General features: G+C 46.8%; 2 protein-coding genes and 1 long non-coding RNA gene across 3 annotated transcripts; 2 read left to right on the top strand and 1 right to left on the bottom strand.

Moving 5' to 3' along the window:
- The first annotated feature begins 47,871 nt into the window (after nucleotides 1-47,871).
- LOC126526954 (ornithine decarboxylase-like) lies at nucleotides 47,872-57,825 on the top strand. The gene is made up of 7 exons (XM_050174667.3): nucleotides 47,872-48,010; nucleotides 48,227-48,377; nucleotides 48,893-48,989; nucleotides 50,119-50,503; nucleotides 51,457-51,622; nucleotides 56,191-56,633; nucleotides 57,631-57,825. The coding sequence occupies exons 2-7, from the start codon at nucleotides 48,306-48,308 to the stop codon at nucleotides 57,788-57,790; spliced, it is 1,323 nt and encodes a 440-aa protein (XP_050030624.1). The 5' UTR covers nucleotides 47,872-48,010; nucleotides 48,227-48,305; the 3' UTR covers nucleotides 57,791-57,825.
- Nucleotides 57,690-119,021, bottom strand: LOC126526946 (SLIT-ROBO Rho GTPase-activating protein 1-like). The gene is given in 16 exon segments (XM_055068479.2): nucleotides 57,690-58,107; nucleotides 67,060-67,166; nucleotides 67,168-67,241; nucleotides 67,317-67,355; nucleotides 70,762-70,823; nucleotides 71,943-72,164; nucleotides 72,618-72,723; nucleotides 91,530-91,664; nucleotides 91,986-92,063; nucleotides 92,142-92,202; nucleotides 93,382-93,612; nucleotides 95,946-96,224; nucleotides 96,876-97,100; nucleotides 102,980-103,288; nucleotides 103,824-104,215; nucleotides 118,529-119,021. Coding segments are annotated over 16 exon segments (2,670 nt in total). The 5' UTR covers nucleotides 118,599-119,021; the 3' UTR covers nucleotides 57,690-57,827.
- Nucleotides 119,022-132,561: 13,540 nt separating this feature from the next.
- Nucleotides 132,562-136,364, top strand: LOC126526966 (uncharacterized). Its single transcript, XR_007598704.3, has 5 exons — nucleotides 132,562-134,018; nucleotides 134,155-134,383; nucleotides 134,509-134,614; nucleotides 135,172-135,331; nucleotides 136,150-136,364. It is a non-coding gene; the product is annotated as an uncharacterized lncRNA (long non-coding RNA).
- The last annotated feature ends 7,815 nt before the right edge of the window (nucleotides 136,365-144,179 follow it).

The raw sequence follows: 144,179 nt of genomic DNA, 5'->3' as shown, positions 1-144,179 counted from the left end.
ATGCACCACAGCCGAGCGACGCGCTCCACGACTCCTCCGCGGCGGGCTACGTAACCGACGAACTACGTGCCTATAGTCTGCGCCGTGGTTCGAGAGTCCACGTGTCAAGTGCGCTCTCAAACTTGCGTGCGGGAGCGTATTGTAGGCGCGCACTGACACAAATGTTAGAACTTGTAGAAACTCTATAGACCACACGCATTCAAAAGGATATGACAGTTAGCAAGTTTAATTGGGAATGTATTCGACACTATAAAGCCCGTCTCGAATTACCGACCTGGCGTCATCGAAATTACCGTAACGTCATGACACAGAGCAAGATTCGCAGATGTCGCATGACAACGACGTTGTGCTGCGCGCGCTTCTTGTGGCTGCGCTCGTCGGCAGCAGAGATGGCAGCAAAAGAGCGAGCTGTTATATCACGTGCATCGCATGACCTCATGACGAATCCACATCCGGGGCACCGAAACTGGGGCCTAATTCACAAAGCTTTTCGTTCGTGAGTGCTCTTTGCCACTGGCCACCTGGCTGCACTAATGATTAAGGCTTGCTTTATAAGTATTCGCTAATGACATATTCAGCATCAGGATTGGCTGAAAATTTCTCCTACGAACAGCTCTCTCGTAAGACATATTCTTGTGAATACGGGCCTTGATTCATACAAATATTATAGCAGGTTATTTAGGGCGATCGAATGCTTGCCGGCACCTTATCGGTGCATGCATGGTTCAATTAAGTTGACAAGTCAATACTATTTTAACTTGAGAAGTATACGCTCAGAGGTCACTTCTATATAGGTAAGAGATCGAGTGTGCTTCAGAAGCAGAGACGCTTGCGGTGCAGATAAAATTGTACTTCCTCGGACTACAGCTGATAGCCCCAAACCATCGCTGACCCGTTGCGATGGCTCGGCGGCCACGGCGTCGCCCGCAGATCGGACCTCACGCGTTCGGTCCCGGCTGCATAAAGAATACGCTCGTGTGTGTGCATTCAGAATGAGGTGCATGTATTTAAAGGACCCCAAGTGGTCAACATTCATCCGGAGTCAGCCCACTACGGCGTGCCTCACAATGAAAACGACCGCTGCTGTTGCATCACTGATGCGAAGTGTTACTCGAAACAATTAATGTTTTTCAGACGACTTAAAGTATTCAGAATACGAGAGACGTAGACAAACAAAAGAGAGAGAGAAATGCGATAATAAATTTTATCCCAGGCCTATATAGTTGGGCACGTAAAATACCAAACTGGAGACGGGACACAATTGCTTACAGACAGTGTTTAAATTATTCGGAGCTGCTCACAGGACGCACGCACGCACGCGCACGCGCACGCGCACGCGCACGCACACGCACACGCACACCCAAACACGCGCGCACACACACACACACACAGTAGCAAAAATGTGAATCACGAAACGAACTCATTACTGGGCGAACAAAAAGCAAGTGACACTCGAAGCACAACGATAGCGGCGAGCGCAGTCATCGATCGTCACAAACTGATCAGCGGGGCAAGCGCATCGGCTTTCGTGCACGATTCGTAGAAGGCTCCAGCGTAATCGCTGGTGCCCGCGTGCCTTCCAGAAAGTACTACACAATTCGTATCGCGTATACAATCAGGGTACACAAGGTTCGGCGACAACAGACAACGGATAAAACCATCGATAATTAAATTCGAGAAACCCGATTCATGCAGGCGTGTCCTGCGCAGAGCGCTGCTTCTCTCTCTCTCTCTCTCTCTATATATATATATATATATATATATAACGACGCCGCGGTAGCTCAATTGGTAGAGCATCGCACGCGAAATGTGAAGGTTGTGGGTTCGGTTCCCACCTGCGGCAAGTTGTTTTTTCATCCACTTTAACTTCCATTATTTCATTTATTAAGCACAAGTATTTTCCCCTAAGTTGTCCTTGATGTCAGTGTTTGTTGGCTTCTTATGATATGACTAATAAAAATCGGGGCCCTCGGTCAACCTCCTTTCTTCTCGTTGATATATATATATATATATAACGCTAGAACGTTGTCTAGTGAGGCGAGTCTAGCAGTGCTATTGCAAGAATTAGCGGGCAGTGAATGGGATATTAAAGGGCTCAGTGAGGTTAGGAGGACAAAAGAAGCATATACAGTGCTAAAAAGTGGGCACGTCCTGTGCTACCGGGTCTTAGCGGAGAGACGAGAACTAGGAGCCGGATTCCTGATTAATAAGGATATAGCTGGTAACATACAGGAATTCTATAGCATTAACGAGAGGGTGGCAGGTCTTGTTGTGAAACTTAATAAGACGTACAAATTGAAGGTCGTACAGGCCTATGCCCCTACATCCAGTCATGATGACCAGGAAGTCGAAAGCTTCTACGAAGACGTGGAATCGGCGATGGATAAAGTCAAAACAAAATACACCATATACTGATGGGCGACTTCAATGCCAGGATAGGTAAGAAGCAGGCTGAAGACAAGTCACTGGGGGAACACGGCATAGGTTCTAGGAATAGCAGGGGAGAGTTATTAGAAGAGATTAGAAGAGCCGAAAGCGGACGTGGCGGAGCCTGAATGGCGAGACTAGAAACGAAATAAAGACGTCATACTCTGCGCTAACCCTGGCATCATACAAGATATGGACGTGCTTGGCAAGGTGCGCTGATAGGATAGTAAGAACTCGACTTAGCCTAGACTCGAGGAAAGAACGGAAGAAACCGGTACATAAGAAGCTGATCAATGAGTTAGCGGTAAGAGGGAAAATAGACGAATTCCGGATCAAGCTACAGTACAGATATTCGGCTTTAACTCAGGAAGAGGACCTTAGTGTTGAAGCAATGAACGACAATCTTATGGTCATCATTAAGGAGTGTGCAATAGAAGTCGGTGGTAATTAACTTCGTTAGACAGGATACCAGTAAGCTATCGCAGGAGACGAAAGATCTGATTAAGAAACGCCAACGTATGAAAGCCTCTAACCCTACAGTTAGAATAAAACTGGCAGAACTTTCCAAGTTAATCAGAAAGCGTAAGACAGCTGACATAAGGAGGTATAATATGGATAGAATTGAACATGCTCTCAGGAACGGAGGAAGCCTAAAAGTAGTGAAGAAGAAACTAGGAATAGGCAAGAATCAGATGTATGCGTAAAGAGACAAAGCCGGCAATATCATTACTAATATGGATGAGATAGTTAAAGTGGCTGAGGAGCTCTATGGAGATTTATACAGTACCAGTGGCACCCACGACGATAATGGAAGAGAGAATAGTCTAGAGGAATTTGAAATCCCACAAGTAACGCCGGAATAAGTAAAGAAAGCCTTGGAGCTATGCAAAGAGAAAAGGCAGCTGAGGAGGATCAGGTAACAGCAGATTTGTTGAAGGATGGTGGGCAGATAGTTCTAGAAAAACTGGCCACCCTGTATACACCATGCCTGATGACCTCGAGCGTACCGGAATCTTGGAAGAACGCCAATATAATCCTAATACATAAGAAAGGGGACGCCAAAGACTTGATAAATTATAGACCGATCGGCTTGCTGTCTGTTGCCTACAAAGTATTTACAAAGGTAATCGCAAATAGAATCAGGAAAACCCTAGACTTCCGTCAACCAAAGGACCAGGCAGCATTCCGTAAAGGCTACTCAACAATAGACCATATTCACACTATCAATCAGGTGATAGTGAAATGTAGGAATATAACCAACCCTTTTATATAGCTTACATTGATTACGAGAAAGTGTTTGATTCAGTCGAAACCTCAGCAGTCATGGAGCCATTACGGAATCAAGGTGTAGACGAGCCGTGTGTAAAAATACTGAACGATATCTATAGCTGCTCCACAGCCACTGTAGTCCTCCATAATTAAAAGCAACAAAATCCCAATAAAGAAAGGCGTCAGGCAGGGAGATACGATCTCTCCATTGCCATTCACAGCGTGTTTACATGAGGTATTCAGAGACCTGGATTGGGAAGAATTGGGGATAAGAGTTAATGGAGAATACCTTAGTAACTTGCGATTCGCTGATGATATTGCCTTGCTTAGTAACTCAGGGGACCAATTGCAATGCATGCTCACTGACCTGGAGAGGCAAAGCAGAAGGGTGGGTCTAAAAATTAATCTGCAGAAAACTAAAGTAATGTTTAACAGTCTTGGAAGAGAACAGCAGTTTACGATAGGTAGCGAGGCACTGGAAGTGGTAAGGGAATACATGTACTTAGGGCAGGTAGTGACCGCGGATCCGGATCATGAGACTGAAATAATCAGAATAATAAGAATGGGCTGGGGTGCGTTTGGCCGGCATTCTCAGATCATGAACAGCAGGTTGTCATTATCCCCCAAGAGAAAAGTGTATAACAGCTGTGTCTTAGCAGTACTCACGTACCTAAATTGAGGACAACGCAACGAGCTATGGAAAGAAGAATGATGGGTGTAACGTTAAGGGATAAGAAAAGAGCTGACTGGGTGAGGGAACAAACGCGAGTTAATGACATCTTAGTTGAAATCAAGAAAAAGAAATGGGCATGGGCAGGACATGTAATGAGGAGGGAAGATAACAGATGCTCATTAAGGGTTACGAACTGGATTCCGAAGGAAGGGAAGCGTAGCAGGGGGCGGCAGAAAGTTAGGTGGGCGGATGAGATTAAGAAGTTTGCAGGGACAACATGGCCACAATTAGCACATGACCGGGGTAGTTGGAGAAGTATGGGAGAGGCCTTTGCCCTACAGTGGGCGTAAGCAGGCTGATGATATATGATATAACCAGGCTGATTATATATATATATATATATATATATATATATATATATATATATATATATATATATATATATATATATATATATATATATATATATATATATATATATATATATATATATATTGTCCCACATAATTTGAGCCAAAGCTTTAAAAATGAAAGGCACTCCGGACGCGAGTTGAACCGAATGCAAAATGTTGGCACTGGACTAGATTTACTCAGGTTAGTTTTTAATTTCCCCTTAAGCAATGATTAGTTATCAATTTTTAATTAATCAAGATTAATCAACTTTTTTTAAATATTGGCTGCAGACCCCAAATCTTATACGCAAAGTTGTAGAGTACCTTGAGAAACCTCTCAATAAATTGTTTCCAACACGATATATCTCACGTGGTCCTTTCTTCCGCGTTCCAAAGAAAGCGCGCGAAATATGAAAAAATACCACGTGAAGGGGAAATTTCGCACTATTATTGTGCTGCTCTCAGGTGTGCGATGGATGAATAAGGTCGTGCAGCGAGAGTGGCCCGCGACAGGGCGTTATGTCTGGTGTAGGTAACTGGGCATGCGGCTTTTATCGCATGACGGCGCAAATGGGTGCTGCTGGCCGAGCGGTGCCGAAGCGATAAAGCGTCTAAGGAGAGGAAAGAGAACAAGAACATGGCTTTATTTTTTTTTATGCTTGAAATTGGCAAGAGCTGGCAGCCTGCCGACGGAGTGTAATAGGGTTGGGTGGGGAGGCGGCGTTAGGGCCGGAATGATTTTCCAGTGACCTTAAATCCAAAAAGCGCTCTTTCATTATAATGCGTGTTCGAAGAGGCCACCATCTGCTGCAATGCACATTTGGCATCGCATAGGCATATTTTTCGAGGTGTTCTTGATCATGGTATCAGGGATGTAGTTGCAGACATTTATTTTTTCTGTTAGGTTCTCTGATGTTGTGGTTGGTGTCCGGCATACTCGATTCTTGACGTAGCCTCAGAGAAAGAAATCGAGTGGAGTTAACTGTGGCGAGCCTGCCGGCCAAACAATGGGCCCATGCCGTCCAATCCACTGCTGCGGGAATACTTCATGCAGCAGTTTGCAAGCTTTGCTGCTGCCGTGCGCTGGAGCGCCATCATGCTCATACCAAATGTCCTTTATCCTAGCCAATGGAACTTCGCTAAGAAAATTCTCAAGCGTTCCACTAAGGATGTCGTTGACGTATCTATCGCCTGTAAGCATGTTATCAAGAAACACGGGGCAAATGATATTGCCACCGTTAATTCCACACCACACGTTGACCGACCACTGATATTGGTGATGTGATCTTCAAAACCCAGTGAGGGTTTTCGTCGCTCCAATAGTGAGCGTTGTGGATGTTCACTTGGGCATTACGTGAGACGGTAGCTTCATCGGTCCACAGTATTTTGTTGACAAAGTCTGGATCCTATTCCATCTTGTTTATAATCCAGTTTGCAAGATCCTTTAGATTTTGGAATTCGCGGGGCTCCAACATCCGGTGATCTGGTGCAGCTGCACGCGGTACGGATGAAGTTGCCTCTTCTTAAGTACTCTCCACACTGAAGACTTTGACATTCCAGCTTCAGCACCCACACTACGAACACTTGCGTGTGGGTCTGGAGAAAACTTTGACAGAATATCTGTCTCCACATCCTCGCCAAGATTTGAAGATTCATGTCGTTTCTTCGTAAAAGTCCCAGTCTGTCTCAGCGTTTCATTTGCACGCACAATCGAACAAATGCCGCTTACGGAGAAATTCTCGATGTTGTTCTTGCAATTCGATTAGCCATCCGTGTTCCTGAGGAAGTGTATATATTGACGGACTCGCAACAGGCATGCCAGGCGTTCCTATCAGGACATGGCATCCCGAGAGCGGCGCACCAAATTCTCAAACAGATCCCGCAAAATACACCAACCACACCTCCCCGCATCCACTTAGTCTGGACCCCTGGTCATACCTCGCTGCCGGGTAACGAACGCGCACATGCGGTTGCCCGAGAAATTTCCCTCCGGGCGACTCGGCGTGGTGAGGCGACTAGTTCAGAGTGGGGGGATCCCTTGCTCCGTTACAAAGACATACTCCGTCATTATACACGCATTCGTCGCACCCACGCCGCACCACCGCCGTCCTTCTCGCGGGAGGAAGCAGTGGCATTACGCCAGTTACAAACCGCAACTTTTCCAAATCTTGTCTCTCTCAATAAATTCTACCCACACTGTTATGCAGATCGTTGCCCTGGCTGTGGCAGCTCGCCCACAATCTTCCACGTCACGATTGAGTTCACTGCAAACCTCTTTCCTCCCTTGCCAACTCTCCTTTAACCCCTACGCAACAAAGAGCTGTGGGACGATGCCTTCCGCGACGGACCTCCCGAGGTGTCCTCCGAGCTGTAATACAACGGGCTCGAAACATCGCCGGAATCATCTTAGGGACCCTGGACTGAGGGTTCCTCCCACACTGCTCTCGCCATTCAAATATTACTAATAAAGATGTTTTATTTTCTCGTCATTGAGCGCGGACGCGTGTCTGGATGCCAGCGCTGAAATAGAGAGAAGTTCTTGTGGGGAAGGAGGAAAGACTAGCACTATTTTCTGCAACCCATGTGGGAGCACGGCTCAGTGCCAGCAGGGTGGAGGAGATGGGATTAAAAGAGAGAGAGGGTAGGAGGGAGAAAGGTAGAGGGTCGTCCTAGCAGCATGAGAGCAACCCGGCAGGGAGGGCCCAGTGGGTTCGACCGGAGGAGTAGGCTGGAGGTAGACCGTATAGGAGGTGGCCCAGTAGAAGCGAAGTAGTGGCGGATCAGAAAGCCCGAGGTGGCGGGATGGCCGTTAGGCCTTCCGTCTTTGTAGAAATGTGCTATAGTCTCGCCGAGAGCCCCGACGAGTCGAGGTACTCGACGACACTTAGGAAGGCTGGTAGCTGATTACGACAGGGCAAGAGGATATCTTCCTGTCGTGAACATGGGAGCCCCAGGCGGTGGAACACTTGCAGAAGTCGGCCGCGGTGCTGCAGGTGAGCAGGGCAGGCCAGCAGGAGGTGCTCCAGAGTCTCTGGTTCACCACAGGAGGCACAGTCTGGCGAGGTGGCTTTCCCAAGGCGGTGCCGGCGGGCTGCCATCCAGTAGCAGCCAACTCGCAGTCGGAGCAGCAACGAGGCATCCCTTCGTAGGAGGCCGTGCTGTGGAAGAGGCCGTGGAGGCCGGCCCAGGGATACCCGTTTGTCCGGGTGGCAGGCGATGATGTGCCGGCGCAGCCTGTGTCTAGAGAAGTCTGCGGCCGTTACAGCAGGGCTGAGGGGGACGCTCGAGTGGTGGGCACTTTTTTCAAGAGTGTCCGCCTCTTCATTACCCGGGATCCCCACGTGTGCCGGTAGCCAATGCAGGGATAGTGAACATCCTGCGTCCTGAAGGGCCGCCAGTTTTGAAGAGAGCAGCGCAACCCCAAGGCTAGCCCTGTCAGGGTTCTGCATGCAGAGAAGTGCCGCCTTGGAGTCGTAGAAGATGGCTGCCGGGATCACTGGTAGCCCCTCTGCAAGTAGGTCCACAGCAAGGTGGAGTCCTGCTAGCTCTGCTGCGGCAGAGCATGCATGTCCCGGGAGACGGCACAGCTTGCTTTTTTGTAGGGCCGGTGCAACGCAGGCTGCTGTGGATGAGCCCGTCTCCGGTATCACAAATCCATCGACGAAGATGTGAAGGTAGTCCCCAAGTCTCTCTTGGAGGAGAGAGGCTGCCGTCTGCTGTAGGACACATGTTGGGGAACTGTTCTTCGAGACACCTGGCAGCTCCGTCGAGATAGGGATTGGTGGTCGATGTGGTGGGCGAGGCTGTACAGCGTTTGCAGGCGTGTCCCCTATGACTTCCTTATAGAGGCCACACAGCCGTCCCATGTATGATGCTGGCCGGGAGCGTAGGCGGGTCAGGAGTGCTTGACCATCTGCGGCATGGTGTAGACGATCAACGTGTCGTAGCCCCTGTTGTAGGAAGAGTAATGACAAGGGCCATGCAGGCACCTGCCTCAGCCAAAGTGGCGGCCACTTGTGAGGTTCGGGGAACGCCAAGACAGAGCCGTATTGCTGACCGGTGCTCCAGCTCCAGTTTCCGCAGGCGGGGTGGGGGCAGCGCCACAGGAGGGAGGCCATACAGTAGCCGTGAAGTGGCTGCAGTTTCAACTGCGCGCAGTGGCGTAGTAACGGGGGGGGGGGGGGGGGGGGGGGCTCGCGCGGTGCTCATGTCCCACCATGGTTGTGTAGTGGTCCATTTATCAGTTTTGCATCGTTTGTATTAGTTTTGTATCAGTCTCGCGGCATTTAATAAAAATACTGTCTGCTATATCTTAGTCATTTTGTTGTTGTAACGGTGGCGTCCTACAGGGCGGGGTATTCAGCCCTATTCTCTTTAAGCTAACTATGGTTGGCCTTGCTGAAAGATTACCCAAGACAATTCAGCTACCAATGTACGCTGATTATATTTGTCATTGGTCTTCTGTGGTTACTCGTCTTCAACTGCGCGCAAGAATTCAGCGGGCAGCCACCCGAACTTTTTCGTATCTCTGCAAACAATGCCTTAGCGTGTCCATCGAAAAATGCGCGTTAATCGCGCTTACGCGCAAACCCATGGCACCATACCCTGTTTCTCTCAATGGCAAGGGTATCAAACACCAGAAGTATCACCGCTTCTTAGGTGTGATTATTGACAGGGCCCTTTCATGGAGCCCCCACTGCATCTACCTGAAGCGGAGGCTAATTTCGATTGCACATATAATCAGGTTCCTATGCGGAAAAACCTGGGGCACGTCAGTACGGTCCATGCTGCAGCTGTACAGAGCATTGTTTCCTGGCTCTTTACGGTACAGCTTGCCTTGTTTTGGCGAACACATGTAAAACAAACATTCGTACCCTCAAAAGTTTGCAAGGCCACTGTTACGTTTCGCCTACAACGCGCGGTATAGCCGGCGCGGATGCAACGGACGCCGGGGCTTCGTTCAAAGCGGCGGACATTTTGGCCCGTTCAGCGCCGCCGATACGCCTCCCCGCCAAGCGCGTCCAGGCATGTTTCGATGCCACGTGTCTTCAAGTGTGCGTGTGTGTGTGTGTGCATAGTGGTGCCCACGCTTGTCAAAGCGCGCCAGCCGGGGAGAGGAACTCCCCAAGTGTGAAGCGAGGAGGTCTGTCCGGCGCCAGCCCGGCGGATGCGTCACTCCACTCGTCTCAACGTGTCTCTCAGCCTGTCCGTGCCCCGCCGTCACGTGGCCTCGTCACGAGGCCTTCCTCTTGCCCTCAACTCCGAGAGTATAAGAGCAGCTGCCCCCGGACGCCAAGAGAGAGGCTCCGATTTCTTCTGTAGAGTAACGTGCTCTCCCGTCTCTCCACTTCGGTCGACCTGACCGCCCGCTCTTTTGCGATGCTAGAATAAACAAGTTGTTCTGTTACCAGTCGACTCATGCTATGCCGGGACCTTCGGATGCTTCCAGTTGTGCCCCAGGCCGCCAGGCCAACGCTACCCTTGGGGCTTGCGACCCATTTGCAACAACTCGTGCTAGCGGTGCGATTGCAATAACGGGAGTCAGCGCCGAGATTCCAACACCACGCTCTACGGTCATCTCTTGGACTGCCACAATGCGCCTCGACTCACGCAACACTCATGCTTATTAGAGACCACTCGGTTCCAGCACATATAACGATTGACAGCCTTAAAGCACACATTACCCAGTCACTATATTGCTGTTTTGCCAGAACAAAGACCTCAAGCCACATTTTCCAAACTTGTTGTGGCACATCAAGGCTACCTTCCGTCGGGCTTTAGCCAACAGCAAGACCACTGTTACCCCTCTGGTGCCTACGACAGCCACAAGTACGCCTCACAATTCCGGGAATTACGAAGACCCGTCAATCAACGGTGTCTTTACGTCAGTTCACACTGTCATCACTGAACGAGACATATGAACAAAGAGCACAGATTTACACTTATTGATCTGTCTCAGCCACCAGCTCCACAGGCGCTGCTATCATCCCGGACTTACAAGTCACAATTACATTGAAAGTGTCCCATATAACGAGCTCTACGGCAACAGCACTTTCCGCTCTACGCGCCGCTGTTAATTACATCGCACAAGCGAAACCTCGAAACTGGGTCGTTTTTTTGTGACACCAAGGCAGCTCTTCAAAGTCTGCAGGTCAGTCTTACGACGCACGACCCAGAAACAATTGGTCTTTGAGACCAGAGAGGTTTTCCATCAAGCCACCATAAACGGACATGACATAATCTTCCAATGGCTTCCGGAGTACTGTGGCATCATTGGAAGTGACCTTGCTGATGATGGCGCCCGGTCAGTTCATAAAGAAACCGTGATACTTCCTATACCCTTATCAATGACAGACGCTGCGAGGGGTCGTTTACTTGCTCAAACAAAGACTGAAACATTGTGGAACACTCCGATTATCTCCAACTGGCGTCTCCACCGGCTGGATCGTACATTGAGGTTGCAGATTCCATCGAACTTCTTCCGCCGTGATGCAACTTTGCTGTGCCGCCTCTGGTTAGGAGTGGCTTTTACGAAAGCCTACTCATCCCTTATTGGAATGACTGACGCACTGATTTGTTACTCGTGCAAATGTGAAGAGACAATCAAGCACGCGTTGCGTTTTTATAATCTCTATGAGATCACACGCGACGTTCTTCGGACGGTGTTAAACCGATTAGATAGCAGACAATTTTCAGAGACTAAGATTCTTGGACCATGGCACCATGCGTCGCAGGCTCACAAAGCGACGCGGGCACCGCTACGTTTCATGAAAGCGACTGGCCCCAGTGGCCGATTATAAGCGCGAAGATATGGACATGCGCACGTACTCACACTGATAGTACCTGCTTCCCTCCTTCTCATTTCTTTTCTTCCCTTAAACACCTTGCCCTTTCTAGGGTAGCAAACTGGACGTGCGTCTGCTTGTCCTTCCTACCTTTCCTTCCTTCTTTTTTTCCATCCTCCACTCCTCCTGTTGTTGTTGTTGTGTGACATCAGGTCACAAATACAGTGTCCTGTTTCTGCTACACGGAATTTTACAAAAATGTGAATTTTGTGAGGATACCTCCCGGTATTCTACCAGGTTATGTGCCTTTGTAACCAATAAGAACTCGGCATAATGCAATATATGCCAGATTATTAATAAGGATATCTTAAATAACAGCTTAATTAGCAATTATAGAGTAAACATTGCAATTCGGGAATTGAGGACCTAAATTCATATCATGAACTCAACAAAAACTTCTCTAAACAAAATCGTCTTGGGTGCTAGAGCGTGCAGTATTTTGGCACTGCGGGCGGCCCAGTATGGCAGTACCGAAAGAAATATGAAATAGCGCATCAGTGGCGTCGATCTCTCTATCCTGTCCATTGCGAGTGCAGACCAACAGTAGCACAAGCTTTCGCTGGCACGGGCTTCATGATGGCCTTGTATTTTTTTGCATGGTGATGCCAGGAATCGACGACGGAGCGTGCTCTATTCCGTTTCCAATCTTGTGGCGGAACCGCAGTTCGGATCATCATATTTTCCAATAGCAGCAAATAAAGAAAGGCGTTATGGATCAGAATGAAGAGAACTCGTGATTGTCATGGCATTGGCGCCCGCACAGCAAGGAAGCAGCTGGCGTTTTCTGATAGGGTGGAGAGATCAGCGTCACTGATACACTACTTAATTTTCGTTTGGGTTCAGGGCTGGCGACAGCCAAAATACTGCACGCCGTAGTACCTACGACGATTTTTGTGAAGTTTTTGTTGGGCAACATATGACTGCCGGGCTTCAATTTCGCAAATGCAATACCGCCTCTAATATTGCTAATTAAAACTTTATCTGTATTGGTTGCCGAGCCTTACAGGCTGACAGCAGATGTGCTAATGCGCCTATCACAAGTTATCAGTGCAGAACCCTGTGCTATTTGCTGCGAAAAATAAAACAGCCTGTATAAATACTACATTAGCGATCTCTGGGAACGAAAGCGAATATGGGGGGGGGGGGGAGTCCAAGGCAACTGTGCTGGTGCTGAAACATCACCCCCCACTCCCTGTCAATGTTCGATGTTCTCGCCCTCCTGAATACAACCTAAGGGCCCCGGGTGCCAGACGACCTAGCTACGTCACTGACTGTGCGCCTTCTATGTCCACTTGACGCACCTATAGAGCCAAAACCATATCTGCTCTTTCCTCATTGGAGTAAGCCACGTCTACTGCTCAACCTTGGTCACAGCCAAATAGCGTTGCTGTGGATATAACACGCAGGAATACGGGCGCCTGAGGAGCACTGGATGTATTGCACTTCGCTGGGATTGGTTCAAACGAGGTACACGGTCGTCCGCTTCCAATTTGAACACGGCTCCGGGCGGCCGTCGCTCCGCGGAGCGTCGGCCGCCCGGAGCCGTGTTCAAATTGGAAGTGGACGACCGTGTACATAAGGTATGATCTAGATCCGGTAAACTGGAACAGCCTGCGGTCGCACTCTCTCAGAGACTGACGCACCGGTCACGGTGCACAAGTGTGAAGACAGATGCGGCCACCCGATACTGCCACCATGCTGCGACCATGAAGCGATGCGCACGTGCGGGGTTCGAGATTAAAAAAGAACGTCTGGTAGACAGCAAGTGCGAGAAGGAGAGCAGACGGGGCCAGTGCGAAAAGAGTCATCGTCTGAAGAAGACATGCGTAATCTTCCTTGAATATAGCCAATGTTTTTTTTTTTTTTTAACCATTGGTTAGTTTTGTACCCGTGTTATTTATCCACTGTTATTCGAGCCCTAAGATTTAAAGTTGTAGCATCATCGTACGATTCGAAAACTACAAGGTCATTTGTGCACAAAGGCAAAATTGTAGCAGCCGTCATCGCCTTCCATCGTTCCCACGCGCTTCGCCCTTTCCTTCTTTCAAGCAGAATCAAAATGCTGCTTTCGTCTTTTCTTTTACGTGGCCTTAGACGCTTTATCGCTTCGGCAACGCACGGCCAGCAACATGCACTTGCACCGTCATGCGATAAGAGCCGCATGCCCAGATACCTACACCAGGCACAATTCCCTGTCGCGGGCCAGTCTCGCTGCAGCCGACCTTGTTCATCCATCGCACGTTTGAGAGCAGCCCGATGGATGGATGGATGGATGGATGGATATTATGAGCGTCCCCTTCGAACGGGGCGGTGGGTTGCGCCACCAAGCTCTTGCTACTATACTGCCTAATATCCTACCTAGGTTAAACAATGAAAAAAAAAAACCTCTGAACTACCACACCCAAATTTTCTGATCCCCTATTGCGAACTGTGCTTCTGTACGTCTCCGTCTTTTGTCGTTTCCCTACTTTTCTTCCACCAATCCTCCAGTCGCCTCTTACTAATGTCTATTGCGGACATGTTTGCTTTACCACTGCTCCTTCTGAACCCAAGGGCTTCAAGGAGGCCAGTGGTGCCTAAATCGACCACTGGGTAGACGTCTTCACATTCTAATAAAACATGCTCCGTAGTTTCCCTAGCTTTACCGCAGCAAGCACATGCTTCTTCTTCCTTCTTATATCTCGCTTTATAGGTGCGTGTTCTAAGGCATCCCGATCTCGCTTCGAAAAGTAATGAGCTTCCCTTTGAGTTATCATAAATGGTTTCTTTCCTGATTTCGTTTTTTCCTCTTAAGTAGTTACTCATGGCAGGTTTCTTTTCCACTGCCGCCACCCATGAGATTAATTCAGCCTCTCTGACTTTCCGCTTGACCTTCTTTGTTGCTGTGTTGTCCACCCTACAGGCCGCATACTTGCTGGTAAGCTTCCTAGTTTTTTTCCTCCACTGTGAATCAATGTTGTTCCTGTATAACAGTGCGCAAGCGCCCCGTCTGGTGGCATTTTTTCACATTTCGCGGGCTTTCTTTGGAACGCGGAAAAAAAGGACCACGCGAGATATATCGTGCTGGAAGCAATTTATTGAGAGGTTTCTCAAGGTGCTCTACAACTTTGCGTATCACACTTAGGGCATGCATTCAATACTTAAAAAGTTGATTAATTAAACATAACCAATCCGTTAGTTAAGGGGAAAATAAAAATAGCCGGAATAACATTATGCATTCGGTTCAACTCGCGTCCGGTGTGCCTTTCATTTTTAAAACATTAAAACTTTAAAAATTTTTAAGATATATATACACTGGGGGCGAGGACTTACGGAGTCGCCATCTGTCGGAAGCGCCTCTCTTGCGTAGTATATATACGCGCCGTGCTCCTCATAGGTTTGACTTACGGCGCTTAATAAAAACACCACGCGGCAGCCCTCCTGTACATTTATGTAAGTGCTCTCAAAATGAGGGAACTTTATTACTGTCTAAATAATAACATTGGGCAGACTGAAAGCACAGAATCGTTTACAGACGCTATCTCTAAACCGAATACGTACAGTGAAAGCCACTGCGCGCGGTCGCCGCGATGGAGCCTCCCGAACCGGCTTCTTGCCTGAAAGGTCGGCAATCGCTGAGCGCAAACTATGTAAAATATGTACTTACAGTGGACGGTCTGTATAATCAAATGGCGCATAACAGAACGAAGCCTCAATGCATGCAGCGATTACACGGGTTTGCGGCGACCGACTGCGCGTCTGCATGTCCGCGCACAATGTTTCGCTTTCACTGAGATCATTTCCGCACCGAGCTGTGAGCTTTAGGCCGCAGCATGTAAGCATCTAACAGTCCACAAGCAACCATTGTTGCGTGGACGTTATCAGAGCTGTTCAAACACAATTTCGTTTTAACAAGGGTCTTCGACGCCTACGACGACTCTGATGTGCCGTCGCGACGATTCATTATTTTTTTCTTCTAAATTCATAGACGTTTCAATATTATTTCTAAAGTTTCGTCGCACTGTATGCAGTCAGCGGGCAATTTCGCGCCGCTTCTTTTTCGTAATCCAGTGCGTTAATTCATAACACAAACATGACCATATGCCATGCCTTTATTTAATGTGCTTCTTACCACTCCCTTTCCATTCCAGTGAACTTGCCAGTGTCTAGCATCAACAAGTTCATAGACCAAATCGTCGTGACATTAGCCGGGCAGGGAGCGCGGGCGAACGTCTCAGTGCACGTTTTCTGCTGCTCACCGAACATCGCAGTCCCGGCGCCGTAGCAGAAATATTCCTCGCGTCTGTGCTTGCTGCATACCCGAGTTGTAGCCGATTGCTGTTTGCCGGTTCTAAGTTTCGCGAGCCAAGCTTCACGGAGCCTCTTGTCCTGCGGCTACGTGTGAATAAGGCTGACACCGGGCTCCGTTGCGTACGTCCGGCACTGCGGCACCGAGCAGCAGCCTACCATGCTGCACGCCTCCAAAGGCAGCCACTTCCTATTATAGTGATTTCAAATGTTGTCAAGCAGACACACAATGCGGGAAAGCCTCACCGCTTAATTAGAACCGCAGCGCAGGTAGGACTATAAACTTTTGTTTTCAGTTCGCTTCGGCGCTTCCGAAGCAGCCGACGCGGCCGCTGTGTCCACGTGATCCCTCATGCCACGTCACGCCGACGGCGGCGCCAGCTCTTCCAGTGGCGGAGCTCGCCCCCAATAGCCAAGAGACTATGAAGAAAGTTGGCTTTATACGGTCATGATTAACAACATCGAGCCGTGTGTGTGGTGTAGCACTCGGGCCGTATGGTGGCTCAGTAAATGTTTTTTTTTTTTTCAAAACTTGCTAAGTTTAGTCCTTGGCACTTTCAGAACACAACGTATACGGCCGCTATCTTGTACGCGTTCGAAAAGCCGACGGTTCACCTTTACGTAAAAAAAAAAAAAATACTCCTGAGCAGTCGCCGTCAAAATCTATGACGTCACGACGAACTGGTGCGGTAACTTCAATGTGGCATCGCCCCCTGTCTCAAGGTTCTTGCGTATTTTTCTGCTTACCAAGCCTCTTTTCACTGTAAGAGTACCTCTCTTGTTGATATTATAGAAAGCTAATTAATACAACTCAAGTAATTTTCTCTTTAAAACGAGCTTGTCATTACTCGGCGCCTGTTCTGTATATACACGACGGTGCCTGCGGATTTGCGGCACACACCTTCCGATCGGCCACGTGCAACGTAGTTGAGCTGCGTCGGCCCTATAGTTCAGACGGCACACTATATATTACCGATGAGAGTATACATATATCGGACACGCTGTATATGTCAAGCTCTGCGTTTGGAAGACCCGCTTTCCGCGATATCCAGTGCAGCGAGTGTTGCCCAAGCAACGGTCGCGTTCATCGAGGACCCACTCCCGCCAGGCGTTGTCCAAGGACTGTCCCGACACATGCACAGCAGCGCCCGGCTACAGCTGCCACAGAACTAGAAGTACAGAAACGCGATAACGTTTGTTTACCGACCTCCATGCAGCTTTTACAGGCGTATATGTTCCAGACTCCAACTGGGCGTGGCGCATGCTTATGTAATAGAGTATATGTACTACATAGAGCAATTGATGAAGCAGTGAAAAATGGGGGCAGCGTGCAGTCAACGAGAAGGACGCTTGGCAGAGGAAAGAGCGGGACGTATATGCACTGAAAGACAGGCAGGGTGAGGTAAATGTATGTGATATTGTAAAGGCAGCACATGATTTCCTTATGGACCTGTACACTACCCAGAGCGGCCACGCAACCATGATTGGAAGTGATTAAAATACACAGGGAACTTAAATGTGGCATGATGGAGCGGTGCATGAAAACAAGCTTCAAAGGGTTCTACCTCATCGTAAGGATCCTTCCACGGTTCCTCACCGCAGTTCTGTGTCCAACCTTACGGGCACACAAACTGGGCGACGCCGAGCTGTCTCAACTACAACTTGGCTCCAAAGCCGGACGTGAAAAAGAGATCCGTGGAAAATGCGGTGTCGAGCCGGCCCGCCCCGAAGAAGCACGCACCCGCGTCGTCAGCGTGCTCTCCAACCGTCATCAGATACGGGATCCGCTGATGCCTGAAGAACGAAAGGCTCTGAAAAGAGCAACGAGGACATCGTAATACTTCCCGCGGACGGTCGCCTTGGACAAACGGGAATAGCAAAACAAGGTGCGAAGTATACTTGAGGACGAAGGAACGTATACATCCCCCTGAATCGTGATCCCACTCTAAAACTGCAAAGAGACTTGCCAAAACTATTGGCTGACGTGTTCCACTTTGTTCCTCCACAGCAGAAGTCCCTTTACTTTTTCATTGTGTCCAACAACGGTTCTGCGCCCGTTCTGTATGGATTACCCAAGATACAGAAAGCACGCGTACAGATGCGCCGTGAAGGAAGGAGAAAATATAGGAGGGAGCATTACGTCACGCAGCCAGCCTTGGCAAGTGAACGCTCCGTGAAGCCACAGTGGTGGCCCAGCACGTGACCTCTTGCGTCAAGATCACGGAGCAAGAATCGAGATTTGCTGAGACGTTCGGTTCCCAGTAGCTATTATTTGTTTATTATTTATTCGGTGCGCGCTTGTTCGGCTGCCCTGCCGTGGCTCTGTCTCCAGAGCGGAAACACTAAAACCAACCGCGTACTTTGACGTGCGATCACGCGTTGGTCCACCGGGTTTCGCTTCAGTCGCGTTGCGGCTAAAACCCCTTGATAATTTGAAAGTAGCGACACTCTCCTCCTCACGGCGCTTTCCTCCTCAATTCTCCTCGTCTGCCGGCTGCACACGGCGCGCTTTTCCTCCTGGGCTCCCGCGGACGGGCCGCAGGATTCTATGTAGGCGTGTTATTTTGGGCCAGTTGCGCGCCCCAGTGGGGTTGAAAATGTTGAGAAATGCTAATAACAGCATCAATAATGCTGGAGGCAACGTTTATGAGGAGGTTGGTTTTTTCTTAAAGCCGTATGAAAGGGGCATACCGATGTAAGCTTTGAGGCGAGTTCTATATTCCAGACAATATTTATGCCACATGATCAGATGCTTAATTCGTGCGTCTGATCTAGTACTGCTTGTGACACATCCCTTTGTGTGTGGATTATTAAGCGAAAGCCTTAGACCTGTTTCAACGTCCCGTTGTGAGTTACAGAAAATATCACGTGACCGAAGGAATGCGGGAAGGGAACCAAAGCATGTGCAGCCGCGTATAAGATGATTAATGATTAGCAAAGTAATGATTTATTAGTGATTGATTTAGATGAATTCGGTTGTATTAAGGGGGGATTAAGGTGGATTAAAGTCGATGAAGGTGCATAAAGGAGGACTAGGTTGGATTAAAGTTGATGAAGGTGAATTAGAGTGGATGAAGGTGCGTTGAGGTGCATTAAGGACGATTATAGTGGATTAGGGTGGATTAAAGTGCATAAAGAAGGATAAGGGTGGGCTAGGGTGAATTAAAGTGAATGAAGGAGGATTAGGGTGCGCTAGGGTGAATTAAAGTGAATGAAGGACGATTAGGGTGGACTAAGGTAGATGAATGTGGATTCGGGTGGATTAAGCTGAATTACGGACGTTTATAGTGGATTAGGGTGGATTAAGGTGAATGAGGGAACATTAGGGTTGATTAAGGAGGATTAAAGTGCATTAAGGAGGGTTAGAGTACATTAAGGTCAATAAAAGTGGATTAGCGTGTATTAACGAGGACTTTCGTGGAATATGGTGGATTAAAGTGAATGAAGGAGGAGTAAGGTCGATGAATGTGGATTAGGTGGATTAATGAGCATTAGGAGGATTATGGTAGACTAATCGGTCTTAATACTCAAAGAACCCTAATTCACCTTAGTCCACCCTAATCCACCTTAATGCTGCTCATCCACCTTAATCCAGCTTAATACTCCCAATCCACCTTAATACAACCTAATCAACCTACATCGCCCCTAATGCACCTTAGCTTACCCTTACGGTCTTAATCCTCCTTTATCAACCCTAATTCATCATAATCCGCCTTAATCCTCCTTCATCCACCTTAATCCTTATTCGTGCACCTTAATCCAACTTAATCCTGCTTAGTAGTCCCAATCTACCTTAATACACCCTAATCCACCTCTATCAAACCTAATCCAGCTCCATGGTCCATAATCCACCTTAATCTACCCTAATACATCCTACTCGGTCTTAATCCTCATCATCATGGATAAGGAAACATGAACGAAACGTTGAGCAAAATAAAGAGGGCCCTAATATCCCAAAGCATATTAGAAACTGCCCCTCGCGTTCTTGTGAGGCACGCTTTTCTGACGCACGGATTGTGGCCAGAAACAACAATACGAAAGGTAGGGAATTAGTGGAAGCATTTTATATCAGTAAGAAATGTAGCTTGTGTGTTATTGAAACGTCGTTATCATTGTATAAGTCAGAGAAACAGTTTGTTGAAAGAGCCTTATCTTACCGGGCTCGACGCTTGAGTGTACTTGTTGCGCAGGCGCTGTCTGAGTGTATATGTACGCGTCTTCTGTGAAAATAAAGTAGTTGAGAGTGGCGCTCTGTCCCGTTGTCTTCTCTTGTGTGCTGTGTGTTGTTTTTTTGCGCCTTAAATATAGGTATAATGAATCAATAGCAACTTGCCCAGAAACAAGTTCTCTTGGTGTTTTCAGTGTGAAAAGCAGAACGTCCACACTGGTGGAGCTCACCTCCGCCCGACGTCCACCCACTCCGCAAGTAAATGCCTGTCCCGATCAATATGCCTTTCTCTCATTAAATAAAGTAAGACTGCATGGCGCCGTCCTGCATATGGATGGGCCACTGAGCAAAGATAGACAAGGCGCTCAATTTCAGCTTACAATGGCTGTTCACTGCGACGGAGCCTACGCGCTAGACTTCCAACAATGACGGGGAAGAGAAATTGATACTACAAGGAAGAAAATAAGCACAGATCAACCTTAATTTTTCGCGTTGAAGGCGATGAGTGTGTCGACATAAGGAGGTGTCTTTCTTTTTTTAAATCTCTTTCAATTGTCTTGTTTATTGTGCAGACTATCATTATGCTGTCTTTTTTTTCCTTTCTTTTCTTCTGTTAATGATCGGCCGTCTTGCTCGTGTCTCCCTTCAGAGCAAACGACATACAAGAGCTGCGAGTCGGTGCACTGTGCACCCTGTCTCTGTTGTACAGTCGTCTATGCTGCGAAGCGAAACGCAGTGTGCGGCAGCTTTCAGCATAAGTCACTCACTGGGACATCGTGGAATCTCTCATCTTGTTCAGCATCATCAGTGTTTTGGGGCGTAGATAAAGATGAAAAATAAAGAGAACCTTTGGAGCGACAGTCGTCCTAATAAGCTTTTGATTAACCGGCTTGAATATCCCCACAGTCGTCCGTTGTAATACGTTCGGAACGTGTTCACAAAAGAAGAAAAGAAAAAGAAAACAAAGAGCAGTAAAAGAAAGACAGAACAGATCCAATTCGTGTGTCGGAACCAATGTGAAGCGGTCCGTTGAACGCTGCACAAATAAATGCGATGCGCGCAATTGCGTTTAATTTCGTCCTAACCTGTAACGTGCCATCTCATGCAATGTCTATGCCTATATGCATCGCATATATGTCACAGCTTTAGTGTCGTGCAATGTTTCTGTTCATGCACTGCATCGCTCAGGAGCTATGCCGAAATGCAGGCACCGATTCAGACGCAGTGACGTCACAAGGACGAAGCCGAGGTGTGACGGTTGTCGAGGGAGCATTGGCGACGAACCCGTGCGTTCACTGACTACGGCACATTCGTCAATCAGACTTATATGTAAAGAATGAAGTGTAATTAATTACTTGTAATGAATAAATTGTTAGGGAGCTTTGTAATTGATGGATTACTTTTTTTTCAGTAACCGATTACATGTAGCCAGATACTTTATTGACGAGACAAGATGTGACGTGCAGCCAGTGGAGATGTGAGCGCCTCAATTTGGCGGCGGCTGTATAGCGTTGCAACGTGAGATTATTCTATTAGCAGGCCGCAATTTGTTGCGCTTAGTTTTGAGTAATCAACTTTACGTGCCTTCACCAGCGAAGTTGAGCTGTGTTAGGCCTACTAGCCATGAAAGCGGCGTCTAAAGAATCAATGGCCTTCGATATCGGTTCGTGTTTCTTGTAAGGAGCCGTCGCTGGGACGTAGATTTGAACACTACCTATCACTGCAAAAATATTTCAAGCCTTCATAAAACATGAACTGCAGGAACATCGGCTTGATAAAAAAAAAATCAAGGGGCATTTAGTTATCCGAATATGCGTGCATGAATGCGAAATCTTGCGGCCACTTAAGCAGAAGCAGTGCGACGTCCGGTGGCGCCAAAGGAGGAGTCACGTACACGAAACGTTCATTTGAGGGATCGCCAGCCGTTTGTGCGCAGGCGCGAGTAAGAGCGGGCGCGAGAGAGAAAATCTGGGGGCTTTTGCTACTTGAATATATGACTCTGCCTGGGCACTGGGCACTACCGAGGAGGTTTCCTAGCGCGTGTTGTAGGCGTTTGTCTCTAGGCGTGCCGGCATTGCGTAGTGGGGTCGAGTTTATTTACGCTCGGACGCTGGCTGCCGGCGCCGTAAAATAGGTGAAGCAGCGGGCACGACGCACGATTTGGCGAGCGCTGTGTCGGACAGACTGTCTCGCATCTGCGGCGCTCGTGCAAAGTGAGTCGGGGCGGATCATAGCTTTCTCGCGCCTTACGGCGATGCACCTTGTAAATACCATCACAGATGTTTTTGTGGGAGCAGTAGCGACCGTACTAGAGCCCGGGCAGCATATATTGAAAAAGTCGCGGGGCGCGGTAGTGTTGAACTTAGCGTCACAAGTTGGTGGTGGCTCAGTCGTGTTCTTTTACTAATTGTAACAACGTGTCATTATTTCGAATTATTGGCGGCGCCCCCAGGACACCAAAGCGGCAACGGGGACACCAACTAGCTAGAACCCGAACTGGTCCGTGGGTTGGAGCTCGCCGAGGCCTGCGCGTGCCAGGGGTGTATAAGATCGGTTGTCTGCTATCGCGGACCGCCAATTTTTTATGCGAACACCCTCTGGTACGCTTCGGCCTCCGCGGCCTCAACCCACGGGCCGCCCTGCTTCCAGCTTTGATCCCCCCGCTACCCCTCGGGTGCTCTGGAGATCCTGCGCCGCCTGCTTCATTACAACGTCAGGTGCTCTCCTGAGGCCTCCGTTTGTCGGTTACATGTGCCCTACTGGAGCAGTGCTTGTAAAGAATCCACGAAAAATGCGACCCGCGACTTATACAACACCAGTCATAACAATGCCCCCAGACACAGCGATCACCAAATGAGGCGTCCGCGCCCACTCACCGCGTGGGCGGCCAGCGGCTGAGCGTAAACAAACTGGACCGCACTCCGCAATGCCGGCATGTCTGGGGACAAACGAATACAAAACTCGCTAACAAACCTCCTCTGTAGTGCCCAGGAAAGAGCAAAAGCCCCCAGATTTTCTATCGCGCCCGCTCTTACTCGCGTCTGCGCACAAACGGCTGGCGATCTCTCAAATGAACGTCTCGTACGTGACTGTCACAAAATCTTTGAGGAACAGGATGATGGGAAATAGGCCCTCGCGTGATAGGCAAGCGGTAGATTTCGGATCGGATCGGAAAACATTTATTGGGCTCTAGAAAAGAGATCTTCGCGGCTTCAGACGGCCTCTTCTATCTTCTGATGGATTCTTCTGTCTGCAATCACAGGGTTGGTGCCCTAGTCCAAGGCTCCACTGAGTATGGCCAACCCGCGAGCTCGCTCTACTAGGCGCTTTTGGCCGTTCAAGCTTACGCTGGAAAGCATACTCTCCCACTGTTCCGCACTCGGGTTCTTAATTTTATAGATAGTTGGGGACTCAATATTTTGACAGGCCCATGATATGTGGTATAGATCTGGTTTCTCTCCGCACCATGGGCACTTAGCCTCATACTGTGTAGGGAAAATTTTACTCAGAAGGTTTAGATTCGGGAAAGTACCCGTCTGCAGTTGTCACCATGCAACAGCATCCTCTCTGCTTAGATCCTTATCTGGGGGTGGGTACTTCAGTCTGATCCCTTTATAATAATTTAGGATATCTGAGTAGCCCATGGGTACTGACTCGGGTTCCTCAAGGCTGGATGTGTCGGACGCCCGGTTGGTATGCCCTCGCGCTATCCTATCCGCCTCTTGGTTCCCTGTTATGCCAGTGTGCCCTGGTACCCAGATTATGGTATGCTGAACTTTGTTTCCCGAGTCGCATGAGCAGAGTATGTGGCGTGCTCTGCGCCCAATTCTGCCGTTTGTATAATTACGGCATGCTGCTTGAGAGTCTGTTATTATTGTTAGGGACCTGCCAGATCGATAGCCCTCCAGTGCTGCCAGAGACACAGCTGCCTTTTCGGCCTCGACTACCGTGCAGTCCTGTAGTGATGCGCTGGTGATCTCCTTGAGGTCCGAATTAACCACCGACGCCACTGCTCTGCTGTTTTGTCTTCCGCCTTTGACGAACGTTGCCGCGTCCGTATACCTTGTGTTGTCCTTGTTCGCCAAGGTTCTCTGCACGTACTCCGCTCTTGCTTCTCTACGCGCCTTGTGCAGGCTCCGGTACATATTCTTGGGTATCGGTGCGACTCGCAGTGCACTGCGATACTTGTCCGGAATGGCCTCGGTACGTTCGATCTCTTGGATCATGTTGCCGCCGCCGTATCTTCGCAGGAGCACCCTTCCCGTGGGGGTCTGCATCAACCTACGTGCCTGAGAGCATAGTAGTGCTTCTCTTAGTTCACTGAAGGTATTGTGCAGTCCCAGGGCCAGCAGTTTCTCGGTCGATGTGCACTGCGGCAGGTGAAGCGCAGTTTTGTACGCCTTTCGCAGTATGGCGTCCGCTTGTTCTTCTTCTTGCTTCATGCATTTGTGGTAGGGAAGGCTATACATAGTCGGCTCGCTTTGGTTGCATCTGCTGAGGGGGGTTTTGGAGTATGCGCACATAGTAGGCGCCGTAAACGCACGCCGAGGTTGAGTGAAGTAATTCAAGTATATGAAGCAGTTGAGTCCGTGTTATGTCAGTCAGGTAACGCACCGAACCACCACGCGACTCGACGAGAGGTCGCGTTTCGGGACGGTTTCACGGAAACGAGGCAACCTTCCGTCCTGCAAACATGTGAAGCCAACCAAGCCGCCCTTCCGATGGTGATTCGTCGCGTTTGGGGGCATCTTCTGGGAAGCAATGATCTCTTTCGCCCCTGCAAACATGTGCAGGCTCAACCGCATGTTCAAGCGAGCGTCCGGGTTCCGCAGCGATTGCTTTCCCGCGTGAAAAAAATTCGTCCCATCTTCTGCCTTCTGCCTCTCAACATCATAACGACGTCGCACCCCACAATCTTAAAGATAGTGTACGTAAATCTCAAGGAAAGGCGGCGACTTCGGAGTCTAAAGTGCAGGATAATGCCATTTATTTCTTTCACAACGAAAGACGCACAGCAGAACCTTTTACTAAGCAAACACGCGACAAATAACTATCCCGCGAAACATCTCGTCTCAACCTATATATATATATATATATATTTATATGCTAGACAGCAAAACAAAAATTAGCAAGAAAATACGCACCGGAGTTTCAGGTACACAACAGCCGATTTGACCGCACAACAGACCACGCGTGGGGCGCGCATACTCTGGACGGGTTTCGAGCTGAGCGCGCCGACTAACGGCGGTGGTAAGTGCAAGTGATGCTTTGAAAATTATGTCGCCACGGGTCTGGCTCCCCAGTCCGTCTCCCATTTCAAGGCAACACATTTGAAGCGAAGAACGACGCCCGCGGTTTATACTTCCGTGCCTCCATGCTTTTGACGGCAGGCGCCACTAAGCCATTAATCATTCCCACGCACGAAACAACCACGAATGTGGGGCAACAATGTGGGACTATTCCTACCCAAAAGGCATCGCGCACAAGGCCCCGGCGAATGGGAGGGGCGGCTTCAGAGGATGGCTTGCCGAGGCTAGTGGAATCACGTGACGCTCCCTGCTACTCTTTTTCTTTTCTTTCTTTCCTCCATGGAGGGAGCACACCGCAACGCGATTGAAGCCAAACCTAGTGGCCCAACACGTGATCGCACGTCAAAGTGCGCGGCTGGTTTTAGTGTACCCGCTCTGCAGGCAGAGCCACGGCAGGGCAGCTGAACAAGCGCGCACCGGATAAATAAAAACTACTGGCATAGCTACTGGGAACCGAACGTCTCAACAAATGTCGATTCTTGTTCTGTGATCTCGACGCAAGAGGTCACGTGTTAGACCACCACTGTGACTTCACGGAGCGTTCGCTTGCCAAGGTTGGCGGCATGACGTAACGCTCCCGCTTATATCTTTCCGCCCTCCATGCCGCGCATAGAGAAAGGGTCACGATAGCAGAAGTGCCCGACGTCACGTGACCAACGGTGTTCGTCACAAGATGCGCACAACGCAAGGTCCTGGGTGCGACTCCCACCAAAGGTCGAGGGGTTCGACTCCCAACAAAGGTCGAGGGTTCGAGTGCCTTAAATGGCCCCTCGCCAGGTCTGGCCATCTTTAGCTTACAAGCGCATTGCATAGAATGCTCGCTAACGATCTCGTCTGCTAAGTATTACATCCCTACGCACGGCAGCAAGAGCTCACATTTCAAACCAAACGCCACTTGCCCTTCGCGGGCGCCGTGCGTCCCAGCTGCAGGGTCGACGTATGCCGCCTGCGTGCATGGCAGTGCTGTGAAGTCGCTCACAGTGACTGCGATAATTATTCAAAGCAACATCAGTTATTAATATTGTTACGTAGGAAGACGCACACGAAAAGCTATGTACAAGTATATTTACAAGAAAATACGGTGCGCTTGGCCAAGAGGCAACAGCCCGCGCTAGCTTCAAATCGTCGTCGTCGTCTTCTTACTGCTCGGCTCTTCGTCGTTGGAAATACTATCCCGCAGCACTACCCCCGGCGGCAAAAGCGCCGTCCTGGAGCGACTAAAGGCCGGAGTCTGAAGCAGTGTAGTAGGTCTTGAGCCTACTGACGTGCACGACATCACTAGATGCCAGAGTAGATGACGAGGTTGAGCTCACAGGAGCAATTTCGTACGTCACAGGCGTCACCTGGCGCAGCACGCGGTAGGGCCCTGTGTATCGCGAAAGGAGCTTTTCTGAAAGTCCGACGTGACGAGAGGGCGACCACAGGAGCACGAGTGCACCAGGCGAAAACTGTACGTCACGGTGGCGGGCGTTGTACCGACGCTGCTGCGTGGTTTGCGAGTCCGTCAGTCGTGCACGGGCAAGCTGGCGTGCATTGTCGGCGAGGGCGATGGCGTCGCGCGCATACTCGGTTGTTGAGATCGCAGCAGGAAGTACCGTGTCAAGGGGCAAGGTCGGTTCGCGACCGTAGAGTAGATAAAATGGAGAAAATCCGGCGGTGTCGTGCCGGGAAGAATTATAAGCAAATGTGACGTAAGGAAGGGCAACGTCCCAGTCGTGGTGGTCCTTCGAAACGTACTTGGACAGCATGTCGGTAAGAGTACGGTTTAACCGCTCTGTCAGGCCATTGGTTTGAGGATGGTATGAGGTAGTCAGCTTGTGTTGAATGGAGCAGGAACGCACAATGTCGGCGATAACTTTCGAGAGGTAGTTACGACCACGGTCAGTAAGCAGCTGTCGCGGGGCGCCATGCACTAAGATAATGTCACGCAAGAGAAAGTCCGCGACGTCAGTGGCGCAACTGGTAGGGAGAGCCCGAATGATAGCGTATCGGGTGGCGTAATCAGTCGCGACGGCTACCCATTTGTTCCCAGAGGATGACGTGGGAAAGGGACCGAGCAGGTCTAATCCAACACGAAAGAACGGTTCCACAGGGACGGTGATCGGCTGGAGATGACCGGAAGGTAGCACCTGAGGTGTTTTCCGACGCTCGCAGGTATCACAGGCAGCAACATAGCGTCGAACGGAGCGAGCGAGACCAGGCCAATAGAAGCGGCGGCGGACGCGGTCGTACGTGCGGGTTACCCCAAGATGTCCTGCAGTGGGTGCGTCATGCATCTCAAAGAGCACAGTCTGTCGTAGATGTTTTGGCACGACAAGAAGAAGATCAGGGCCATCAGGGAGCAAGTTCCTTCGGTACAGAATGCCGCCCTGTAGGACATATCGGCGAACGGATGCGTCGGTAGGTGTAGAGCGCAGACGCTCGATGAGTACTCGCAGCGATAGGTCTCAGTACTGCTCATCGGCGATGTTAGCGAAGGCAGACACAGAGAAAATGCCGTTGGCGGTACTACTGTCGGCGTCGTCAGGCTCGTCGATCGAGTAGCGAGACAGGCAGTCAGCGTCCTTGTGTAGTCGGCCAGATTTGTAGGTGACAGAGAACGAATATTCTTGGAGGCGTAAGGCCCAGCGACCAAGTCTTCCTGTAGGGTCTTTCAATGAGTATCACCAGCAAAGCGCGTGATGGTCTGTGACAACGGAAAAGGGTCGGCCATATAAGTATGGGCGGAACTTCGCAACAGCCCAAACTAGGGCCAGACACTCACGCTCAGTGATGGAATAGTTGCGCTCCGCGGGCCAGAGGAGCCTGCTGGCGTAAGCGATAACACGGTCGTGGCCACGCTGGCGTTGTGCCAGTACTGCGCCAATCCCGTGACCGCTGGCATCAGTACGGACTTCGGTAGGCGCAGAAGGATCGAAATGGGCCAGAACGGGAGGCGTTGTGAGAAGGTCGATTAGAAGCGAGAATGCAGAGGCCTCGTTATCGCCCCACAGGAAAGGGGCGTCTTTTTTCAAAAGCTCGGTTTGTGGTCGTGCTATGGCCGCGAAATTTTTCACGAAACGGCGGAAGTACGAGCAAAGGCCGATGAAGCTGCGCACATCCTTGACACACTTTGGAACAGGGAAGTGCGTAACAGCATGAATCTTGCCTGGGTCCGGTTGCACTCCGTTCGCGTCAACGAGATGTCCAAGGACGGTAATCTGGCGACGGCCGAATTGGCACTTCGATGCGTTGAGTTGCAGACCGGCTCGCCGAAAAACGTCCAGGACTGCTGAGAGGCGCAGGGGATACACGTCCTTTTTGGTAACCCTGTTAAGGTGCCGATAATCCACGCAAAAGCGCCATGAGCCATCCTTCTTTTTTACCAGCACAACAGGTGACGCCCATGGACTACATGACGGTTCAATAATGTTCTTGGCAAGCATTTTGCGAACTTCGGTGTGAATAACTTGACGCTCAGCCGGTGATACTCGATACGGGCGGCGATGAATAGGAGGGGCATCGCCGGTATTAATGCGATGTTTGACAGCTGTATTTTGGGCCAAAGGACGATCTCTAAAGTCAAAAATATCTTGGTAGGAAATGAGAACGCGGTAGAGCGCACAAGCGTGCTCGGAAGGCATGTCGGGTGCAATCATTTTTTTGTAAGTTGGCGATGGTACAAGTTGCCGACTGCGACGGTAGAGGAGGATCGGCTGAATTGTCGTCTACTGAAATCGATGCTACAGAGTGATCCTCGAATGAGCAAAGTTGGGCCAGAGACATCCCGCGTGGCAGCACTTGTGTCGTCAAGCCACAGTTGACCACTGGCAGGCAGACGCTATTCGCCGTAATAGATTAACTGTATGAGGTACTGTGATCCCGTGTGTAAGGAGGACGTCTTGCATAGGAGCCGCGATGTAGTGACCGCCGGGGACTGGTGGGGATGACACGAAGTCAACGTAAGTCAGTGACGAAGGTGGCAAGCGAACGAAGTCGACGGAACTGAGGCGAGTAGGGTGTTGTTCAGCGGGATCCCGAACAGGCAGGTCGAGGCGGAGAGTACTGGCAGAGCAATCGATGAGAGCAGAATGTGCGGAGAGGAAGTCTAAGCCGAGGATGATGTCGTGGGGACAGTGAGCGATGACTGGGAATAGCACAATTGTTGAGCGATCGGCGAAGGAGACGCGGGCGGTACACATACCAATTACGGGGGCTGTTCCGCCATCGGCGACACTGACAATTAACAGGCGTCGTGGCGGGCGTGATAATTTTCTTGAGCCGGTTACGAAGGTCAGCGCTCATTACGGACAAATGCGCCCCAGTGTCTATAAGAGCAGATACAGAAACACCGTCGACTTGCACTTCAAGAAGGTTCAGATGAGTGGGCAACGTCAGTGGGGGATTTGGCGGCGTAGGGAGCAATGCAGCGTCATCTCGAGGCGCTGCATCGTCTAGTTTTCCGGCTGGGAGCGGCGTCCGAAGGGAGTTGGTGAATAGGAGCGACGGGGCTGGGGAGAGCGAGATTGTCGTCGTTGGGGCGAAGGCGAACGAGAATAGGAGCGGTTCGGTGCAGGAGAATCAGCGGCGGCGTTATCGGAACGTGCGGCATAGGGACGAGAAAGGCCACCTGGGGGGCGAGAGTAGGCAGCATAAGTAGACCGGGTCGGGGAACTCCAGCGACTGCGACAGTGCCGAGAAATGTGCCCGATTCGATGGCAGTGGAAACAAATGGGCTTGTCGTCAGCAGTGCGCCATTCAGATGGGTTGCGGGAACGTGGTGGGGAAGAAGATGCGGGACGGGGCGGAATCGAAGAAGCCGGGCGGGTATCAGGACGATGGACGGAGCAGATGGTGTGAAGACCCATGTTTTCGAACTATTGGCGGACAACTGCCTGGATCATTGAGACCGTGACTGCAGATGTGTTGGTGGGACTGGAGTCGAAGGCAGCCGGATAGGCGGCCTCGATCTCACGCCGGACGATCCTGGTAACATCGGCAGTGTTGTTGGCACGAGGAGTGTCGGCACAGGAAGATGTCGCAGGGGTGTTGGGCAGATGGTGATAAGTGATGTTGCCACGATAAATTACTATCGAAAGATATTCCGAGATATTTCACACAATCCATGTATAGAATAGGCGTACATTTACAAGAAACACAGTTCGACTCATGTAAGTAGAGAGGCATGGTAATTACAGTAGTCTTGAGTGGAGAGCGATAACGAGCAAGTTGTGTTTTTTTTTACATTAACAACAATTCCATTATTATCGAACCAAAGCATTGCCTTGTACACGTCATTTTGCAACATTTCAGTGGACATATTGTAAGAAAGATGTTTTGCCAGTAACACAGGGTCGTCAGCATACTGGAACACGGAACATTTGCAAATTACCAAAGGAAAGTCATTAAGGAACATGTTAAACAACAATGGCGATAAAATGGACCCCTGAGGAACTCCAGCTTTCAGCGACAGCTTAGAACTAAAAACGCCCTCATCATCGGTATCGACCACTTGAAATCTGTTGCTCATGTAATTTTCGGTAATAATAATAATAATAATAATATTATTATTATTATTATTATTATTATTATTATTTATTATGCCTACATGTATACAATGCGTCGATTGAGGTAAAACCCACCGCAACTTCCCTGCTCGTCCTTATTCACAGTGTGGAAGGGCTGATGATTTTTTTTTCTTATTTCTCTTTAGCTGCCACATATTTTTAAAGATCGCCTTTGGCAAGAAACCTAATTTGGCTCTGCAGCTTAGTAAGAGGCGGGAATTGCTATATCTAAAAAAGAAAATTGCGACACAGCTTATGCAAGTAGCGTCCACCTAATTGAACATTAATGGATGAGCAGTTTGTCAACGTCAGCTAATAAATATTTTTCATTTAATTATCGCTTTGACTGCTAGCGTTATAACTTGTGTTTATATCGTGCTCAGTTGAAGCTCATCAACACCCTGGAGATTCCATCAATTCACACGCGGACATTTTCAGTGACTTCACCATGTCGTCAGGATGTCTCCGACGTGGGCCCAAAGTTTAAAAAGAGGAAATTGGCCAGTTATCTTAGCTAATAAAATAACCCTTATCGCAAAAGTAACGAAGATAAGCTTTGAAACAGTCTAAGCTAACTCAGTGTTCCTTTTTAAACGGCACCTCTTCAGGCACCGTCGGAAATTCTGCTTATATATGATGATGGTGGTGATGATGATAATGATCTGAGGCTGCACCCTTTTTATAGGGCGGACGCAACATTTTCATCCTAGCCGGGGAAAATAAAGGGGGAGAAAGAGCACACGCACACATCCTGACACAGCACTTGGCTGGTTCGCCGTCCAGACGTCACTTATTTCCACCATTGCTGTAGTCTGCAGTGTGCTTTGTGACAGACCTGGTGGTTGTGCAGCGCCCGCTGTCAGTCGCAATTCCAAGCGCCTGCTCTAGGTCATGGTTCTTGGAGCCCATCCAACTCGTCTTATACCAAGCATGCAGGGTTTGCCAAAAAAAATGATGGGTGGAATATTTCAAGCTTACCTAGCAATCAACTTCTGGTGTCCCCTTGTAGAGATTCGTGAGATGCTGCCTGGAGTGAAGGACGAGACGTTCGATTGTTTCGGAATGTTGCCCAAATGCCCTACACGCCGACAGATGGACGTCTGTAGTTGGGTCGAAACGACCCGCGCAACTGCATGCTGTAAAGCACCGCCTATTGAGCGTTGTACCGAAGGAATATATATATATATATATATATATATATATATATATATATATATATATATATATATATATATATATATATATATATATATATATTTCATTTCACCGACGATTACGATAATCCCTAATGCGGAATTTGAGCGCACATCTATACGCGTTTTAATTTGGCGATATACTGGATGGCGCGGACAATCTGTCTCGTGCGTCACGTTGCAAACGGAGCGAAGTGAGACGCGACTGCTTGGTAATCGCGCGACATCGCGAGAGGCGGCGCGTGGGTGACGCATGGGCTAGCGTGGGCGCGATTCACAGCAGCCGCCGCAAACAAACCTTCGCTCATGCAGCGCTTCTTTTTCCATATATGGTTTCGGTGTCGTCATTAGTGAACACACGACGCGCGCTACTCTGGCGCCATCTCGTAGCCATCGTCGTCGCGGAGACCGTCGTGCTCGGCACTACGCTACAGTGTTCTAGAAGTACACTGTAACTACGATTTTCTCCTCGCGCTTCGTTCGCTATCGCCGTCCCCCGCTGGGCTCCGCGTTCGCTCTTTCATCCTTCGCTGTGCTCGTTCGCTCGGTTACAAGGGACGCCGACGCTCGCCGCAGGAACGGGAGATTTTTGGTGTGATTGACGCGCGGCGGAGGGGCCCGGGTGTCGTTTCGACGAACGCGCTCTCGAAAATCGCGTATCTGCGTGATGCTGTTCGGAGTTGAGAAGAACGCGTCGCAACGCCCGCGTCCGCCAATGACAGTGCAGCGCTAGCGCACGTCACGCTACACGTCACGATGCTGTTGCTCTGCGCGCATCTTGCTCAGCGGTACACCCGGCAAACGCGGCGCGGCCGGCGCGCACCCGCCGTGCTCATGCCGACGCGTCAGCAGTGGCGCGGGCGTTCGCCGAGAGTCGCGTTTTCGCGAGCGAGAAACGGGCCGATTCGGTTCCAGCTAAGAGCTGCGCTCTAAAATACGGCAGAATCCATCTCCCAATCTGTCGACGGTAATGCGCTAGCATTGGATCAATACAGCGACACGACGTACTGCCACCGTCGCAACGAGTTATGTATGAGGCTTGTACTACAGCGGGACTCTTTCTTCGAGCTTCGTGAGGATGATGGTGATTTAGCGGCATCCTTTCTTGAAACGGGGCAGTGACAATAGTCACCTAGCCTGCTTGAGTTAATAGAGTATGCTATACAGGCTTTCCATTCTAGCATTTTTGTATACATCTCCCTTAATATCTTTCATATTCCTCAAAGCTTCTAGCTATCTGCTTTGTACTGCTATCTGTGCCTGTAGCGGATCCGGTCGTATCAATCTATGCTTTTTTGTCGAGCAGTATTCTAAACGTCTCTTGCTTATCTCGACCGCTGACCGGCTGATATGCTTCCGTCCACTTCACATTGAAGCACTTCCGGAAGGTGTACGTACCCCAAGAACACTGGGCGCCATCTAGCGCAGCCGCCTCGAAGGAGGCGCGTGGCCTCCGAAGTGCGTGGCGCCCCGGTGCGTGCGAAAGTCGCGAAGCGAGCCTTGCCGCTGTCGCGCTTCTCTCCGGACGCGCCGCTCCGTCCAGTGCCGCCACCGAGAGGAGAAGCGTGGCGCGCCGGGGCCTGCAAACGCCGAGAGTTGTTATCTCGCTTGCCGCACAGTCAGTGGCACACACTCAGTGACCCAAGCCGGCGAGAAGTTCATTGGAGAGCGGCAAATACCCAGTGCATTCACGGTGCGGTTCGCTAAGGCGTTGGCATGAAAGGCGCTCGTTGAAAGCGACACATACCAAGTGCATTCGTGGCGCAGCCCGCTAATGCGTAGGGTATGTTGTCCGAGGAACCCTCGTGAGGTGGGCCCGATTCCGCTAAGTATGGGATAAAACTGAGTGACATTTTTTTCGCCATTGTAGAGCGGCACAGTCCCAGTGGCCCATGCCTATTTTACCGGTGTCAAAGACGTTCACTGAGGTGCGCCAAGGCATCTACACCCAGTGACCCAAGCTCCCATCGAAGAGGTTCACCAGAACAGACGAAGTGGAACATACCCAGAATTCCAAGTCGGCATCAAAGAGTTCCTTCGAACAGCGGTGCCCAGCCAGTCCCGCGTCTGCAGTGATTTATGTCGGCGTGAGAGAGAGGTTCGTTGAAGAGCGGCACGTATGAACACATTGCCACATACTCAGTGACCCAAGTTGGTACGATGGTTGGTCTCGAGCCCTGTTACTTCCGCACAGCAGCCCCATGCACTGCCCATTTAACCCCTGACTGCCCAGTGAGCCAGGTAGGCAGAAAAACAGTTAGATACAAGCATAGCTACATTGATAGATAGCCCACGGGAAGTGCGTGAAATACCCAAGGAATGCTAGCGCATTGGAAGTGTTAATAGCGGATGTAGAAGCAAATGAAACGCTGCGAGGCGAGGAGGCGACCTCCCCTTCCCCAATGCCTCCACCAACGCCCAAAAACGCCTTCCATGACCGGAGCCGATGGTCTACGTCACGCCGACGCCACGAACTTCGTCTCTCTATCTATTCCTTCTTCGCTACATGGTGGCCGTTTTCCGCGCACTGCCTTCCTCCGGAAATATTCGTACTCGCGTAAGTGGGACGCGTGACGTATGGAGCCGATAGCTGTGACGTCATGTCTGCTGGTAGGGAGCTATTCTGGCAAGAAAAGCGCGCGGGCATCTCTGTGAAAGCCGGACCACGCCCCTCCAAATGTATGTATGTGCCGCTTTCGCGGCATACAACGGTGTAATACTTAGTAGGCACGATCGCCACCACGCTTGCAGTTCGTATGCTGCATGCTACGTCAGCGTGAAGGCCATTTGTATGCATCACAACCGCACCGTTCTGATATCGCACTTAATTGCAAGCAAGCCTGCAAACAGAAGGCACACATTTTTCTCTCGTCTCATCCCTGCCTGCTTAACGCCACAGTCCGCTTTATTTTTTTGTCGTTTGTAAAGTAAAATCCGGCTGTATAATTATTCGTCAACACAAATACGGACTGCGCTGCCCCCCCCCCCCCCCCCCCCCCCCCCCCCCCACCGGCAATGTTTTACAGCTGGTGCATGAATTTTCCTTCAGCCGACGCTTGCCAAACTTCTGAAGACAAGCTTCGTGCGTTCATCGTTGTACGGGACACACTGCAGGCGTTGCAAATGCACTGCCCGCTGTTCCACGGGTGACGCCGAGCCAATCGCGCGACACGATATCTTGCTTGGTTTGCCAGCGCGGCGCGCGTTGCGAACGGGAACACCAAATAAAAATGCGCATTCACGAGCGAGTTGTACGGTCACGCGGTAGACTTTACATACAGAGTATTGTATACCGCCGTGTGGTCACGGCCGCGTATACAGCGTAAGCGTACGGTTCGCTGCCGTTTTATATGCGAGCAAAACGCATGCGCGTGCACTACGTCCTCTGAATAATTATTTTTTTACAAAGGCTATAAGGAGAAACACTGGATATGATTAAATTGCGCGTCAGATTATTCATTCTATAGTGTTTTTGCATTTTCTGACGTAAAAGCTATTGCTAGTCAAGCAGTTGGATAACTGATGGCAAAGTTGTTTTTTGGGCTGCACGAGTTTGCGGGATCGAATCGCGGCCACATTTCGGTGGGGGCGAACACCCGTGGTGCTTGAATTTAGGTGCACCTTAGAGAAGGTGGCTCACATTTGCGGAGTCTCCCACATCGGCGTGCTTCATAATCAGATCATGCTTTTGGCATGTAAAACCCCATAATTAACTAAAGTTGGTTTCTTGAATACCGCGCCTAAATCACCGCACTGACGACGTCATCGTGACTTCGCAGATTCCACAAAACATTTTCTTCTTTTTCTTTTTGCAGCAAAAGTTAACAAAATTGTTGCTATGCTGAGCTATAATTGTTAATGAAAATATCTGGTTACCCATACATGGCAGCTCCACCTTTCAGCCTCGAGCAAATACTGACAGCGTGGATAAATGCCAAGTGATTGCGTTACCCACTTATATCGGGCGCCAACTTGGTGTTTTGATTCTTTGTATACCTATAATTCAGGCGCCAAAAAACAACACACAGCACACAAGAGAGGACAACGGGACAGAGCGCCACTCTCAACTACTTTATTTTCACAGAAGACGCGTACATATATACACTCAGACAGCGCCTGCGCAACAAGTACACTCAAGCGTCGAGCACGGTAAGATAAGGCTCTTTCAACAAACTGTTTCTCTAAGTTATACGATGATAACAACGTTTTACTAACACACAAGCTACCTTTCTTACTGATATGAAATGCTTCCATTAATTCCCTAGCTTTCGTATTTTTGCTTCTGTCCAGAATCCGCGCGTCAGAAAAGTATGCCTCACAAGAATGCGAGGGGCAGTTTCTAATATGCTTTGGTATATTAGGGTTCTCTTTATTTCGCTCAACGTTTCGTCCATGTTTCTTGATCCGTTCATTTACACAGCGCCCAGTATGTCCTATATAGGAACAACCACAGGAGGGGGAACTTCATACACAACCCCTACGGCACATTTTATGAACTGTCGCCCATGCTTGATTCCGCGACAGTTCATAAAATGTGCCGCAGGGGTAGTGTATGAATGCAGTGTAGGCTCTGAATGAGGGAATATATGTACGTGTCTTCTGTGAAAGTAAAGTAGTTGAGAGTGGCGCGCTGTCCCGTTACATGTCCTTTCTCGTGTGCTGTCTGTTGTTTTCTGGCGCCTTAGAAATAGGTATAATGAATCAATAGAAACTTGCCCGGCAAGAAGTTCTCTTAAGCCACATTTCTAGTACAGTGGGCCCTTCTATGTGTGTGTGTCATCTCCGTGTTTCATTTTCACGTGCCATTTCACGTGCCTCTCTCCTGTGGTTATTTCTATGTAGGACAGACTGGGCGCTGTGTAAATGAGCGGATCAGGAAACATGAACGAAACGTTGAGCAAAATAAAGAGGGCCCTAATATCCCAAAGCATATTAGAAACTGCCCCTCGCGTTCTTGTGAGGCACGCTTTTCTGACGCACGGATTGTGGCCAGAAACAACAATACGAGAGGTAGGGAATTAGTGGAAGCATTTTATATCAGTAAGAAATGTAGCTTGTGTGTTATTGAAACGTCGTTATCATTGTATAAGTCAGAGAAACAGTTTGTTGAAAGAGCCTTATCTTACCGTGCTCGACGCTTGAGTGTACTTGTTGCGCAGGCGCTGTCTGAGTGTATATGTACGCGTCTTCTGTGAAAATAAAGTAGTTGAGAGTGGCGCTCTGTCCCGTTGTCTTCTCTTGTGTGCTGTGTGTTGTTTTTTTGCGCCTTAAAAATAGGTATAATGAATCAATAGCAACTTGCCCAGAAACAAGTTCTCTTGGTGTTTTGAGTGTGAAAAGCAAAACGTCCACACTGGTGGTGCTCACCTCCGCCCGACGTCCGCCCACTCCGCAAGTAAATGCCTGTCCCGATCGATATGCCTTTCTCTCATTAAATAAAGTAAGACTGCATGGCGCCGTCCTGCATATGGATGGGCCACTGAGCAAAGATAGACAAGGCGCTCAATTTCAGCTTACAATGGCTGTTCACTGCGACGGAGCCTACGCGCTAGACTTCCAACAATGACGGGGAAGAGAAATTGATACTACAAGGAAGAAAATAAGCACAGATCAACCTTAATTTTTCGCGTTGAAGGCGATGAGTGTGTCGACATAAGGAGGTGTCTTTCTTTTTTTAAATCTCTTTCAATTGTCTTGTTTATTGTGCAGACTATCATTATGCTGTCTTTTTTTTCCTTTCTTTTCTTCTGTTAATGATCGGCCGTCTTGCTCGTGTCTCCCTTCAGAGCAAACGACATACAAGAGCTGCGAGTCGGTGCACTGTGCACCCTGTCTCTGTTGTACAGTCGTCTATGCTGCGAAGCGAAACGCAGTGTGCGGCAGCTTTCAGCATAAGTCACTCACTGGGACATCGTGGAATCTCTCATCTTGTTCAGCATCATCAGTGTTTTGGGGCGTAGATAAAGATGAAAAATAAAGAGAACCTTTGGAGCGACAGTCGTCCTAATAAGCTTTTGATTAACCGGCTTGAATATCCCCACAGTCGTCCGTTGTAATACGTTCGGAACGTGTTCACAAAAGAAGAAAAGAAAAAGAAAACAAAGAGCAGTAAAAGAAAGACAGAACAGATCCAATTCGTGTGTCGGAACCAATGTGAAGCGGTCCGTTGAACGCTGCACAAATAAATGCGATGCGCGCAATTGCGTTTAATTTCGTCCTAACCTGTAACGTGCCATCTCATGCAATGTCTATGCCTATATGCATCGCATATATGTCACAGCTTTAGTGTCGTGCAATGTTTCTGTTCATGCACTGCATCGCTCAGGAGCTATGCCGAAATGCAGGCACCGATTCAGACGCAGTGACGTCACAAGCTAAGACGAAGCCGAGGTGTGACGGTTGTCGAGGGAGCATTGGCGACGAACACGTGCGTTCACTGAATACGGCACATGCGTCAATCAGACGTATACGTAACGAATGAAATGTAATTAATTACTTGTAATGAATAAAATTGTTAGGTAGCTTTGTAATTGATCGATTACTTTTTTTTCAGTAACCGATTACATGTAGCCAGATACTTTATTGACGAGACAAGATGTGACGTGCAGCCAGTGGAGATGTGAGCGCCTCAATTTGGCGGCGGCTGTATAGCGTTGCAACGTGTATAGCGTATCATGAGACTTAAATAATCAGAAGAATAAGAATGGGCTGGGTTGCGTTTGGCAGGCATTCTCAGATCCTGAACAGCAGGTTGCCATTATCCCTCAAGAGAAAGGTGTATAACAGCTACGTCTTACCAGTACCCACTTACGGGGTAGAAACCTGGAGGCTTACGAAAAGGGTTCTACTTAAATTGAGGACGACGCAACGAGCTAGGGAAAGAAGAATGATAGGTGTAACGTTAAGGGATAAGAAGAGAGCTGATTGGGTGAGGGAACAAACGCGAGTTAATGACATCTTAGTTGAAATCAAGAAAAAGAAATGGGCATGGGCAGGACATGTAATGAGGAGGGAAGATAACAGATGCTCATTAAGGGTTACGGACTGGATTCCAGGAAAGGGAAGCGTAGCAAGGGGCGGCAGTAAGTTAGGTGGGCGGATGAGATAAAGAAGTTCGCAGGGACAACATGGCCACAATTAGAACATGATCGGGGTAGTTAGAGAAGTATGGGAGAGGCCTTTGCCCTGCAGTGGGCGTAACCAGGCTGATGATGATGTATAGCGTGCATGTTTTTGTTTTTCAGAGCGCAGCTCTTAACAACGGTTGTGGGTTCGACTACCACCAAATGTCGTGTGTTGGAGTGCCTTAATTAACTATGCCTTAATTAAATGAGCCGTAATTAACCCCAAAGGTCGTGGGTTCGACTACCACCAAATGTCGTTTGTTCGAGTGTTTTAATTACCTCTACCTTAAAGAGCGCCTCACCAGGCCCCATACCAAATTTTGGTTATACGCTGGAAGATCTTACGTGTCCCCTAGGGAGCGTACTGCCGCAAAAATTTTGCAAGTCGGCCCATTAATACCCGAGGTAAAAATATTTCAGTGCCGCGAACCCATAATTTCAGCAGGCAGGCTCCATTGCAAAGCGAGACTCTCCACTCGCCCCGTCTCGCCTCCGCAGGCGAAATTCCTTCCCTGCGTTCTCCTATGCCGGACCTCGAGGATCGCGTAAGACGTACGTCACGAGTCCCGCCTACACTTTTTTTTTTCCTCCTCGCCTTTTTTTTTCAACGATGCGCATTTCCGCTGGCGGCGTTGCGCGCGAGCTGTTCTCGTTTGTGAAGCGCACGATTTCGCGCTCTGTGCACAAGGACACATGACTAGCGGTATAATTCAGTGCTACACGAATACTTAGGCAGAACAAGCGAATCGCAGAGCATGATCACGCTCTGGAACACGGTAGAAAATGGCATAGTTTCGGTACCTGCGCACGTGACCGCACGACCATGGGAACAAGCAGACGAAGCGGAAGTACATCTCTTTTGCTTCGGTGCGAAGTAAAGCAAAAAAACATGCATACATTCCCGTCTGTGTGTTTTATTATTTCTCTAAACTTCAGTTCGTCAATTCAAGCAAGAGATCACACAAATAACATATGGTGCCTTGAATAATTCTCGAAGTCACGTGTCACCTGCGGACACGACTACGTAGGCGCAGGGACGCGAGTACGTCATCCTCCAGCTTGGAGCGCGGCAGCCGCGATTAGAAGGAAAAACGGCGTTCGGTTTGAAATTTCAGATCTTTCCGCGGCGCGTAGCGATGCAATACTTTGTAGACACGATCGTTATCACGCAATGTATGCTCTGCGCTTGTCAGCTAAAAATGGCCAGGTATGGTGAGGGGCCCTTTAATTAAATGTACCTTAATTAACAACAAAGGACGCTGATGCGACTCCCACCACATGTCCTGTGTTCGAGTGCCTTAATTAACTGTGCCTCAATTAACACCAAAGGCCGAGGGTTCGTAGCCTTTTTGGACCATCGTGTGGTCACGCCAACGCCAGATTTTGCGCCTCATGAGCCACACAATGCTTCCGCAAATATGCACTTTCTTACAGCTGCACTCGTCGGCCGCTTCCCACCACTGCTGGCGTATAACCGCTATCACCCTCGCCTATCACTGTTTCAGCATGTTTCTTGAGCATGACTATATCCTCAATGCAGATAGAAAAATTATGATAAAAAATTTTCCACGGCGTTTTTCGCGTTAACTGGAAGCACAGACCAGCAATCTTTCCGTTGCAATAAAAATACGGGTGCCAGAAAAATCGATTGTCAGTCTCTTCAAGGTTATACGATGGAATCGCTGATGGAGACAAACGATATTTTCTCTTCTGGCGACTTTTCATGGCAAGTAAACACGATACGATAGGGGGTGCGACACGCGAAAGCAGTGCGAAGCTAACTTTGGCTATCGTTGTTCGACTTTCGTGTCCGACATTTGAGCGCGGCTCACGTGGTCAGAACTATAAAGTACCCAGTTTTGAACTTTGACTTCTGTCATCGAAGCTGCAGTTTGAGCTCGCTGTCGTGTAGAGTGACATGTTTTCTTTAAAGGCAAGGGTGTTCGCCGTTTAACAAGGACGTAACATTTTGAGAACGCCTGGAAGCTCACGCACTAGCTCGCCGTAATTCAGTGAGCGTCTGCTCAGTTCTGATTGTTTATCGATAAACAAGGGTTACATTGCATTTTGCAAGAACCAAGGCGTCAAGCTAGCGCATAGCTTCTCCTGCCCAACTTGAAACGGGCACGCACGCGACGTCGTTCGTCCCGCTACGCACGCGCACTGCTTCTCTCGCGTCACACGCGCACTGTATATACGCGCCTGCCCGACAGGCACACTGCACATGTGGCTGGGACGTCGGCAGCACGGTGACCTCGGCTCGAGGGATCACGGGCTACAGCGCGACCGCACCTGCCCCGGGTGAGCAAACGAGTCTATACGGTTAGACAGGTAGGCACACGAGGAATAGATAGGTTAACCATGCAACTCGTACTGCTGCTGCTGCGAGATCAACGCTTGTCTGCTCACTACGTGATTCGCTCAAACGCTGAGTGACCAGCTGAAATGTATACGCGCGCGAGCATTGTTCGCATTCTGCCGCCATCGAAACGCGGCTGCCGTGGCCAGAATGACATCGTTAACATATCTGCACGCTCCACGCGAAGGGGTGTCGAGGTAGGCACACAAAACACTAGCGCAAGTCGAAGTAGCCAGGAGGAGGATGGAACGTGATCTACCCGTTCATTTCACGCCTTGAGAGCTTTATTTACTTATCTTAAATACTGTCTTTCCCATCCGGGATCATAGCAGGTGGGCATGCAAAAGTGAAATACACGGTAATAAAAGTGCACGTACACATTGCGCGTCAATAAGACTAACAAGAAACGCAAAAGAACAAGGTAACAATACATATAAAAAAGAAATGTAGGTATCACATGTCTAGGAGGTATGCGCAGCAATACAGTGAATACATCATGAAAAGGATAGCAAACGGGAACAAAAATAACAGCAAACACCTTCACGATAATCAGCATAGCTTACAAGAGTTGAAAAGCATATTGTATGAATAAGACTGCGTTTCTGATTACTTAAAAAAAAATTATGGAGTTTTACGTGCCAAAACCACTTTCTGATTATGAGGCACGCCGTAGTGGAGGACTCCGGAAATTTCGACCACCGGGGGGGGGGGGGGGGGGGGGTTCTTTAACGTGCGCCTAAATCTAAGCTCACCGGTGTTTTCGCATTTCGCCCCCATCGAAATGCGGCGGCCGTGGCCGGGATTCGATATTTCTGATTACTTGATATGGATTCTAACCGTGATGTGAATTGAGATAATGAGTCTGCCTCGACCCTTCAGTCTGCGACTGAAGGGTCGAGGCGATTCCATTTCCTTATCACGAGGGGGAAATGTGCCATTACGGCATGAAAATTCTGTTATAGCGTGTAGATGTTTATGCCTCGATGATCGTGACTACGAAAAACATGCATTTCGTTAGGTCTATCTTACAATAGTCGTGAGTCGAGTTAAATAAAAATTTGAGCCGTGCTTGTTTCGCTCTCGTGTCGCTAAACCCGAAATGGCCGCAAGGTTAGTGGGCGAATCTGTGCGCTGTTAATAAACCGCAGCGCTTTCCACTGTACTTTTTCCAGTTTCGTTATATTAGTTACTGAGCGGGGAAACCGAACTGTGTTAGCGTACTTAAGAACCGGTCTAACGAAAGTAGTATATGCGAGAAGCTTAATCGAAGTGGGTGCGAGGCGGAGACATCTTCGGAGATAATATAGCTTGCGTAATGCCTTCGAGGTCACATTGGCAATGTGCGCGTCCCATCTCAGGTCAGAAGTTAGTGTGATGCCGAAGTATTTATGCTGGCGAGCTTTTGTTAGCATTGTGCCATTAATAAAGTACGAAAAATCATAAGGTCGTCTTTTTTTCTTGTTACCGTCATGCAAACTGATTTAGTTGTGTTTATCGTCATTTGCCATTTTTTTGCACCATTCGTTTAGCTGGTCTAGTGAATTGCTAAGCGAAACATGATTTTCGTTTGGTAGATAATTCAGTCATCAGCAAACAGTTTGATGTTACAGTCAACATTTCTGGTTATGTCGTTAATGAAAATTAAATATAACAGTGGCCCCAACACGGATTCTTGGGAGACGCCTGATGTGACAGGCACTGTCGAAGATTCCATATGCTGAAATAGTACGAATTGTGTCCGGTTTGTAAAAAAATATGTTGCCCAGTCTAAAATTTCCCCATCCTCAATAAAACCTCGTAATTTTGCTAATAATTTACTGTGGCATACGCGATCAAATGCTTTCGAAAGGTCTAGTAATATTATATCAGTCTGGCTACAGTTGTTGATGTTAAATGCTAGATCATGCACAACTTCCGTAAGCTGTGCGACGGTTGACAATCCATGGCGGAATCCGTGCTGGTGTGGTGTTGAAAGGTTGTGAGCGTCAAGAAAGTTTGTTAGGTGCTTAAGGATGATATGCTCGAGAATCTTGCAAGCGGTGCTAGTGAGATATATTGGTCGATAATTAGAGGGCAATGAGGTATCTCCTGTTTTGTGTATTGGGATAATTTTCGCATTTTTCCAGTCGTCGGATAAGGTGATAGCAATAGGGATTTTCGAAATATCAGGCGCAAGTATAAGCTGCACCACTCTGCGTGTCTCTTTAGGAAATGGTTTGGAATGTCATCTGGTCCGCATGTGTTTTTAGGGTCAAGGGTGAGCAACACGTGAAGGATACCCGCGTAAGATATGATTAAAGGATCGATGCGCGATGTTGAACTGCTACGAAAGTCTGAATGGCTACGGTCATCCTTTGTGAAGTTCGAGTGAAAATAGTTATTGTACGCATTAGCGTTGTTAGTTTTTTCCTCAGGAGACAAGCCCGATAACGTGTCTTTAGTAGGGCGGAAATGGTTCAAGTATCGATGAGGGCTGTTTCTCGGAAAGTTAGGCAGCGTTACTTGAAAATAATGTTGCTTGGCCTCTTTGGCTGTCTGTCTAAAATGTGCTACTGCGCATGCTAGTCTGTTAATTTCGGATGGACATGATCCATGATTTTTAGTAGCGTTACGTATCCTTTTTACATGATGCTTTGCGTGGATGACTTCCCGAGTTATCCATGGGCTTGTTCTTTGTGGTCGCTTGTTTTTTAACAGAACATAGTTGGTTACGCAGTAGGAAAACATATTCTTAATATGAAGCCAGTCTGTGTTCACATCGATTGACGGGTTCGAGGTTATTTCAGTAAAGGCTTGAAATTCTTGTGCAAGGTGGGTTAATATGCTGGCGTCATCAGCCTTCTCGAAGTTGAGTACTATAGATGCATTACAACGCGTTTTTATCGAGCAGCCTAGACGCAACAAGCATAGCAGTATGCTGTGATCAGAAATGCCTTCAATAATTTCTGTCTGTGCTTGGTGCTCTGAAAAGTGATCACTGATTAGTATAAGATCAAAGATATTGTTTGCTGAACTTTGCTTCTGCATCGGTTATAGTATTATTTGGTGAAAAATAAACGATAACATTAGGGCAAAAACAATTTCTGAATAAGATGATGTGTGATGCATAGTTACCCAGTCCACGTCCGGAAGGTTAAAGTCTCTTATAAGGATAATTCTAGAGTTAACATATCGGTGTAGAAACTCATGAATGGCAGAAATGCTCTCATCACCTGAAGCAACCCACACAAATAGTAGTATTGTTACAAAGAAGCCTGCAAAACACGCTTTCAGCACCTGACACATCTGGCAGTAGAACGAATCGGAGGCTTTTCTTTATTATAAAAGCCACGCCACCGCAACGTGAACCCCGATCTTTGCGAATGACTGAATATTTCGGTGGCACAATTTTATGGCTGGAAACATCAAAAGATGTAAGCAGGTGAGTAGCTCGTTCTGAGGGCGAGATAATTTCGCAGCAGTGCACAGACCTATTTACTAGAGAGGGGGGTGGGGGGCACTTGCTTCTCTTGCAAAGAAAATTAGTATAATTTACTGGTCCCTAATCGGTATGCATGTGTGATTGATAACGAGATCCGTTAATTACAAAAATAACTGTCACTGACGCGTTTTAATGCAACATTAAGCCTATATTCCCATATATTTAGAGAGAGAGAGAGAGAGAGACGCAGATGGCTTGCGGGCTCGGTTACTCTGTGGATCGAGCAAGTCAAACTTCTTTTTTTTTTAAATTTCTTTTTCATTGTCTGATCACACAATTTGTCAATTTAATTCAGCAGCTTAGCAACTCTGAACTCGTCAAATCTTTAGAATAAAATAATAATTGAGAAAGCCGCACAGCGACACCCGATTCAGCTTTCTCTTAATTTTCTACTTACTGCGCGATATTTTATTCCGTGTAATAAAATAAAAGCCCGTGTAATATCAGAATACCTGAACGAATGATGTCCACGTATACTTGGTACACGTGGACAAACAAAGCAAACCCAGATGACTAACGAATGTCCACATAACACCTGAATGGCGCGAATGCAGGGCCTTCTGGCTCCGATTGCGTTCCCACTTTCCGTGGGTGCCCCTAAAAAATCACTTCTTTATCGATCACTCACGGGGGAAGAGCCTCGCCCAGACATCGCCGTATTCGCGTATACGCTGGACCCCAGTAATTATATCCGGGTTCGCATTACGTACGGTAGCTTACGGGAACTGTGACTTTACCATCGTAACATCGGGCGTTCTTCCCGGCGTGCGTTTGTCGCACTTGTAATAAATAAAGGTCAACGACCGCGTGGCTAACGTGAATAAGCACCAACTTATACTTTCCGCCGACGAACACACACGCTGTTTATAGCCCTGTTCTTAACGCGGACATGAACCTGGCCTACACAGTGCAGCGCGACATCGATAGTACAGCAGCGCGACGCATTCGGTATACGACGAGCCAGAACGGCTCTGTGCCATTAAAACTGACAAATGAGTAAGTTCCTGTCACTGTATACACTTACCTGTACATTACTGGTCGAACAAGCGCTGGGGCCAATGAGGTTTCGACAAGGTATGCCTTCGTCCTCACAAAGTTGGCTCCTGCAGAGTGACTACACGACTGTTGATCGAGCGACCTCTGGCTCATCTCGATCTCTACATACCTAGTACTCAAAGCACGACCGAAACTTCCAAGCACGACTACATGCAAAGGCACCTCAGCAAATCTGCTGGGGTGTGATCCATTTGCATCCAATGATGTAAACTGGCATACTTAACATGCCGCCTTCTATTTGATGTTACCGTTACTATTTAATTCCGATCGAATGTATTGCCACGTGAATGAATTTCTTGCAGCTGCTCACGACTATACTTGACAAAAGAGATATACATTTTCAAGGCGAACCTGATCAATGACAAAAAAAAAAAAAAAAAAGCTTGGAAGACGCTTAAGCTTCGCCTTTAAGAATGGAACGCGATAGCATTCAAAGATCCCTGACTGCTTCTCACGCTTCCCGGTAACTGCAGCGTGTCTAACCATAATGTTGACCGGGAAACGCTGGCGGCGAACGCTATGCACGAAGGTAAACGTTTTTTTTTTTTTCATTACATTTGTTTGTGGGCTACCGTCCTCAAAATTCCGAGCAATAACTTTGTCAAAAATGAAAGACCAGGTATGAGCAACTTTGGTGGTAGAAGAGTGGTTGGGTATGCGCGGTTCGGAATTTGGTTCGAAATTCTATTTGCCGAAGCGACTACCGACGCTGCACGCCGGATTTTCTGTGACGCTGGGCCCTTAACGCTATCGCGTTAATATTTGGCATATAGGTCGGCATTTCAATCAACACACGTGTACCGGGACCCGCTAGATTTTCAAGCTAATTAAGTATTGCCACGAGCTAATGGTTTGCACGTCTACTTTCCCGACGCACGTGTTCGCTGAATGGCCGTGGGCGCTATTGCAAGTCATCGAGGCGCGCGCTATCGCCCACGACGGCGGTTAAGTTTAGTAGTCTCGTGTGGGGAAATAGATGCAGACTACCGCGTCAGGACGAAAGTCCACCAGGCCGTTGTCTCAATCTAGAGTATACGAGCACGCGCCTGGCACACCAACAGAATATATGCTTGCGCACCTCTAATACGGTGCAGCACCGCGAAGCCTAACGCTGGCGTCAGCCCGTAAGTGAGGTGCCAAATTCAGAAAGCACGGGCGCCTAAAGGCAGTTCGAACGTTGGTCAATTGCGATAAGCAGTGATAGATGTGGCGGCAGGCAGTGATATTGCCACGGCGTCGGCATATATCACGAACTCTGCGTTCGAGAAATTTCCCACAAGCTTGGCCCCTGGTTGGCCACTGATGCGACAGTGCACAGTCAAGGCGAAGCAGTATACGACGACGACGAATGGCGTGCGTAAAAACGGGACGGCGAAGGACGCAGTTGTGGAGTGAGCGCGTGGTTGTACCCGCGGTTGCAACAGTCCACTTCCGCTTGGACCGTCCTCGGCGGCCTCTGCCACTAGGCCCTGTAAAATGCCGGCGCGCGCCGGCTACCATGTGAATCAGCAGCGACGGCGGCTGCCCTTATCTCTGCATGCTGGTGGCTGACGTGCACGTGCGCGCTCTTGTGATCGATAAAGCCACGCGCGCGCGCGAGCACTCAAAAACCCGCGCCGTCCGGACCATCACCGTCGACGCAGCGAGACAGCAGAGACAGCCGCGACGCATCGCGCCTCCTCTGACGCACGGTCACGTGGCCAAGTCCTCCTCGCTACGACACTATAAAAGCGGCCGCCTCGCCATTTCTACGGTCCCTGCCAACTGTTCCTCCGCCCGTCCTGAGTCTTTCCGCGAGCACGGTATTTCATCGTTGTTGCCACCCAAAATCCAACCATTCCGTCCCTAACCATCTCCGGCGGCTGGGACGCTTCTCCCAAGGTAGGGAACCACGCAATTTGAGGCCTGCACAGCGATGGCTTTCTATAAATTATTTCTTCGGCTCGAACATTTGTGTCGAGAGTCTGGCGCCGGTGCTGGGCGGGGAGCGGAAAAAAAGAAAGAAAAATGTCTGTCGGGCCTAGCTGCTGCTATGATAAGACTCCACAGTGCACTATCGACCGCGGACGACATTGTGGCGTGTTCTGCCTGCTGCAGGGGGGCCTGACCGCACGGGTCCGCCTGCCCAAGATCCGCGTGAGCGGGAGCGGACCGCCTTGGGACGAGAGCTGAGACCATGAAGACGTGCGAGGTTGTGGACCCCATGGTGGGGGACGTCGGCATGGTTCGTTCCATCACATCAAACCCGGTAGGCCAACCACCGCTGTTCACACAGTGCCCGCGATGCTTGCCCGGGCAGAGCCTGTGCGCGGACAATGGCTATGCGGCGAAAACTGCGTATCGTTCGTACGGGGAAATGCGAGAGCGTAGGTCGCGCGTCTTGACTTCCGAACGCAGCTGCTGCTGTAGCGACAACGCTTCAGCGCCGATCACGGATTGCGATAGAGAGATAAAAAAAAAAAAAAACAATCGCCAGAGGCAAAAGGTCATGCGTACTCTGATCCCGAAATTGCAGTCCGCGCGTAGAGACAATCGGAACACCCAGATAGCGCGGACAAGCAGTCGCGCACATGTAATGATTGGTTAGGCAACGGTAGTAGTTGGCAGTTCGCCACGTTCGCTACAGCTGCGAGCACTTGAAACGGCAGGCGACCCATTTTGTGTGAAACAGGCGCTTGTTACGTATGAAAACGAGTGTGTTGCAGCCTCGGTGCGAAAACTGTTTTGTGCACAAGCTAACGCTGGTGTGGTACTTAATTTCAGGACAATGATCAACCCTTCTTCGTCGTTGATGTGGGTGACATTCTGTACAAGGTGAAAGTCTGGAAACTGAAGATCCCGCGCGTCGAGCCCTTCTACGGTGAGGGAGCTTTCTCCACTGCTGCAGTTAGTGCAAATGCGTGAATAAACCAAATGTGCACGAGTAGAAAAACCAAGTTTACACTTTACTGAGCTACAGTCCTAACTAAATCTCATCTTCGAGCTATTTTAACCAATATTGAATGCTTAATTCATGCTCTTTCTTACAAAAATGGTTAATTGACAATGCATTTTGACACAAACTGAACATCTATGTTGCACAGGGTATCGTGTAAAGATACAATTCAAAGAAGGGGCACCCTAAAGACAATGTGTGGTCTCTTTTTGCAGCTTGTAGAGATACAAAAACATGCTGAATTCATAGTGAACACAGTTAACAGTTTCGGTATGTGACATAGTGGAGACCGGCATAAGCTATCTATTCCCTGCATGTTGGCAACCCGTGTTTCTTTCTCCGTGGTTTATCCATAGAATTTCTTGCAATATTACCTAGAGGGAAAACTGGCACTGTGCTGCTGTTGCATAGGAATGGCGGGATGTGGTGGCTTTGAATTGGCATCATTCTCGGAGAACAAGGACACCTTGAAGGCATGCCTGACTGGCACCATTCCCTTTTCACAATGGATCATTTTCCACTGTGTAATAATTTTTTTTATATATATATTGCACAAAAACATCGTTATACAATCATGAAGCGTGGATGTATAATTATTTAAAGCTTAAAAAAATGGTGGGCCACCGAAGTTGGAGGAGAGGCGACAAGTTCTTTGCTCTCTGTGCGACAGCTTCTCATCTGTTATTGTTTCTGCTCACTTGCTTATCACTGTAGGTGAGAAAATATTAATTAAAAGATTTACAAATGAATTAAAACATCTTGCAGTTTACACTAAGAAAGCTTCAGCTGTGCAGCCATCACCATGTTTTAAGCCAAGTGAGGTTCGAGCCAAAGCCTTGCATACTTATATTCTCGGGTGCACAGCACCTGTTAGAAAACTCGCATAGACGGCGGCACCAGACTTTCCTTTAGGTAATACTGTAACAAAATCCATGTTTCTCATGTTGCTGATTGATAGTGGACACAGAAATTGATTTGTGCCTGAATTAACCTTTTTCCGATCTACGTAATGACCACAAGCACCGTGCTACATTATTATTGAACTGTTTCGCAGCTGTAAAGTGCAATGGAGATCCAGCGGTGCTGGAACTTCTGGCTGGCCTGGGCTTGGGCTTTGATTGTGCCAGCAAGGCTGAGATTGACACCATTCGGGCAGTGGGAGTGGCAAGCAGCCGCATCATCTATGCCAACCCGTGCAAGACTCGCTCATTCATCAAGCATGCTGCTGCCGTTGGTGTTGACCTAATGACCTTTGACAATGAACTGGAGCTGTACAAAGTACGCGAGCTGTACCCGACGGCACGCCTGGTTCTGCGCCTGCGCGTCGACGACTCTGGTTCAGTCTGCCAGCTGGGCCTCAAGTTTGGCTGTGAAGTGGACGACGCGCCGCATCTCCTGTCTGTGGCCCGCTCCCTCGGCCTTTCTGTCGTGGGCGTCAGGTGGGCATGTTTTCTGAGGGCTGTCAAATGGGGCAGGTGTGATCGGAGCTTTTTTCACTGTGCTGTGGGTGCCACCTAAATTCGGTGGTCATGCTGACAAGCTGTTTCAGACATCCTAAATGCTGCGTTTCTTCCAGTGAATGGCAACATTTGACGTCTATTTTTCCAGACGTATTCACTTGCATTTTAAAAGTAAAATTTTGCTTTGCTCGAAGGCTTCTATATATATCTACAATATATGAAACTAGGCTTCTTACATGGTTTAAAATTTTGTAGCATTTGCAGGCCCCACACAGCCAGTGTTCGTTGCACACACTGGGACTTCTCTATGGCAAATCGATTAGGACTGGGCAAAATGTTTGGTACGAGCTTAGTTTGAGTGCAGTCAAACCAATGCATCAGTTCAGTCTTCAAGATTGATTTAGCAACGAAAATGTTTTTAACACAGCAACAAATGTTAAGAATGTAGAAACATAAATATAAATATGTAGTACTGGCATGGGCTTTTGCATGGAAGCAAATACAGGAAGCTCCAGTGCCTTGATTGTGTAAATTGCACTAAGGAAGCTCCAGCAGAACAAAATTTACACTAATCGCAATTTCTAGACCACAAGATGAAAGGTTGGTGCATATATATGGCCTATTTAAAAGGTAACTTTACTGTAACACCAAAGAGTGCTTACATCACCCCAAAAATTTTTCTTTGAATATGCTTTGGCGAGATCTCAATCACCATCTTGCCCGATTTTTTTCCAGGAGAATCGACAATGGTCACTTTAGGTGCCTGGAACGTTTCACATCGAATGACTATTAGGGAAGGCCACCATTGGTGAAGCTTGCCTTGTCGCTTCATTCAGTCACTTGAGAGCAGCTGTTTGTCTGCCACTTGCTTCAGGGGCTCGCATTCACCTCCTGACATGTGCGTGTTTCTTACTTTATGCGTCACTTTGCAGCTTCCATGTGGGCAGCAACAGCCGTGAGCCGCAGTCATTTGCACGTGCTATTGAAAGTGCTCGTCGGGTGTTCGACCAAGGCCTGACTCTGGGCTTTCCTATGACTCTGCTTGACATTGGGGGTGGCTATCCAGGTGACCAAGGCTTCCAGACGCTCTTCGACCAGGTGGGCCACTGCACCCTTTGTTGCAGAAGAAAGAGCTATGTCAGTAGCATGCCCTTTCTCTATGGCCGAGTCACGAGCATAGAGCAAGTGGGCACTTGCTCATCTCGCATGCCAATATTTTTGCGGGCTGTGTTATACATACTCACTCATACACTCGTCGGCACTTCCCCATGTTTTTACTCGTACCCAACACTCACTGGCACCCACTCGTACTTGTGTGAACTTGCTTCTGCTGTCCCGACACTAACCTGCACTCTCTTCTCAATACTCAAGGCCACCCTTAGTCGCGAAACTCCCATCCACATCTGTGAAAAAAGTGGAGCAAGTATGCCAGCCTAGTGCTATGAGGTAGAATACCTCGCAGTGCAACTATATTTGTGAGATTGATTCTAGCTGCAGTTTTAGGCACTAGTGAATGTAAGTAACATTTTGTGTAGTTCACATTTAACATAGGCTGCTTCAACACCTGTATTAAATACATGGCTGCATGCACGTCAGTTCCTACAGTGCAGAAAGAGTCAGTGAAGAGTAATGGCAGTCTTTGCAGTGTTATGCCCTGGTATGCACAGAACCAGCCATGTGGCTTGTATGAAACATGGGAAGCTGAAGATGTTAGAATGACGGAGTAAACACTGCTGCCCTTTTGCTCCAGTATGCTTAAGCAGCGGGTTTTAATTTTGCCAGACTAATGTGCATACTCGGCAGGTGATTAAGACTTCAGTGCAGGAAAATGCATTACAATCTAGCATTATGTGTTTGTATTGGACATGTTATGCACCAAATGTTACTCCATGGAATTTTTTAGTATTTATGGTCTGTTTTTATTTTTCACCCCTAACATCAGATGAGTAGGACACTTTGAAACTAACAATGCACTAGAGGAATAAAAGAAAGCTGCCAAAGATTATCACATTGCCACAGTCCTGGCATAATCTGTCTGCAGCAGAGGGAACCTGTATCTCACCATTTTTCTTGTTGCCTTGCAGGTGCTTTATCATAGCATTATCTAAGGAAAATAGTTGCGAGGTTGTGGCTTTCTGCAGTTTAACAAGGTTCCATGAAGCTTCTACAAGACTGTCTGGCTCCTTGGCACTTTCATTTGCAAGTGTGTGCACATTAGTGTAGTAATCATCAAAGTAAATAAATCCAGCAAGTGCTTTGTATGCTATAGCAATTTAATAATTTAGGAATGACTGTCACCAATGCTTCTTGCCGAATGTATTGGCAGCCCTCGATACTTTTTTTTCCCCTTCATAGTCTGGTGTTGACATTCTTTAAAAACTATACTGTATTTTTATGCATATAACCCGCAACCCCAATTGCAACAATCCAAAAAGAAAGATTTGTGCATAAAACCCACGAAAATTGTTTCATACTATGCTAAAATCCTTGCAAAAAGTCTTAATATCTCGTACCTTTGGCCAGCGACTCTCCCTCCCCCCCCCCACCCTCTTTGGCGATGCTGATAAAGCTGGATTCAACCAATGGACGTGATCACGGACAAATCGGTCGTGTGACATGCGACGTGAATTGGATCACTTAGCAGTCAGCATTTGCATAACAAAGGATGACAGTGCAGACAGAGCAGTACTCGCATGGGCAATGGCAATGAAGCAAACGCAACCGAGCTGTATCGCTTTGCGTGGACAGAGGAAGCATCGTGGGCATGGGTGACTATGTATAATTACGTGATAAGCAATCCACAAGTTCTAATCACGTTTTGCTCCATCGTGTAAAAGATCATCAGCTTCTGCTGCGCTAGGACGGCTGTTGCGCGCAGCTTATCATGATCCTAGTTCTAGTTTGCCGCATGCACTGTTCGCTAACTACTCAACACAAAATGGCAATCCGTAAACTACTCAACACAAAATGGCAATCCGTAAAGAGGTGAGTGCACGACTGTGGAGGAGGGTTTCAACACACAAGGATGGTGAAAGGGTGTGGTTTCCTAGGAGATATAGCAAAACTAACGGCGGAGAATCTTGCCTCAAGAGGAAGCTTCAGCTTGGGCCCAACTCCGACGCAGCGTATTCAAATCCATGTAAAACTCAAAAACGTTCCGAGATAACCCCTGTACCGATTTTAATGAAATTTGTTGCATTTGAAAGAGCTAAATTCTAGTGACTGTTGGAAGTGGAATTTTGATTTAGGGCCTGAATTTTGTAATAGATCTTCAAAAATTCATATGTTTGAAAAAACTAGAAGCACAGAGTTTACAAATTAATAGCTCTGCATCAATAACAGATATTGCGGTTTTGTGAACGCCACCCATTAGATCATTGAAAGCAGACAAATTCAATATGCGAGTTTATTACGTTGTGTACAAGGCTTCTGCAAAAAGCTGTTATCTTCATATAGGTAAATTTTTTTTTAGTATCGCGTAACATATCACTTTTGTTTGCTTTAGATGTACTATTATATGAAATTCACATAACTGTGATACCATTTTTCATTGCTGAGTTACGGAATTGTAAACTTCATAGTTTTGTTTTCTGAAAATGTCCGCATTTTGTCAACTTTTAGCAAAAAATTGACATTCTAAATAAAAAATTCAGAAGCAAGTCACTGTTTAAAAATTTTCTTTTAAATGCAACAAACCTCAAGTTTGGTGCAGTGGTTGCAGAGAAAAACAAATTCTCCTTTTACATGTATTTAGATAGGAGCACCTGAGCTAAAGCTTCGTCTCGAGGTGACACCTTAAGGGCCCCTCACACGATCTGGCTATGTTGAACTGACAAGCACACAGCATACAATGCGCGCTAACAATCGTGTTTGCAAAGTATTACATCGCTACGTGCCGCAGCAAGGTCTGAAATTTCAATCCGAAGGCCATTTCCCCTTTCCCTTGCGGCGAGTGCGCTCCAAGCCAGACGGTGACGTATACGTGTCCCTGCGCCTAGGTATTTGTGTTCGCAGTGCGATGTCAATCATCAAGACACGAGACTGAGAATTATTCAAGGCAACATCTGTTACTTGTGTGATCTGTTGCTTGAACTGATGAATTGAAGTTTAGACAAATAATAAAATGCACAAACAGAAGCTCAGATGGTAGAGTGGCTGCCCCGGAAAGGCTGTGATCCCAGGTTTGAGTCCCAGACCAGGATGAAGTTTTCTTAAACTGCGAGGCTTTTCTTACGACCCGTATGGATTTCCTTTGTAGTAATTGCTACAAGTGGGTGGATATCTGATTTTTCCTTTTATTAATTACTTCTCTCCACCTTGCGGGTTTCTGCAGAACTATTATGTCAAACCCTTGCCTTTGCTTCGAGTTGACAAATTCGACTTCACCCTGCCATCTGCTAGCCGCCTGGTTAGCTCAGATGGTAGAGTGGCTGCCCCAGAAAGGCGGTGCTCCCGAGTTGGAGTCCCAGACCAGGACTCTTCAACTGCGAAGCTTTTCTTTTGAGGAACCTGTATGGGTTTCCTTTGTAGCAATTACTAGGAGCGGGTGGTTGTCCGATTTTCCCTGTATTAATTGCTTCTCTCCACCTTGTGGGTTTCCACAGAACTATTATGTCAAACTGAATGTCTGTGTTCTTTTTGTTTTACTTCGCACCAAAGCAAGACAAATGGTACTTTCGCTTCGTCTGCTTGTTCCCACGGTCGTGCAGTCACATGCGTTGGTACGGAAACTATGCCATTTCCTACCATGTTCTAGCGCGTGATCATGCTCTGCGATCTGCTTGTGTCTGCCTCAGTATTCGTGTAGCACTGAATTATACCGCTAGTCATGTGTCCTTGTGCACAGCCTGCAAAATCGTGTGCTGCGTGAAACGAGACAATCAACAGCTCTCGTGCGACGCCATCAGGGAAGGTGCGCAGCGCGGGAATAAAAGGCAGGGCCCGTGACGTACGTGTCATGCGATCCTCGAGATCCCAGTATGGGAGAATGCAGGGAAGGAATTTCGCTTGCGGAGACTAGATGGAGCTAGTGGAGAGTGTTTCGCTTGGCAGTGCAGCTCACCTGCTGAAATCATAGGTTCATGGCACTGAAATAATCGTATCTCGGTTATTAATGTGCCGATTTGAAAAATTTTTGCTGCAGAACGCTCCCTAGAGGACTCGTAACCTCCAGCGTATAACCAAAATTCGCTATGGGGCCTGGTGAGGGGCCCTTTAACAGTGCAGGCCGTGCTACCGTGAAGCCACGCCTCAATTAGAAATTTGCATATAACCCACACCCCAACTTTACTGTTAGTTATTGCATTCTTAAGTTGGTTATAAGTGCAAGAATATGGTAACAGTGTCCCAGAGTACAGCATTGCCTATCTAGTTGTCATTAAAAATTGAAAAGCAACTTTATATTCACTTTACATGTACAGTTGAGTATCAAGTGCATGGCGTTTCAACAAGGAACATAATTGTAGCCATCGACAAAATTGTTCCTTACATGCCAATTCGATATTCCCCATCATGTTGTAGACTACAGTATTTTGAAAGGCTACTGGTGTACGGCAATTCAGCTGCTTTATGCAGTAGTGCTTTGTTTTGATACTCTGGCTCTCACGAAATTCACTGCCATGCAAGCACTTTTCATTGTGCTTTTTTCTGTCCCTTCATCATTTCAGATTGCGCACACCATCAACACCAGTTTGGCGGAGCACTTCCCTGAGGAGAGTGGGGTGCGAGTGATTGCAGAGCCTGGCCGCTTTTTTGTGTCGTCGGCATTCACACTCTATACAACTGTGATTGCCAAGCGCGAGGCTGGTGGTCGACCCATGTACTACCTCAATGACGGCGTCTACGGCTCCTTCAACTGCACAGTCTTTGACCATGCTGAGCCGGTGCCCTTCGCACTGAACAGCAGCGATGGCCCCCTGCGCCTCTGCTCCCTTTGGGGACCAACGTGCGACTCCATGGATATGGTGTTGGAGGATGCACTGCTACCAGAACTTCAGCCGGGCGACTGGGTCGTCTTTGAGAACATGGGTGCCTACACGCTGTGCGCTGCATCAAACTTCAATGGCTTCCAAGCACCAGAGGTCAAATACATGCTGACATACTCCGCCATGTGAGTAAAATACATAACTCTGTAGCATATGCGGCCAGTTATGGTGAATGATTTCTGATCCATGCGTGTGAAGCCAAATTTTTTCCAATTTTTGCTAGAAATGATGCAATGTGTGAGATGCTTGTAATATGAAGAAAAAAAGATAATGCAATGAGAATTTGGAAGAGGAGTGTTTGTCTCTTTTCACACTACTTCTGTGCTACATATTAGCAGTGAAATGTTGCAAATATTCCCACGTTCTTTGTGCTCTAGAATAAATACCTGATGTGACTTGCCGTTGACTTGGCAACATTAGTAGCTTGCAAATATGAAGTGTCGTGCATCAGCAACACGAGACTATTATATCTCCTTGGTTTAGACTGGCCACGGAATGGTCAGTGTAAACCATTTCAGCCTGCAGAATGACTGCAACAGCCTGCTGTTGTCCTCTCCCTTTTAGGTTATCTGCCTACGGTACAGCTTTGAACAGTAATGCATCAAGTTCGGGCCTAAAAGTCGTGTAAGCTGAAGTCACAGGCAAAATAGTGACTACAGAAGTGCTAACATCTGTGCACACCCAATGATGTCGACTACAAGAAATGATTGAAACGATAGTCTTATGTATCTGCTAGCAAAATACTGGGCAGCTGTGCAAGATTTAATAAATAAGCCCTAGGAACCCAGAATTATTGAGTTTTGATAAGTCTGAAATGGTGGGAGAATAAGTGTTGTACTAAGACAATTTATTCATTACACAATAATGTATATAAAGAGAAAGATCTCTTGTCAGTCTTGCAAACCTCAGTTGCAATGTTATGTAGTCCAAATACATTTCTGTTCAGTTCCAAAGAGTGGAAAGCACTGTGCGTAAGCAGCATCGTGGCCTGTGATGTTCCCTGATTGCTTTTGCTGCACATTCTCTCTGTGTTGCATTATTGTGGTTCAGCATCGGTGCCAGTGACTTCCAAAATTGCTGTGGCCTGTGGTCAGTCATTCTCTTTGCTTGCTGCTTCTGCAGGACACAGCTGCAGGGCATGTCCTTCTGGAATAACCTGGCTCGGCACCTGGGCACTGCTGTACAGCAGCCACAGCCGGACTCGTGCGGAACAACTCCAGGGCAGGGCGCGGGGGCGGCGTTTGACGTGACGCCGCCCCCGCTCGCGGAGGTGCATGGCTGAAGCCCAATAAAAAATAAAGGTGGCACATTTTAAAAGTTCATTCTCGCAAGGCACTGCTGGCACTGGCAGCGGGCCCTTTCTTCAGCGTGCACTGGTTGGACAGGGCAAAGCGCTCCGCTGCTGTCATGTCATCGGGCAGATCCTGCACCAAGTCTGGTGCGTGGCTGCGCTCTATGCTGTCAATAGACACGTGCACCCGTGCCAATGCATTGTCGAGGTCGCGTGCCAGCTCCTGGTTTGACGACTCCTGGCTGATGTCATAGGCATCCAGGCTAGCCACTGCATCCATGGCTGGTGTGGGTGGAGCATCCTCGTCCCTGCATTACATGAGGCAGGCTTGCTTTCTTCCATGAACCACCTGCTTGGAGGTCACCAACTTTCAACAAGATTTTGGGAAGTTACCGCAAGTAATACACCAACACGAAGCAGTTGTGTTGGTGTATCACTTGCAATAACTTCCCAACTGGCCTACACCCACACTCTGTTTCAACAAGAGAGCATGAAAAACAAAAATCCAGCTCTATTTGCAGATTCCAATGGAATATGCTTCTTGAGTCATGCAAATGCTTCAAGTTTGTTTATGGTTGGGCAGCCTCTGGTAACAGATGAAGTTTTAAAATAGTAAAGAGAAATCTGGTACTAGTTTGCTTCTATAATGCTTCACACAGCATGGCAATTATGTAAACTTCATCCTTTTAGCTTCACAATAATAAACTTCTGGTTTTCGATTTTACGATAACAGAATTGTCACCTCAACATGCTGTCCTGCAATGATCAGCATAAGTTCACTCATTTCTACCATTCACTGTAATACACAGAACTTTACTGCTCAAAGGCATGCCATGTGGCGGAGCCACAGTGTAAGCCATGCCAAATTGTACGCTAATTCATATCCTACCATCGTTCCCTTAGTGATGGAGTGGCCTCAGTGCCAGATTTTTTTCTGATAATATTCAATGGACTTTCTTTCAACAACAAAATGTTGAGGACAGCAAACAATACTTTCTATGGCTTGACATTAACAGGAAACTATGCCAGCTAATGCCCCTTTGAAGTCTAGCAATAACCCCTGACACAGGGTTTTCACACAATTTCTTGCAGTGATGGGAACTGCAAGCGGCACATTTACCTAGTTGGCTCCTTCAACTCCATTGCCAGAGCACTTCCAGGGATAGCAGCCCCTCTCTGTCACAAAATAAAAGCCAACTGCCGGTTATTGTCAATGGCCAAATTCGCCTTGTTGCCATGAGAGCGTCAACTGCATCAGACTTTTTTGCAGAACAGCTCTGCGTTGCAAATGGCGAGGCGGCAAGGGATTTCTACACATTTGCGCACTCTTCACAGCCCAGCGAAAAAAAAGTGCCATCTGCATACTGATGTTGGTGCATGACAACAGTGGTGGACATGATAGCAGGCGAGGCCTTGGGACAAATGAAAAGCATTTACTCCTGCACTTCGCATTTTAACAGGTGATTGTTGAAGTAAGTTTCAAATGATGAATGTGTGAATAAAGTTCCAAAGTGCACATTATTTCTTGGTAAGGCATCACACAGAAACAGTGGCAAAAACATAGGACATCAGGGGATGTATTCTTGGACACTCACTTTCGGCGACACTATCACGTTCACATGACATGGTGCTCGACCAGCCAATCGGCATGTGTCTGATGGCCGAGGAGATAGTATCGCCGAAAGTGATCATCCCCAGTGCGAGTCTGCAATTATATCGCTACAGCTGTCATCAATTAAGAAACGGACAACCCTGTCCATTCCTAGTAGACTTTTCTTTAAATGGGTGTTTGAGCAAACTTGCAAGAACAGTTGCTTTTTTTGTTGGCCAGAATTTCTCATCTTGCCTTCAGTTTGCAAATAAACATGTCTGGAATGAAAGTGAACTCCTTCCCTCTTTTGGATAACTATAGTTCCTACTCTTGCAAAGTTCAACGTAATTGTCAACCAGAGTAACTTGATAAGAATATTCCACGGATGCCCTAAAGCAACCAGCTTATCCGCTGTTTCACACTGCTCTGAGCACAAAGAATAGTCTCGCAGCTATATGAGAATGCAGAAAAGGTTAAGGCAGGCTGGCCCAGAACCTCCGTCACAACCAACAATTACAAAATCTACTAACCACAGAGGCCCCCAGCAGTCCAACGTATATTGAGGACACTGTGTCAGCCGGCCTGCCTGTACAAAAAGAACAACACTTTCGGAGCAGCTTGGCTCGAGCAGTTACTTTACAGGGCTCTTCTCAGAAATATTCTGAAGTGGAACATCAACTGGAATATGATGGTGATATTCCCTTGCACTGTAGCAGTAACTATTTTGTGTCTATCACAAACTGTGTTTACAAGGACGTTATTCAATACATCAGAAATCTGAAGCACCATGACAATGTAGGACACTCCGCCAATTTCCACCTTTCACTGACCACAACCAGTTCCTGCTAGTAGAGGTACACACCATGGCTGGTCTATTTCTGTATTTTGAACTACAGCTGTGACGAGAAATTGACAGCTGTCAAGTGTGGCAGATATGAGATGGCTAACTGCAGCACATTTTCAGTCAGCTTTAAGGTCTCCTAAACCATCTTTGTAATTTTCAATACATTTTAAACAAATATGCACATGATGTGCAAAAAGCCGTAAAATCACCTCCGGCATTGCGGAGAAGCTACAAATAAAAAAATATATATATACAGATATATCCTGAACTCCTCTGAGCTTTTCAGATCCCTTACTTGCACGTCATGACACCAGTAGGGTGTGATGTAATAGTCGTTGAATGGTCCATCCACAAGGGATGCAAGCGCCGGCTGTGCATTCAGAGATGAGAGGAGGGAGTTTCCCATTGTGCATCACTGATCCTTCTGTCGGGGCTTGCACACCTCCTAGAAATCCTTAAAAACCCTTTAATTTGGATAAAAAGATTCAAGGGCCCTTAAAACTCCTTGAGAATAAATGTGCTCCTTGAATTCCCTGAAAACTGGGGTTGGGGGCAACTTCCAAACATTTAAAGTAACAAATTCTGCACCATCGACATTGTCTATCGGGAAACATTCTTAGATATTTTCTTTCCCCAGTGTCGCCAAGCTATGCAATGTGGCGTCTCCCCAACCACCAATGACAGGTGTGTTTAAATTGCCATTGCCATCGTGGAGCTAGACAAAGCCAGATCAAGTGACCAAGCTGTACCAATATTTTTTTTTTTTGCTAGTTGGTTCACACCACAGTCATCATAGCTCTATTTTCGAGCGCTAGGCTCTAGAAATTCCTGGCGAAAAGTAAGGGTGTGCCATTTGGCTTTAACGTGATGAGTATCTTTTGCTGAAGCCGGGAACTACTAGCTGTCAGGCTATAAGCCGACTGAAATCATTACAATGAGAAACCAACGTTTGAAAAGCCACTTGAAGAGCTCGAAACGTGAGTCGTACTCGGCAACTCCAAGAAACTTCAGCTAAGATGAATGAGATTTCACTATTTTCCATTGTATGCGCACGAATAAAGTTTGTTTCCCCCTCCTTGAAATTGGGCATTTGTCATCCTTGATGTTCTGTTATGTACAAACCCTACTTTGTGAAGCTTTCGTTCAGTCAACGTCGCATGGGGGGCAACCAGAGATAAACAATGAAGGAGCTGTCTTCTGGTTACCTACCCTGGGTCATTGACGCTAGCTGTAGCTTTTGCTGCACTGTGTGAAGTCAGTGAAGCAGAGTTTAAAGAATTACGCAGTGGAGAGGAGGGAGTGCCCATGGGGAGTGTAGCAAAGCAAGCCAGAAATTGCGGCAGGTGCTTAGTCATTCATACGACACCTGCAACTCTGTTACAAGACCATCATTTTCAAAAATTATTCTGGCTGTATGTTCATTGTGGACTGGTACACAACTATCACTATATATCAAATCCTTGAGCTCAGAGAGGTTAGGGGCCCTTTAATTTCCTTTGATCATCATGACACTTGCCTAGGTGCCCTTCTTTATACTGTGGCTATTAGTACTCGCTGAAGAGCTGCAAGCAGGAGAACTTGCTTGGCACACATTGCATGCATAAAGCAGTCCCCACAGTTGTGGCTCTGTGCATGATGCGTGCCTCACACTGGTGGTTGGCATAATCAATGGACAAGTTATTGCCAAATGTATTCACGGGCCAAACTAGTGGGCAGTGAAACAGTTGCTGCCTAATGTGATGCGAGCACAGCTGCATGCCAGGCGCATTCTCCATGATGAGCACCATATATCTGCGCATACCATGGACCATTTCAGTTTTGGTCCACTATGGTAGTGGCCGACTACCTGCGGCATTGAGCTGCTGACTGCAATGCCATCGGTTCAAGCCTTGGCTCTGGTGATAGCATTTCTATGGCTGCAAAAGTGCTTCTATAAAGTTAATTCTCTCTCTAATGAGATTGCAGTGCACTCCCCTCCTTGCCTCAAAAATAATATGTTGGCGTGCTTCAAACATCATAATACATGTATGAATATATTGACGTTCACCCAATTTATAAAAGAAGGGATACCCCACTGAGAAAAAGGCTTTCCTCCAGCACAATGGGTATTAGCTATAAAGCTAATGACACATGTGATAATGAAAGGAGTGTAAACCACAAAACAAGATGATTTAATCAGGACAAACTGGTGGGCTAGTTGGTTATACATGTCTATTTGATCACAGCACACAATAAACTGACAGGGAATGACAGAGTAAAGACATCACAAAGACAATGAATAAAAATGATTTAGCGCTCACAGCCTGAAAAGAAGTTATAGTGGTTGGCTTCAACAAAGGAAAAAATTTTGCACTGTGGTTTGGACAAGTAGGGCTTGCCTCTAGTCATACAGTTACACCTCGATATATCAAAGTTGGCAAAATTAGCAATTTGCTTCGTTATACTGAAATTTCATTGTATTGAAATTTGACGTTTTATGCAAATAGTATAGTTGCTCTGGCATTTTTCTTACACAGAAGGCGTTCCAAGTTTCCCTAATTTTGGGGCAATTAGGAGAGAGAGTTTGAATGAAAAAAGTTAACTTTGTTGAACTTGAGAGTTGGCGAGGAGGAAACATGCACTTTCATGCCGTGTCCACAATATCGTCCCAATACCATACAAGTTTATTTAGACAACGAATACATAGCTGTCAAGGTAATTGACAAAAAGGCAGACTAGTGCCTGACAAAAGTGTCAAAGACCCTTGCCACTAGGTGACACACCACTTAGCAGGGCAAATAAAAATTAAAGAAAAATGATACCTTGAGAGATAAAAAACATAAAACATATAAATACAGCTGGTAACCATTTAAACAAGTGTTACAGTCATGTACTGATGCAAAAGCATGTTTTTAAACAAGCTCATAAAGCAGGCTATAGAAGCAGTACACGCAAGAAAAAAAAAAGAACATTGACAGCACGAAGCGAGGCTAGCCACATTTTCGCGACCACTCTGCTACTGCGGCTGATAGTGCCTCCCGCAGCGAGACAATGCTATCATGAAAAGCGGCCGGCAGTGGGGAGCAAAGACTTCCTCTGCCTCTTGCTTCAATGCGTCCCTGAAACTCTAGATTATGCAACCTACCGTACTAACTGCATGGGAAGACAGGCAAAATGATGCCACGCCATCTTGGCATGCCCACCCATGGTATATGCTGCAGATTACCTCTAAAACAAGGTGCACAGGCTGCGTGTGCGCTAGAAAAGAAGGTACGCACCAACCTGCCTTTGCCCCGCACACACTTGATCGCATTACCACAAGCTTGCTCTGCTCCCCGCCTTTCCTCTTGCTCGCACAGGAAGACTGTGCTAATCGCGCCACTATCCTTCTCAGCTCACTGTCGCACGCTTTCACTCGCACCCGCAGCAAGCAGGGCGTAATAGGGTCTTATTGCACTTTGACTTTATACGGAACATGATGCTGCTCTGGTCACTCTTAGTCGCGCAGCGCAGTCTGAGAGGTGCATTTGCAAGGAGCCACTTCTAATTGAACTATTTGAATACATATCTGCATTTGCGAATGTTTCCATTTATTGTCTCTGTATTCCGTCCCAGTGGCAGTAGAATTTCGTTATATTGAAATTGCTTATAAACACTTCGTTATACTGATATTCTAAATACATGGTGTTCCATGGACAATAATAAATAGTTAAATACTTTGCTATATTGAGATTTTCATTATACTGAAGTTCATTATGTTGAGGTGTAACTGTACTAGCATGAACTGACCTGACGTCGTGCAGACGTTATAAACAGTAACAAGCAGAAAAGATCCGGAAGGAGCCTTTCCCACTATGACATACTGCACCAGCATCTGTCCATCCATGCTTTAAAACAAAAACAAAAAAAGCAAGTCTTCTATGGCTCACACAAGCACTCATGCACTCATGAGAAACTCCAGAGAGGATTATCCTGATGTCGCTTTTGTAGAAACGCCTTACCACCCCATGCAAACAGAATGGACATGTGCAATTACCAAGAAGGTCATATCATAAGAAGCCAACAAACACTGACACCAAGGACAACACAGGGGAAATTACTTGTGCTTAATGAATGAAATAAAGAAATGATAAATTAATGGAAATAAAAGTGGATGAAGAAACAACTTGCCGCAGGTGGGGAACGATCCCACAACCTTCGCATTTCGCATGCGATCCTCCACCAATTGAGCTACCACAACGCCGTTTCCCCATCCACTTTTTTTTTTTAAATTTATGTTTCCTAGTAGAACCCTGGGAGTGTTAGCCAGAGCCACCACTCACAGAGCTTGGCAGCGGATGTAGAACATCCTTTCTGCCGCAGGCGTCACGAGAACGTGACCTTTTTGTGTGAAGGCAACCGGTCAATATACCCACACATGCTACCTGAAGGCATCGATGTTGCCAGATTTGAGACTCTCTTTATGTAATAAACGAGAAGAAAAGGGGTTAACCGAGGGGCCCGATTTTTGTTAGTCATATTGTAAGAAGCCAACAAACACCGACACTGAGGACAACACAAGGGAACTTACTTGTGCTTAATAAGTGAAATAAAGACATGATAAATTAATGGAAATGAAAGTGGATGAAAAAACAACTTGCCCTAGGTGGGGAACAATCCCACAACCTTCGCATTTCGCGTGCGATGCTCTACCAATTGAGCTACCGCGGCACCGTTTCCCCATCCACTTTTTTTAATTTATGTTTCCTAGCAGAACCTTGGGATTGTTAGCCAGCGCCACCACTTACAGACCTTGGCGGCGGATGTAGAACATCCTTTCTGCCACAGGTGTCACGAGAAGGTTGTGGCATCGTTCCCCACCTGCGGCAAGTTGTTTTTTCATCCACTTTTATTTCCATTAATTTAAACCATTTCTTTATTTCATTTATTAAGCACAAGTAATTTCCCCTGTGTTGTCCTTGGTGTCACTGTTTGTTGGCTTCTTATGATAAGACTGATAAAAATCGGGCTCCTCGGTTAACCCCTTTTCTTCTCATTTATTACATAACGAGGGTCTTGAATCCGGCAACATTGATGCCTTCAGATAGCATGTGCGGGTTTATTGACCGGTTGCCTTCACACAAAAAGATCACATTCTTGTGTCCAAGGCACTCACCTCCTACAGGCCCATCTCTCTGACCTCAGCGGCCTGGGAAGTGTTTGAGTCTGTAGCATTAGTGCACCTCGAGTGGATTTCATGAGCTCTCAACTTCTTCCCAACAGCAGACTGGGTTCTGCCATCACTGGTGCACTGCCGCCTCAATCGCAGGCATCGCATCATCCCTGGAGGATGCCAGAGCTTCTGCTGAAGAGGCACTCCTTGTGCTTCTTGACGCAGAAAGCACTTCTGATGATGACCATGTTGTTACAGAATGTTTCAGGCATTTTGTCACGGCCTTCCTCACAAGGTGCTGCCTTGTGAGGAAGAGTAGGAAAGGCTATGAGCTCCCCATGGGCACTCTGTTTCGAAGTGCCGCAAGGATCTGTTCTGAGCCCCTTCCTTTTCAACTTAGCGCTGGCGTCTCTCCATTTTGCTGTTCCAGCTGACCTCCAGCATCGCGTCTACATTTCCATAGGTGCCGATGATGTAGCTCTGCAAACACGGGGTTCCACTAGGAGCCTTCCAGCCCTTCGGTCCTGGTTGCAGCGAGCCCTGCATGAAGTTGTTTCCTACTTTCTGATAGTGGACCTCTCCGTATCACCCCTTCTCGTCCACCCCAGTGTGGCCATATGCCGTCGAGCAGTGCCGACAGTGCTGGATGGCAACTGCACACCATGGAAGCACCCTGCTGTGCGGGAAAGCTTCGCATCCTTATTTCGAGTGGCTTGAAGCTGTGACTGCAGAGGCAGCGACAGCGCTCCCGTCCGGATTCAGGCCAATGAGGAGGCCGACGCCCTGGCAAAGGCAGCACACCACACCACTGTACCAGTCATCTCCACTGTAACGGCCTTCGACTATGCATGGCAAACGTTGCAGCGGTACCTTACAGCGTTCCATCCGGATCGGCGCGTTGCCAGTGGCCGAACCCCCATGCCTCTCTCCTGAACATGGCCTCGCAAGGCAAGCCGTCTCTCCTGCTGCGCCTCCGAATTGGCTGCTCCAAGACGGCATTCCAAAGGTACAGCAAAGGCCTAGCTCCATCCTCGGCCTGCTCAGCAAGCAGCAAGGTCGAAACAATCAGGCATCTTCCTTTTTTCTGCCCCGCTTTCTGCAAACAGAGGTCTTCTCTCTATGCGTCATTTCGATGCCTGGGGCTCCCTGCGGTCTCAGCATCGCAACTGCCGTTCACTGGCTGGCACTACAGCTCCGCCTTCAGGCACCTTCTCATATTCCTGGAGGACACGGGGCTGTCACATAACTTGTGAATCCGCTGCCTTGCTACGCTAACAGCAAATGGCTCTGCGAATGGCTCAACCTTCTCTTTCTTCTTTCTTTTTTATATCTCCCCTCTTCTTTCCCAAGGCACTGAGTCGTGCTCCCTAAATGGTTGTAGATAATAGCACTTCTTCCTCTTTACAATCACTTTCTCTCTCTAAGCTTAAATATAGGAAAAGGCTGAACCTGGCAGTACTTTAGGCCTGTCTTTCTGCACAGGGATTCAAATGCAAGAAAACTTGAAATCTGTGGCTGTTGGCACTGCACTCGAGGCATGAAATCTTTTTCAGCTCCATTTGAAACCAGGGAAACGCAGGCAGGGGTTTTAAGCTGACAACCTACCAACCTAAACCAATCCAGTGTTTCTCTTTCTTTAGTGCTCCTTTAAGAAGAGCTTCCAGTCCTACATCATTGCAAGCTGCCAAACTTACCTGATGCTGAGCAAGATGTATTTGTCTGGCACAAGGCCGTCCTTGCCGTCAAAGTGGCCCCGCCACCAGTCTGCCGATACCTGGCTGTAGAGCATCAACCTGTCACCCCCGCCGAAATGACAACTCTCGCTCTGACCGCGCCACAAAGTCGTACTGTGCTGTTGCTTCCAGAACATCTGACCCTGCATGATACGAAGGACGCATGTTCGCTCATACCTGTGGTCATTTTCCCCAGACCAGAGCATAGTGTTACTCACTTCCAAACAGGGAGATGTCAGGCTCACTCGACAGGGCATCTGAAATGTAGCAAATATCAAGGCATCAAGTTGGTTGCTCCCAACAATGTTCACAACATGTACATGTATGTGTGTATGTATATGAAGCTCTACTGTGTGGGAACGCTAGACTCTCATGTGTCCCCCGATGTTTTCTCCGCGTGGCTAAGCGCCGGCGCGAGTGCTGCGCTGCTAACGCCACCTAACGGCGGGGTTACTTGAGCGCAAAAGGCAATAGGTCATTCCTCTTTGGCTTGGGGTTGGGGAGCAGCTCGGACATTTCGCATGCTCTCCCGCCGTCCACTGGACAGTCTTGCGAAAGGCTCAGGAGCAAGACACTGGAATGGATAAACACGATATTCATCGTTCGCGTGTATAGTCACGCGAACGGTGTCGCGTTGGTGTTCATCATGGGAGCAAACATATTTGCTCGCTATCTGGTCGCAGGGAGTCAGACTTCCTCGATTTGTTGCGAACCCATTGGCATGTTCTATGCGTTGTCATACGGCTAGCTGGCATAAGTGTATGAAAGGTGCAAAACATGCCCTTTTCATTGTTTTCACTAATGTGCTGTCATTCATTTGTCCCAAGAGCACGTTTGAGACCCAACAACTGACCTGTGCCTCGGAGTACGTGGTTGTCTACTAAACACATGCACTTAAGATTCAGGTTATGAATGGACCTCCGGGTGGCCAAAATTATTCCACAGTCAACCGCTATGGCATCTTTCATAACCCAGAGTGTAGTTTTGGGATGTGAAATCACATCAAGTCATTTCTGCCTAGGCGCCTTATTAGTGCTTAAGTGTGAAGGGCAAGCAAGTGTGGTCCAAACCATAGTTTCACAGTTTACTTCAAAGAAAAAAAAACGCACATACAGGAAGTGGAGCTTCATCTTTCTTGGGAGAGCAAAGTCATCCTGAAGAGACATCTGGCAACCAGTACTACTGCACCTATCATATTGTATTACAAAGGTTTAGTCTATGTTATCATATGGGGCATTTCAGAAAATGTCACTGGATCTCCTTTAAAATAGGGAACATGTAATAAATTATTTCCTCGGGATTGGTTTTACCACGAAGGCGTATATTTTATTGTGACTTGAAGCAACAAATAGATGAGTAACTATAGAAGTTAGACTAGTTGAGTGTCTTACCAAGAGTGGGACAAATGGCCCTAATGCAAGTCTGTCATCCGAGGAGTTCAAAATTAGTTCCAGACATACAGAAAAGTTGACACTGATAATTTCTGCAATGATGAAATCAGGCCAATTTTATCCAAAACACAAAAACTGAACTGCCGAGGAGCAGAACTATCATGCCCTTATCAGATTCCCAGAAGTGATTTGACTATTCACACCTCACTGTTGGCTGAGCATGAACAGAGCGAGATCATGGCTTCATAAGAACACTCAATGATGGATTTCAAGTCTTGCATTAGAACAAACTGTCTGATGATTTCAGTAAAAATTGAATTAGTCCAGTTTTCTTAATTGTCTAATTACTATCTCATCATATTAAAAGTTCAAATGTATGTCATTGTGGTAAATGTAATCTCGAGTAAAGCATCTAATAAAAAAAATTTTTTCCATTCTTCAGGCCCTCTGTGTGGTGATTATGCGGACTTCGAACATGTCCTGAGGGGCTGCGCCTCTGCCGGTCCCCCTTTCACTCAAGAGGAAATGATGAAGTTAATTAAGGCCCAGGATCAGACCTCTCAAATCCTGGCAGTCCAGAGGGCTCGCAAGAGGGCCGTCAGGTTTCACCTGATGGTCCCCGAGTGGGCCTAGCCAGGTGATGTGGAGCTTGCTTACGTCTATAGTGGACCGAATAAAGTTGTTTCTCTCTCTCTCTCTCTCTCCATTCTTCAGTATATGCGCTTGAAATTTCCTAAACACCCTGTGTAAGAATTAGTTATTAAAACATAGCTCTCCATGCTACAGTGTGCCAGTGAATAAAGTCGGCTGTCAACGTGTTCTGGTTTCAACAAAAGTGCAAGCTGGGGGAAACCCAACCTGTGGTGTAACCAAAGCTGCGCCAGCCACTTTTTGTCACTTGCTGCACTGTGGACTCTCCTGTTGTCTCCATCCAGCACCTGGCTGGCATGGAACCTCCTCCTTTAACCTTTGTCTTGAGTGTCAGAATGAAGCTGCACTTTGTGGAGAGCAGTGGCACATATTTTGCTCAACGGAGTCTACTAGGTGCCCTTGTGCAGGCACTGCTTGGGACAAGCAAGAGTGTGTGTATAGTCGCAGACTATTTTCTGGACATTGCAGGCACCGAAATATAGTCCGGAGAATTGAACAGCCCGAAAAAATATATATATTAGGCTTATAGCGGCTTAAAAGAATCTCTAATAACGCCCTGCCTCACTACGCTTGGAGGCGATCAGATTTGCTTGGATTTTCGCAAGAGTGACGTCTCCGTGTACAGTCTGACAAGAGCATCACTGCATTGGCGATTTGCAATCTCCATTGCCGGAGGTCACCATGGAGATCGAAGAAAGGAGCCACGTTTCTTCACAACACTTGGCTTTCGTGAAAACACACGAGGTGGTGCCGATCACACAAATGTGAAGGCTCACAAATACACACAAAGATGCAACATCATGTCTGAGACACTTGCTCTGTGAGAAATAGCAACCACGGGAAAATAGCAACCGAAACTTTAAAATAAATAAATGAATAAAAATTGATCCCACATTAAGCGATTAGGACAATCGTGCTGACTGAAAAAAGGAACAAGAGAAAGTGCTGTCCCCTAGAGTTCTTTCAGCCAAGAGAAAGTAGGCATGGCCTCCGAGACCGTAGAAAATGTCGCGTGCATGCCCCATCTTGTAGGCTATAGAGCAGGCCACTCGGACTGGGCACTGGCCAAGTCGGCGGAAAGTCCAACATAGTGGCCCCCAAGATCGGGCGATTAAGTTCGGAAAATCGAACTCTGAAGCCTAAATTCATCCAAAATGTTGGTCGCGCAAATGCATTAGCTCTATGAGAACCCTGAGGGTGCACTTCTAAAGTCCAGAATATTCATCAAGTCCGAATTTCTGGAGTTGGAAAAATCCATCAGCGACTGAATTCTCTTCAACGTGTCGCATGCGCCTGGTTGATTGTAGCATATTCCCGACTACAGTTGCCTAGGTCCACTTGTAGAGTTTTCACATGTTCAGAGGCTGTCCTCGTCCAATTATTTTGTTTTGAGTTATAATGAAAAAAGCTTTGTTTGTGCACCCACGACAGTGAACTAGACCGAGCCATGATGTACACAAGCCAGCCTAACCATATCCCTGCATTGCTATTCAAGTCCCAGCTCATGTTCAGAAATCTACACAGACAATGGGACCACACTTCCCTCTAAGCAGCTCTGCAGAAGCTGTCTGGCAGGCGGATATGGTGCAGCCAGGTGCCTGCCAGTGCATGCAGGACTTACCTTCATCAGAGCTCTGGGAGGCTCCTGCAGGCTCAGCCACTGGTTCCACAGGCAGATCATCCCTGCAGTGAACTTCCACTCAAGCCAAGCCAAAGTGCAACACTGTCTCACATGCACTTCTGAAGGTAAAAGAAAAAATGAAAGTTTCAGGTTACCACGTTCTCTCAAATGCAGTCCTCTCCCGTTAGTTTCCGTGACTGTCACACTGTGATTAAATTGAACCATGTTTGAAATTATCGAAAGGTGGCTCTCATGAGTTAAAAACTTTTGTTCAATTCAGACTTGGATGACCCTAGGACGCACAGTTGTCTTTTCAGGTAGGCAAACAGCTGTCTTTGCTGAATTTGGTGCCTATCTCGTCTGCTTTCTGTTTATGCCTCAAAGCCTCTTGGCCCCAACAACCCGAATGACCTCACCACATAAGGCCTTAAAGTGACGCCCTTGCGCACTTTTCACACCACACCACAATATGCAAGGCAGTCATGAATAAGCAACAAGTTGAAAAAAGTTGATGGAATATTGCCAGCTGTCAAGCAATACTGGCACACAATAGAATCGGCCCCACTCCTAACCTTCTGCTTGCAGTAAATGCTGGTTACAGGTGCGCCTCCAGCATCGGTCGGCCAGCAGCTGACACCCTAACTGCTGGTCAGTGTTGCCTAACACAATATCTGTGCAACTGAACTAGGAAAATTTCGCTTCTGCATCTGGAGCTTGCACATTTTATGGTTTCTCTGTTTTCTGGATATCATACACCCAGTATAATCTCTTGCTCTGGTACTGCATGCAGCCATGCTGGTTACAACCTATCAGCCCCTAGTAAACCCTGACTTTACTATAACAAACACTACTGGTGTTCGAGCTCAAAAAAATCAAACCATAACATGACATAAAAGAAACAAAAATATGACAATGTGTCATGAAAACAAGATGGAAGTTGAGTATCAACTGTACGATACATTAGAATTTCTGTCTTCACACAACAAACACCTTTCGCAATTTTTTCTTTTGAAAACTTTCTTTAAAAAATATTTTCTGAGAAGATAACAGAAAATGCTTACAGGGAAAGATAACACAGCAAGTTAAGGTGTACTGACCAGTCATTAAAACGCACCATGGTGTGTGCCAAAGCAACACCCATTAACAGGGCAGTGAAGGGACCAAAGTACCATGCAACTCACGTGTCCTCCGGGGCCTCAGCACTGATGTATTTTTCGTAGATGAGCCCTCCATCATTGGGAAAGATTTGCTCTTGGTGCACAATGAGGCCCTTGACAAGCTCGTTGACCAGGTTCTGGTACTGGACTTGGTCCTTGTCCTCAGGGATGGGTATCAGCGTTGGGCCAAAGCAGATAGCCAGGTTGTAGGGGTCCATCATGTTCTCATCACTGAACTCGGACAAACTGCACAAAACAGCAGGCATTCACACACGGCCATGGATTCCACAAGGTTTAATTAAAAGAGCAAGCAATACTATGAAACAATTATCCTGTACTGTGAATGGTTTCTGAATAACAATAGCTGCACAGACACCAGAGCTTTTTATTTTTTGGACAAGCTTGCTTAGACACACAACTCTGATGGACATCATCGGCTGCCCATTTCACGATCTGCTTGAGTAAGAAAATGAAGGCTTTAAGTAGCTGGTATAGATGGTATTTTACCTACAGCAGTAGCATAGAGGACACATTTGCCTTGCTAGCCTACTAGGACCAATAAGTATGCTTGCCCACATATGTTCATGGAGTAAATCAATAGCAAAGATACTTTTCAGCCTAGACATCTGATCCACAGCAAAGAGGCGCAACACTGTAGGCGTCAGTCAAGCATCAACCTGCCCCTGTATTGCAACTTACTGGTTAAGGAAGGCGAAGAGGTATCGAAGCACCACAAATACAGGTCTTGGGAAGCTCTGGACAACATCTCGTACTTTGGCGACAAACTCCTCCTTGGACTCGAGCTCTGTGCAAAGCAGCATGTACAAACTCTAAATGATTGAACAAAGAGAATCGCATTACTCAAGAGGAAGCTTTGTATCAGGGCCAACTGTGATTCCCTAATTCAAATAAGGTATAAGCTCGTTCATATGTTTCAGAAGAAAAAAACATGAGAAAATATGAACTAACTAGGAAACACGATCCAAAGTCACTAAAAAATTCGGCAGATACCGCTGTCGCTCAGCAAGAATCGCTGCAGCAAGAAAAGTCTGTGCACATCAATCTTGTAGGGCCCGAGCAGCGAGAGACGCACTGTGTAGTTTTCTTATTGGGTAGCATTCTACCGGGAAACTAATGGTCAGTATTTGTTTATGGGAAACCGAAACAAAATCAATCTGACAGGCGACACTGGAATAAGATTCCACCAGAGCGAAACATGATGCTCACATTGCAGGCCTTTAGCAGGAACCAGTCGCGCATTTGGTTTTTTTTTATATTAAAAGCATGCAGTACACTTGGAATGGCAGTATACCACACGCACTGTGAAACAGATAGGTGAAGATGCTTATAGCAGTAGTCTTGGCAGCGATAGTAGATTTGCTGGTACCCGAAGAGTAAACTGAATGCATGCTGGCATTTTCATGGGACACAGGTGGGCGAGTACTGCAGGAAAGCTGCCGTGGCGGACGCCTACTTCTCTTGATTGCACGTGCCTCACGCCTTTTCTTATTCACATGGAATCAAGCTGCTGGAAAACGTATCACACGATCGTAGTTCAGTGATGTACTTGGTGCCAAAACATTGTGTTTCAGAGAACATGTTAACTGTTAAAAAAGAAGCTTAACTGTATTGGGTCCTCTTTTGTGTCCTCGATCGCAAACATTGGCACCGCAAAATTGTAAGAAATAGCATCATATTAACAAGGTTCTACTGTACTACATGTGAAATGCACAAAAGTTGGGGTGTATGATTATCAAAACTTTCGAATATCGCATAATGGAAGGCACATGCAATTATAATGAAGTTTGGTTATTTTAACATGTCGAAACATCGCAATTACATTGTCAAAGGTAGAAAATTAGACTAGTAAGACGTTATACCAATTGTTAAACCTCGATATAATGAAGTAGGTAAAACTGGCAATTTGCTTCATCATATCGAATTTAAGTTGTAAATTAATTTGACCTTTTGTGCAAATAAGTACAGTCGCCTATCGATTTTTCTTACACTGAAAGGGGCTGCAGAATTTTTTTATTTATCAGGCAGTCGAAAAAAGCACATATAAATGAGACAACAATTCATTTTGATGAATTTGGGGGTTGGCGACGATGATACGGTTTCATGCCCCATCGATGATTGTATCGGTGGCGGTACGAATCACGAGTAGCCAGCCACACTTTCACGTGCACTCCCCTCACGCGGCTGATAGTGTCGACGGCGCTATCATGAAAAGCGCTGGCAGCAGGGAGCGAATGCTTTGTCTGCCTCTCCCTCCAACGGGTCACCGAAACTCAAGATTAGGCAACCTCCTATACGCGCGGTAAGACAGCTTACATGATGCCACGCCATCTCGGCACACCCACTATTTGCGCACAAGGCAGATTACCTGTAAAGCAGGGTGGGCGGATGTATATGCGCTCAGCCGCGCTTACAGCCATGTGCAGCCACAGCCGAGGCGCGCGCCAGCTTAGCCCCTTTTCCCCCACCCTTCGCGCGTGCTTGGTCGCATTACTGCAAGCTTGACCCATCTCTTTCCCTTTGCTTGCGTGGGAAAGCGGCTCTCGAGAAGCCACCATCTTTCTTGTCTCACGCAAGTACACTTTCACTTGTCTCTAAAGCAGTAAGTACACAGGGCGCGCTAGGATTTTATCGCACTTGGACTTTATACGGAACATGATGCGGCTCCACTTCGGCAGTCGCTCTTGTCCCACAGCACGCGATTGGAGAGGTCCATTGACAAGCAGCCACTTGTAATTCAACCATTTGACCATCTGCGTCCACGGAAGTTTCCATTTACTGCCTCGGCATTCCTTTGCAGCAGATCCAAAATTTAGTTATATTGAAATCACATACAAACACACTTCGTTAAATTGAGGTCCTAAATACATGGTGTTCTATGGAAAAGAGGTTATGAAAAGTTAAATACTTTGTTATATTGAAGTTCATTGTATCGAGGTGTAACTGTATTTGGATGACTAACTTGTAAATTTTTTTAATTCCCATTAGTAGTCTTTTCTCGCCAAGTTGTGCCTCATAAAATATCAAATGCCTATAAACTCAAAGACATTTTACCCTGTATGAGCTATTACTCATCGCATTTGCTGTCAAGCAATAAGCTCAGGATTGGGAATGGTGCTGCATAAGTAACAAATGAGGAAGGCAAAAGCTATGCTCATACCCAACCAAAACAAGGTGAGGCTGTACTGTTTGGATGACCGTTGCTTAAAAAAGAACTTTATGAACATTGTCTTTTCTATTTCCTATGTTTCGCTCCACATGCAAGGAGGATTTCTGCAGCACAGCTTGTGCAACAAGCCCCTTCTGCTGTTTTCCTTCAGTGTGAGACATCGGATTGACTCACTGTTGTTTAGGTACTGCATTCGCAAGAATATAGTGCGACCACCAATATAATGTTGTTGTTTACACGTCTTTATTCACATTTTTTGCCCTTAAAGGGCTGCGGTGAATTGGTTTGGGGAGTGGCGGGAGTGAGGAGGTAAGGGTGGTAAGGGAGGTAAGGCAATATAATGCGATATACTACCTACACTACACTACAGGAAGAAGGGAGAGGGCAACTTGACTGCACGAAAAAAAAAAAGATTTTGATTATAAATAGAAGAAAATGTGTAATGCATCCACACTCATTTAGAATGACGCCTTTTAGGAGACCGCGATCATCATCACAATGCCCATTGTGGAATACCTACCACCTGCAAAATCTGTACTACAAGTCCCAGGTTTCGCTCGGGCGCATTTTGCGGTAGTAGAGCGGCCATCACTCTATCCTAAAATGTTATAAGAGGCATGCGAAACGCTGTGCAAAGACGCGACATGGGCATGTGGTGGGAAGAGCTGGCACATTCGCTTTGGGAGGCCGCATGGGCGGGCATTGCTGCTGCGAATCAGCCCACTGAACCTACATATCCTGCCGGAAAGAGCGTTCTTACTGCAGCAGGATTATTTTGCCCAGCCGCTGCCATCCTGCTTCGTTGGGCACTAGGTGCACCCGCGCTGTCCACAAACTTATGCCCCTTGCTGAGAAGCTGGCTTTAACGCAGAGGTTAGAGGTCCAGTGGCTGAGCGTGCTTTACAAGCGGAATTTTGCCGGCAGCATATTTTCACAAAATTCAGCCTATAATGAGACAAATATTCTAACATTGGATAAAAACAAATGCTAAGAACCGTGTTTGCTTCTGCACAGTCAGCAAAATATTAGATTTGTTTCCAATACAGTGGAACCTCGCTGACACAATCCAGTTACATGCAATTTCCCAGTGCCAGCCTTTGCAATCAAGAACACAAAAAATGGCTCAATACAAATACGCTACTCTTCTACCGGTTCATACAGTCCAGAAAAATACTACCTTTTAGCGCTAACGTTCAGTGCGTGACCACATAGAGATCATACACTACGTTTCCCCACCACTAGATGCCATGTAAACAAGTAAAAGCACGAGGCTCATGCAATTGAGAACCATAGCTGACCACGGTGGCAGCTTCCCCACAATACTCACCCACTCATCTCAGATGAAAATGCCAGCACACATTTAATTTCCTATTACGGTGTCAACAAATGTCCTCCTGGGCATAGGCGCAGACTACAGGGAGGGGGGGGGGGGGGGGCTGAGCTTCCTAGGCGATGCCGAAGCCCCCGCCCCAGGTACACACACACCTAAAGTGACATTACCAGAGCTTTGTCATCCACATGGTTTGAGGTTTCTTGCGACTTTCCTCGACTTTTTCACTTGAAATTTTACTGGGGCATCATTGTTGGCACGGACATGCACGGCTTTTAATTCATACTTTCGCCTTATTTCTGCAAATCCTGACAATTGAAGGACATGCGCATTAGAAGCACTAGCGGCGGCTGCCTCATCCATATTTTCTCACTTCAACAGTGTTTTAAATTTCCATTGTAAACATCATGCACATACACAATATATTTAAATATACATACAGGACAATGTTTATTTTATGTTTGAAAGAGATGGAGGTAGCCAATTGAAAATTATTTCTAAAACTATGGATAGCCTATGCCTAGAGAATGACTATGTTGCTGTATGTTCACCACGCTTCAAATTGCTTTGCATGCTTTTTTGAACATGAAAGAAAAAAACTTATAGACTTCAGTGACCCCTTCGGCAGAGTCTCATCAATGGCATGTGAAATGCATGTGAATGTTGTGTGTCTCAGTATCGCTTCTCTTTCCAGTAAGCAATGCTAACGACTTATGAAAGATAGAAAATTTCTAATAATTTACAACATTTGTTAGGGATGGAAACATCGTCACTTGCATGCAAAGGTCATAAATATATACAGTGTCCGAATTAACTATCACATACCAAAATGAAAAAAAAAAGCAATGTATTACACGAAGAAAACCTAGCGCATATTGTTTACAGTACAGTGGAGTAGCTGCCAGTAGTTTCTTCGTTACTGAGATTTAATTGGGTATTTATAATTCTTTATCTAACTCGAGACGTACTATCCTGGTTATCAAAGTGTCAATGAGGCATTTGAAGGCAAAGCTAAGGGACATCTAACTGCGGTATATTCAGATAGGTACTAATTGCTAATTTTTTCCCGATTGATAAATAAACCCTGCGAAATATGGAGAATACGTGACTGCGCTCCCACCTGGATCATAAAGCAGCGCCCTCGAACAAGCTTCCTCTGAGTTATATAGAAGGAAATTAAGGAAATAAAGAAAAACATATCGTGATCGAGCTAGTGCCTTATCTGCCGCGCCCCAGCCGATGTAACACATCGCGTTTGGTGTTAGTGGAAACAAGCTCTGATAGCTGTTGTCTTAGTGCATGAAGAAAATGCATGGATGCCTTTTTTTTTTTTGCCAAAAAAGTTATCACCACAAAAGCCAATTGACCACGTAAATGCAAAGGTTTAAAAGTGAGTTTTTTTTTTTTTTTCGTCCCAGTCGCCATGTCTTTCTCTAATGAGCAGAAGGTAAACATGATCCTTGCCTTGGGATCTGCAAATGGCAACAAGAGGAAGGCCGTAAACATACGTATCAGTCATGGAAGCGCGGCGGTACACCAAACACATCGACCATCATCAGAAATTATGAGAACCTGAGACAAACTGGCAGCGTGAAAAAACAGCGGCGGAGGACTCAATCTTTTGAGTCCTAGTCTACGCATGAATATTCTAGCATATATGGCTTCAAACCCTCATACTGGCGTGCGGGGACGTGGCCGCCCAAGTACCAATTTCCAAGTCAACAGTTTGAAGGATTCTAAGCGACGGCCTTTCACCCATACCACCTTAACCAGCACCAACTTGGAAGATAGGGAGCTGCAGAATCGTCTAGGTTTCTCGAATTGGGTCTTCAGAAAAGCCGATGAGTCACCGGAGTTTCTGAGCAGCATCATGTGCACAGATGAAGCCAATTTTTGCAGAAACGGCCAGGTAAATTTATATAATGCACACTATTAGAGTGACTCCAATCCACGCTGGGTAAAGCGCAATCGGCACCAGTACCAGTGGTCATTCAATGTGTGGTGAGGAAATTACGCCAGTGCTATAATCGGTCCCTTCTTGTTCGACCACACACTGACTGGATAGGGTTACGTGGACGAAATACTTGAAGGAGTGGTGGATGACTTTCACAGTGAAGTACTGCTCTCACATCCTGCACTTCTGTGGTATCATCAAGATGGGGTGCCAGCACACAGCAGCAGTGGAGCGCGGAACTAGCTGGATGTGACTTTTCATGTGCAATAGATTGGAAGGCACGGGCCTGAAAATTGGCCAGCTAGGTCACCTGACCTCTCTCTACTCAATTTCTTTCTTTTGGGTTATACGAAAGATCGTGCATACAGGATCGAGATGGACGGCAGATTAGTTCAAAGCAAGGATAACGTGTGTCTGCCATAGAATTCCAGTGTCGGTCATCAAGAAAGACACTGTAGATGTGATAAAGCGGACTCAGTACTACGTATCTGCAAAAGGAGACCTATTCGAACATGCCCTCTAGGCAGCAGCTGGTGTTCAACGGAGCTTACAAATTCATAGATAATAAGGGCACATTGAAATCTTACGTTTTTTTTTTTTTTTTGCAGAAATCTTGATTGCCAATTCAGCTCATTTAGAAGTGGCATACTTACTTTCTTGAACGCGCTGGTTTTGCCTTTTCCTTACACGTTGGTCGCTTCATGGTCTGTTTATTTCGCTTTTATTTTTTTACACGAATCTGTTTTTGCAGCACATATACACTTTCATGAAAAATAAGACGGTCATTTTTATTTGGCTTTGGTCCGAAGCAAGCTTCTGGCGCAAAATATAGGTTCACGCGCACTCTTTCGATGCAGTGCGAGCAAAGCCAGGATTTTGAAACATTCTATGCCTATTACATGGCTTTTAGCATTTCGTGCGTCGTCAGAGCGGTGCTTTGGCCATGTTATCAAGAAGCTTTTGTTGTCAATGTGATCACTCGGCCTTGAGAGCCGGATGACAGGTGTGACATAGAAATGACTAGAAGGAATAGCTGTGAAACCTGCTCTTGATAGTCTCTTCGGGCTTGCGACAGGCAATGCAGTTGCTTTCAATCAGCTTATGTAGGGCGCTGCTTTATGATGCGGTTGGGAGCGCACTAACGTGGTATTTTTCATACATTGTGATATTTGTTTGCCATTCGGAAAAAATTGTATGCAATTAGTACATTGCTGAAAACACCGCAGTAGATGTCATTCTGGGTGCCTACAAATGCCTCACTGACACTTTGAAAATTAGGACAGTACTTCTCGAGTTAGATAATTAATTGCAATTACCGAATTAAAGGGACACTAAAGGCAAGTATTAAGTCAAGCTAAAGTGACAGATTAGTGCTATAGAATCTCTAAGGTGTCAATATTATATAGAAATTGAGGTAAATGCAGGACATAGTTAGAGTCTCCCCCAGAACATTCAAGCACTTGCCAGATGACAAAAGCACTCCTCAGTTAAGTTCTGTCACTAGTACTCAACCATTTGTTACAAAAAACACCCTTGTATTGTATTCAGGGTGTCTGCTAAGTTGACATTTCCAAATTCCCTGAGTTTTCCAGGTTTTCCCTGAGTGCCTTTGCTAAATTCCCTGAGTGATGTAGAACTATGTTTTATGTCAAGATGGGCTGAAACCATATCGCCCGATGCTGTCACTCTCTAGTATGCATATCGAATCGGACATTCTCAAATACGAATAAAAAGGAGATGCATACAGAAGCAAGTATTTTCGAATATGAGCTATTTCTATCAACTGATAGCAAGCTCAGTGGTATGAGGCCCGAACTTTGTCACAACTGAGATTATCTCTCAACAGCTCGTAAGTCAACCTTAACTGTCCTGACATACTCTCAGCCCGCGCACGACGCCTTAGTGTTTCACTGCTTTAAAGAGTTTATTTTGGTTTGGATGAGAGACACCTGCATCTCGGCATGAGCCAACACTGTTTTTTGAGCTCAAGCTCCTTCAAAACGGCGGCAGCACGCTTCCTTTCCAGTTCAATCCTCAGTGCGTATGTCCTTTCTGTTCTTGTCCTCCTTCTGCCACTCGTTCGCCCCACAGACCATTTGAAGCATCTTCTTGGTCAGTTGCACAGTCCACGACCGATTTTGCGAACTCCTTAGGGGCCGCGAAAACGTCAGAAAAATCGGCCAGTTGGAAAAAAAATGCAAACCACCACAAGCACATTCAAAATTGCTCTGAAGGCCTGTCGGTACACATATTAGGCATATCAGTGCTCGGACTGTGATAGGAATTACCGGGTGCATGCGTGTATATTAAGGAATACATATTGTGTCCCGTGGCATAGCCCCTGCCTACGTTTGTTATGCTTCACTGCAGTACTTTTTCGTATGCTTCAAGTAACAGTTCTATACAGAGAGGAAGCTGACTTTCGGGAACCGGCATTATGCAACGCTATGTGCTTTCCAAGCTTATAAGCCAATTGCGAGGACTACAAAGGCGGAGTCCGTGCCATTGCTGACAGAGGCGAATTCTTTCAATAAAGAACACGGCACCCAATGGCAAGAAACTTCATAGCGAATGTCGAAGCAGCTAGGCCTAGCGTTGCCGCAGTGGTGGCTACGGCTGCCAGTGGCTCTGCGTGCGAGAGCGCCGGTTCAAGGCGGTGAGGTAATCAAAATGGCAGTGATGGTGGCTTTGATTAATGCCGTTTTGGACATACGGTCCCGGCAAAACGTCCCGAAAATCGGATGGCGAAGAGTTCTTGCCGAAATTTCAGACGTTCTTATGCATTGACTCTATGGCGTACGTGGTGGTGCCGCAAAGCCGTCCTAATTATCGGGAATCCGGAAAGTCGGTCGTTGACTGTACACTAGCAGCTCCTACAGCCAACGACAGGGCGTCAAAGATGATTCATTACGATTCCTGTCTGTTACTCGAGCCAGCATTACCGCGACTTTCGACCCTTTCAATAAAATTACAACTAATTTCCCCTGATAGAGGCACAAATTCCCTGAGTTTTTCCAGACTACTCAAAATCCCTGAGAATTCCAGGTTTTCCCTGTTTTCCCGGTTGGTAGACACCCTGTGCATTATAAGACGAAATAAAATGCTACTTGTACAACTCATTTCATATTTTTAGAAAAAAAAAAGGAACTGATTGAAATTACCCTTAACGATGCGGGTGGTCGAAAGGTTTCATTTTTGCTCGACTCTGCGCTGCCCACGCTTTCGCGTTTTACTACTTTCGTTATCGTGTAGTGCCGCGCTGGTTTTGCTGGCTCGCGAAACTCGCACAATCTGCCAGTAGCAAAGAATTCAACTTCCATGTTATGTCGCCGGATGCCTGAAAGATCTATGCCTCTTGACCAAAAAGCAGCTGCAGCGGCAAATCGACAACTTTGTCTTGGCTCGATAGCGCCGTCTCTCTGGCTGGGTTTTACATGGCATATGCAACGTCACCACTCCCGGTTGGGTAGCGGGAGATTTGAATTTCTAAAATGGCATTCAGAACCCTCAGATGCAATTTTCTCGTAAACTAAGTCTTAGCGCAAAACAAGCGTTGCGAGGTTTCTGGAATTGTACTGGAACAGTCGACGTCAACTTAGTATTCGGCTTTAGTGTCCCTTTAAATCTCAGGAACGAAAGAATTACTGGCGGCTACTCCACTGTAATGGAAACACTATGCACTAGGTTTGCTTTGAGTAACGCAACTGCTCTTTTTTTTAAGTCTTGGTGCATGACAGTTGGGGAATACTGTATAATTCACTCAGTAACCAAAATGAGGCCAAGCTGGATTCGCTCGAAATCAGAATGAACAGCAGTCATGCGCAGCAGCGCTTATACTTGGACTCGCAGAAGAAGAAAAAAAAAAAAAAATAAGAGTGGCTGCAGTTTCGCTGGAAAGGCGAAGCAGTATTAGTGATAGCGAAGTATACGACAATTACACTTAGGAAGGTTACACCACTGAGAGGACTTGGGCTGTGAAATCGAACTGTCTCCTACTATGAGGTCTTATAATGCCTTATAATAATATAAAATATCTTACAATGGTCTATGAGTCTCATATAATGCCGTCACTTCAGCGCTCAATTCTTCGAGGTCATACAAAGTTTCTTCAAGTGCAAGATATATATATATATATATATGGTTCGAAAAGCTGGTCAGGCCCCAGCTCCCCCCCCCCCCCCCCACCGCGAAAATGAAAACTCCCCGCCTATGCTCCTGGGTCACCCACATGCCATATTCACAGCTATCACTGCCAACCCTATTGCGATAAGCATCTTCACCTACTATTTGTTTCACAGCATGTGTGGTGCAGTGCCACTGGAAAGTTGGAAGTGTACAACATGCTTTTAATAGGCAATAACTCAAACGCGCCACTGTTCCCTGTTGCAGTTGGCGCGAAGTGAGCATTACATTTATTCCAGCGTCATGCACCAGCTTTTGTTTCAGTTTGACATCAGATTCTTAAAACACTACACAACAGTAAAACGACAGCATGTGTATCGGGTAGGTCGACCCCCCGAGCTTAATGCAGTGGGGCACAAGATGCCACATTGATTCACATAAAGTGGGGCATGTCGAAACTTGGCCACAATTCTGCGCTGGAAGAAGCACTGGGCCTCTTCGATTTTTGGAATTCTAGCAGCCCGCTGGCAGCCAGACGGCAGCCAGCCAGTTCCGGTCCTGATAGGAAGTCAGGTGGGTTGGGATCCCAAGAAAACCCGAAGCTGCCCAAAGTTTGTAAAATCGAGCGCCAGGACAGCTGGCCAAGGGATAAACGTAAACAAGCTACCAACATGGCAGCGGCCAACTGGGTCGGCACGTGCTTGGCATAGTCGGCCCATTTATGCGGTGCCACCTTGAGATACGTAGTTGCATTTGAGGACATGATTACTTTCGCAAGATTTCGCGAGACTTGGCACAGCATGCGCACTGGGCCACTTTAACTTTGCACAGAGCAACAAACAGCCTCCAACGTGTCCAATGTGAAGACGCGAAATTGTGCGCACCCCAAAAGCAATCGCTTCAGGATGCCTGCTAAATCAATGTCACCCACTGGCAACATTGGTGAGCCGGCATTTTGTCATCATTCGACAAGACACGAAGAAGCAGGTTACATATTGGGCGTGCCTTGGGTATGTCTCATACACATAAAATTTCGTGCCGACCTGCTTGGGCTTCGTTTTCAGAAAGTTTGTTTTGGCTGGTGGTGCTTTTCTTTTGCCCCTGTGCTGAAGGAGCTGCGGCTGCGACTGGCGCATGAAAATGCACGCCGCCTGTGACTAACGAGAAGTTTCACACGAGAAACTGTATTGGTCGATAATGAGAACAATAAGATAATGTACGTGTGGCCATTACTCAACCAGTGCATTCTTTTGGCATCAACGGCCTAGTTAGGACATACCAGTTTCGAGCTGCCACCCAAATATACGATGAAGAGACGGAGCAAACAATGGCTACCTTCGCCGCCTTCACTAACTACAGAAAAGGGAGATATCAACGCACATATGCGAGAGGTGTGAAAAGGAATACCACCAAAGAAGATGAACTGAAAAGGCACCGCAATGTGTGGATTTCAGCATTTATAGCTTGTGCGGGACACAATGCAGATGTAGCATGCATGCATGAGAGCAAGGCACACTGTTCCCAACCGGGAAGAAGCCTTCACATCACACACGCACACACAAACACACACACACAAAAAAAAAGAAGCTTCGTATGGTTCGCCACTGCTCGTATCGCACCACCTCACCAGGCGGAACGGTGCATTAGAACCTTAGAAGATAACACTAGAAGTAATGAAATCCGAAGGTTACGGTAGCCAGTTGGCTGAGCGAGGTAAAGTCCTCAAGTGCCCGCGTTACGATTCGTGAAGTCCCTACAAAGATGGCGGCGAGTTATCACCTCTTTTTGTCGTCTGCTAGCCAGAGAACTTCCAGAGAGCAGCCAGGCCAAAATTGTCCTGGCTGGTTCTGGCAGCTCGCGGGTAGCCATGACCATCCAGCCCAAGTAAAACAAATGCATGGCGGACGGAGCACCCCGAGAAAAATGAAGGCACTCTGGCTGGCTACGACAGCCCACGGGTAGAGAGAAGTAAAAAACTGAAGAGGCCCGCTGCTAACCTCGGCCGAATTCAAGGAGCACTAATGTCAGCTTGTTGAAGCTGCAAAAATGACCACTTGCGTCTCAGGACGCTCAGGCCCCACCAGCTCTGCGTGATTGGTGTGACGCTTCGCTTTTCATGGATGTCAACTACAGTTGAGTGTCACATTTTTTAGTGACTTTGGATGTTATGTTTTCCCAGTTAGTAAGTGCTTTCTCACGTTTTATTCCACAAGGTATGAATGAGCTTCTACTGTACTCATAACAAACCGAATATTCGAAAATTTTCAAGTGCCTAGATTAAAAATCGAATACTAATGTTAAAAATACAGTCAAACCCACTTATAACGATCCCAGATGTATCAATCTATCAGTTATAACGACCACATTTCAGTGTATTTACAATTTTCTGACCCTCCCTATGGAAACTGCTGCACCAAGACTTACCAAAAATGACAACCAATAACCCAAGAAAATTCTGGCAATTGATAAATCTGCAACAATTGCGCGACATCACCTTTACAAAGATAATAGTGACACTGTCTGCAATGATATGTGTGTAGACATTTTCATTATTCAAAAGACTAGCGCAAAATAGCAGGGACAAAGACAGAGAAGACGACAGGACGTCTTTGTCCCTGCTATTTTGCGCTAGTCTTTTGAATAATGATGACACACCAACTAGCCCAGCTTTCTGCCTTGATCGCTTAGACATTTTCAACACGGCATTTTCATCAGTATTCACAAATTAACCTAAAGAACCACTTCCTTCGTTGCCTTCTGCTGCTGAGTCGGCGATGCCAGCCATAATTTTTCGTGAACATGGCATTTTGTTTATAACTGATAAATTAAAACATTTCATCATCACATGGAATGAACGAAATTAACCCAAAATTTATCACGAATACCAAGGATATTTTTTCTAAGTTCCTGTGTTTGTTGTTTTCTCAATCACTCACCACAGTTATCCCAGAAGACTGGAAAAGGGGAAGGTCGTTCCTGTGTTTAAATCGAGCAACAAAAATTCACCGCTCACCTACCGACCCATTTCACTACCTAGCATCACGGAGCACCTCATGTACTCTCAAGTTAAGCAGTATCTAGATTTAATATGGACTTTGCTAAAACATCGTACCAGCGGATCACGGTGCGCGCTTCCCAAGCCGAAACGCAAAGTCACCTTCAGTTGACTTGCTAGCAGCGTCAGTGGTGTCAGCGCCGCCAGAATCCGGAGGTGCGCTACGCCGAACCAGGCATTGGTGCAGCAAATCCAGCATATATGCATCTATTTCTCCACAAAGCTACCTTCATGACAATCAAAAACTGGGAGTGGAGTGTTTCTTGAAGAAGTGAAGAATATGAGGTTGTAACTGTACATACATGTCTTGCTCGAATGATTTGCTTCAGTATATAGAAAAGCTGAAACAGCTGAAGAGCTACGCTCAAATTTTTCATTAGGAAGTAACGTAATCATCGGGAATCTTTTTTTCCATGAGCATTTACTGACCATTTTGGTACCCACCAGGTCAATGTCTTATAGCGGGTCTTAGCGGGTACCCACCAGGTCTTATAGCGGGCGATGTTCGCATCTCCCGTGCACGTCTCCCGGCCTCCCCTTTCCTGTGGAACTGGTGGACCCACCCGCTCTTCCGTTGCATGTGTGGGGCGGCGCCGACTGCGGTTTTGTTGTTGCTTGTCATTGTCTCAGTGCGCATCAACGATATCAGTGTATTTATTGGTTTGTTTGTGCGAGTTCCCGCCGCAAAAAAGGAGATGGACGACAGCAAACAGAAGTGCAAAACGATATCAATCGAGCAGAAGATGGCTATGCTGAAAGCTGCTGAGTTCAGCGTGAAGAAGAAAAAAGTGGCCGAAGATTTCGGCATAGCGTTGAGCCCGCTGTCGACGATTTTGAGCAGCAAAGAAGCTGTCGCACGTGACGTAAAAGGCGACAGAGAGAAGCTGCGACCCCCGCTATCGAAGCTGTAGAGAAGGTGATCTTCAAGTGGTTCTTGGACGCAAGAGCAAGCGACGCTCCTGTGAGTGGGGCACTGTTGCAGTGCAAAGTGAGGGACTTTGCGTGCATCATGGGGCACGACGATTTTGTGGCGAGTGTCGGCTGGCTGCATCATTTCAAGGAGCGTCACGACAGCGTCAGCGGGGAAGCGCAGTCTGTCGACCGCGAAGCTGCAGTGAGACAAACGTTGGACAGCTGCTAGAAAAATACAGTGCCAAGGATTTGTTCAATGCGGATGAGACAGCCCTGTTCTACCAGGTGCTGCCACAAAAATCCTTGGCCCTCAAAGGTGAACGCTGCCAGGGCGGTAAGCAGAGCAAGGTCCACGTAACCATGTTGCTTCGTGCCAGCATGGATGGGTCGGAAAAGGTGCGGCCCTCGTGGTTGGCAAAAGTGCATCCCCATGATGCTTCAAAGGCAAACGAAAGCTCCAAGTGAGTTATGTGTCCAACCGTAAGGCTTGGATGACAAGATAAATTTTCGCACAATGGCTGCGGGAGTGGAACGAGCGGCTGGGCAAGCTGAACCGGAAGATATGCCTCGTACTGGACCACTGTGTGGCCCACCACACTGCCGCTGTGCTCAAAAACATAGAGCTACGCTTCTTGCCACCAAACTGCACTGCAGTTGTGAAACCCCTCAGACAAGGAGTTTATCGTGAACTTTAAGTTGGGCTACCGTAAGCGTGTGATCGACCAGATTCTGCTCAATATGAGCATGAAGTGCGAGTCCACGATCCACTTGTACATGGCAATCGAGATGCTACAGGCTGCTTGGATGGCTGTACCGGCAAGCACGATCCCCAATTGTTTCCGGCATGCCTCATTTGGCATCAGCAGCGGCAGTTACAGCGAAGATCTCGGTGCTGCCGCCAATGAGGGTGCTGTGGGCGACCAAGCCATAGCGTCGTGGGACGCTCTCCTTGATGCCGACGTTGTGTCCAACTGCGACTGCACGTACGTCAGTGCCGATGCTGATGTGGTGAAGACGAAAGAGCTAACGGAGGCGGAAATTGTGCGCGCAGTGACGGGGGTGCCTAATGACGACAGTGACGAAGGTGCCAACAGCCCGGAGCCTAATATTGGCGAACCCAACGTACCGACGCCCGCACAAGCACATGATGCGGCAAACCTGCTGCGCCGCTTCTTTGGCGCTCACGATGACGACGAGGACGGACTCGAAATAGCGGCTACAGCTGAAAAAGCCATCATTCGCCTGATGAAAGCGAGGCAAAAATTTATCAAGGACTTCTTTTATGCGAAGTGAGCTGCCAGCTGGTGTGCTGTTGATTGATCAGTGACGAGCCGTTTACGTGAATAAAGTAGCAATTCCTTGCTGTCTTTTTTTCGCTTTTTTTTTTCCATGTGACGGCCATTTTCTTTTTCGCGTGGCGGGCTGCTGTGAGATTTGGTGGTGAGTACATGCTCCCTTGCTTGCTAATTGTGGAGAGAAATGGATAGTGGCTATAAAGAACTAATGGTTATAACCAGGTAAGTATGACCCCCCCCCCCTTCAACTTCATTATAATGAGGTTTTACTGTACATGAAAAATACTTAATCATTCAGTTCATCTGCATTACCTAAAGCAATTAAGCTCTGGAATCATCTTCCTGACAACTTGATCCCTTTTTGTGACCCTGGAGAGTTCAAAACCGACCTCTGCCTGCACTTACCGTTTTAGCACTGTTCTAAATGTTGTTTTCTATTATACTACTCTTTCAGTTCCTTTAAATGTTGTTTTATTTTGTACTACTGTTCCACATGTAATTGGTTATCTCTTTCGGCTATTTTCGCATTTGTTTTGTATATTAATCTTCGTGTTAACATGCAATTTTTACACCTTTCTTTTAACAACTTTGTATTCTCTTTGTGTATTTGTCTTGTACTGTGTCTGTTGTACATGACCGGGGTAGTTGGAGAAGTATGGGAGGGGCCTTTGCCCTGCAGTGAGCGTAACCAGGCTGATGATGATGATGTGTCTGTTGTACCATTACTCTGGCTTATTATTTCTTTACTGTATATCTATTGATATGCCCCCCCCCCCCCCCTCACCCAGTGCTCTTCCGGGCCTGCGAGGTATAAATAAATAAATAAATAAATAAATAAATATATGTGTCCAGAATCGTCGTATGCAGCAAGTCCGACGCGTTGCATGACGGATTGCACGCAAGATCGCACCATGGTGTCTTGCGCTTAATTCACATGTAGCACTTTGCGCATTTTACCAAAATGGTGACTGACTAAGCAGATACCTGGCTGTGGTGAACTACCAGGCCTCGGCAGAAGTGTGGCTAAACAATTTCTTTCTCACTAAATTGCACCATTTTTTGTAATTTAATACGCAATTTTGTAAAAAGTTGACATAAAACCGTAGCCAAGCGGTCCAGTGAAAATGTATTAAGCGGTGAACAGGGTGAAGAAATGCAGGAAGCGCTTGCTTGGTATATCAAATCCCTCGAAAGTGCAGGGGGGGCACTTTCATGTGTAGGAGCGCTTGCTTCGAATTTTACAGTAGTTTGCAGTTAAAATCAAATTGCTGTTTGCAAAAGTCTTCCAAACATCATTCTCCAGTTACTGGTTGTACATTTCAAGTTGCCATGCGACTGGCCGCTTGAGGCCCATTTTATTTGTTATTTATTTGTACACACTGCAGCGAAATAAGTGATGTAGCAGGAGTAAATAAACCGAGGAAAATTATACAGATATACATTGTCTGTATTAGCGGGCTTCTTTCACACTAAAAAAGCAATTTTATGTAGCACGTATTGAGCAACAGAAAGCTGTATCGGGAGTTTTTCATGTTGCTCTACAATTTTTTCATTGATGCTTTTCATCGAAATATCGAGAATTAATAATATTGAGAAGTTGACTAATTAAGCCTACTTATCTAATTAGGCAGAATGCAAAAAATAATCTGAGTACCGTATTTATTCTCGTATAACCCGCACCAAAATGTGAAAAAACGCGTTTAAAAAGTGGGGGTGCGGGTTATCTGCGAATTTTTTCCTTGGGAGGGGGGGGGGGGGGTCGGCTTCACCGCAATGTGCGGCGGCCTCCCCGTGTAGTCCGCCATCCCCATCGTCATCGACGCTTGTCAAGCCGATGAAGGGCCAATGAAAGGCCAGCATTGTTGAGCCTCGCGTTAGGCGCTGTTTAGTGTACTTACCCCAGTTTGCACTGTTTGCCTGCTTTGTTTTGGCATCATGAGTGCGACTCGACGGCAGTGTTTCACAGCGAAAGAGAAGCTAAAGATTATAGCCGCTGCCGAGGAAATCTGCAACAGAGCTGCTGCAAGACAGCATGACGTCGACGAGTCGTGCATTCGCGACTGGAGGAAGAAAAAAGAGAGTCTCGAAGCAACGAACCGGGACAGGCGAGCGTTTCGGGGTCCGAAGACTGGCGCGTGCGTACCCCCACCTCGAGACGCAGCTTGCGAAGTTCATTGAGGAGCAGAGAAGTCGTGGCCACGCTGTTTCGACTGAGATGGCGCAAATGGAAGCCCTGAAGTTGGCCCGGGAATTGAACATTCCACGTGAGTTTCGTGCAAGCCGTGGATGGCTTCAGCGCTTCATGCGAAGACATGGATTTTCTATGCGGCGGCGAACAACCATGTGCCAGCGGCTTCCTGAAGCCTACGAGGAAAAGTTGTTGAACTTTCAACGATATGTGATCGCACTTCGGAAGGAGCACAGCTATTTGCTGTCTCAGGTGGGAAATGCTGATCAAACACCTGTGTACTTTGAGATGCCGATGGACACGACCATGGAAAAAAAGGGCTCCAAATCAGTCAGCGTGCTGACCGGCGGAAATGCCAAGCTGCGCTGCACAGTCATGCTATGCGCTTTGGCTGACGGCACGAAACTGCGCCCGTATGTCATTTTCAAACGCAAGACGCTACCTAGCATTCCACTGCCCCCAGGAATCGTTGTGCGTGCGGAAGAAAATTCGTGGATGAACAGTGGCCTAGTCGGTGACTGGCTTCGAGTAATCTGGGAGCAAAGACCAGGTGCCTTGCTGGCACGCCGGTCGATGCTCGTACTAGATTCCTTCAGAGGCCACTGCACTGATGCGGTGAAGGCTCGCCTTGCCGAGACCAGCACCGACCTCGTCATAATACCTGGCGGCATGACGTCCATGCTACAGCCACTCGATGTGTGCCTGAACAAGCCGTTCAAGGCACACGTGAAGCGGCTGTATGCCCAGTGGATGGCCGACGGCATTTACGCCCTCACACCGACGGGACGCGTGCGAAGGCCTGATATTCCATTGCTGTGCCAGTGGATCGTGGATGCGTGGAAAGCGATACCGGCCGATTTGGTGCGGAAAAGCTTTAAAAAATGTGCGATCAGTAATAGTTTGGATGGTTCCGAGGACGACTACGTCTTTGAGAGTGGCGATGAAGCCTCGGATGGCAGTAGTGAGAGCGGCGACGATTAAGAATCGGATAACCAGTGACGTGGTGGCGGTCGTTTGAATAAATGTTCTGAAAACGAAATGATCACTGAGTGTGAGTTGCATCTTTCTAGCGCTCATTTTTTTTTTCAGGTAAACGTGCGGGTTATACGCGAGTTTTTTTTTTTTTTTTTCCGCCGAGTTCAAAGTTAGGGGTGCGGGTTATACGCAGGGGCGGGTTATACGCGGGTAAATACGGTATCTCCTAGCAACGGCAAACATTACCTTGGTTCACTCCAGCTACCTGGCATTTACCCATTGTTAAATTTTGGTGCATGATAGTTGGGGCACTCTGTATGATAAATCACTGTTCTTCTGCAAACCACACTGTACTTTTGTTATCAGGCAGACACACTAACATTCAACACTGCCCTGATTTTGCCAAGCAAAAAAAAGAAAAAAAAACAGCATGCCTGTTCTTGAACTAATGGGATAGCTTATCAATTCTGGGAACATAACACAGTTGTTACGCTGAAAAGGGCTCTTCCAGTTACAACTGTGCAGTGTGCAGCCAGCAAGAGAGGTCTCATGAAAGCACATGTAGCAGTCACTGTCAAAGGAGCGTGACTCACGACTAATCTCCATGAGCTGGTCAAAGTAGAAGATGGGGAACAGTGGTTCACGGAGCTCGCGCAGGTACAGCTTGAGCACACCGGCCACCGAGTTGATGTCGCTTGCATCTGACACGTCCGCCAATGGGTCTTCCCCTGCACCACCAAGCAGGCACTGAATATGCACCACCACCAACAAGTTCCCCACAGTGGCAAAGCCTCATTGCACTTTCCATGCGCAAAATAAAAGAATGCGCAAGGACATTCAACAACACAAAGGAGTAAGTAAACCTTCATTATAACAGTCATAAAGACAGCAAACAGACTTCGTTACAAGCATTGCTTGATTAAGCAACACAACTTAGCGAATTACCCAACATACTGCTCTGCTTTAGTGCATGAGCTTTCAAAAGATGCCTTTGTCACAGAGCAGCCAGTGGCAGCAGTGGCAAAGTAAAAGCTGGAAAAGTACCGCACCTCGTTCGAAGCAATCTCTGAAGTGGTTGATCTCGACTTGAGAGCCTGACACACGGAACACACCCTGATGGTGTAGTCCTGTAAAAGGCACATCAGAAAACTCAGCTGCTGTCTACAACTATCTGTGCTTCTAAACATGCGGTTAGCACGGCTCACCGTACAGGTTGATCACCCGCACACAGCTTCGAATGACCAGCGGAACCTCTTGATTGGTGGCCTGCATGAGAACATGGACCCATGAGCCACTTCTTCACGCATAAACTCGTCTATCCATGCCACGTTATTGGTCATGTTTGCACTCATAAACTCACGCCTGATGTTCCAGCTGATGCGTACTGCCATATAAACCTGATGTGATTAAGGCTTTGTGCAGTCAAGATCTCCCCTTCATTAATTCAACTCCAGTTAATTTGATGCCGACCAAAGGTCCCGGCCGGTGCCTGTGCATCTTTAATGGGCCCAAGTTTTCGTTATATCGCTCCTAAGATTGGCCTTCGCCAGATAATTTGAACTTCACCAGTCAGCGTGCCCACGCTTGACCCCTATATGGTGACCCCAAAAGCAACCCCTTCACCGGTAGCGCCTGTCTGGGCAGTGCTTAGGGGGCAGTGAATGTGTGAAACACGTTATCTGATGTCGAAAATGCCTCTTTTTTGCCTGCCCTAGTAGGGTATTCAAGTAATAACAGTACTTACCCCATTCATTATTTAAGCAATTCCAATGAGCACCATTCCCTAAAGAAATTGAGCGATAAAACGCATTCATGGCGATCTTCCACTTTGACGCATAACGTAACCATATTGCAGCAAAGCTGACTTTAAAGCAAAACTATGCGGTGAAACTGATTTTAGGAAACTGGCCGCCACTGTGCAATACGCATCCTTGCCCATTCTTCTAGGAAAAAAAAAGAAAGAAAATGGGGCATGCGTTAAATGTCTGCTTTGTTTAGGAGCTTTAATTTTACTTCTAAGTTAGTTTTCTACTTTGGACATATTGTAAGTGGGAGTGCGTTTGATTCAGGGATGTCTTAAAATCGGGTGAATACTGCCAAATGAATCAGCAGTGCGTTGTGAAATTTTTTCTGCATCTTTTTATGTATTTATTTATTTATTTATTTATTATCTTGTTTAATTAGACCTGCCCGAAAACTTAAACAATTCTGTCGGTCCCATCAGGGTCAGCTTAATGGAAGTAGACTGTATTTGCAGACCGCTAAATGACAGGTTAGTTCACATTGTATCACTGAGAGCTGTAGCCAAAGTCGCATATTGATAAATGTACTTTGCGAAATGCCTTACACTGCGGTGACTGCACTTTTCAGTTTTCACTGAATGTATGTACATTGTGGCAGCAACAAGTGCTGAAAAGATTCCAGTGTGAGTGCTGGTCCACCTACCTCCAGGTACTCCTCGAGGCTCCCTTCAAACAGCCGAGGCTGGCCACCATGTCTGGCTGCTAGGGCAGCCTGGCGGCCAATGCGCTTCTTGCGGGCAGCAGGCCGTGAGTGAGGCTGCAACGTCTCTGTCTTTGTATTGAGCCCCTCACGCTGCAGGGCTGCCCGCAGCAGCTCCGCCTTAGCTTCCAGCCGTGCCGCCACACTGCAGCCTAGGCTGTACGTTCTGAACTTCTGCAGGCCACACGAGAAAAAAAAAAAGGGCGTCTAGCATTTACTTGATTTCATCATCATCATCATCAGCTGCAGCAGCAGCAGCAGCAGCAGCAGCAGAAGAAGAAGAAGAAGAAGAAGCAGCAGCCTATTTTTATGTCCGCTGCAGGACGAAGGCCTCTCCCTGCGATCTTCAATTACCCCTGTCCTGCGCCAACTGATTCCAACTTGTACCTGCAAATTTCCTAATTTCATCACCCCACCTAGATCTCTGCTGTCCTGGACTGTGCTTCCCTTCTCTTGGCACACATTCTGTAACTCTAATGGTCCACTGGTTATCCATCCAACGCATTACATGGCCTGCCCAGCTCCATTTTTTTCTCTCAATGTCAATTAGAGTAAGGACTATCCCTGTTTGCTCTCTGATCCACACTGCTCTCTTCCCATCTCTTAACGTTGCGCCTAACATTTTTGTTCCATCACTCTTTGTGCAGTCCTTAACTTGTTCTCAAGCTTCTTTGTCAACCTCCAAGTTTCTGCCCCATATGTTGGCACCAGTAGAATGCAGTGATTGTCCACCTTTCTTTGCTATGATAGTGGTAAGCTCCCAGTCAGAATCTGGCAATGCCTGCCGTATGCACTACAATACATTCTTATTCTCTTGTAAATTTCCTTCTCTTGATCAGGGTCCCCTGTGAGTAATTGACCTAGATAAACATACTCCTTCACCGACTCTAGAGGCAGATTGGCAATCCTGAACTCTTGTTCCCTTGCCAGGCTAATGATCATTATCTTTGTCTTCTGCATATTAATCTTCAACCCAACTCTTACGCTTTCACTGTTAAGGTCCTCAAGTATTTGTTGTAATTTGTCCCAGTGTTGCTGAACAGGACAATGTCATCTACAAGCTGAAGGTTGCCGAGACATTCGACGCTAATCCTCACTCCTAAGCCTACCCAGTTTAACAGCTTGAATACTTCCTTACAAGCATGCAGTGAATAGCATTGGAGAGATTGTGTCTCCTTGCCTGACCCCTTTCTTTATAGGTATATTTCTACTTTTCTACACTGGAATAATTGTAAGGCTCAACACAATTGTGTGGCGTGAAAGCACAGGCACTGAATGCTATGAGAACACACCCAACTGACATTCTGAAATTTGCTTCAAGTAACAGGCATATAGAATTATGCAAGTTTGAATTATCGCATAATAATCACAGCACAAAGTTCTCTGGGATGCTGTGGATGTCTTACAAGAATGATTAGCAGTCCCATAAGGTGGTCCCCCGCTCACCTTCACCCGCACTTATGTGGTCAGCCTGTCTGTGCATTTAGGCCCAGTGTAACAACAAGTGCAACATTTAACTGCATGACCAACTCACAAACTCATCGCTGCAGAACCTGCATCATACAAAGCTGCATGTACATATTTTATGCCCCTTTCCATTCACCTTTCTTACCAAATATGACTTGTGGCCAATCCCCTAAACAATAATAATACAGACGAATCTCGATAATTCGAAATCGAAGGGGCCCAAAAAATTGTCTGAATTAAATGGGGTTCGAATTAAAGGAAGCTCTATTGAATGGTGGACTTGCATGCGACGCTGCGTTAGGCAGCGCTTTGTGCACAGAGCTAACACATAAGTGACGAGTTCCGAAAGTGCGACTTCATGGCGGCGTACCATGGGCTGCTAAGAAGCCACTTCTAGGTGAAATTTGCATATAACCCGCACCCCGACTTTACTGTAACCTTTAAAAAATGCTTGGTGCGAGTTATACACACCAAAGTACAATGCTTGCAATGAGAGATGGAAGCAGCAGCTGGTGCGTGGCTGCACTGCCGGGGCAGAAGTCCCGGTACAGTAGGTTCACATTAACCATCACAAACTAATTATGAGGCGTCTTTGCACATTGAAATACAGATAATGTTGGCAGGACCACAGCGTCAGTTCAAATAAATTGGAAGTTCGAATTAAGTGAGCTTCGAATAATGAGATTCCATTACAATAATAATGATAAAGTTAACTGCATGCCACTTTCAATCGTAGCACAAACAATAAATGTGCACACGTGCTTGTGGCATGTAGGACACACAGTGAATACAGAAAACCAAATCTACACTGCCCACTTTCTGCATGACTGCTGTTCAGAAATGCCAGCATTTGGCAGGGACAGGCTCAATACCTCTGAAAGTGTCATTTGTTAATTCAGTAATGCCTGCAAATCTTAAAAGACTGTAAACAGTAACAGTGCAAGTCCCAAACAGAAAGCATCCTCCGCAAACTGTTCAGCCTTCAAGACACTTCAGGCACTACCAGTGTATTACACAACACAACTTATTCACCCTCTAACCTCGAGATAGAAGTCCTCGGTCTCCTGCTTGTCGGCCCGCAGTTTCAGCGCCAGTGTCTCAGGTTGGGGCGGGGGTCGTGCAGCTGGACTATCCTCAAACACAGGCCGGCAGTCAATCTCACGTGCTGCCATCATGTCGAGGAGTGAGCTCTCGGCTGTCTCCAGCGTCTTCCACACCTCGTCGTTCTCAGTGCAGAGGGAAGTGAGGCGCTTGTTCAGCTGGCTCAGCCGCTGCTCTAATTCCTCCTCCATTGGGTGCTCTAAGCTCACCTGCTGGGACTGTGAAAGCCACAACACAAGGGACAACTTAACAAGATGTGTTGTTGGGCCAAGTCGATTTATGATACAGAATAAATTAAAGCTTGTGCTGTTCCCTGTCCTGTCCGTGGCTTTCTTTCCCTTTTGCTATTTTATTTCAGAACAAAGGACAATCTGCTTGCTTTTTTTCATTCACCAGCAGCGTTCCTGCCCATCCTTCTCCACTTGTAAAAGATGCCTGTCATTACTTGTGCAGTAGCTCAATGTTTAGTGTGCCTGACAACAGCACACATTAATTAGCAGTTTAAAGTATCTGTTTGCCAAACGAACTACTTCTTTTTACTTGATTTAAGAGCACTGACTGGTCCACACTTACAAGAAGAGTAAATCTGTCTACTTTGTGCCAGGATATGCGTGAATGCAGACAGCCCCACTGCAAACCATGCTGTGAAAAAAGGATTGCACTAAGCAGTGCCCCTATTCCCCATAGAAGTTTGTTATTTTAACCTTTCTGGATCACGTCCTGACTCGGAGCATGCAGAGTTTCCATTATTGAGGAGCTACTAGGCATAAACAACTACGAAAATTAAGGCTTCGACACAGGAGACAATTTGAGCATCATAAGTATGCATTGCATTTTAAAAAGGCTCACTCCTCCTTCAGGAGGCTTACCTCCGTGTCAGCACGGTGGGGCTGGAAGGCAAATCGACGGGGAACCATGAAGGCATTGTGGTGGCCCTCGAGAAAGCGCTGCTTGTCAGCACGAGAGTCCAGGTCGGAGACGCGCTGTGCCAGTGCCTGGCAGCCCTGCTGCAGTGACCGCTGCAAGCACTCCTCCGCACTGCAGCTGGTGCGTAGCGCCCGCGACAGGCACATGTGGAAGCCAAAGTCCATGCACTGCACATGTGGGTGGACACAATCATCGCTTTTCTCTGTACTGAGCTAAGAACAGCCACCACATTCTTGCTGCAACGCCTGATAATGGCCTAAGAATATGCAAGTGCCTTGTTTATTCAGAGCACAAGCTTGCTTACCCTGACCAGTCAGGTGACTCAGTAAGGTTCAATTAGTTTGCAGTCAATATTTCTGTGAAGCTTATTTTGCTTCAACTAAAGGCTGCCCAATAATGCCCTGTATGTGCTCTACCGATCATACACATAGCACGGATCTCCTTCAACCAGTTACTTCAAAAACACTCATGGTCAAAATACAACACCTTATTTAAAGTTGAGCTCTGTATCATCAGACTGCAATCACTAGCTTGAACACAAGAACCTAAATAAACATGCCCATTAAAGCCGCAATGACAAACAGAACAACATCACACTGTGATGGGCATCAACGTATCAAATTGCAAGTTAAACGGTGATTCAAAAATAATCACAGCAACATAATGCATGCCATTGTCAACACAAGTGAAAAGGCCAACATGGAGAGCATGCCAGCGCGAGAACACAATTCCTTCCACTTGCTCACCATGCTTTCGATTTCAACAGCTGTGCTTCTGTAAGTAATGGTGCATGAGCTACACATTCTCACCATTACCTAAAGGGAAAATTAGTGCTGTGGTGTTGCTGTACGCATGCATTCAAGAGCTGGGAAGCCAGTGCTTCAGGCTGGCATCATCACTGGAGAGCGGAGCACCCCGAAAGCGTCACCAATGATCAGTGTTCTGGATTTAATTTTTTAGCAGAAGGGTGCCACTAATGCTGGACCATAGAGCTGTATCAAATATGAACAGTACCATAGGCGGGCTGCTAAACTTGGAGAAAATATATTAGAGAAAAGACCTGGAGAAAGCTCAGAGCTTGCTCTGCATCCTCCAACACCATCACCTTTGTCTCGCCTGCGACTGGGAAACATTCCATAGTGCACGTGTAGGTGCATTTCACTAATGATTCGCCTAATTAGATTCCAGAGCTTGAACTCGGCAAGAAGCTCTGACATAACTTAACAAAAAGGAAAAGGCATCCATGGAAATTTTGAGGCCGCTGCCCAACCATGTGGTGCGGGGAGTCATTCCAGTCAGTCCAGCTGCCACAGGAGTCATTGGACTTCCTAGCCTCTTCATCACAGAGTAGCCTAGAGGATGCAAAGAGTCGACTTTATATCTTAGGAACTCCTCACGATGGGAACAATCACCTCATTCAAGTCACCTGCCTTGGTCCCTACCTTTTTCGCTCGACATTCTAGAGCAAGATTGCGAAATATGAGCAGGAGTTCCAGAATTTACTACCACTCCTCAAAGCTCGTGAACAGTACTATCAGCGCCGAGATTCGAGAAGCCATCCTGGTCCTTGACACTTTGGTGTACCATGTCTCATTTGTTCTTGTGGTTTGCAATGCATGTGAGTATGGACCAAGAAGGCTAAAGAAAAACTGCTGTAGTTGAAGTCGCCTATACCGGCCTATGGGCCTGGGTGAAGCTGGTAGCGGCGATTTTGCGGGAGGCAAAAAGCAGCCTGCCAAAAGCTTCGCAGCGCTGTTCGCATAATTTTCCAGTGGTTTTTATTTGTTTAACACATTTTCAAGTTCTAATGCAACACTGTGGGCTATGAGGTGAGTCATATTGGAGGTCTCTGGATCGCAGATATCCGAGTACTAGGGCATTTTTCCATTTTATTGGCATCAATGTGCAGCTGCCACAAAGTAGAAAAAAAAATTCCGCAATAATTAGCGTTTATTCACCTTTAGGGTAGTGTAGAAATTAATCAATCATGAAAGCTGTCAGAACAAAAAACAATTGAAAACTGAAACATAGCATGAGAAATAGCAGCACATATGCAACAAGCATAAGTATTTATTATTATCTTCATTATCATCAAGTGTAGCCAGTGCTTTAGCATCCTCATAGCATGGAAGGTCTCTGAACTTTGGTGGTGGCCGTCTCCTTTAATCCTGAAACATAAAATTTTCCTTTATTCTAGAGCAAGGCAATTCTAACCTGCAACCTTATTTAACACCACAAAGCCCAATATATCATTTTTGATACACTGAGTTCAATGCCTAAAAACTCTGCTTTAAATGCTGGAAACTCAATTAGAGCTCACTCTAGCGTTTCTGATATGCCAAAGAGTTTTCACTAAACAGGTCAGCAAATCATGTAGTAATTAATTACTATACTATTTAATTTTAGTTATTTATTGTTTCACTGATTTTTTTGAACCGGTATACTCTCCATGGCCAGAAATAAATGCGAGGAAAGGTGTTTTAACTTTCTATTATGTGAACAGGTGTTTGGACTTAGTGAAGTTAAACGAGAAGGGTAACGCTAACATGTGAACTGCTTGCGCACCAACTTTCCTAGAAGCACCCGAGCGCGATAGCACATTTTGGGGTCTGCACTGCACCGTGCAGGGCAAGATACAATGACCCGAAACATGTAAGCTGCGACGACTGGCATGCTTTTGGCACCCGCAAGATGGCAACGCAGCAGCTTCAGTTGACGGGCGTTCCCTCCATTCCAGCAGTATTTTTTTAACCTCCTTGGTATAGACCCTTCATTGCAGCACACATGGCTGAAAAGCACAAGTTATTTCTGACTGAATTTGACAAGGAGGTTTGGGTCGCTCCCATGGTGTCAATTTTTTCATGTGGTGTCTCAAATGCACCTATCGAGGTGAGGACGTCTTCGGGTTAGGGACAAAAAACTCCTTTCCAAGTGCTGTGGTCCCACAAAGGCCGAGCACCAGGCAGGGAGCGCGCTTGCACCTCTTTTACCGGTAGGCACCTTTTCTTGCTTTTCTTTTTCTTTTCTTTCCTTTCTTTGTTTTTACTACAGTGTTTTCTCTTCTTTTGCTTACTTGCTTATTTATTACGCATTACATATTTTGAACACATTAAAGACTTCAATGATATCAGTCCCCATGAAGATGGAAAGAATGTGCAAGGCAGCACTTGCCTCCCACAGCTGCAGCTGATGCTCCTCAACAAGGCCGTCTGAGGCTGTGCGCATGCTTGATCGTATATTTTCTGGCCTTTTTCCTTTCCCCACCTTTCTGCTCCTCTTAAGGCCTCTCAGTCTTCAATCCTGTTCTCTATGAAAGGTAGCATGTAGATGGCGATGTACACGCCGGCAGAAATCTGCATTTACTTCAGTGTTTTCTTTCTCTTTATTTGCTGTGCATCGGTACCAATTACATGTTTCTCTTTTCTTAGTTTACTTGTCATATTCTACATGTGAGCAAACATAACTGCATTTATAATGCAGGAGAACCAAGACTTAAAAAAAGTAAATTATAAAAAAGCTTCATTTGCTCAGCCATCACCATGTTGTAGGCCCAAGTCACGTTCAAGACAAGCCAAGCCTCTCATATCCTGGAATTGTTGTGGCTTCACTAAAGAAACTCATTCTGACAGCACTTGTGGGATTCCTAGTCCCCCAAGGCAGCTGTTTTCCCTGCACATCAAAGCCTCATGTCATGCGAGCGGGCCCTTGTCAGAAGCATAGACACAGAGAAAACATCCCATAATTGTTTGTGCACTGGAAGGGTAAGTAAACCTAGCATATTCTCTTCAAGGAGGCTCTCATGATTGTACGGCTAGCTGGCCAGCTCTAAATGTTATTTGCAAATGTGATAAAATGCTTTTTGAGTGTGCAAGTCTTTGTCACACATTATTTCCTTCTCAGTAGTACCGTAAGAAACTACAGTAGACTCCCTTTAAGATGAACTCCAAGGGATCATGAAAAGTGTTCGTCTTATCAGAAGTTCGTCTAATCAGGAGTGCTTCTAAAAATGATGTTTGAGCATGCAGTGTGTGTGTCCAAATACCTCGTATATGAGAACAAATGAATGAAATGGGCTTTCAGGGAAAAAATAACTGCAATATAAGCATTTATTGCACTACTAGTGGTATACTACACATTGCCCTAGTAAGGCATCAGGCACTGCTGACTGTTACCCAGTCTGTTATATATATACTTTTTTTGTGCCTGTCGAGAAAATCGCCTGGCTACTGCGAATGCAGACATCTCACTTAATTTTCTAAGATATTCCTCAGTGCCCTCGCATTGTTCGAAAAACTGCACGAAAGTATCCAAGCAAGCATCAGCTGCATTGCAGGTCACTTGTGCAGATTCAGGCACAACATCCATGCTGTCATTGTCAGCAGCAGTTTCTGATGGCAGGTCGAGCACCTCTCGAGCTTCCAGTGTGTCAGCCCAACATGTTTGAACACCTTCATCAATGCTGACATACGCACTCATGTCAATGGAGACACCCTTATTGCTCAGTGTAGAAACAATGCTGCTCTCCTCCAAGTTCACAGTAGAGTCCTCACTCATAGTATTGTAGTCATTCTGCGCTGAGCTGTCACTAGGCGCCATAAACCCCGCATGGTGGAAGGCATTGGCAATGGTCACTTCAGTAACCTGTCCCCAGGCACTTGTGAGTAAGTGGACAGCACTTAACAGGTTCACTGTGTACTCCTTACGGCTCTCCATGCAAATTAGCATCCTCTGCAACAGAGAGCGACGATAGTGCCTCTTCAAGCTGCTGATTACTCCCTGGTCTATGGGCTGTAGCTTCGCAGTTGTATTTGCTGGTAGAAACTCCAGACGGATGGCAGAAAGTCCGGCAACGTGACCGTGTTCGGGACAGTTATCGACAACAAAGAGAACTTTTCTCTTCTCTCTCTGGAAGTAATGATCGATCTCCTGAAGCCACTGCTCGAAAAGCACTTGCATCATCCACGCTTTCAAATTAGCCATGTACGTCACCGGCAGCGTTTTTATGTTTTTAAAGCAGCGTGGTGCTTTAGACTTCCCTATCACCAGCAACCTTAGTTTGTCAGTCCCAGTTATATTTGCGCCCACGAGGATCGCATGCCACAAAGAAGGGATATGCCTACTGCGTAGTTGGCGGTCAGCAAACGCACGGAGGTTGGTAGCACTGGCATGACGGCACTATCACGTGATCACCATTGGGAAATAGCATTGGCTGGTTTTCCTTCTCCCTTTTTCTCTTCGCATTTTTTTTTTCCTAGTTTCGCTGGCTTAACTGGCCAGGCCGCGTTTGGTCTTTCTCTCTCTCTCCCTCTCTCTTTTTGCGTCCTGTTTCCTCCCTGCAGTCTGCAAGTTCGGGGAAAGCCAGTGCGACGCAAACCTGCTGCGGCGATAAAGAGGAGAGATCATTGTGGGAAGTGCTGCGGTGGGGGGGAAGGGGAGTAGCACAGCGCTGAAAATGCCTCATATGAAAGGCTCATCGCATCGGCGCTATGCAGGGCAGAGGGGGAGGGTTCGGCGATGGAAAGGCAAAGGAGAGAATGAACTTGAGAGTGCAGCTAATTATTGTAGCCGGGCCGGGAGGAGACAGAGGAGTGAGTGAGGAAGGGTGGGAGAGGAGGAGCGGAGGAGCAGCGGAACCTTCGCAGAAACACTGAGGTGGTTAGGTCTTCTCGTCTCCCCGTGTCGCACAGATTGTCGACGGCGCAGAAAATCTTTCATTTTTGTCTTTCTTTTTTCTTTCTTACCCCTAAAGTGCTCCTCGGATGGTGGAGTAAAGCTGCGCGGGTAAGGCGCGGCCAGCCGTGAAAGTTCACCTTAACCGATTAGCGCACGTGCAGTGTTCATATTAAGTAGATTTTTTTTTGCACTGACTCTATGGGAAACCAAACAAACGACTTCCACTGTTCATCTTAACCGAGGGTTCATCTTACGCGAGTTTGTCTTAACGGGAGACTACACACTTGAGCATGCCCTTTCACAGTGCAATTAGTACATGCTCTGAATCCATTCTGGGTGCATGCTCGTGGATCTGCTGGGACAGTCCACTCACATCGACCAGGTCTGAAAGGTCCTCGGCGAAGTACTTGTGGACGGCTGCATTGGCAGCGCCAAGGGCCAGCAGGTACTCGTTGCGGGCTTTGAGGCACTGCAGGCGCGTCTCCCGGTGCTTGGCGGCCCGCTTGGCCAGCTCCTTGGCCACCACCCGGAAGCGCTTGCTGCGCTCCAGCTTCTCCCGAGCCACGACTGCCTCAAGCCGCCGCTTCTGGCCAGCCACCAACTCCATCTTGGCACGTGCCTGCTCCTCTGACGTGCAGTACATGTGGTACGTCTTCATGGCCGCTTGCAGCTCATGCAATACCTGAGCATAACAACGCACCAACTTCTTTTTTCTTTTCTTCTACCTTTTTTAATACATTGGATACACTTGACAAGTGAGAAAATAAAGAAAATCTAACAGACTTCAACAGGTTCGTGATTTATGTCACATTTAACTATAATGTGCTGATATCAACAATGGCCAACAAAATGGCAATACAGGTTAGTTGATTATACAATGCTGGCACATAGTTCCAAAATAGAAAACGTGTTGTGTTACAAGACAGTGCAACAAAGTGTCAACAATGACCCGGGACAATGAAGTAGAAAGTACTGCCTACTAAGCATTAAACAGTCAAAACTGGCAGTGATGGGCTACACTATTTGTGCATAATTCTGTTACGAGAGACACATTGAGATTTTCCATGTTATACGAGAAGCAAACTGCACCTGTACCTGCTGACTGTAAGAATGACTACTCTACCATTTGCTTGCCCAATTGGAAAGCAAGCTTTACAGTAATGAAAAGGGTGTAAGCTCCAGATGACCTGAAAGGAAGCTGTACAAGAAGCACCCACTTTGAGCAGTTCTTCATGCTGTTGAGCCCCTATTCCACGGCACTTGCGGTAGATGCGCTGTACGTCCTCAAGCAGGTGCGCCAGCTGAGCCACGAGTGTTGCACCATACACCTCGGCCAGGGCAGCGTGGTCGCGACTCTGGCGGCGTGCGTTGGTCACCAGCTGCTCCCAGCAACCGTGTGACGAGAAAAGCGGCCAGAGCTCACGCCGAGGTCGCTCAGACCGGTGGCGTACTGCAATAGCACGCGCCATCTTGTCCAGGGTACGTGAATACTCCAGCTCCACCTCAGCACGGCGCCGGAAGTAATCTTGCATCTCGGACACTAGCGCCAGCTGCGTCTCCAGCCGCACGTCCAGGCACTTGAGCTGCTCCCCGAGCTGCTGCCGGATATCTGCATGTCGAGAAAACACACGCGAGTACACTTGGATGAAACACAACCCCGTGACAGCTTTCTGCCACAAACTACTCAGCAAGGATGTTTTTCTATCAAGGGGCACAAAGTGCATGTTCTACTACACACAATAGAAGTCACTATAAACCCCAACATTGACACCTAAGTGGGAGCTTCTTTTTGGCCTGAGAAGTGCTGTCCTTAATGAAAGCTGTTTGCCTGATTGATAGATGCTTGGTATACTACTCCAGATGTTGGGTAGGTAGTACACAATGATCACACATACATCCACACACACTCAACCTGTTCATAAAGTCTGTCAAGGCTCTCAAAAATATTAGAAGCATTCTTGCTTCACTCAGTATGCAAGCAGTTTTTCTGCACAGGTCAAGAATATCCTACAGTTTTTCTGCTAGAATTGTGGTACAATTACAACAAATCCTTCAGAGACTCTTCTCTTGAATATTGGCTGCAGCCACATAAAACACTGCACTTTTCTAGCCTGAAAGCATGTCCTCTGCTCTATACTTGCAGTATATAATTGTAATGTGAAAAAGGGGCTAGCAGTATTGTGATTGTGTTGTGGCTAATCTTTGTCGGAACTATATAGCCTACTGTACTCATGGACGTAGCTGGTTCAAGGCTCCTACTGCATTTCCTGTGATGTAAACCCTGGAGATCATGAGAGGCAGGGGGCTTGCTCATCTGAGCTTTGAAATGCTACAATAGCCACAATGCATAGGTAAAGGTTTACTCTAGTGTCGACCTCAGCGACCTGCATACTCTGACACTGTGCACAGAAGCTCTGGCACTTTTGTTTAGGCGCTTGCACAGTAACCGTGCTCAAGACCTCAAGAAATGATGCCATGAACTTGCTGTACGATTGTTAAGTTAATGCATTTCTACGGAGCAAATTGATCTAAGCTCCAACAGTACAGTCTTTTAATAAAAGCTATGAAAAACAATATTAAGAAAACATGGCTGTAAAAAGAAAATGAGGACATATGAGATAGACAGTGAGAGTAAATAGCAACATAATGTTTTTCCTCTCCTAAACAAGCAAATTAAGAAAGCCAACCACCACTTTTGAAAGCACTGTTAGTTGCATGGGCTAGGTCATTGTACTATTACAAATTACACTCTATAAGCTTACTTTGTGCCCTGATAGAAGCACAAATTCCCTAGTTTTCCCCGAGTACTTCCAGACTATTAAGAATTCCTGAGAATTCCCAGCTTTCCCAGTTTGTCGACCTCCTGTTCTTATTGTCGTTTCTGTAGCACTTCACACTGTTGCCTCAGGCTTTCTAGAATCCTTTTCTCTCAACAAACCAGCCAGTGCCTACTTTCCTCAAAACCTTATTGAACATGGCTAGAGCACAATCAAAGTGTAAAAAGCCATCGTGAAACTAAAGGTTAATCTAAATAATGCACGTTGAGACAGGCGAGCGCTTCACCAAAGGTACATTGACATGAAGCAAACATACAAAAGAAAGATCTTGGAGTTGTCCCCAACCAGGATGGATTAGGCATGTGAATGTAATCTTTTAACAATTGCATGCTCTGTACATTGTGAAAGCAAGTATGTACACTCTCTTAATTTAATTACCCACAGCATTTTTGAAAGATATGTCAAGGACAAGGTCCACTCAACACAGGAATGGTAAAAAGCATCCAACATTACCCAGTCCACTTACAAGTCATTGCTGTGGCACAAGGTGCGTCAGGAAAAGCTTGTGCCACTCCCCCCTCCCACCATTTCCTTTTTTTTAATAATGAAGCAGTCGTAAAGATGTAGGGAAGCTTGGCTCCTTTACAACAATTAGGGTTTGCAATGCTTTTTTCGTGCCTATTATTATTTTTCACAAAACTAGACATTTCAAGACAATAGTTATCACAATGTGTTTGAACGTCCAAGGCTGATCCAATAGCAACCGCTCTTACAAAACGGAAGCATGTGCCGTCTACTATTCTTCGTGTGGCGCAGCTTTCTTTAGCAAAAGACTGAGGTGCACTTTGGATGAAGGCAATTATTTGTTTGTTAATAAAAAAAAGTTTACATATATAATTCAATAGTAAAACTATAGTCAACCAGGCAACCTTTGTGGACGTTTTCTCACAAAAGAATTTACAACTTCTCATTAAACATACCGGCGCCGACACTTGGGCATGAAAATTAAAATGGAAAGTTAAGCCTTCAATTTCTCAATCACACTTTTTTACCCAATAAATGCAAGATGGGTTCCAGAAAAGACCCCACTCACTTGGCATCCTTTCAACACCTTCCTTACCGCTCGAAAGGTGCTCATTATTTATGTTTTCATGCTTTAAGGTTTTATTTCCAGACATATTAATCGCAACTTAGATACATTAAATTCAGAGGTTGGTGAATATCAAACTTTTCGAATACAAATAGAATACGAATAATAAGTATCAAACATAGAATAGTCAAACATATACACATATATTTATAGCACAAATATTTCGGTACAGTTAGGTGCCACGCTTGCACTGACTAGTGAAAAAAAAGACAGCCAACTATCACAGACAATTAGGATCACTGTCAAACACAAGATTCTCAATTGCACATAAATTAACTGCAGTAATTGCTTCTCAACATCATTAGAGTCTCGTTACACACAATATTTCCAAGAATGAATGGTTGTTGTATGACTAGCTTTCCAAATACTCTAAACGAACGGTTGTTAAAAAAAAGATCACAAGCTGTGGAAAAAGAAACAAAAGAACTGCTGAAGAACTTGTGTGCCATCGACACACATAAGAGTGCTGATTTCAAGTAAAACTTCACTCGTTGCAGCATAAAAGAAAAAAAACTGCCACATGACTAGACTGCATGAAACATTGAATTAGACAACAAGCAAAAATAAGTTTTTCATGTAAGGTTCTGGCGCGAAATAGAGAACAAAGTTTGCATTGCCACTCTTTCTGCATTACTTCGAAAACTTTTGTGCTTGTTTTACTTTTGATAAGTTGCGATGGTTTGTTTAGCAGACAGAGAACAGTAACCCGACTTTAACGGACGGTTTCGTCGTGAAATATTTGGTTAGTTTCAATGTTCAAAAATACTGAATAGTACAAATACGAATAGTTAGTGTGTAATATTCAAAACCTATTCAAACTTCAGACCATCATTTACTCCTAATTAAATTGTATCCTGATCACTGGTGTTTTAAATAGAAGTAAAGCAGAAATAATTGCTCAAAGAAATTTTGAGAATTCTTATGGAAAACTTCAAAGAAGTACCTTAAGAAGCAAGATTGACAGTATTAATTTGCTGTTTGTAGTATAAGTACCAAGAGTAAAAAGAAATTAGATACACAATATATGTGCCCTGTTCCTAGTTTCCAGCTTCTGTAAGTGAGACCATGCAAAAAAATTATCATGCAAATTGGGTGGCATGAATATTAGCCATGGTGACACCCTTGAGTGAGCCAGGGCTTTACTTACAAATGCACCAGCAAGTAAGCACCTATGGTGCACGGAGCATGTGTGTTTACCCATTGTAGCCAACAGCTGGTTAAATTTTTACTCCTTCTTTGGGCTCTCGAGGCAATGGTTGTCAGGTTGAGGAGCATGCACAAGCCTCTCCCCATACTTGATTATTATGTTCCATCAGCTTTTCTGTGCAAGCAAGCTGCCCTAGTTGTGTACCTTGGACTGGCACTAGAACCTTCACATGATTCGTACAGTACTTGTAGTGCAGTACTGTACAGCAATAAATAAGGGCATAAATCAAGCTTCTGTGAAATGTCACTCTCAAATTGACTGTATGCTCTTGTGTGAGTGAAAACTCCACAAGCAGGAAAATTGCTCCTAATATGCTGTGCATACACTGTCGAAACGCTGATGGACAAAGGGAACCCACAGTGGGAAACATAATGTTGCACTTGATATTAGTTGAATGCAATCATCAAAACAACCTGCACGCCTGAGCATGTACCAATCATTAAGTCATTCTTAAAGGGACACTAAAGTGAAAAATGACTTCTTCTGCATCAGTAAATTACCGTTCTACAACACCAAAAGCACCACTCTTACAACGATAAGACGTTTGGTTAGCCAGAAAAAGCGCAAGAACGAAATACGGGTGGCGACGCCTACTTGAGGTCCCGCACCTGGGGGCTGTGACGTCATGGATTTTGATGGCATCTTCTAGGGCCTACTAATTATATATAGTGGTACAGATTGACTACAGTGTGTTCTAAAGGAACCAAATATTAAACATTGCAAGTTTCGGGAACATCTATTCAGCCAACGCGGCCCAAATGCGAAAATATACTTTGGGATCCCTGACGTCATGCTGACGTACCGGCGCTGGGGTTTCGGCGCGAAATTCAAATACTGACACTTGGACCTTCATTTTCTCATCTAATAACCAAACTATCTTTTTGAAATGACTGCCTGCAGGGTTCTCAAACAATGCTCCATTAGTCTAAACTGATTTATTGTTTCCCTTTAGTGTCCCTTTAAGACGGCATAGATGTATCAGAAGATTAGGTAATGCGATGGAAGCTTCCGGGTCCTCACTGCTGCTCTTTTAAAAATAATGTTGCCCAGTCAACCAAATCACAAATTCTGCATTGTTTTATAGGGGACGTGCAACCATTGCCTGAGGCTACTTTCAACCATATCTCCTGTTGAACTTCTTTCCAGACCCCCTCCCGCCCGCCAATGTGCCAAAAATAGTTAAATTTAACCAATATTTAAAATGCATTGCTCATTGCATACAGTATGTGTTGTTGCTTGTCGAATAATTCTAAAACCAACACTTAACGCGTAGAAAAACTGTCGATCAAATTGACTGATTTCTTTCAGTGTAAAAAAAGAGCTAAATCTATAAGCATGACGATTGAAATTAGGCACATAAAAAAGAAAGGCCAAGAGAGAGACGCATAAATGTGCACCTGCATGTCAGCTTTCCGTATCTTGTCCACCGCAAGTAACCGCATCCCACCACTTATTTTTTCTTTATTTTGCTGAGCGTTCCTTCCTGCTAGGGTCGACACGCATCGCGCCCCAGATGGGACACATCCGAGGGCGATATTACGCGCGTTGCTGGACCCTCACGGCGCCAAGAGACGGCGCGCGAAGCGCACTCGACATCCGCCCGTCCCTCGCCCGAGACGCACCCCGCGACGGCTGAGCAAAGTCGGGCGAGTCACAACGTCCCCCCGCGCCACCCAGCCATCAACCCCGAGAGCTACGCGGCTAACGGGCGCACCCCACCCTTCGGCTTGCGCGCAGGCCACGAGAGGGAAACCACCGCGACGCGGCTGGCCACGGAGCGACACACTCGTCGAGCCCCCAGCAGCAAAGAGGAAGAAGGCGCCGCGAACTTTCGCACGCATCGCTGCGCCCACCATTTTTGTTCGACGGCGCGCGTGCGCGCACCGCCGTCCGCTGACAGGCCCTTTCGACAGTGTTTCACCTCTGCGCGTCAAAGCCGCGTTGCTCAAAAGGCGTCGCGCTTTTTAACGGCGCTGCGAAACGGACGGCCGGATAAACGAACAGCCCCGCCGGCGAGCGGAAATAATAATAGTCGGGCTTTATTGCTTCGCCAAGCTTTTGAGTACGGATCGGGCGTGCGAAAATACCGCGCGTTGCCTAAAGCCGTCGTCTGCCCGATAAGCCGCGCCGATTACGAGCGATGAAAGGCTGTTTAACTTTTCAATCCGGGACGAAAATATCCGCTATTATTATGTTTGTGTTTTCAAACGAATCGGAGGTGGGCTGCAAAACGTGAACGATGTACGAGGTGCGAGAGTGATCGTGATGAAAGCGTCAGAACATGCAAAATTCTAAAGGCACAGCCAATTACGTTAACACAAGCAGTGTAATGCTGTGGCATAGCAGTTTCAGACAACGTGGCCTGCAGTTTCTCTGCACCTATTAATGGTGCACTTCACCTAGGCTTTCGATTCCCCGAGGTGCAGCGGTGCACCCTCGTGCTCGAGTGAACGGGGTGCAAGCCAAGGCGCCGCCGCGGTGTAGTGCACCGTTGAACCTTGCAGTGAGTGGGTGCAACCCGGTACTCCATAACTGGCACCACATGCAGCTTTTCGTTTGTGCTGCCGTGCACGTTATTCTGAATCGAGCAAACCCATTGACGCAGCAACTTGTCAGACGGTTACGCATCTGTGCTTTGCAGTAAGTGTGCAAGTCAACCTGGGTAGATGAATTTGGCTATACCAAATGGCTACTGCACTGTACTGAGCCAGCTTATCTTTAACTCAGTCCTTTTTTTTTTTTTTTTTGCGACTCTTTCTTTCTCTCCCCAATTCCCTTCCCCACACACAGTAGCATGTCAGTGACGCTAAAATCTCTGCCTTTCATTACAGGGTTTTCTCTCTCTGAGCCAGCTTTTACCAATCCAGACAGGAGATTCTGATTGGGACCAGAACACCCTACATGTACATCAAATCAAACAAGGAGACCATTATGGATATCTGTTAGACTCATTCTGGTAGCCACAAAAATGGAGTGGCAAGTGACACCCTGCCTTCAGCCACTACTTCTCTGACACTTGTGTACCACGCTCACCTTTACCTGTGGCACATCCAAGTAATGGCCACAAACTTTTGACTACATAAATCAATTGAGGACAAAATTTAAGCAATTCACTACAAGAACTTTTACCTTGCTTCCTTTTCATTTACTGCCTTGTCCATTTTTTCCATGCTACAACAAATTAACACATGGCAAAAAAAAAAAAGGAGAAGTGGTGGCGGTAAAAATCTTTCCATTCTCTAATTTCCTCTTTATTTGCCATTGCACCTATTTGTTGCTGCATTTGAATATTGTCACGTGGTAGTGACGGTTGAGGACAGAGCAACAAAACTGTGAATGCCAAAACTAACTTTATTGGGCGAACCTGTGCCCAGAAAAAAACAGGCTACACTCAATGCTCAACAAAAACGGTGAACACAGTCGGCGATCGTCCAAAATCTGATCAGCGGGTCAAGCGCATCGGCTTTTATACATCAGTAGTCGAATGTTCCAGAGTAATTGCTGGGACCTGCGTGCCTTCCACAAAGTTCTACATTATTCACGTCGCGCACACATGCAATCAGATTACACAAGGTTCGGTCACAGACAGCGGATGGAACCATCGATAACATTCCAGAAACTTCGGATACATGCAGGCGCGTCCTGCGCTATGCGATAACATTTCTTAGGCGGTGAGACGTGTCGCCCGATAAAGACAAACAAGTACACGGTCAATATCTTGACAGATTTGCCATAACAGTGGAACCAGTCAATTTTCCAAATGCACTCTTCAGTGAAACTGCACCATAGTAAATACTTTGTGTGGCTTTCACTATGTGTTGTCCAAGTTAGCAGTACGTAACATACGGATAACTTACGATTTGCTAGAAGATCAGAGACATGGCATAGTAGAATTGCTGAGAAACTGAGATGGCGTGGGCTTGAATACAGGGGGTGCCATGAAGTCTTTTTTTATATCTTTTTACATACAAGAAAAAAACTAGCTTGCTCATTCACTCTTTCTTTGAATGAGCATCATCATCATCATCAGCCTATCTATGTCCACTGCAGGACGAAGGCCTCTCCCTGCGATCTCCAATTACCCCTGTCCTGTGCCTACCAATTCCAACTAGCACCCGCAAATTTCCTAATTTCCTAAGTCCTTTGCCGATCTCTACTGCGCTTCCCTTCTCTTGGTACCCATTCTGTCACGCTAATGGACCAACGGTTATATAATCTGCGCATTACATGACCTGCCCAGCACCATTCTTTCCTCTTAATGTCTATTAGAATACCGTCTATACCCGTTTGCTCTCTGATCCAAACCGCTCTCTTTCTGTCTCTTAAAGTTATGTCTAGCATTCTTCATCCCATCGCTCTCTGAGCGGTCCTTAACTTGTTCTAAAGCCTCCTTGTCAGTCTCCAAGTCTCTGCACCATATGTCAGCACTGGTAAAATGCACTGATTATATACTTTCCTTTTCAATGATAATGGTAAGCTCCCAGTCAGGACAGCAGGTGCCATCAATACCACACACACCGATGTAAAAGCAGAGAGTATTTACCTGTCTTCAGTTCATGGTCTAAAATATTTGCTAAAAATTATGGGGTTTTACATGCCAAACCCACGATTTAATTATGAAGCACGCAGTAGTGGGACTCCAAAAATGTGGACCACGGGGTTCAAAAGGACTTTACTTAGACAGTAGCGCAGAAGCACATGGATGAAAGAAAAAGCTGTGCACCTAAATCTAAGTACATGGGTGTTAAGTACCCGGTGGCCCCCTCAAAATGCGGCCACCGTGACCGGGATTCGATCCTGCGACCTCGTGCTTAGCAGCCCAACACCATAGCCACTAAGCAACCACGGCGGGTTCTAAAATACTTGCTAACAAGCTAGTTATCCTAGTAGGCACCTTCATGAGTTGATAAAAGACAGCATACCTACCAATGAAATCTATGTCATTACACATGATGGTAAGATAATTGAATTCATTTGAAAGAACAATATAAAAGACCCCCATAACCAAAAGCTATCGTGATGTAGGTAACATTGTTGCAAGCTGGATGCTGACACAATGTTTGTTACAGTATTTTTTTTTTGTCTTGAGAATGCTCAGTGTGGCCCTTTTGTAGTTCCTTAAAATGATTTATTTATTCATTTTCTTTTGATTCCCTAATTTATGATGAGTCATGAAACGAAAGAAATCATTTTCAACTACTATTTCATTGCTGTATTAAAACTAATCCTTGATTTCTTGCTTTTCTTACCTATGTAAACAGTATGTAGTGTTTATTAGTAACTGGTTTTTCAATGTGCATTTATTTGATGTGTTTATATGCAATAAATTATTATTAATTTGACCTTTTTCTTGCATTACCATTTGTTAATTTCATCGCATGTTGTTTGGGCCGATGTTACCATGCAAGGGGATCAGGGATTTTGTGAAGATGCTCATGCAAACAAACAGACAAAAAGAACCAAGCAGACCTAAAGATCAGCCGCATCTCATCTATCCTCTATTGCACAGCACTTGTGGTGTATCTACGTCCTCCTTTGTCTTCGTTTTCAGTGCGATGTTGTTATTAGCCATGCACAACATGACACAATAGAATAAAAAGAAAGCAGTGAATAAACCTACCCGACTTCTCTGGGGGAAAGCAGACAGAAGAGAAATCAGTGACCCACTGCAGAGGCAGTACAATGGACAGACTGTACAGGCACATGGCAGGATTCCAAATGACAAGAGCTCTGTCTAATAGTACATAATTTTATCCAGACTGACATACTTCATAGGCACTGCCTCGGAAATATCTGCAGCTACAGTTTGGAGGCCTCTGCAGTGTACCACTGAGTGTACTAAGCAACTCAAAGTGTGGCCCCCAAGAGCCAGCGGCGCACGCAAGAACACACTGCATGCCAGCCAATCTCAGAGGCTACGCTCACAATCCACCTTTCTCACGGCGCGACTGCGCATGCACTCTGCCCTAGCGGATTAGTCGCAAAACGTATTGGAAGGGACACTCATGCAGCTGCGCGGCCAGATATCGGGGAGGAAACTACCCCGGAAAAAAAAGAAATCGCATGGACGCTCACTGCAGCGAACACTTGTGCTGCGTACCGCATTGAAACTCTACTGGTAGCTCGACGTCGGTGCGGTGCCGAAAACGTGCGCAACGTAAGACTGCAACTCCACTTTAAAACAGAAAAGGGCCAGGGCTCATCTGGACTGCACCGTGAACCACGTAGTTACCGCCCTGCATTGATGGCTGTCACATTTATCGATAAATCCCTGTGTTACACTTGGGCGACACTTCAAAAACACGTTGCTGACACAGCCTTCTTGAACAGTCAGCCCATTCTTGCTGGGGGTGGCAGCGCATGCCCGACTTCACGTACTCATTTAAGGCATGGTAACACTGGGTCGGTACGAAACCAACAACACGCTGACGCCGACAATTGGACAACTATTCAGCACTGTGTCACTGAGGCCATTTGATCATAACAGGCTGACAACAACGCAACAGACGGGTGCGAGTTGTCATACAGCGCGACAGGCTTTCTTGTCCACAGCCCCAACAAAATCAGCGTGCCGACCATGATAGCTTGACAGAACCCTACGCGATCAGCCGTCAAACCAACAACACAACAGCTGCAGCTCATTCACTTGTATATATAATTATTCGCGCTTAATATGCGTCGACATGCCTTCGAAGTTGAAATGCACAAGCTTCAGTCCTCTCAAGCCGCGCACGTGAAATTTGAGCCAATGTTGATCCTGTTTAGCGAAGGTTGGGTTAGGCCTCACCCCATCGAGTTCGTGCACCCGCTTCCCGTGGACCTGAACTTAAATTAAGCAGTCAGGATGAAGGAAACCGCTCTTATAGTTCAGTTGTGGGATTTGACAGCTACTCTTCACTTCACACGGAACGTACACAATAAGCGGCAAGCAGCGACACGACAGAGCGCTGTGCCAGCATCTTGTACTTTGGTCACCGTTCCCAACGATGCCGGTCGCATTCGCGTGGATGGTGGGTCTGTGTGTGTTGTTATGCTGACACATTTCTTAATTCCAGAGAAGCACTTTTTACCTCTACATGAAACGGAAAAGAAGAGACAGTGCATTCGGTACAGCAGCATAAACTCGCTCAGTTACCAACGGTGTCAGCGATGGCATCCGCGTTTTTGCAAGAGAACTACACGGCCTACAAGTGAGGGCTCAAGCCGAGCACAGTTTTCTCTAATAATACTTTATGGTATGCGCAAACTGTAAGTATGATGAAGTTAAACAAAAGCGAGAATCAGCAGTAACAGCCCGTAATATATGTGTGTCTGGATCACAGTTGCAGTTGTTTAAGTGGCCCGGCTGCTCATACTGAGTCGTCTCAGGGTGGAAGAATATGGCTCATATGCGCAGATATGTATGTTTTGCTACGTTTTGAAAATCAGCGATGCACCGTTTCTACAATATCTGAAGCTAACAGCGATCTGAAGCTGTAAATGTTGATGTAAACAAATGCACCGCTTTGGGAAATCTGACGTGGAAGGCTGCGCTCGAAGGGTTCTTGAATATGTGAAATGTTTAGTGAATGTGTAAAATGAATACAGAAAGCGATGTGCAAGCATAGAAATCAGCGACAACGAACTCTAAGGCAGCCGCATCGGCAGACGGAACTCAGCGTGCCTTTATCGGCCGCACTGTTGCCACAACATCGCACTCGGGCCTGTTCCCCCAGTATAGTCCATGGGTGAACGACATGCTGCCCCGGAGAAACCACCAACAATCAATCACGATCCACAAATGCACAACCGACGTACACTCAACATGGGCGCAGGGATATAAATCAACTGGCGAAATCCCCGGCACACTTCCAAAACGTGTCCAGCGGCGTGCGTCAGAGGGCAGCACAGGTACATGAAAGACAGGTAAGGAATCATCTGTCAAGAAAAAGGTTAAGGAGACAGAGAGGGGGCATGTGGAAAACAGAGATGCAAACCAAATCAGCATTAGAGACATACAGGACGTTTAAACAAGAAATAGCCAAAAAAAATATTTACGATAACTGTAAGGGAAGCTCGTTGTTTGAGGCCAGGAAAGGTGTACTGCGGACTAAAACATACCGAGCCAGATACCAGGAGATAGACTTGTTGTGCGGGGTGTGTGGAGTGGAGGAGGAAATGGCTGAACACTTGATACTTTCTTGTAAACGACTTCACCCTGCAGGTGAATGTAATGGGGAACTATTCAAAGCTTCGGGTTTTAAAGACAGTGAAGGTAAAATAGACTTTGAACAGGTAGAAATAACTAAATGGAGGCTATCTGATTGGTGGATAATATCAACGCAAAAGTAAAGGAGTAAATACATAGGTATGCGTGCATATAATACCATTAAAGGCTAGGTGGCGCGCCGCCACCGCCCGATTCAGAGGGTTGAGCCTCATTCATCCATCCATCCATTGAGAGGCGGATTGTACCACATGGTGCACCATACTAATGGTGAATTCGACAAATGTACCGGTGCACACCGAGGTGCACTGGGGCAACGATTGAATGAAATGGCACATTGGGGTGCACCAGTGCAAACATGGTTTAAGTGCAGAGTTCCATTTTTAAGCATACCATATCATTACCCTTCTGCACTAGAGTTTTATGCTCCCACTGTACACAAGGCTCGTTGTTTGAGACTGTTGTGAAATGACCCTCTTAGACATGACAATCGCATATACAGTCAGGAGCAAAAGTCTAGAGATCACAGCATCAGCAAGAAATTCTAGCACAGCTGTAAAATGTGCAATTTTCTCAATGCGTTACACTGATCAAACAGGTACATGTATGCTGTGCCACATGATTTCAACTGACACACCTAGGCTGTGAAAAAAAAAAAAGTCTGCACATCTGTAGTCCCCTTTTGCTCACGACTATGCTGTTCCGATGAAGAAATTCTTTTGATGGTCCAGAACCACATCTCATGAGGGAAGTCAAAACAGGAGCTCAAGACTATTGGTTACAAGTTGGAATCCTTTATGAGCAAGCTTTAGCTTGTGGTCAACTCTGATTTTCTTACTGAAATACTTGTGAAACATATAAATGTTTGCATTGTGCAAATGATGAACTAATCGTAATAAAATATGCAGCATGGCATCTGCTAAATTGTGTAGATTGTTAGAATTTTTACCCAGGATCTTAAGAGGTGAATAAAAATTCCAAACATTGCCTAATTTCCCTAAAATTAAAGCAGAAAGTAAACAACACCATAAATCTGCACCAATAACAGAGCTCACAATTTTATTAACTGCACTGTTAACTTGTCTAAAGTGGACAAATAAAAATATTTTACAGCTTCTGCGAAATCGTTACTTTGTTTACATGATTTTTCAAAGTCCCATTTATTGATGAGTGGTACAATTCAGGGTGGCATATACCAATACTGGAACAGTCCTAATAGATGCAGTTTACAGAAATGCTTTCTTTCTTATTGCTTAGTTGAATAGTTTAAACTTCACACATTTATTTTTATTTAGATTTTTGGCAATTAAAAAATGTATGGACTACAAAAGGAACCTGCTCCTAACGTTAGGTAAATTTACCCTTCTTTTAAATACAACAAATCTTATCAAAATAGGTTCAGATTCAGATTTAATGGTTGAAAAAAAGAAGTGGTTACAACATTACAAATATACAGACGAGGGTCCCAAAGTGAAAGAACTGTAGTGGGACCCTCAGTTAATAACAAGACATTATGGTTATAATAATAATAATATAGTTCAGCGGATGCCGGCCAACATATTTATCTGTTCTCTCAAATAATCAGATAGGAGCTCCTCTTCACGCTCCAAAAAGAAAAAAGCTTTGAAAGTAAAGCATTTTTTTCACAGGAATACACCACACGTCTAGCAAGCGTCGTACAAATTATATTTCTGGTTTCTCTGTTGGAACAGCTCTTGGAGATGACACCAAATTACTACTTTTTCTAGCATTTTTAATTTCTTAGGAGGAATACATTTGAAATGCACGCCGAGTCCTGTCTGCACAGCGAAACCACAGTAATCGGCATTATTTTTTGTCCTTTCTCTCCGAGTTTTGGAGACTTTCAGCGATTCCCTGCAAAACAATGTTCGCATCTTCAGGGTCTTCGCATGCCGGTCACAGAGAACCCAGTCGAACAGCCGCTCGTGTCCTCACAAGCCGGTAGCGAACCCCTCCCCATGGCGCAACAGCCCCTGACTCGGAGCTCTGGATCGTCCGGGGAGTTTGGAGAGAGAGATTTTTGACCCACGCGGCGCAACAAGCGCTACACACAAATAGCGCACGACAAACGCGGGACCGCGCGGCGAGTAAAACGCGGGTGTTGCTGCTTAATTTGTCAAGACACGCATCACGAACTTTTTTTTGCCCCCTCTGAGGTTGAGCGATTACAGTGAACGGCGCTTGAAAGTAGCGAAAGCGCTCCACAATTTTTTTGTTTCGCGGCGAGCGCAATCCAGGTGGTGCTACCAGAGGCACGCCGCTGCCATATATTCACGTTTTATTTATGTTTTGTTTGCTAATCCCGGGAGCACGAGGACAACAAACTGTGACTGCAGTGTAAGCAAGGAAGTAGCGCGGACATGCCCAAGAATTTACCCTTTTGTCTACAGGAATGACCCAGACAAGCAGTTGACTGGTTCGTCGGTTGACTGGTTCGTCGGGCAAAGCAAGGCCCGCTTATCCACCCGCGCTAGCGCCGATCACTGTCACGGGGCGAGGACAAAGGGAGTCCGTGTCAGGGGTCCGGACCCGCCGCTGTCGAAGCGAGAACGCACACCCACCTTTGACCTGCTGTTCGAAGAGGCCCAGCAGCTCTCGCTTGCCGGCCGACTTCTTGTAGTCGGCCGTCATGACGGGGTCAGGATCGCGGGCGTGTCGGGCAGGAAATGGGCCGCGGGAGCTGTCGCATCCGCCGCAGGAAATGGGGAGAGCCCGTCGGCAGCTACGCTTGGCGTCCTTCGACTGCTTCGGTGCGCGGTTCCAGCGACAACAGCGACGACATGCTCACTCGACTGTACAATGGGCGCGCGCCGATGTTGCCGCTGCCTGGACGCTTTGTTGACTCGCTCGGGCCGATTCACTCGCGGAGGCTCTCGCGGGAACATCAAGAGCAGCGGCAGCGTCACTTTCTCGGGGCCCAACTTTGCAGGCGGCAGCCATTGTCCGTATGAGTGAGAGAGTCGCGGCGCCACCGGATATTCCGTAAGGCGAGCGCTGTTCACGTGACCATCCTGTGATTCTGAATCCGGATTACCAAATTTTGAAAGAGCACGGACAAATATGCGGATTCGAACGCCTTGATCATTTGAACAAGTTTATTACACTGAACCATACATGCAGAAAAATTAGACCATGGACTGAGTTATAAAAAAAACTCTATTGGCACTAAGAGAGTCTGCCGTGAACTCTGTGGATTCCATAGCAATTTCAGCAAAAATACATAGCGGCTTTTTTCAGGGGTGCTACAAAAATGGCGGTGAAAACGGTGTTTTGTGATGATTATGACGCCCGCCATCTCGTCGCTCACTCTCGCTTATTGCTATTCCAGGAATTGCGAAGAAGGCTAGCGTGAGCACTGCGTCTCTCAAGCAGATCACATTGGAACGTTTGCATTGTTTGTACGCTAACCGAACACGGACCATGACACGGATGGTTCGGTCTCGGAAAGTTCGACGAGCGCCATTGTTATGCCATCTCAATCGGTCATCAATTTTAAGGCGTCAGGCGTAACGACATCTACAGGTTCCGAACTGGTCGCTCTTCGCGCTGCTATTGAATACATTGAAAAGGACCGCCTAGCAAATGGGTAATAATCTGTCTATAGTGTTCTAGGCACTATACATAGAGTTTCTCACTATAACACCTAGAGGGTAATCTGGCGCCACCGTCTATGTGTTTCTTAAGGGGGCGCCGTGCAGTCATGGGAATGACCACGGCCGGTCTCTAGGGGTGCGCGCGCTTCTCTTCTTACGTCCTTCGCAATGGGGTCTGTTTCCGCATCCCACCGCACCGCGGTGGGGTCGCCACTGCCCCACTGCTCCGCCGCTGCGACCGCCGTTCACGCGGAAGGAGAACGCGCGCCCGCTCCAAGTCCGTCCCGCGTGAGTGGTAACCGTCAGGTCCTGATATTTCACCCCTATGCATTATGCAAAGACCGCGCAATCAGCCTCTTCGATTTGACAGCTAAGAGTTGTAAACAACAGAATAACTACCGCGCGCCATCGCGTGCTCTTCTTCAGTATGACTGCATGGTCGCAATTGGTACACTCACGTCAACACTTTCTACCCGTTAAATTTGGAGAGAAACAAATCTATCAGCCTCTTCAGTTTGCCTACTGACGGGTTTTAACTAGTGTGTAGAACTATAAGCGACCTGATTCCGCTTTGCGCTTATGCGGCTTTCGACCAGGTACACAGGTTCTGTCTGCGGGCTTCTTGCGAGGCTTTTTCACACTGGGCACCAGGTAGCACGGGTACTCATCGAACACGGTTGGCACAGCACCAGGCAAAAGCTTTCTGATGCGGCACACTGAACCGCAGTCACTCGCGAGGAAATGCCGGCTGCAAACCACACTCGATGCCGACTTGTCGTTGAAGACGAAATTTTCTCTGGAGATGTTTTTGAGCCACTCTGCAAACAGTTCTGAATCACTCGGGAATTGATGAAAAGAAACGCCCTGAGTCTTACCCAACTGCGACTTGCAAAGCGGTACGCAGCAGTACACCATCGCCGCGTTGGATGATCAACGGCGGGCAATAAACACCGTCGCACAGCAAATAACTTAATCCGTGGAAGAAACGGGTAGAAACGTGCACCAGCGCTCACAACACTAAAGCCATGCTGCCTGCCGGCACACAGTGCGATGAGAGCACTCCCCGTCCAAGAGAGAAATATGCGAGGCTCGGAAAAAAAAAGCAAGCGCAGACCAACAGTGACGTTCGCACTTCGCACATAAGAGGGAAGTCAAGTTGGCAGGCTTTTCTGCACATTGTTAAGATCGGCGAATTGGGACCTTGGGAGGATTCTTAGAAAACCAACGTAAAGGCGGATAAGTCGGAATTCGAGACATAATTCGACACGCAGCTGCGAGGAATGCCGTTCGCGGAAGCAGCGGCGACAATGGCGATACTGTCAGGAGACGATACCTCCTATTCCTGACAATGTGGCGAGAAAAATAAGCAATGAATAAGGCGGCATGGAAACTTATATGAATCCGCCGCGATGGCTCAGTACGTGGTTGGAGTGCTAAGCTACTGAGCCATTTCTATGAAGGTGAAATTCTAGAGGCCCGTGTACTGTGCAGTGTCTGTGCACGTTGAAGAACGCCAGGTGGTCGAAATTTCCAGAGCCCTTCACATTGGCGTCCCTCATAGCCCGAGTCGCTTTGGGACGTTAAACCCCCGGCCATAAACCATTCCGTTAACCTTCGCATTAACTAAATTCTCTACCAGCACTTAACTTTGGCATGGACTATGAGACATGCAAGAAATTGACCGAAATACGACCTTCGGCATTTCAGACCACAACATCTGCCATTTCCCTGTCATACCTTTCAGGAACGAGAGTGATTGGACCTTTGATGTTTCTATGGTTCAAATATTTCTATGAAAACTCCGTTCACGTGTGAACTTATTGGCTGACATGTAGATAAATCATTTGCTTTTTGTTTTCTTTCGTTTCGGTGAATCGTTGAACAAGAAGCAGCGGAAAAACAGCACGAAACCAGGCGATCACCGCCCGCCGCCGCAGAAGCAGGCGGGCAGAGAGCGATCCCTAGCAGTAGGGTCGTCGAGGCGTAACTCTTGGAAAAAAACTCCCATTGCTTCCGCGGCGAATGCGAAGGCCGTAAGAGGGAAAGCGCGCGCTCCCCTAGAGACCGGCCGTGGAATGACCATAGAGTTTCTCACTATAACACCTAGAGGGAAATCTGGCGCCACCGTCTAGGGGAGTTTAGGGGAGTTTCTTAAGGGGGCACCTCGCCGTCATGGGAATGACGGTATCGCGACCTACTGTATACAGTAGGTGGTGGACGGTACACGACCTACTGTGTGCGTGGGCGGCAAGAGCGTTCTTGCACTGACAGCGCGAATGCTTGGCTTCCAGCCCACGTACGAAAAGTGGAAGTGCGGCTCATTGCTGCCATGGATTTCGCGTCGAGTGCGCGGAAGAAACGTCGGCTCGATTGTGAAGGAACTTCAGTTTGTGCGGCCAGTGTGACCGCTCGTACTAAGGCCCCTGCTCCAACGAGAACAGTTTCATTGCCGATCTGTTAAACTCCGGACATCAATGCAAGAGCGTTCGTGCATCGTCAGTGCAAGAACGCTCTTGCCGCCCACGCACACCGTACTCGAGGAAAAAAAGAACGGCGGAAACATGAGCGCAGGCCTCGCCATTCCCTGCCATGCAAGTGCAGCGCGCAGCGGTTATGTCGCCGTCGCTCTTGGCCAACACCCACACTGTTAGCGGAGCCTGGTTGAGGCTCTGTGAGTGGTTTACCTGCGAATAAAACGCGCCATCCCAAGCAACCTTGGCCAACTGCCGCTGCTTGGCCGATCGTCGGGAAATGATCGTCAAACGACTATATTGGCCAGCGAAGGTTGGCGAGAGGTCGGTATGACAACGGCCGCCGCCTTTACCGGCGGGCAGTCGGCAGAGGGCGTCTTGCCAACCTCTCTGTCAGACTGACTCCCGACCCGCCAGTTGGTCACCGGCTCGGTACGATGGCAACGCGTCGGACCAACGCCCGAGGCCGATGAGTAGCATAATTTAATTTTTATATCAATTCCTGTCTGTCGGTCTATACTTATAAAATTCTCACTAGGGAAATTTGTTATAGGTGAAGGTAATACATTGTTATGCTTACATAATTTATACTTTTCGTGACTATTACATATATACACAGCTGCATTATAGCGCAATGCGTTCAGAAACAGCGATATATGTGTGTGGGACCGTTTTCTGAAGCAATATGAAACTCGTCGTACGCGTAAATATGTGAATTAACCGGCCATGCTTCTTTAAGGGAAATTCTCGGGATGCTTGCAAGGATTAATTCTGTAAACATGCGGAATTTCACGTGGGCTGTGGTATATATTATGAATTTTCGCTAATTCTTTTTTACTGTAATTTAAACACTAAACTTCTAGAAATATTTGGGGTTTAACAAAGCAAACGTCACTAAATTAAACTTGTACCTACCGCCCTAAACATGGCCTCCGAGATGCCATCATAGAGCGCCGACGAATCTCTGGGGCGGAGCGCTGAAGCGGTTAGTGCGACCAGACATCGCATCGCTCTGTTAGCGCTGCCCTCGGCGCGCTGCCACGTTCGCTGCACTGCTAGTTTTCCTCCTACTCCCTCCCACAAGCGTCTCCTCTCCAGAAATGTCACCCCCCTCTTCCACCCGGACTCTCCGCGCCAAGAGCTGCAACACAGAAGCGCCTTCCCCACCCACTGCATTCAGCCACCACTAAAAAGAGACGCGTTTTACGATGCTTGGCATCTTTCTTTGCCTCCCTCAAGCTCCTTTATGCATCAACTAATAGCGCTTTCACTCGTGTGAACGACAAGTGCACCAGAACATACGTATGCTCAGCCTGAAGTTAACTTATGCGAATTATTACAGACTGTGGAGCTAGGAGTCCTTGAATTCCGCTCAGCAGGCAGTACCGAGCGGTGATGCTTTCATTCCCAAACAGAAAAACTAATGCAGGCCTTGCTCCACAGTGAATTTTTTATATTTCATTTATCACGGCAAGACTATTCGTATCCTCCTCTTTTGGATATTTGACGTAAGGAAAGTGTCAGAAAACTAGTTAAACATCTATTTACTACAGCTGGCGCAGATATATTGTTTACTCAAAATGAATTGGTCAGATATGAATTCACAATTTAAAATTTCGGAAGAACATGCGCGACGAGGTGATAACACTGAACGCACGCTGAGCATTTGCCAAAAGGCGAACGCGAATAGTATTGAACCAAGAATAGAACTACGGTTAGGAAAATGCATATTATGTGGAAACCGCTGGAAACAAAAAAACAGTGGCGCAAGAAAAAAAGAGGACTAGAAACAGAATGAGTCCTGTGTCCTCGTCTTTCACGCCATGATGTTTCCCATGAGCCAAATAGCCCAAGCAAACGTTATGCGACATACTAAGAATTAACTTCCCCTAATAAAAGTGCTGATGTCTTCATTTTGCAGGAGATGACTGGGGAGCGCCAGGGGTTTTCTGTTCCTGCTTTGCTACGAGACTGTGTAACGTAAATGCATCAATAGTATAACTTCGGTGTTGCACCTACAGCAACACAATCTCGAAATCTTCTCAGCCAATCTTTTCTTCCTTTTAGTAGAAATGATTTGGCTGCTACGACGGCGCAATTCATCTGCTACGGCACCGAGTCCCACTACCCATTCTCTAAATTTTTGTTTCTTCTTTCAAGAAATGGTTTGCCAAAGGCTCGAGGATCCCTTTTTACGAGTGCGTCCCAGCAAGACTTTCTCTGTTGCACGCTTCTGCAGCAGCACTTCGCGCTCGCCCAGGTTTTCTCGCATAGTTTCCGCGTGGGCGATTTTCAAATAGCAATGCAAGGTTTTCCCTCATGGTGCGGGCTGCCGATTTGACACTCGGCACGCCGCTTTCCGGTGTTCCAGTTGGGCTGGCAAGCGCTCTGTTAGGCACTCATACATAACAGACAACTGTATCCTCGCAGTAAGCGCGTTTCTCTTCGGTGCAACAAGAAATACGTTCCTTCATAAAAAATCTAACACGTATGATTTCGGCTCATATGTATATCTACAGCACACCGACCTCTTAATGGAATAGTGCTTTATGTTCACATTCATGATTTATCATTCGCTATGTGCCACTGGCTGCGCGCAATTCAGTCTAATCCTTCAGACTGAGCATGTGCCCCGGCCATGGCGGCCGCATTTCGATGGTGGCGAAATGCGAAAACACCCGTGTGCTTAGATTTAGGTGCACGTTAAAGATCCCCAGGTGGTCGAAATTTCCGGAGTCCTCCACTACGGCGTGCCTCATAAACAGAAAGTGGTTTTGGCACGTTAAAACCCCATAATTATTATCTTCTTCGGGTGATTCGTGACGGACGGCGCGGCGCTGCTCGAGACTGTGAAGTCTCCTTTCTTTTCGAACTCGCGCTGCTGCTTGCGGACGGAATGCTTTTCTCCGGAGCCTGAGGGGACGAAACTTGTTCTGGCCTTTTTTTTCTTTCTTTTTCAGCTTCTTGTTGGATCACTGGTAAAGAAAGTTGTGAGTTCGGCGGCAAGCGAACCGCCTGGTTTCCGCGACCCCGAATGTTAAGACGAACACAGCCCCCTCACTCTCCCCACCAACACGTCGCGCGAGAGCAGGCGGGGACCATTCATGCCGTGCAGGCGGCGATCATATTACAGCGGGGCTGGGGAGAGGAGCGGGCTTCCTGCCGCCGAAACGCGCCGGCGCGCGTATACTACTCCTTGCCCCGCAAAACACACAGTGGAAAGTGCGTGATATATCCTAAGAATTTGAAAAGGCGGTAGCGCAAGAAGACACGGATGGAGACGAGAGGACAAGGATGGGTGCTGAACTTCCAAAAACATTTATTGTGAATGAATCACGAATATATACATGCTGTCCGAGCCCGGTGTAATCATCTGCGCATTCGTAAATATGCCAACTATTTGTCTGACAGCGTGATGGATGCCATGTTGACACATCCCTATGCTTACACAGCTTTTTTTTTCCTCTCCTCCATCGATGATGGAAATAAAGTTCAAGTTCACTTCTAGAAATCGGTTCAGATTCTGCGATTTCCCGTATAACACGAGTTTTACTCTTCTTAATAACGAAAGTGTTTACAAGGTCGGGCGAACAGTCCCTGCAAGTCAGACAATGACTTGCCAGAAAACCTTCGAAATCTTTTCCTTCACGCGGATTTTTTTACATTGTTTGCGTGCTTCCTTAACCTATCATTAACACATCTCCCAGTATGGCCAATGTACACTATTCCGCACCTTAAAAGAATTTCATAGACTACCCCTTATGCGTATTCAATAAAAGGCGGCCTGTGCTTTATGCCGCAGTCACGTTACTGGCTTGCTTCCGGGTCGGTCATTCTACAAAGCTTTTACAGCTTATGGGGAGCAGCGAACACTCGTAACGCTGAGCCACCTTTTCCAAATTGTGGGATAGTGTGTGAACGTAAGGTATCACAGCTACATTCTGCCTACGCTGTGCGCGGGTTTCGCACGTTTGTGGCTTTGTGCGCATATTTCTCAGCAGGTTCCCTGCAGTATTCTTAGAAAAAAAAAAAAAAAAGCCCTCCTCCATTGCACCCTGTGAAAGTGGATGTACAACGAAACGATTGCCGACGTTAGACGACGTTACTCAGAAACCAACCGCCACTAACACCACAAGCGACGTACGTAACGCGGGCACGCATGTATACGGAAGTGCAGCATACATGGCCCCCGCCAAGCGCAAGAGCCTTATGGAACTAAATGAATCTTTGAGGGTAAATTGTCAGAAAATGCGTAAAATACAACTTAAGCACAAGCTTCAGACATGATAACTTCGGATTGCAAATCGAGTATGCGGGAAAACATAATTCTGTTACGCGGAAACTGAAAGTCAAAGCCCTTTTCTAGCTGCCATTTGAGGTCTGTCTGAGTGGCCACGGGCGGTAGGTGGCGGTACCTCAGATTAGTACCACAGAGAAAGGCGGAAAAAAAAAGCGAGCTCGCCATGCAATAGGCTGCATAAACATGCAGGGCGCCAGAAGAAAGGAAAAGCGCTTTTAAATTGAGGAGCAGTTAAATAGAGAACAAATCGGGGTGTATGCGGTTATAAAAAACGCACCTTAGAGACTTAAAAGATGCACCAGTCATTGAGAATTATGTTTGGGAAGGTTGCAACAGAACTAAATCGAAAGGAAAGGGAGGGGGGCCGGAATGTTCAAATGGGAAAAAGCATATTCAAAGTGTCAAGGGCATCTTTGGTTTTCAGGCACAATGAGTGGAAATAAAACTTGGCTGGGCTTAACGTATTTATGAACGAGAAAACATTGCAGAGAGAAGAACCAAGGCTTAGCGGAATGCCTAAGTGCTGATATTAGGCGTTTTCGGAAATAATGCCGAAATTACCCTGTTAGGTGACATGAATGCCCACATACAGGATCTAGACGTTTATACCGACAACAACAGGAAGTTATTGCTGGACCTTTGTGAGCAACGTAACCTCGTTATCGTAATTACGGGCCGTAAATCTGATGGTCAGATCAGATGGGAAGTTGGAAATAGGCAATCGACTATTGGTTACTGTCTGATGACGGAAGATATTTATGATAAGTTCAGATCAGTTGAGATAAGTTGAGCCATTGGCGAGTAAGACTGTAGTAACACAAGGACTGGCCATAAACGCACCATTTTGAAAATGGGATATGTAGTTGTGAAGGAGAGCACGGAGCGAAGAATGGCCAGTCCAAATTTGAACGCTTAACAAATAACAAATATAGCCGCGGGAGTCGAGAAAGAACACGGCAAATGGCCAAGCAAAAAGTGGGAATACAATGAGCTTCTAAATGTAATGACGAGAGAAATTAGGAAGGAGAAGCAACACGTTTGTTGGAAAACAAAAAGGAAGTCAAAAAAGCTGGTGGAACAGCGTGATACCCGAAGCGATCGATGAACGACAGAAATCATTACGAGAACATAAGCAGGCATAGAAAGTGCAGTTGCCACAGGTTGAAGTAGACAGAAAATTAGAAGTATACCGGAAGAAAAAAAAATCTATTGTTATAATACTGGTTCAAGCAAAGTTCAAAGGTGAAAGTGAACGTTGGTTGTCGGAAATACGTGAGAAAAAGAAGGCCGCGCCTAGAATATTTTGAAAACACACAAACTTATTAAGCAGAAAGTCTGGAACACAACAGCATGTCCTAGACTAAGATAAAAAAAAATGGAAGGGGATGCGACATTAAATTACATCCGAAAAATAACGACCAAATCATTCCAAGGCAATGATGAAGTAGTTTTAAAGAAGAAGAGCGTTAACGAGAACCAGAGAAAATTCTAAAGCGCACAGCCATAGGGTTAGGCGAGGTTCCCGTTAGGCTGATTAGCGAACTAGGATCAAAAAGTAAGGAAGCTCTGTGGGAAGCAGTAGAAAAAGGCTTACAAGATAGGCGAATACCAGACAGCCGGAGACAAAGTAGAATGAATTTAATGTATAAAGATAACGGAGAAAAGAATTGAATTCACCCATATAGACCGTTGACCATTATATCGGCAATATACATGTTAGCAATACAGGTAATTAAATTACAAGTGCAAACATGGGCAGAGAATGGTATGGGAGAACTTCAGAACGGGTTCAGAATAGGCGTCTGGATGATAACTTATTTGTTCTTATTCAGTGTATTGAAATATCCAAAGAGAGGAGACTGTTTTATGTGGCTTTTTTAGATATTACCGGAGCGTATGACAACGTAGACCACAAAATTTTGTGGGATATTCTGGAAGGCATAGGCAACGACTTTATATAGCTTTTGACAGAGACCTACCTAGAAAATACAGTTTGCGTTGAATGGGGAGGGATGAGGAGCGAGAAGCAAGTTGATATCAACTAGGGACTGCTGTTTGTGATGTACATGGTAAGTATGAAAAGGGCGCTAGAGGGAAGCAATTTTGGGTTTTATCTCTCATACAAACAGGCGGTTAAAATAGTAGAGCAGTAGCTTCCAGGTTCGTTTTATGCGGACGACATTGTGTTGCTAGCTAACAAGCGGAGTGTTATGCAACGCCTGTAGAATATATGTGCACATGAAGGTGAGAATATAACATTTGAAATTTAGTGTTAGGAAATCAGCTTTTATGGTAAACAGTACTCAATGAAAACAGTGAACAGACAGTATCAATACAGGGCCAGGAAATACCTCGAGTAAAAGAACACAAACACCTCAGTATACACTAAAAAAAAAAAAAATCCACGCTTAATCTCACGCTAAACTGTGAGTTTTAGCGTGACGCGCATGTAAGTGAGGCGCGGATGACGTTTCAGGCACCCGTGACCGAAAATAAGCGTGACATTCCTTTGTGCAAGCATGAGGACAAGACTGCCTGCCATGGTTCTGTCTTGTGCGAGCGTGAGCGAGCCGCGTACGCGTGAGAAACGCAAATTACACGCTTAACATCCCGCAGAGCGCTCGCGTGGGAACTTTCCATCACCCATATAAAAAATCCGAATAGCGGATCCGTTTTATATCACGGGATCTGCGCGGAGCGTGGGCGAGGGAAAACAACGCTGTGTGTCTTCTCACTGCCCTGCGGTGAATGCGAAACTTTTCTTGGGGGGGGGGGGGGGGGGGGGGGCTGAAGGAGACCGTGGTGTTTTGAAGACTGCACCCGGCCATTTTTCGTGTGGATTTTCCGGCGGACTGCCACGAGCGACGTTCGTTCATTGCAGCGCAGAGCTTCCGGTCTAATTGTCAGAGTTGGTGTGTATCGCCATAGTATCGCCACGCTCACTTCTACAGACCTTCATGGCGTACAACGCCGGTGGTGTCTGCAGACATTGTGCACTGTGCCGAGTTTACGAGAGTTTACGAGAGAGAATCCACCGCGGTCTGACGGCTGCAGCGCCATATGGATAATGGATATATGTAGCGGTCCCTCACCTGCTATTCATGGACGATTTAAATATACAGGTAAGAACAATACTCATGGTTCGCTTTTGTTAAATAGCGGCTGACTGCCAATTGGTCATGATTTCCGGTATGTGCTTGTATGATGTGTGGTGCAAAATTTGCCGTAATGGTGAATTTATTGAAAAGCGAGCAGTAGCGTTGATCGAAATAGATAGCAGTCATCATCGTGCTTGTTTAACAAGTTTTAACACCGGGCTATTGGATTTTTCTGAATTGTTCAGCTAATTGCGCTGAAGTACCAAATTCACACCATTTCTATTGTTTTTAATTTATCTTCGCCAACTCACCGTTCTCTCTGTGCCCGCTGCCATTTCGCCTCGGGCAAGGGTGGCGAGCTTGGAGTTGTCACTGCATTTTGCACTGTGCTTCTTCTCATGGTTTAGAACTCTGTTAGTGACGCATCGATGTGGTGTGCCGTGTATGCCGTGTAGTTGCCGCGTATGCCGCTCATAGTATACTGCGGCCTATAATGTGAAAATTCATAATTTTGTGAGCTATTTGTCGACTGACAGTAACCTGCATCTCCGAAGCGCTGCATGCGAGGTTGCAACCACACGCGCTACTTAATTTGTAACCTCAATTGCACTCTGCATTAGGGTATCTATCTTGTGTAGCTCTGCATATTTTACATTTTTAGCTTTAAAAAGAGGAAGTGTGACTGTGTTCGATGAACACGAATGTACTCTGCCCGTTGCAGCTCTTGATTTCCAGCTGCAAACATGTCTATGTCCACAGTGAAATTTCACGTGTGATAAGTTCACGTAGAATGCCATTCTTGTCAGAATTTCCATCTCCATTGGGTTTAGAATTAAGCGTAACTGCGTTTTTATAGCTCATTTTTGCTTCTATAATGAAAGCTTCTATCAAAAGCGTTGCCACTTGTCTTCGAACTTTTAAACTTTATTTTTATCAAGAGTATAATGGAATAATATCAGTTGCAGCTATGTGACTCACCTAATTGCGTTTTGCACATCGTTATTTTGTTTTTCAGGTCCCATTTGAAAGCAAATAAATGTTTGGAAGTAGGATTGATAAAAATGAACAAAATTGAAAATGTTCCTTCTGATCTTATCAAAAATACTGAAATTTTCTGAGCCTTCATTCGTCGCTTCAGAAGCAGGCTTGCAATGCATGCTCTCATTAATGCGATGATTTGACCATTTTTCCCATATCCCCAAATTCTAAAAACTTCCGGACCGCAATATTTTAAGAGCAGTCAGTAGGAGAAATCTCGGAAGTGCAATCAATGTTAAAGCAGTGAAAAAGCAAGAGGTACTAGTTTAAACACATTTAGCCTAAAGGAAACATATTTTCATCTCTAAAGTATTATACTTTGCGTATAAAGAATTTTTTTTTTTTTCAGATAGCGCTAAGCGACCTTATAAGGTGATGTAGTGTCTGGGGGGAAACAAGGCTCCTCATATGCGGCCGTCAGCAGGAAAACGCTGAGATGAGCGATGACACATCCCTAGAAAAGGCACTAGTGATGTGCATATGCCTTAATGGTATGCAATATGTAACATATCCGGCGGCATATGGCCAATTTTAGTGCAACCAACTTAAAGCCAAGAACAAGCAAAGAAATATCATGGGTGCAAACTACATTAAAGGATTTGTTTACTGCGTTGCGCATTTAAACCAAACTCGTATAAAGACTTACGCTTTCTCAGTCATCTGAAAACGCTTTAACTTTAAGTTTTGCTTTTAAGCATCAACGTTTCATTGTATCATATTTTCTGGGAATGAATATTATGAATAAAAGATTTACCCCAGGACGAAATATGTCTCGTACTTTTTTCGCTGCCTAGAATGTTCGTCCTTCTTATAGAAAGAGGCCAGTGAAAAAAAATATTATCAGGTATCAAGAAGGCGCCGTGACCCTGCTTCAAGCCCACCAAATATGAACTAGTGTTTGAAACTTGTGAACGTGTCGGTGTACATATACAATTACAAGAAATAAAGACCTGTATCAGAATCTTTTGCCTGGCATTTATGTGGCATGAAAAGTACAAAAAAGCGTTCGCTTTCGTGTGGTACTTCTATGCCGGCCACCACACAAGCATGATGCATGATGCGCATGCATCATGCATCATGCTTGTGCGCATGCGCACTTCGTGTAATATATATATATATATATATATATATATATATATATATATATATCGTTTTTTTTGTGAGACCGAAAGTCCCCTCTCATGTTATATTAGTGGTCGCATCATTTTGTGCATATACGCTAAGCGTTTAATTGGTTCTTTAGTGACGTGCCACAAGGGACCATGCACACTGTCCGACAGCCGCTGAGCCAATTCGTATATTTAAGAAGCTGTGTTGATGCAGCTTAGTCTTGCAGAGGCCGCAAAATTTTATGTCTTGTCATCGGTCACAAGAAAAGCTAGCATAATAAAGTAACGGGGCACGAAAGGTCTTCACGAGTGGTTCAGGCAGCAATTGAACAACACTTTGAAATTGAACCTTCAGGCCATGCGTTCACACGCGCCAGTGCGTTCCGACAGGCTGCGCAGTCCTTTGAAGAAGTGAGAGGCAGCAATTTTTTGTTGTTGTTGCTTTTGCGTAACAAATGTTGAAGGACGAATATATATAATGACGGAATATATACCAGCTATACAAAAGCGATGACGGCGGTTCATCACACGGGGAAAAACAGCAACCATCATATACAGACGTCAGTGACAGTTCATCTGGCAGTTAGATCACCTTCCGGCTAAAGGATGGTTCTGTGTTTTGTTCTGGACTGATAGAACTCTAGTAATTAGAGTGAATAATGAAATCAGAATCAAATTTATTTTCGCCATATATGCGGGTGCGCATGCAACGACCACTATTATGATAGCAAGAGTACGTGGAGACCAGTGTGCAAGTCGCAAGAAGAAGACATATCGCGTAAGTATTACATTTGCTTTACCAAAAAGCACAAGATTTCAATACTTCAAAAACGGATATGTTTGCAACACTATTGTGTCGTTCATTATTGCTTTCTTCTTTTGTAGTTAAACTATCGAGAAAATAACTATTTAACGGGGAACAAAATTTAATCAAGTGGATATTGCATTAGACAGTTCTCGTAATCGTCATCTGAACTGCAGAAAGAGTCAAGCAAAATTGTTCGCGAACGGCGCGTTAATTGTAAACGGCCCTGTCGCAGCACAGAAAAAATCGTCAAACGAACTAAGCGCAGGCGACTCGTGGACTGTACAGTTCTAGGAAACATTTCAGTTGAATGTTTTCACTGGGGAGGGTGAAAGAAGCGATTATACGAAAGCGAATTGTGAAGAGATGTCAAAATCTGCAATTTTTCTAGCTATTGTCGATTCGTCTAAGAATAATTAAGGCTGCATGCCAATCAATGTAAATCATAAAATAGAGCATTTCTGCTGTCGACGTGGATTTGATTGGGAAGAACTAGAGTTAGATCAAATTCTTCCAATTTTCGCTCAATTAACTAATGACGTTCAACAATCAAGCAGTTAAGAATTAATAAATTCATGGTATATCATGAGTGTTTTTTCAAGCGCCGTCTCCTGTGAAGCATATCTACCATTTTCGTGCAAAGCTCTCTGGAAAGCGTATTGACTGTGTATGCATGCATGCATCTATCGAACTTCGTGCACATATAGACGTGATGCTTTGACGATAAATACTTATTAAAATTCAAATTATTTATTTCTGCCTTGTAAAGGTACAGACAGCAGAGGCGCAGAAAAAGCTGTCAGATACAGATTGACAAAGCCGCAGCCCCCTTTCGCTTGGCAGAGCCTTTACAGCGACACTTTTAAAACAAAGACAATTGCACCCGGTAATAACAGGTATACAATACTGAGCAAGTACAAAAGGAAACCAATCAAGATTATACGATATTTGTACAATACTCCCAAACAAGAAAACAGAACCTACATGCTAACGTACATAGCACCCAAAGTACTGTTCGACACGTTGAAGAAGTCAAAATTATTGTTCACATAAGGTATATACATATTCGTATAGCGCTACCAATCCCTGCAAAATATAGAACGCAGATTTTCATTACACACACGCACGCACGCACGTGCACAGCACACACACCAAAAGGAAACGGCAACGCGCTCACAGGAAGCGCCTGAAAAACGAAAAAAAAAAGGAAAAGTGTGGGGAACCGAGGTCGTCTTGGGCTGTCGCCTCTCCCTCTCCCAGAAGGAATGAAGAGGTTCTTGGAAAGCAGGGACGGGCGATTCTCTCTGTCAGCATCAGCTCCCACCAGCGAGGACGGGGCGAGAAAGCGAAACGGGACTTTCCTTGCTGTCTATTTTTTCTTCGTCAGGCCAACGCCGCTTGCTTGCAGGGGCGCAGGCGAGTTCCCGCCAAATGGCGCGGGTGCGTGAGTTGCCGCCAAATGCTAGCTCTGGATGCCAGCTCGTTCCGCGTCTCATGGTAGACTAGTTGGTGCATTTCTGTTATCATGGACTGCGCATATAAACGCAAGCTACACAAAAGTGACATGGACAAGAACAGCGCAAGCCCTTTACATGCAGTGGAGCCGCCGTATCTCGCCGTTCAAGATATGCGTACTCGTAAGTGGCATTTTAATTTCACTTTGTGTAATGCATGACTGTCTTTTTCAAGTGAACAAAGGTCGCTTTGTATTGTGTAAATGGTTTTGCAACGTATGATAAACTCCTTGTCTTTCGGGCTTATTTTTTCTGACAGGAAAAAAAAAAAAAAAGAGGCTTTACATGAGAACGGATCAAGCGTTCGAGAGTTGGGACAGGGAAATGTGAGACGTACGTATGTATATATTTCTAATATTATTTTTTCGTCTTGTATTCTCGTTAATTTTTCTCTAGGAAACACTGGAACGACACTGCTTAAATTGAAGCACAGTGTGCGAATGACCTGCTACGCTCGGAACTGTTATCACCATTCGGGAAGAAATTGGGTAAGACGCTTGTCTGGTTATTATTGCGGAAAAGTCATAATTAATTAGAAGTTGCTTTCGTTCCTTCCCACAGATGAAAAAGATAACTGTAAATACCTGTATGATATACGTCTGGTGCATTGCAGGTAAGAATGGATTGTGTGTGGCGCGCTTCACCGCATGTGGACTAGAGTAGATCTAGGAACATCAGACAAGAAGACACGTATGTGAAACCCTGCGGATAGCCCATATGTAAGTTCTTCCTCAATTTTTCTTTTGTTGCATTTTCGTAGTTTACGTGTAATACTTTGTCACCGCGGTCTCGACATTATGTATACCTATACATTTGTCTCGTGGCAGTCTGCGTGCTATTTTGTTTGTGCAACTACGTGTTGTATTCATTTATCGAGCTGCTAGGATGGTTTTTTTTTTCACTGATATTCCGACCAAAGTCGATAAACCTATCCTTCCTGTCCTCATGTTTCCTTGGGCGGCTCTAAAGCGTATCTTAGAGGAATATTTAGCTTCAGATTCCCGCATGGAACAGATGGTGAATGACATGCTGTGTTTTCTTTTTAGAGAAACTATGTATTCATGTTTAATATTTGGTTGATTTTCATTTTGTCATTCATACAATACCGCAGCCATATGCCATTCTGTCATAGAACGTTGTTTCTAGATATATTTGTTTTATGTGGTTAAAACATTTAAAACGAGAGCGTTTCTTATCCTGGCCATTATTTTTTACAGACCACGATAACCACGTATTTGGATGTCTGGTTTAACTCTACGTGCGCTGGTTCGTGCAGGTGAACTTTTTTTCCAGATACGGAGGAACGGACACCGGTCGTGCCGTGAGCACTATTCTGCAGGGCATACTTACAAATGAAGCTGCACTGCAGTTCAGCTGGAAAGGGTCGCAGGGGAGGAAGCACGCCTTCGTGAAGCTCATGGCCATCACGAATATAGGTAAGAAATATGGCATAACAATCAGCTTTCTAGTGCACGTTGCGAACATCGGTACCAACTGCATGCTTAGTTTTTTTTTTTCTTCATTCAAACAAGCTGCTGCTTATTGCATCTTGCTGCGTCCAGTATTAGCATTTTCTTTAATAAAATAATGCCGTAATAAGTGAGTTCTACTTGCGGCGTCCATATTTTGCCACTGCTTTTGAGGAGTTTGTTTTGCTTCACCATATAATATATGCTGTATATGCTGTTTCTGCTTTAACCCATGTATGCTAACTGTTTTCTGCAAAACATAGACCTATAATCGTTGCCATCATGTCAGCAAGTATATGTATCATGCCATAAGCTTCCCCTCTTGCCTCTCCAGACATTTACCTATTCACCTCCTTGTGCCGCTTGGCGCGCTCCGGGCTCCGGCGCGTTCTTTGTCTCAGCGTTTCAACTCGGCTGTTTCATACAGTGCTCACGGGAAGCAACAAGACCTATCGTGGTGTAAATAGCCGCGCTACCTATAGACACAGTAGCCACTGTGTATGCGTGTTTTGCTATGGTTCCGTGTTCAGTTCCCCCTATTGCTAACGACATATAAATTACCAACTATCCGGTACTTACACGATTTGTGTCGTCCAGCCACTCTTCCTGACAGCTTCGATACTGATTTGCACGTCCCTAATATTGCTTTGTTGTCGTTTCTTTAATGTTTCGTGAATATCTGACTTATGATCTTTTTGATTGTTTCACTTCTTCAAATGGAATGCGACTCACCAACTGAACTATAAAGCGGGGGCAGCTTTCTTATATGTGCCGCTTTTTTGCAGCATCTGTGAGGAGCACGTTCCCTGACGCTTCACTAGCATCAGTGGCTGGAGTCGCAAAGCGCCGGTTGGTTGGAGCAGCTGACAGGGATGGAGGCCGGAATGAAAGAAGGCGCCGTGACCCTGCTTCAAGCCCACCAAATATGAACTAGTGTTTGAAACTTGTGAACGTGTCGGTGTACATATACAATTACAAGAAATAAAGACCTGTATCAGAATCTTTTGCCTGGCATTTATGTGGCATGAAAAGTACAAAAAAGCGTTCGCTTTCGTGTGCTACTTCTATGCCGGCCACCACACAAGCATGATGCATGATGCGCATGCTGTTGTAAATGCATGATGCAAAAGCTACGATTATTCGGGGCGTCAAAAGCAACGTCGGCTTTCAGCACCGGGCCGATGCAATGCCGACCATTATTGTCGTCAGGGCCATGGCTGGCCCGCGTGTGGCATGCGCTCGGCTGCGTTGGCCAAATAGAATGGCCCTACGGCTGGCCGACTGACTACGTACCTAAAGCCTTGGTAGGCCCTCGTATGGGACGCCGTCGGCCAAGTCGGTCACAGTGGTCGGGCCTACATCGATTGCCGACGATCGGCCGACGTTAGGCCAATGTCAATCCCCAAAGCTGGGCCGCCCTCGGTTGCCGAGGTCGGGCCAACCGTTTTGCAGTCGGCCGGAGACGTCGGGCCGACTTTTTGCCACGGTCTTTTTGTTGCTTGGGATCAGCACGTGTTATGGTGCAAAAGAAGACGCCTTACCTTTACGATGATTACGGTATCGGCAGGCACCATCTTCACAGACGGCTCGTGCACCCAGCCGCTCGTCACAAAATCGTGGGCCTCCAGCGCCTTCCGCGACTTCAACTGCTTACGCGTCGTGAAGCTGGTCCTCAGAACCAAGAATTCGTAGATGTCTGAGCTATCCACGCACGGCCACAAGCCAATGTCTTTGATGCAGTCGCTTGCACGCATCGTAAAAGGGTCCATGCCAATCGCTTTTGTTTTGATCTCGTAACGTTGTCTGTCACGTTCAAATAACGTTGCTGCATTAGTCTTCAACAAGTGAAGTCAGTGTCTTTGTGAACAGGCATTCGAAAGCAGCCCTTAAAAGCTTGCGAGGTTTACGACGTGGTAAGAACAGCTGGTGTCCCAAATCAACGAAATTCGCCTTTGCGCTTCTGAACGAGGACATGATAAAATATTTGAGTGGCTGCCGGGACATTGTGGCAGCGTTGGCAATCACCTCGCCGATGACGCTGCCCAACGTGCCCAGGCTGAGCACCGACAGCTCCGGACCTTATACCTTTATCGAGAGTAGACGCTGCAAAAGAGCTTCGCAGTCTCGCTCGTACCATCAAGTTCAGTTACTGGCATACACCGCAGAACTCTAACCGCCATTTATGGGCGTCTTGCGCTGGAGTTTGAGGTATAGTAGCGGCACCTGGTGGCGGCGCGCGAAACGTTATCTGGGTAGTACCAGCTTGGGTAGTATTGAGCCCTGGCTGTGGCGAAGCACGTTTCTAGCCCCAGTTTTGCGTCGATTCGCGCTTTTCTCTGCCCTGTGGCGAGTGCGAAAAAGCTCGTCACTTCTTACAGACCACGCCTACCATGCTGCGCGAGCTCGCCGCAGCTTATAGTTTAACGAAAACGGACTCTCCGTGAGACGTAATGCTGGAAGCACAAGTAATCGGCGACGCCGAACCGGAGAGACCTAGCTCAGCCTCGAAAAAGCGTCACCGTCGCTACTTCTGCGTCGTGGGCTACCATGAACAATTAAGAAGGCCTGGATCCCAACATCAGATTCTACCGTTTTCCCTCAAGGCCTCATGAAGCGGAGCGTCGGGCGCGCTGGATAGGTGCAGTTTGTCGCGCTGGGTAAGCGAAACTTCGCGCCATGCTGACTGCTTCGCCTGTCTTGAAGTTTGCTTGATTATCCTAAAATTCGGTACGTTTTTTGCACCTACAGTCTCGACGGCAGACAGACGTAGTAGGCATGGCTGCTGATTCACGATTCGAGACCCGGCCACAGCGACAATTAACAATTCGACCGGTGTGAAGTGGTGAAGTGCCCAGGTGTGTGCAAATGAGCACGAATGGTCGGGCTGATGCGGTGACAATTCACTACCATACTGCTACGAGCAGCACAGGTTAGAGAGTTAAATGTGCACATCCTTGACCTCAAGCCAGCACGTTGAGGCAGCGTAGCAAGGTAGTATTGATTGCAGCACATCGATGTTCGAGCGCTCTCATTAAAAGCTACATCAAGCGAGCAGCGCACGAGCTCGCGCTGCAGCGTGATTCGCACGTACGTTACTGCGAGCTCATATGCATTGCATCAGTTATTTATGAGTTGCTGAAGGGACAGATGGCCGCTACTACAACGCAGGCCTAACTACTTCTTTAGCGGCATGCAGTCAACAAAGATTGCAGGAGACCCGCCGTTTCGCGGCATGTCGAAAGACCGCTGCCGTCGCGGCGCGTACGATCGTGCGCTCGAGCAGTTCGTACATCGCGGCATGCTGAAAGACCGCTGCCGTCGCGGCGCGTACCGTCGTGTGCTCGAGCAGTTCCGTACACATGATGTCTGCTTATCGCTGCTGTGGATTCATTTATAGCAAGCATTTCCTCGCGTTTGTGCGCCTGAATCTAGCAGCGTGCAAACCTTACCTGAAGTTCAACTTCGTACGCGACTCGCTTCACTTGCGATTGACACCGCGCTAAAACTTCGCCGCTTAATTCTTGAACGGCATACACGTATTCGGCACTGCATAATTTCTTGCCTTTACGCAGCGTGCCACTTTTGAAAAAATCTTCGGCGCCCGATATTCGCTGCAGGCCGTGATACAACACAACCGAAAGTGGCGGGTTCATATTGTAAACGTGCTTTCCGAAGCAGACGACCGAGCTTGGTACGACCCATTTTAGGACAGAGGGCGCTTTTTAGCACCTTTTTTCGCAGCGCCCCCTGGGCAATGCAAGAGCTCCATACCTCAAACTCCAGCGCAAGACGCCAATAAGCGCAAGCAGCGAGCGATGTGTTGAAAGCCCAGAGCAAAAAGCAGGCGCACACCAACCGCGACGAATCAATCCAGAGCATGATCGAGAGGAAATGAAAGCAGCGACCATTGAGTTTCCTACAAAAATTGTAGGAAACTCTATGGCAGCGACAAGCGATTATATAAAAGCCCAGTGCAGAAACCAGGCGCACACCAATCCGCGCTCAAAAAAGCGCGCGCAAGTACGTATTGAGCCGTGCCAATCCAATCCAGAAAGCAAAAAAGGACATGGAGTTATGGTATGGCACGGAGGAAGGAAACTAAGATGAGGCCCTACCCCCTCCGCGCGCTAGGAGAAAAGTGTGGCGGAAATGACGTAGTAGGTGCTCATTTTTTTGCTGCTTTTTTTTATTTTTTTTTTGCTGCATGGCTACGTTTTTTGGGCCACAATAGACAAGAACGGCACCGAGAGCGGCGCTGCTGCGCCGGCGTTGAAAGCGCCGCATGCGAAGCAAAATTCTATTAGCGGGTGGTACCCCTCTCCCATCTCTCGTTCGCGCTGCCTTGATTGCCTCCTGCACTGCGCGTGTTTGGGCACGTTTCGTGCCGCGCGCGGAGTGTGCCCACAGAACACCTATACAAACTTAGAGAAGGGAAACTGTACCTTCCACAGTGCTACGGAAATAAGCATAGCGGTGGCGTCGTGAACTAAAGTATGCGACCACAGGTGGCGCTGTACAACAGGAAACGGAAACGGGGTTTTGCACACGCTTTACCAGGTGTTCTGTGGCTTTACTGGGTTTCTGGCTGCTGCGCCTCGATCGTGCTCCCGCCAGTTCAGTTGCTGTGTAGCAAACGTAGCGCCTACATATATATGTAGGCGCTACGTTTGCCACACAGCAACCAAACTGGCGGGAGCACGATCGAGGCGCAGCAGAATACATGTAGCGCTGAGTCATATCGAGTTAAGGCACACTCTAAACTGACTTTTAAGGGCATCCCGAGCGGTTTTTCGTTTATTACGCCGCCGTTGCCCTGAGTTAAATTGTGCCGCCGCGCTCCAGCTGTTGCATTTCGTGTAGGGCTACAGACAGAATGCGGTTTCCAGGTGGCACGATGGCCTCGACTGGAATAAACGCACACGACACCAAAGATTGAGTAAGCCTGAAAATATTTTATTTGCATTTTACAAGTACAACAAAAAGCACACGTCTACGCATCCACACAAACGCGGTTACATAGTCAAGAAATGGCTCATTAATAATGGTAGCACAAACGCACAAGAAAGGAGACCTAAGCTACAAAACGTACGGTCGGCTGCTAAGTATAATAATTTCCCTGTCACCGCGTGTCACTTTTATACAGCATCTTTACAGCACTACCAGGCCGGGTAGTTTGGCGGAAAGAACGCAACCGCTTATACGGCCGTCAGCTGCCTCTTCCTTACGGGTGTCATAATTATCCTAATCTCCGCATCAACGTCGTGCAAGTTCGCATACAGGTATCTGTATCTGAACCATATGTGCCAGCTTAATACACGTGTAGTGAAATTATGATAACCACTGCGTCTTATCAAACGTATTGGTTTTGCAAATGCGCATTACAGCTGACAGAACGACATACTGTAAGTGAAGCACAAGAGAGCAAGGACAAAAGGAGGATACAACACTTGAAGAAATGAAGAATTAGTAGGCATACAGCAAACAAGCGATGACGGAGAACACACAATGATGCATCGGGTGTTCTGTGACATCGGTTTGCGTACTTGCGGTGTTATGGAGATCAACGGCATAAAAACGTACCTTCAAGCGTACTCCCTCAACCTCCGCCGCATTCATTATGATAATCAACGCCTAAACAAAATGAGGCACTATTCTTTGCCAAGAGTAGACCTTCTTACAGCAAGTCTATGTAATGACTCGCAGACGAAACCAGCATGCTTTCGAAAATGTTTTACCGCCGTAGTATTCGAACGCCAACGGCCAGGAAACACATCGATACCAATAGGCTGTCGGCTGTCGGTGGTTAATCGAGCACAAAAACCTTGACGCTATGACTAAAAAGCAGCTTCAACAATCAAATATTTAAAAAATCAACTGCCTCTTTGCCTGAGGTAAAAAAGCATCCTTAGACACCTCGATTGTTCATGTCAATGGTTTGTGTAAATTAAAAAATTCAGCATGTTCAGCGCCCCTAGCAGAGAAAGCACAAATTAAAGTAGTCGACCAAATTACAGTAGCTCCACTTGCGCGCTTACGCTGAAACGCGCCTCGATTGATTTTTCGCCCTCTGTGGCCATTTGTTGAACTTGAGAGTGTGCGGGGCCTGGTGTGCCTACGTGTGTGCGCGTGAAGGGCGGTGTACAGTCTGTTTCACATTTAGGGGAAAACTCGGAGCGCTTTGCATCGCGATGCGGCGAGCGCTTGAGTCAGGCGGCGGCAGCAGCTCGCGCAGGTGCTCAAGGGGCGGGATCTTGAACGGCGTCGTCTGCAACGACGGCGCGCGCTGGCCGCATTGTCGCTAAACGTTCTACTATCAGTTGCAGGGCGCCGATCTCATCGTTACGGCGTGAAATGAGCCGGTATTCTTTACTATGCGTTGTGCGACGCCAACTGATATGCCTCAAAGGTAAGTTCATCGCTGCAGGGCAGTCATAGACGACGTACTGATTCCATGCATTCTTGACGGCCCGTTTCTGGAAGGCGACTATATATTCTAACGCGATAGGTCGCCGATCCACACTGCTCGTGTGGTGCAACAACTGCTAGAAGAGCGCACAGTCACTCTCTTGGAGTGGCCGCCTCAATCCCCGGGCGCCAACATCATTTAATATGTCTGGGGCTCGTTGAAAGTATCGCTGGCACACCATCCCCTCTATCAGTCGCCCGAGGATAGGCTTCGATCCACCATCGTCAGCGACTGAGACGTGCTGCGAATGAACACATCCCTGATCAAGTCATTCTGCACTTCACTGCCTTCCAGGATGAGCGCTGTCATCGTTGCCGCTGGGGACATGACGAGATACTAACTGAAGTTCCGTGCGTGACGTGTCCAATTCCCCGCCGGCGGGCAGAGTCTGTCTGGTGTAGCGAATGATTGTCGAGAAAAATCATTTCCAGCTCATTGTCTGAACCTAAAACATTCATTTAATCGTATCCGTTTGTTTCATCGTGTTCGACTCCCATAGTTGTCATTGTTGAGTGCTTTGTTTTCCTTTCGAGTCAAACAAAGACTGAACACGTTGCGCGCACATCTTAGTGCGTCTTGTCGCTGCTTATTACGGTAGCACACACAGTGAAGAAATATACGTGCACTGCCCCTGACAGTAGCACGCTTCCCGACAATGCGGCCAGCGCGCGCCGCCGTAGCAGACGACGCAGATCACGACTCCGCCCCTCGAGCGTCTGCGCCTGCTCGAGCTGCTGCCACCGCACGACTCCATTGCTTGCCGCATCGCGATGCAATACGTTCCGAGTTTTCCCCTAAGTGTGAAACAGACTGTACACGCTTCTATTTGCCTTTAAGAAGATCGGTACGCTTGACGATTATTTTTATGGCTGCAATGCGGCGAAAGGGCAGCGTCTGCTTAACCATGTAAGTGACGCTGAGCAGGTGATTGGAAACGACATCGTATGTACCGCCGGAAAAATCGTCAGCACATACGATGCGGCACATACATACGGCACATACGAGCTAAAGTCATTTTTGAAGTTTCTCACAATATGTTTGCTACAAATCCGTGTTGTCTCTGATGGCGACAACGGTCTTCCATCGACACTGTGCGGAAATAAACAAAATATATCGATGACTTAAATGATATTGCGCGACAAAAAACGACACGGACGTGAGAGACGACACACCAAGCGCATGTCGTCGACACACCAAGCGCTTGGTGTGTCGTCTCTCACGTCCGTGTCGTTTTTTGTCGCGCAATATCATTTAAGTAATGGATTACCAACTTGCCCGGAATGCTGCTCTCAAAAATATATCGCTGCATACCACAAGTAGGACATGCGAACACAACTTCAACTAGGGCGTCCCCTACAATGTGGAATAGAAGCAGCAGTGTAGACAGCTTGGCCATTTTTTAACAGTGCTCAAGAGACGGAAGTTGAAAGTATTAGTAATCATTCCTGCTTCAGCAATGCCGGCGCGACCAAGACGCGGGCGTGTATCGTCCAGCAACTCGATCGATCGGTGCAGTGGTGAAGCGGGAATGAACTCTGGTCATGCTCAATGCATCGTGCACATATTCAATTTCTCGGCATGCGTGAACTTCGGCCACTGCTAGCGCATACAACAGAAGTGGTTTCCATTCTTGGGCAGCGCACACATAAACGAAACACGAGAAAGAAGACAGGACAAGCGCTCGTCGAGCAACTTAAAGTTTTTATATGAATAAAAGGATTATGTACCGAGTAATTATTAAATTCATGTGGGTTACATATAAAAACCGTCATAAACTCAGGAGTGATCAATGAACGAGCTCGCTTCGTTTTCTAGTTGTTTACTTCGCTCGGCGCACCGCAGTAATCCATGTGTGTCGTCTGCTTATTTCGTACCATTTTCTTGTGAATCGGCAGAATTTCACTGGTGGCATCAACCCTTTCGTGTTTACATTGCTGTCGTGACAGTTAACAACACAATAACAATTTCCGGTCATCCGAAGAGGCGCCGTCGCAAACAAGAGACGTTTCGCGCGCAGCGCGAACTGAACGCGGGCGCGACCGCTGAGGGAAGCGGCGGCGGAAACCTACACCCGTTGGAGATGAAATCGTTCCGCCAGGGGAGAAACGAGCGCTGGCGTCTAGCATGAAACTTGGCGTGCGGTCGTCTATGGCGGCGTTGTTATGGTTTTGAGCGCGCACACGTGTTGCTCTGGTAGGTTTCGGGCCGTGGCAAAGGCGCTGAGTGGGCGGGTTTGCGTTAGTCACCGTGTCTTGTTGCGCTGTGTTACCTGCACCGTGCTCTGCCAGATGTTGCGCGAGCGCGCGACACCACGCGCAGCGCGGCGTGGTTTCGCGAAAGATGTAAACA

Source organism: Dermacentor andersoni, chromosome 9, assembly GCF_023375885.2.
Source record: "Dermacentor andersoni chromosome 9, qqDerAnde1_hic_scaffold, whole genome shotgun sequence".
NCBI classification, from domain to species: Eukaryota; Metazoa; Arthropoda; class Arachnida; order Ixodida; family Ixodidae; genus Dermacentor; species Dermacentor andersoni.
This window is presented reverse-complemented; position numbering and strand designations above follow the sequence as displayed.

What these genes read in the sequence shown, in the direction of transcription:
- LOC126526954 (XM_050174667.3), top strand. Translation starts at nt 48,306, where the DNA reads ATGAAGACGTGCGAGGTTGTGGACCCCATGGTGGGGGACGTCGGCATG. An exon ending in GCGCGTCGAGCCCTTCTACG is followed by an intron (nt 48,990 to 50,118) that starts GTGAGGGAGCTT and finishes ACTGTTTCGCAG; the next exon opens with CTGTAAAGTGCAATGGAGAT. An exon ending in TCCAGACGCTCTTCGACCAG is followed by an intron (nt 51,623 to 56,190) that starts GTGGGCCACTGC and finishes TCATCATTTCAG; the next exon opens with ATTGCGCACACCATCAACAC.